The sequence below is a fragment of the Pelecanus crispus genome, chromosome 2 (genome assembly GCF_030463565.1).
Source record: "Pelecanus crispus isolate bPelCri1 chromosome 2, bPelCri1.pri, whole genome shotgun sequence".
NCBI classification, from domain to species: Eukaryota; Metazoa; Chordata; class Aves; order Pelecaniformes; family Pelecanidae; genus Pelecanus; species Pelecanus crispus.
The window spans coordinates 108,930,016-109,074,194 of NC_134644.1; the positions used below are offsets into that span (position 1 = coordinate 108,930,016).

The window sequence follows — 144,179 nt, forward strand, 5'->3', positions numbered from 1 at the left end:
TATGAGGTGAAAATTGGGTGGCAGTCTTCCTGGTACTGAAGGCTGCCTGTGTGTTGATGCTGTGGAAGTGCTTTCTGCTCTCCTCCGAACTCTTGTTGGTTTCTGTGCTGGGACTGGGATTGCCATCCAGTCCTGCCCCAGGCTTGCAGGAAAACAGCACTATCGGGCTCCGGTCTGCATTGCTCCGTGGGTGCCTAGAAACATGGTCAATGCCAGTGCACCTGGGTCATCACAGAAATTAACCTGCCAGCTACCTGGAAAAATAAGGATCGCTCATCTGTATATATATTAGCCCTCTTTCCATCTTTTACGGAGGGGTAGTAGTGAAAAGATAACAGTGAAAAGTCACAACAAGAGATGAGAGCAACTAAGGAGGAGAAAGTTTGGCATGCCATGTAGCATGGGTGTATTCATATGAGTACAGTGTTTGCCTGTGGGGTAAAGTATTGTTTATGCAATTTTCCTCCACTGCAAAGATATTCTGCTTTTGCAAACAGCAGTGGCAACTTTTTGGTTTTGGTAATTCAGCTTATTAGTAAGAGCTGTGTGGCATAGTAAATATGCACAGATACAAAGTTCACTTCTAATGTGTTTTCTGAGCAGTGCAGCTGGGAGTAAAGTGGTGCCGTATCACAGGGACAGGTAAATGGCTTTCTAATTTCTTCTAGACACTGGTCAGAAAATGATACAAATTCCATCGCTTTAGGACCTTGTATCAACTTGACCCCAGAGACTAAGCCTTGCTCAGTTACTCTGAATTTCATTGGTGTTTCTCCACTGACTTCAGTCATGTTAATTTAAACTTAAATCAGCATACGTGAGACCAGAGGTTAGCATTCAGTGTGCTAAATATGCACTGTGGCATGGAAAACGTAGCAAGATGGAAGGGGACTGAGCCAGCAGAAGGAGAGATGCTAATGGCATTATCTTGTGCCTCTGCGTACTTCACTTCAACCCTGTATTCACGGAGTCATGTTTAGTCCTGGTATAGGTAGGTACAGCCTACGCTGAGGTTATTCCTATGGCATAGGGTCATTTATCTCACTTTCTGACTGCTTTTCTCTGTAACCCACACTGCCTTGTAGGTTGGTGATGATTTCATGGCTTTTATGTAGTCATGTCTGCTCCTGTGCATGTGCACACACAGACACGCGCACGCACACTTCTACAAAATAAAACCTTCAAAGCCCTCGCTGAATAATCTGTACTGACATCAGTGAGTACTTCTTACTCATCTGAGGAGTCTCGCTGACTTCAGAGGCACTTTCTTGTGAGTAAGAGTTTGCCAGTGCTAGCAATGGTTACCCAGCCTGGCCCTTTAGGGTGGTGTTATGACTCAGTCATCCTAAGCTTGGCATTGCCTGGGCGCGCACGCGCGCGCACACACACACACACACAAAGTGTTGGTATTACCAGGCCAGGACTTGAAAAATGTGAAATTGTTGGTTTCACTTCTCTTATTGATGCTGGCCATATCTTTAAAACCGGGCAGACAGAATACTTACAACCTCATCGGTACAAGAGTCTCCTTGGCCGTGTGTGATGACGTAGAATGCTGTGTGTTTATGACAGTGTGCTGTGATGTGCTTCTGTCCCCTTGCCACCTCTTTGTCCTGGTGGACTGGATTCTCCTTGACTCTTTGCCATCACTGCTCACTGACTTGGAGAATTCAGGGGTGCACGTCTGGCCAAGTTGGTCCTCTGTATATACGGGACATATACCTGCACTCTCTGTGAATATATTTGTTTAAAGAACAGGTCAGTTGTTAAGAGAAAATGGTACATGACTTGTTCAGTAATGGGGAAACAAAGGCAATATTGTCATGGTGATGACTTTAGAAACAGAGATTATGTTCTGTCGTTCCTCAAATATTAGTGAAGATGCCGAGCTAAGTATTGTTAAAAAACATACTTGCTCACTAGAATAAGAGCAAGTGTATGATCAGTTAATGCCAAAGGTAAGAATACAATTTAATACAGGGACTTAAGAATCCTGTAGTTGTTCAGTATTTCTGCTTCTCTTATCTTGGCAAAGAGCAAAAGATTTCCTTCTTTTTCTTTTTTTTTTTTTTTTTCCCCTTCCCCTACTTCCAGTTTTGCTGAAGTAGGTTGTTTTTAGTCCTCTATAGTTTTGAGGTTATATGTTAGCAAGCATCATATTATTAACCCTTGCAAGTCAGTGTTCATTTTTTGTAATGTAGACATGGTATATGCCTATACATGTGGGGGGAAAAAAAAGTCACAGATTTATTTTAAAGCTGTAAAGGTGGATATGTGGTGCTGGCAAGAACCAGAGTGTACCCTAAGGCATCCTTACATTGCCAGTTGGGATTTGAGCTTTTATACAAGTAAATTTTATTGTCTAGGTTAAAAGCCAAATTCATTGAACCAAATTAATCTCTGGTTCATTTCCAGTGTTGGCAGAGTTTAACCAGGGACAAATGTAGCTGTTTGGTTAAACATTAAAGGATGTTATTGATTTAATATTTTTAAATTAATATTAGCATGAGCTCAAAATTAAATAGGTTTTGAAGTTTTTGCATGGGGTTGCCATGCTGCCAGTAATAAAATGGATCTAACTAACTAACTAAATAATGTATTTAATCAACATATTTGCCATGAGTACAAAGCTTGTAATTTAACACTCATCCTTGGTCTGGCAAGCTGATCCATGTAGGCAGATGCTGGTGGCCACTTGGAAACCTATTGAACTGACTGCAAAGATTTGCTCATGCGGGTCAGTCTGTACAACCAGGGGTTTAGTTTCAGAGGCAATTAGTGATTCACTGTTGTCTAATTTTAGAGCTCAAATAGTTGCTTTGCTTATTCAAGGGAAGAAACACTGCTTCTCTTTGAAACGTTCCTAACTAGGGTGTAAAACCAGGTAATTTACGTTAAATGGCAGGAGAAAGTTTGTCTACTTGCATGAAACTGCTATATTTGCGTAATCCATCTATTAGAGATTATGGCTTCAGAGTCCTCCTGGAAGTGTCACAAATCCGTAGTGCCCCCGAGTGCTAGATTTAGCACTTGATGCTCAGGTGTAGTTTTCGGATCTGTAAAGTGTCTGAATCCTTACAGCTCCCCACTGGACATGTTTTTCAAGGTGCTCAGGTGCTTGGTACCCTTCCCAAGTCAGCTGTAATTTATGCTCAGTCAGAGGGGTCTCAGGCAGCCCGGATGATAGGATTGTAATTATCCTAAGGGATGCTGTTGTCTTCAAGGTGACAGCTGCCCTGTCCAACTTAAAAGCCTAGGTGGGTGTGTAACGCAGTATCAGCGTGCAGGCTAGCCCTGCTGCTGCTGCAGGTCGGGGGCTCGGGTCCCAGGTCCCGGCCAACCCTTCCACCCAGATACCTGCAGGACAGCAGAGTGCGTCTGCTGCAGGTGCAGAGTCAGGAGCTGAAGTAGCAGGCGGCAGTGTTTGTTGCTGTGGATTTTTGTAAAAGCAATGGAGAGAGGTTGAAAGAAGGTTTAGGAAAGCTAAAATGTTGGCTTGGGTAAATGAAACAATTTAATAAATGCACTGCTGACATAGCATAGGTGAGATTTTCTTGCCCTGTTGCTCCATGTGCCTCGTTGTGACAGCAGGAGCGGTTGAGCAGGGAAGTGCGTTGTTGCTCCCCTCCCCGAGTTTTTGTGCCGCGACCCCTATACGGATGTCTTTTGGCCAAAAATTTCTCTCTGGCATATCTTTAGGAAGCACGTTTTGACACTGCTTGCATATGCGCTTAGAGGGGGTCACTGCAGGTGTCACTGCAAAGAAGACTCTTCTCTGGTGTGCGGTTGCAAGACTCCAAGACAAAGTAGTCAGTGAGAATTACTTATTCTTCTTAAAGAAAATGAACTAACTCTTCCTCCTGAAAACAGTATAAATGTTACAGAATTATGTATCGACATTGGGTTTATCTGGGGGGAGGCAGTTAGTTTTAATATGAAACGTTTGTTTTAGAAAGTTCCAGGTGAAGGAGATCATATTGCAAGTTTAAAAGGTTTAGGCTAATCCAAAATGGTATTTTAACATTTTCCAGGAAGTGCTCACATGGGTGACGGGTACACCCATTTTACCCCAAACTTGCTACTTTTCATAGACGAGCAGTTTTACTTAGTTGCATGGTCTCAGTAGCAATGTGCAGATATTAAGCTCATAAGCAAGACTGAGGTATTCACTAGATCCTGTTGGCAGTATCTGGAGACACGTATGGACATGGAATCTTCCCCATTGTGTGAAAGGAGAAAAACTTTCAGGCATTGAAAGCAAAGTTCAGTCTCCAAAGTCATCTTCAGAGAGCAAAAAATACACCTTCTTGCCCAGTCACAAGTAGAGGTGTGGGGGTTTTTTTTGTTTTTTTTTTTCAGCACAACGGTATATGCCCTTGGGCACAGAGGTGGCACTTCACCATGACTGTTGGTGGAGAGGTAACTTTAACAGAGGTCCTGAGCCAGGTCAGTTCCTCAGCCTGCTGTACCCCTTCTTTCAGGAAGGGGTTACTATGAAATGGCCGAGTTGATATTGAGAGGTGAGATTTTTGTTTTGTTGTTGGGTTTTTTTGGTTTTTTTAATCCATGTGCCTTGTTTCTTTTGTGGTTGTGACACTGATACCTCTGAAGACCAGGTCTGCTCAGAGACTTCATTAACATGCTAGATGTCCTATGCAACTCTGCAAGGGTGAGGAGGAAGGGATTTGGTTGGGATGTAGCAATTGGCAAGTATGGTAAAATGTGATAAGGCCAGGTTGGTGCAATTACCAGGGCACAGTCAGGTTCGTTTGTCCCGTGCGTAGTTACTCTTCCTGTGGTGACTGACAGGTGAGGCATCCTGTAGTGTAGCAGGCATCTGCATGTTTGAGCTGGGTCATACAGTACCTGATCTTACTGATTTAATAATCTGGAGAGGTTTTACAGCATAACAAAGAGTTTGCATGCTTCTTCAAATTAACAAGATCTGTCTCTTAAAGCAGGGCATTAAGATGTTATTATTCTGTATTTATATAACAATCACTTCTCGTGGTGTATGCTAGGTAGCTTATATAAACTTCTCTTTAGGATTTTTCTTATTACTTAATTTTTAAAAGCTATTGGGTGCCTGAGGAGTTGGTTTTATTTTTTTAACCTAAAATTTGAAGATAAGAGCAAGATATCTCTTTTTCCTCTGTGCATACGATGTGACCATTGCAGTGGTACAAACTGAAATGAAAGCATCGTTCGCTTTATGCTGACCCAACAACATGGAAGTTGTGCCTGTTGCTGGAGTGCCTTGTGCTTTGTGGGTCACTTATCGATCCTTTCAAGCCCAGCGGGCCAGGGTTCTTGAGCAACCTCATCCCATGAAAAAGAGCCCATGTCCCATGTGGCGTGGTGTCTTCGTTTGTCGCAGCGGTCATGCAGTGGAAGGCAGAGTCCTGGTGGAGGGGCAGAGGAAGGAGAGGTGAAGACCTAGGGGCCTTTATGCCGCAGCTGTGGGGAGGGCAGGGGTATGGTGTGGAGGTGGGGGCTCACCTCTGCTGGAAGAGTTGAGATGTTTTTGTTTGAGTTGGGGAGTGCTTTGAAGTCCTCTGGTGGAAAGACTACCTCCTCACCCACTGTCTTCGCTTTCAGGTGGGTAGGTTTTTCTACCTACACTTTACCAGAAGAGTAGGTTTAGCTGCCGTGCTTTACAAGAAGAAAATGTTTCCTGTGGCAAAACAGAAATTGCATACAGAAACCTGTGTTTGATTTCTTAATCCTGAGTGTTGCTGTTCTTTGAGAAGAAAAGGTTTGCTGCACTTCTTTTTTGTTTCACTTGTTAAGTTTTAAAGATTCAGATTGTACTATTCAAGACCATGTAAAATATCTAACTATTAATCAACGTGGCCAGCAGAGAAGACCTGAGGGAGTTGGGAGGTGGCAAAGGAGGAGGAGGTAAAGGTACCTGTCCACGTAAAAATAATAGTGCAGTGAAGTTAAGGACCCGTTAACATTTTTCTGCCAAAACTCAGACATGAATTTCATTTCAACTGTTGACTGACACAATCATTGCCCTTGTTGCAGCATCTGACTAACTGTGAGGAAATACCTGAGTATCTCCTGTTTGCTGACAGTGTCTTGGTGACCTCATGCAGTAATGTTCCTGTTTTCTCCCGTTGGGGCCTGAACGCACGCAGCTGCCTGTGCTTTCCTCCATCCACAGGTGGAGAGGCGTGAATGCCAGACTTCATGTCTGTCCTGCTGCCCCTCCTCAGTCACAATTGTTACTTCCTCCTCTTGGTAGATGGAAATACATCTTTGGACGTTGAACACTCGTGTCTTAGTCTTCATTTAGAAGCACAGGCAGCCCTACCGACCTTGGGCTTGTAAAAATTGCTACCCCAGTGGGTTTTGTTGGGTTTTCTTCTTCTGTTTCTGTTTGTACTTCAGCACTTGAAACTTGCTGCTGTTTGAATTTTGAGCATGAAATTTTAGTTGCTAAATAAAACTTCAGTTATTCCTATAAATGATGAGGGAAGCAGTAACAGCTTCATGTTTCTTACCGCCCTGGTTACGCCTGCTAGGAAACTTTAAGGAAATATATGGAGCTGTCAAGGATGTTAAAGCAAGAGAGTCTTGTTCTTGAAGAGAAGAGACTTGGACAGCTGATGAAATCGCAGCCCTTGGGTGCTGCAGAGAAGTAAATTGAAGTCATTATGACATTATGGCAGAGAGCGCCTGATCTGCCAAACTGTCAGCATTTGATGGACGCGGTATCTACCGACATGATGTTGCACAAGCGCCAGCCAGTTTCTCTTTCTGTCAGTGCAGTGTTGATACTGCCAAGTGGCTGTTATTCCCTCGAACTATTGCACGTGTAGAAAAAGCTGCCGATCAATACTATAAATGGGCAATTTATGTTTGGTGATTATCAAACATGTATTGATCTGTCTTTCGGTTATGGGTGTGTTATGGTAGGAAATCAGTGATTGAGAGGGTTGACGTATTGGTAACAGATAATTTTTCTAAATTAAAACATAAACATTCGCAACACTTAATAACTTGCAAGATATAAATAGTTTCCTGACAGCTTTCCAGCATCAGTTTCGTTTGGGAGCTGACTCACTAACACCCTAAAAATGAGGGGAAGAAAAATCAATAAAAAAATGAGGAAGTGGGTTGGGTTTTTGTTTTTTAAAATGTTTGGTGTGCTTTTTTTGTTTGTTTGTTTAACACGGCACAAAGTGAGCATTCCAGGGAAGTGATTTTACAACCCTGCTATAACTTAATGCCTCCAAAATGAATCTGGAAACAGGTTCTGAAAGTGGAGATGCAGCAGAAACAAAGGCAAAAGTTGAAAGAGCAAACACTGACATTATGCAAGATAGCGGATGAGGAATGATTCCATAATGGTTACAAGCATTCATACAAGGGGGAACCCCCCCCCCCCCCCATTCCCACTTAAGAGTATTGATTCTAGATTTGAAAAATGAACTGCAGCTTATTGCATCCAGGCTGTAGAGAATACCATCTGCAGATACAGGGAGAGGTACGATGGGGAGGATTTTGCTATGTGCTTAGACAACAAAGTAATACAGGAAGGATTAAAGGACTTCTCTGGTGAAGTCATCCTCTACTTAATGCTTGTTGAGAAAGCACTGGCATCTTGTAGTGTTGGCTGAATATATTTTGGAGGGTTAAGGATATTTCTGCCGCTGTATGAGTGACTGTTAAAAAGATCAAAGCTCCAGTCTTCTATTGGCATCCTCTCATACAGTTCTTTGAAAGGGAGTGTGCTTTCTATTTTACTGTGTCATAATTTCTAGGGTTTTGTGGGGTTTTTTTGGTGTGATAGTTTATCATCTCTGGAACAATGCACAAATTAGTAATTCAGACAAAAAGTGTAAAACATGGATGACCTAATTATAGATTTCTAAATTTGCACTCCTGTGTCCTGGTATTAAGTATTCCCTTAGTCAGAAGAGCTGAGTACTTAGAAATCCCATTGCAGTCAATGGGAATTGCAGTAATAAGCACTTTGAAAAGCAAGCTCTCCTTGTTAAGCACTTAAACATGACGGTTTATAGAGATACCTGAGACTTGAAAAGTGTCTGCCTAAGTTAGTAACCTAGTTAATATCTCCAGAGCCAATTAACTGTTTGAAAAATATTTGCACATAATTTGGGAAATTTCAGATTTAATTTTACATAATTTTAAATCTTGTGGGTTTTTTTGTTTAGAGCAGATGGGTAGAATTTGATCAAGTGTTTTAAGTACTGCCTTTTTTGAAGAAATTCTGAAGTTTCACACTGAAATCTCTGATTTCACTTTTTGTTAAATCTGCGGTGACGTGATTCTACTCACACTTAATAGGTACGAGTAGCTTTGAAAATATGAGTAGCCCCACTGGACTTAATCAGATTATTTATGTGTGTGAAGTTACTTGGTGGCGTAAGTGTTTGCAGAATTTGGGCTTGTGTAAAGTTTCAGTTAATGACTTAAGTTTCTTTTTGTTCCATTCTTAATAACTTTTTTTTTTTCTTTTTAAGATGTCTGAAAAGCCTGTGTTTACAGCACAGCCCACCCTCTCCATTTGGTTTCAGAAAGGAAAATCATTTTAGGTCAACTTTTGTTCCTGTAGAAGGGAAAAAAGTAATGTGGAAACAGAACAGATTTTGGCTTTATGCATGTTTTGTCAGTGATACAATGGATTCATTCATAAACCTTTAGTAAGATGTATTTTGATATTTTTCCTTTCATTGTAAAATGTAGGTGCAAGTTTTCCTGGAGAATAACAACACAAAAGCCTTAATTTACAGTTACAATTATGAAATGCTGACTTTACCATTTGGAGCAGTTTAATGGTTTTATGTGGAACGAGGAGACAGATGAGGCTTTCTCTAATGCAGGCTACTTTAGGACACTGTAATTTATGTACACCGGATATTTTTATTCAGGCAGTATACAGCAAAATGTGGAAATGCTAAGACTACATCTTTTAGGAAAGTGTATTTATAAAATAGCAGTTTTAAATACATCCTTTAATACTGGCATACAGTTTGGACGAGCTGTGAGGCTCAGAACATCATAGATTTCCTCAGACAATATAAAATACTTCTTGTTATTAAATTTTAAACAGGATTCACTATGTGTCCTTTTAAATAGCCGTTCTGGGTAATACCTGGAAGTTTAATGGTTTCAGACACTTCTTGGCTTGCTCTGCAGACGAAATAGGGCATCTTCCAAGTAGCAATTAAAGCATACTGAACCCCCATGCACTAAAGGGTAGACCAAAAAGTACTTCCTTAAAAAACCTCACTCTGTAACGTCTCTCCCACCCTCCCTCTCTCTCTCTGTTTTGTTTTGTTTGGTTTTTTTTGGTCTTTCCTCCTCCATGCAAGAGTGATTTTTTTTTTTTTTCCTTTCTGGGTATGCATTCTTGAGTACATATCACTGAATTATCTGATTAACCCTTATACAAAAAAGCAAATGAGGACACTTGCAGAAAACACAGATGAAGTTTTCAAAGGAACCTTCAAAATGAGATGCCTAGTCTCTTTGGCTACTTTGAAAATTTCAATTTATGTCTCTCCCTTTGTCTGTTTAACTGCTGCACGTCTGTTCACGTGCAAGTATATACAATTTACTGTATTGTAAAACTGGCTTAACATCTCTTTCAGGTTAAATGTCGGCATTGAGGAAAGGTTGCTTTAGGCTCAGGTTATTTTACCAATATTCTACACTGAACTTATATTAAAAAACAATACTGTCTGTAACAGTTTGTGGAGCTGGAGCTATGTTTGAGTGAAAAGAGATGTCTTCATGTGGCTGGGTGCAAGAATGAGCTGACCTCTCAAAGGCATTTCATCTGTGGAACTTGCTATACCAAGTTACTATCAGGGTAAAACATTACAGCTCAGGCTAACGGAGAGGTTATGACATATGGCTTGTGGCATAAGAGAGCTGCTCAAAGCCTGAAGTCAAGAAGACACCTTTTTGAACAAGGATGCTGTTGCCTACTTCAGAATTACTTTGCACATTTTAGAGCTGGGGGCATTGGTCTTGTCTCTTACGGCTGTTCTTATGATGAACTGATGGTGCTGGTTTTAGAAAAAGTTTTTTTTTTTTTCTTATGAATCACTGCTACAATGGCTCAAATTTAAGGAGATGTCCTCATGATTGTGCATGCTCTGTTATCTTGGTACCAAATATGAACAGTGTACATCATAAAATGACTTTTTACTCCAATAAAATTGATTTTTAAAACCCTAGTGCAGCAGTTAAGCTCTAGGTCAGCCAAAGTAAAGCCACAGAGTGCTTGCAATGTCACTGAAACTACACTAGCTTGTATGACAATGAGTGGTGACCTGGCAGCACTTGCACTTGATTATTTTCAGAAATTTTTTGTACAAGAGACTCCAGTTCATATTAGAAACAAACACTGTAGTATTAGGACAGCAACACACTACTTGCTCTGCAGTTTACGTCTCATGTGCTTTATTAAACCAGCTACTGCTTGCGGATCTTCTCCAGCAAGACCAAATTTGAGGCTTTTTTAAAATCCCCCCCCCCCCCCCCCCCCCCCCCATGATGAAACAAGCAGAAGCAGCATGCTGCATGTTGCTTCTCCATTCATGGAAGAGATGAATTCAGAGCTATCAAGCCAGTTTCCTGTTTAAATTGCTGGGGTTTTTGTTGCCCAGAACTGGAATTCAGATGAAGCAAGAACCAACTGTTTCTCTTTGACCTTGACACGTGTTTGCTTTTCTTGGCCAGCTGAAAAAATGTTAGAACAAACTTCATGGCAAGACACTAAGAGAATAATTAAAACCTTGCATGTAGATTTTCAGTGTTGGTTGCATTTCTTTAGATAAGCGATTAAAATAATTATAAATAAAAATAATAGTAACAGTCCCAGGAAATCTTCCTGTGGGTGCTAGAATTCATGGGTGAAGAACTGTTATTTTGTGCGCATTTGATGATTGATACTTCATCATTGTGGAGACTCTCCTTGGAAAGATTTTATTGTGCTGAATGAACGACACCAACTTTTGGCTTCGGCCTTTGTCTGTATGTGACCTGGTTCCAGGTGGGATAGAGTTAATTTTCTTCCTAGTAGCTGCTATAGTGCCGTGCTTTGGATTTAGGATGAGAATAATGTTGATAACACACTGATGTTTTAGTCTCTGCTGAGCAGTGCTTACACTGTCAGGGACTTTTCAGCTTCTCACACCACCCCACCAGCGAGGAGGCTTGAGGTGCACAAGAAGCTGGGAGGGGACACAGCCAGGACAGCTGACCCCAACTGACCAAAGGGATATTCCATACTATATGACGTCATGCTGAACAAAAAACTGTGGGGAGTTGGCCGGGGTGGGTGTGGCAGCTGCTTGGGAACTAGCTGGGCATCGGTCAGCGGGTGGTGAGCAATTGCATTATGCATCACTTGTTTTGTATATTCTTTTATCATTGTTATTATTTTCTCTTCCTTTTCTGTCCTATTAAATTGTCTTTATCTCAACCCATGAGTTTTACCTTTTTTTCCAGTTCTCTCCTCCATCCCACTGGGGGCCAGTGAGCAAGCAGCTGTGCGGTGTTTAGCTGCCTTCTAGGTTAAACCACAACAGTCCCTTTTGGTGCCCATCGTGGGGCTTGAAGGGCTGAGATAACGACAGATCTGACCAGAGCGTGTTAAAACAAATTTGTGATAAGCATTCATTATTAGGTTAATAGTCACTGTCTCAGTGTTGATTTATTTGCTCTCAGAGTTGTTGTGCTTGTTCTCAAGAGTTGTGCTATGTAACACCTTACTTGCTGTGTACGTTCCCTGTTGTGCTGTTTATCACCTCTGGGGGCTGGATTAGGGTTATCATTTTGCTGTACTGGGTAACACTAGGTTATGATAAAGTTACCAGTTGTGAGACTAATCTGGTATTTGTACTCAGCATTGTTGTCATCTTTGTACTTTGGGAACCATCTCTTGGAAACTATTAATAGTTACTCTTTACCTTTTCTCCTCAGAGTGCCAGTCTATGGGGGAGGCAAGGAGGGATACTTTCCCCCGCTCCTTCACCTTCCCTTTCTCCTCCAGGCTAGTTACAGTAGCTCTTGGGAATTTTGAATATCCTTGGGATGTTCCAAACAGCATGTTCCTATTGCTCTGTCTCCTGAATGTGTTTCAGGTGTTGTTTAAGGTTAAACAACTATTTAAGAATACCTCCCAGAGATCTACCCCAAGGCTGGATAGTTATGAGTGGCAGGGTGTTTGGGATAGTATGGACAAGTACCTAGGACAGTGGGCACCTCCAGTGTTTTGGAACTTCACCCCTGAACAAGTGCAGAATCCTGAAAAACTAGTAAAATATTTGGAAAAAGTATGCAGTCACTCTGGCAATTCCAGAGACAGACAAATCACTGCAACATGCTGGGGCTTGGCCCATGCCTACCAAGCCCTGTTCAACACTCTTCAGAACCCTCAAGGGGAAGAGAAGGCCTCTGGATCTGATGACAAATGACAGGCACTGTGGCTACTCCAACCCCTGCAACAGGCACTGCAGCTGAACTACAGAACCAACCCGTGCTGGTATCAGCCACCCCTGTGAACAAGAAGAAATACTGGATGCAAAAGTCAGCTCGTTTAGTAAGGGAAGAAACTCCTACTAAGAAGGGGAAGGGGGAAGAAGTGGACGAGGCAGCCTACTCCGAAGCAGGGCCGTCAGAAGAACAGGAGGAGGAAGAGGCAGAACTCATAAACGGGACAGTAACCACCTGATCCCTATCCCTGAGTGAGCCAGGAGATATGCAAAAAGACTTCAGCTGTCATCCAGACAAGCACGTTATCATCCAGCTGCTCCAATGCTGGGATAATGGGGCCAATAGCCTGGAATTAGGGGGTAGGGAAGCCAAGCAGCTGGGATCCCATGCCAAAGCAGCAGGCACTGACAAAGCAATTGGAAAAGGGGCACAGGCCCTCAGCGTCTGGAGGTGACTCCTGTCAGGTGTGAAGGAAAGGTATCCCTTCAAGGAAGATGTTATATATTGCCCAGGCAAATGGACCACCATGGAGAGAGGTATCCAGTACCTGAGGGAATTAGCCATGCTGGAGATGATTTATGATGACCTGGACAACAAGCAGTTACTTAAAGATCCAGATGAAGTCAGATGCACACGACCCATGTGGCGGAAGTTTGTATGGAGCACACTGTTGTTGTACGCTGACTCATTGGCAGTAATGACATGGAAAGATGGAGAGGGGCAAATGGTGGATGAAATGGCTGGCCTACTCCAGCAATACAAAGAAAGTCTCTCTTCCTCCCTATGGGCCTCTGTCTCAGCTGTGGAAAAACTGTCCCGAAGGTCCGGCAACTCAAAGAAGATAGGTCCTACTCCCCACCTGTATGGACCCGTATCTCAGCCATTAGGAATAAACATCCCTCTGCTCAAGAGAGAGGATATAGGGGGAACACACCACAGGGCACCCTGTGGTTTTACCTGCATGACCATGGAGAGGACATGAGGAAGTGGGATGGAAAATTGACCTCAACCCTAGAGGCACGGGTGCACGAGGTGCAAGGAAAAACAATCACAAAAGGGGGTTCTTCCAGGAAAACTGCTGCTCCAGTTTCCAGTGGGCAGTTCCCCAGACACTGGAAGAGCTGATTCTACTTCCAATCTTAATAAAGGGAGTTTTGATTCATATTTACAAGAAGTGAGTAATGAATACTATGACCAGGACTAGAGGGGCCCTGCCTCCGGCCAGGTGGAGGAAGGGGACAGCTGGGTTTACTGGACTGTGTGGATTCGATGGCCTGGCACATCAGACTCACAGGAGTATAAGGCTGTAGTGGACACTGGTGCACAGTGTACCCTAATGCCATCAAGCTATAAAGGGGCAGAACCCATCTGTATTTCTGGAGTGACAGGGGGATCCCAACAGCTAACTGGATTGGAGGCCGAAGTGAGCCAAACTGGGAAGGAGTGGCAAAAGCACCCCATTGTGACTGGCCCAGAGGCTCCATATATCCTTGGTGTAGACTCCCTCAGGAGAGGGTATTTCAAGGACCATAAAAGAGTACCGGTGGGCTTTTGGTATAGCTGCCTTGGAGACGGGGGAATGTAAACAGCTGTCTACTTTGCCCGGTCTCTCGGAGGAGCCTTCTGTTGTGGGGTTACTGAGGGTCAAAGAACAACGGGTGCCGATCGCTACCACAACAGTGCACCGGTGGCAATATCGCACCAACTGAGACTCCCTGATTCCCATCCATAAGCTGATTCATCGACCGGAGAGCCAAGGAGTGATCAGCAAGACTCGCTCATCCTTTAACAGTCCCATGTGGCCAGTGCGAAAGTCTAATGGGGAGTGGAGACTAACAGTAGACTATCACGGCCTGAATGAAGTTACGCCACCACTGAGTGCTTCCAAGCTGGGCACGCTAGAACTTCAGTATGAACTGGAGTCCAAGGCAGCCAAGTGGTATGCCACGATTTATATCGCTAACGCGTTTTTCTCCATCCCTTTGGCAGCGGAGTGCAGGCCACAGTTTGCTTTCACTTGGAGGGGTGTCCAGTACACCTGGAACTGACTGCCCTAGGGATGGAGGCACAGCCCCACCATTTCCATGGACTGATCCAGACTGCACTGGAACAGGGTGAAGCTCCAGAACATCTGCAGTACGTTGATGACATCATCGTATGGGGCAACACAGCAGAAGAAGTGTTTGCGAAAGGGAAGAAGATAGTCCAAATCCTTCTGGAAGCCAGTTTTGCCATAAAACAAAGTATGGGCAAGGGATCTGCACAGGAGATCCAGTTTTTAGGAATAAAATGGCAAGATGGATTGTCAGATCCCAATGGATGTGGTCAGTGAAATAACAGCTATGGCTCCACCAACTAGCAAAAAGGAAACACAAGCTTTCTTAGGTGTTACAGGTTTTTGGAGAACGTGTATTCCAAATCACAGTCTGATTGTAGGTCAGCCCTCTCTATCAAGTGACCAGGAGGAAGAATGATTTTAAATGGGGCTCTGAGCAACGATAAGCCTTTGAACAAATTAAACAGGAGATAGTTCATGCAGTAGCCCTTGTGCCAGTCTGGGCAGGACAAGATGGTTAAGCAATAATGTGGAGATAACTTAGTTATAAAATGCATAGATGTTGTTTTGCTTATTTGCTTAACAGGCTGGAGACATGGGAATATGAACCAGTGAAGCGTTAAGTGACCTTCTAATAAAGAAGCATTTACAAATAAAATAGCTTTTAAATTTGGTATTTCTGTACTGTGCTGAAAATATGTTGTGGTTTTATGCCTTGGAGTTTAGTATGTTTATGTCAAAGGGCTATCGGAGTAGTTTAAATGTTTTGGGGTTGCAAATGCCTTATAAGGAAATGTAAGGTGATACAAGCTGTTCATTCAGTTGTGCTTTCCAGTTATTTAGTGTATATGGAAACATAGTTCTGTATGCATTACTTTTTTGCCTACTCAACAACTTTTTTGCCTCAGTCTTCACCAGCAACCTCTCTCCTCACCCCTCCTGAGTTGATGGACTGCAAGATGGGGAGCAGGGGGGTAAAGCCCCTCCCACTATAAGGGAAGATCAGATTCGAGACCACCTGAGGAACCTGAATGTACACAGGTCTATGGGACCTGATGAGATGCATCCCAGAGTCCTGAGGGAATTGGCTGATGTAGTTGCCAAGCCACTCTCCATGATATTTGAAAAGTCATGGCAGTCAGGTGAAGTCCCTGCTGACTGGAAAAAGGGGAATGTTGTGCCCATTTTTAAAAAGGGAAGAAAGGAGGACCCTGGGAACTACTGACCTGTCAGCCTCACCTCTGTGCCTGGGAAGGTCATGGAACAGGGGTACTGGTGGATGAAAAGCTGGACATGAGCCGGCAATGTGCGCTTGCAGCCCAGAAAGCCAACTGTATCCTGGGCTGCATCAAAAGCAGTGTGGCCAGCAGGTCGAGGGAGGTGATTCTGCCCCTCTACTCCGCTCTGGTGAGACCTCACCTGGAGCACTGCGTCCAGCTCTGGGGCCCTCAGCACAAGAAGGACATGGACCTGCTGGAGAGGGTCCAGAGGAGGGCCACAAAAATGATCCGAGGGCTGGAGCACCTCTCCTACGAGGCCAGGCTGAGGTAGTTGGGGTTGTTCAGCATGGAGAAGAGAAGGCTGCGAGGAGACCTTATTGTGGCCTTCCAGTACTTAAAGGGGGCCTACAGGAAAGATGGGGAGAATCTTTTTAACAAGGCCTGTTGTGACAGGACAAGGAATAATGGATTTAAACTAAAGACGACTAGATTTAGACTGGATATAAGGAAGAAATTTTTTACAGTGAGGGTGGTGAAGCACTGGCACAGGTTGCCCAGAGAGGTGGTGGAGGCCCCATCCCTGGCAACATTCAAGGTCAGGTTGGACGGGGCTCTGAGCACCCTGATCTGGTTAAAGCTGTCCCTGCTCCCTGCAGGGGGGTTGGGCTGGATGACCTCTAAAGGTCCCTTCCAACCCAAAGCATTCTATGATTCCATGATAGTTCACTTCAGCTTTGTGAAAAATATCAATCTAATAATATCAGTATGAAATGTGAGTCTTTTCTCAAAGCCCATGTGGGGCTTTGTGCAGCTGAAACTAAGCTGGACTATAAATCAGTGTTTTTGCAATACCAGTAGTTCTAACGTAGTATCTCACAGCCTAGCAACAGCTCCGTATCAGCATAACTCACGCCTTAATTAGCTGCTGCCGCACAGGTGTGGCAGCAAAGGGTGCAAACTATTGCAAGCAAATCCCCGAATTTGCATGTGTTGTTTTCATATACAGTGTTAATGTAGATGACAAACATTATTAACGTAGGGTAATTAAAGTGTGCATCTATAACTTTCTGACATCTCTGCAGTTTGTTTTATTTTAGGTTGCAGGAAGCATTATGAACTCTGAAAAAGCTGTAAAGAGAGGTTAATAGAAGTTACTGAAAACAATTTGAGATTTAAATGGGAAAGCCTTTAAAGTTGTTGCTCTTTATTTTATTCAGATAGTGACATATACTTCATGGTTTCTAAACTACTTTTTGAAGGCCTTATATAGATTCTGGGTTAGGAGAAATACTTTAAAATGACTGTTGGGGTGAATGTTAATAATAGATGGGTCTGACTTTTTTTAATGATTTAAAGTTGTTATTCAATTAAATTAGACCTTGCTGCACTGATAACACATCTGGTCATTACTTTCTTTTGGCAGGATTTCCCTAACAGTTTGCCATCATTAACAGCTACCAAGTGATTCTTAGAAAATAATTCAAATTTCATTTGATGATATTTGTAATACGATGCCTGTATCGTTGCTGGAAAGTGAAATCAAATGCTTGTTAGCCACAAAATCTCTACAGATGAGTTTCACTGTTTCAAACAGAGAACTATTGGTCTTAGAGTGAAAGCTGTAAAGGCGGGTGTGTGTGTGTTTGTGTGTGCCCGCAAATACCCTGATCAGGTCCTCTCTTTCTGCATAGTAGCATGCCATTCACTCAAGAAATCTAATGGTGTTTGGGTACTGAAGCCTTCTAAAGCTTATGACTTCTTTTAAAATGTCATTGCTTAAGAAAACAAAATCCCTGCGATTAATTGCATATGTATTTTCCTTGATTTCTGTTCCTCCCCTTCGGGTGCGAGACACTTGAGTTGGTCACTCGAGTCCATTCAATGGAGGCACAATGAGGATGTCTCTGAAGCTCCCTGTAGGCAGCCATGGCGGTGTCTGGTTTACAGTAAGGAACCCATCTGTGTTCCTGACAGCCTGTGTGCTGCGAAGTTCTGAGTTGTGACACAGAAACAGAGCAGGTAGCAGAGTGGGAGGAGATGTGTGTGTTTAGAGCTTTTTTTTTTTTTTTTTTTTTTTTAATGTCCCTGGGAACCAGCCCTATTTGCCTTCCCAGCTTGAAAGTTGTGTTGTCAGCTTTTCTGGAGACTGTTGACCTCTCACATATGTTCATAAAAAGGCAGGGAAGAGAGTCAGCTTTACCTTGGTGAGGCGTGTTCCCACCCCTCTGCTGGAGATGCTGGCTGCGCACTGGGCGGCTGCAGTGCTGGCTGTTTTGCAACTTACCATGAAAGATAAGACTTGCCCTGAAATTCCGTGGTCACATAAAAGTGACTCCCCACCCTTCAGTTGGAGGTGGCTGGGCTGCAAGACCTGAGCATGGGGAGGCCTTCAGCTTTTTCTTGTACAGCAGCAGATGGCTTGAGATTTGTTATTAATAGCCATGGGAACATAAGAGGGTCTGAACTGGGTCAGGCTGAAGGTTCGTGTTCTCCAGTATCCTCCCTCTGACAGTGCTTGGTGGTGGCTGCTTGGGGAAGGAGTGTGAGAAGTGGGACAAGCCTTTGGTGGTAACTCCTCCTGGGGTACTTTCCCAGTTTGAGCAGTTTGCAGCTTAGTGACTTCCGAAGCTAGAGGTCATGTCTGTGTCTTTTTGGTTTCTTAGCCTGGATGGGCTTTTCTTTCATGAGTTTGTCCATTTGCAAATGTTGAGCCTCATTTGAATCAGGTAGTGGTGAGGTGCTATGCCAATTGGAAACTTTCTTATAATTTTGGGCGCCTTGGTATCCAGCTGATCTGCACCTCATAGGCTCAGGCAGGGTTTAAAAACAAGTCTGGCACAAAAGGAAATAGTTCCAAATGTGTAAGGAAGATAAATGGCAGCCTTGCACTTAAAAATGACGACTGAAGGGCTGGTGCGTCCCTTCTCGTGCAGGTGTAAGTGTGCAGCAACTCCGCTGAAGTCAGTGCGGGAAGTTGGGATGAACACCCATCTGACTCAGGTTAGAATTTGACTCACAGTTTGTAACCAAAAAAGCCTTGAGCACGCGTAAACCTCCTGTGATCTGGCAATGTCTCCGCTAGCCCTGAGATGAGAGACCCTCGTGGAATAAAAGAGCTGTTTAAAACTGCTGTAACGGGGTTCCCAGAGAGCAGTTGCCTCATACAAGAGGTACTGTGTTGCCCCATGGTGGCCAAACACTACTTCAGAGGATTGACCAGCCTTGGTTGGTCCAGTCATCTAGAAGGCAGCAGGAGGAAGCATCTAAGCAGCATGAGACCACCCTTTGTACCTTTGGTTTGTAGTCTGCAGCATATGGAGGAATGTTGTCCTCTCAAGCTTGAAGGTGTTAATATGCTAGAGAGTAAGATGGTGAAATAGATGCTAATCCAGACCTTTATTTTCCAGCGTTATTGGTGTATCTCAGAGGGTTGGCCTGTTGACTTCTCTTTTACAGGATGCCTAATAATTTGGGTTGGAACAACCCAATCCTTTCCTCTTACTGTTTTCAGCGTTAGCAGATGCTGCAGCTGCCTTTAGTTGTACCCAGGACAGACCCAGTTTTGCAAATGACAAACCCAGTGAGATACAGTGGGGTCTGTCTGCTCCCTCAGAGCTGTCTTGTCCTACAGTAGTATTATCACTATCTCTTCTACTTATATTCAGGGTTATGGTTTACTAGAAACGTTCTGGCAGAAGATCAAGGTATTTTTAGTAGCATTCAAGGTTTTGCAATGTTTGTGCCACATTTGCACCACAAGGCACCTGGCAGATATAACAGAGGACTTGTGTCCTGCAGAAGTAGCTGGGGCCAAGGAGTACGTGGCACTGGATGTCTATCAGCAGGTACCTTGATTTTTTTATAGTTATACAGGCTCATTAAATTAAGATGGTTTTTAACACTGTATTTTCTCTTTAGTGTTCCTAATTTTGTTAAGTCTAGTTGAAAGCATTAAGGAAAGTATTTATGAACCTAGATCTCAAACTTTATGTACCTAAATCAAGTATTTTTTTCCAAACCAAATAAAATAGTTTGTTTTCTTTTGCCTAATTTTTTTATTACACGTAAATCCCATGGAGTAAGTGAGGCTACACATGCTCTGTACATCTGACCATCCACCGAACGAATATGTGGAGGGGTTATTCTGTCCTCCTGCATTAGATGTTTGTAGGTAAGCTGCCGTAGCTTTCTGAGGAGTGTTTTATGGGTGAAGCAGAGGAGGAAAGGAATACCACATTTATTTGCTTCAGTTATGGTGTTCCCACTTCTTATGATTTTGTTAGTGGAGAAGATAGGGGTCATTTCCCGAAGCCCCCTTCTTCTGCTGTCCGGTGGTTGTAAAACAGAAGATGTAAGCCCTGAAAACAGAAAGTTCCTCGGCTTTGCAGTTGTTGGAAGAAGCTTGAGACATGTCTGAGTGTACTGTAAAAGCTCAAAAGGCAAACCAGAGAATCCACGGCTAAGTTATGTTCAAAAACCTCACCTAAGTCTTTGGATGTATCATGATATTTGAGTGCTTCACCCATGAGGTTTAGTGCTCTGAGTTGGCAGTACTATAATAATAATTTTTATTGTGCTTTCTGTGCAAGTTTTAACCATACCTGGTTTTGGATAGTGTTTTTAAGTAACACCTTGACTTTATATGTTAATTGAATTAATCACACGTGGGAAGTTCAGAAGGTACTTGAAAGCCTATCAGTAGGGAAGTGTGATAGAATGAGGAATGATACTTAGCATTTAGTAGTAAAGCAGTAAAGAGTTGTGATGTTGAGAGGAGTTGTCCTACTTGATTACAAGCCTGATACATAGGTTTTACGAAAAAAGTTCCCTTATGTTTAGAAAATATATGATTATAGATAAGGTGCTGTACTTGTGACCCCATACACAGTAGTGATAATGCTATGTGTGTTTTTCTTTCAGAAATGTGTTTTTTACTGTTAGTCAAGTTGTGAGGGTGGGATTTTTTTTTTTTTTTAATATGGCAAGTTTTTTCTTGTGAGGAAATCTTGTTTTCAGATTATAAACAGTGACTTTGATAAACATTCCCATTACCTAAGGAAGTAAATATGAGTGTGCTTATCTAAACCTGTTTTAAAAAAAAATAAAATCCAAAGTCCTCTAAAGTATTAACAAACATTGTAGCTGACTATTGTAAACCTGCCAAAATTAGATTACACTTGCCTAAAAATGTGCTTTTAGTCAGGCATTTTCACTTAGTTTTGCTTGATATTTCTACTGAAATAAAAACCTCCTCAGCATAGATTGCTTCTTTTTATTTGTACGTTCTGTGTTTAGCACTGCAAGTGGAGTAGCCATGGAGTACTAAAGATAACATATAGTTATAAATGGTTTGTTTTGACAGTAAGAAGTGTCAAGTAACTGTAGTGTGAGCAGTCGTTTATATACAGAGCAGGTATAATACTGAGCTGTTACATCATGATTATTTAGCACTCTCTATGGTGCAAAAGTGTAATAAATAGGGAGTAGGTAAGTAACAAATGGGTGAGATGCAGAGAAGTGAAAGTGATAAAAAAGATGCGTAATGAAAAATAGGAGAATGGTCTTTATGTACGTGGCTAAGACAAACGGCATTTGTGCGTTAGGAACAGCATCACAAAACATCCCATAATGAACCAGCCACACCATAATCCATGCTTATTTGTTGTATAACAGGTTTAAGGACTTAGCAGTGTGGCTCAAATTCTGCTCTCGGAGTTATAAGAGTCACAGTTACGTTGTGCTTCTCTGGTGGAAAATCTACTCGCTTCAGCATTGCCCTTTAAGAGTAAAGGAGTAGATTTGTATTTGCAGAATGGTAAAATGTGTGATATAAAGCAGCATGCACATGGTGGAGGAAAGTCACTGTGGAAAGCTTTTAAATCAGACTTGTAGTCCCAGGTGTAGGAAGAGACTAACCCCTGTAAGAAGAATACATCACTTAAGTGAGACTCACCACTAGGGATCTTACACTTTAATTTGATGTTCCACATAGCCCACTTTTTTCCAGTTGGTTGTGAATTGGAGAAATGGAGAGAGAAGTGTTTCTTTCAGTGGTATGTGGCACTTGGAACTACCTTGTTATGCTTCTTGCTTGTTGTTACTAATATCCTGTAAATGGATAAAATTGGCTGGAAACCTATGTTTCAGAAAGGCAAAGAGATGAGAGGTTAGTAACATGATTTATGCTTTGTTCGTTTCTTTACTATCTGATGGTCCTTTTGGTTCACTAAGAGGTAAACTCTGGGTAGGCAGAAGAGGGGATTAGTTTACTTTTGGGGCTCATGGGAAAGAATCTCTGTTTCTCAACTTCTGGCTGTGCCTCTGATGAAAAGAGGGACATTGACTCTTTGAAAAGGTGAAGCTTGCCTTTATAATGATAATTTGCTCTTAGAAATTATTTGAAGTCAGAACATTTGGCACTGTATAAAAGTATATGAAAGAGCACATATAAAAGATCTCAAGTCCCTGCCTTGAGGAATATACATACCAATTAGAACATAGCAATATGTACTACACATATTACGCATTAGCGGAAGAAAACCCATCAAAACGGAGTGATGGATTTCATTTTGGAAAACAATTTTGAGTCATTTGTGGAAAATACGCTTTTAAGAATGAATTAAAAAATAATGAAAAACCAGTTCTAAATGCAGTGTCAAAACACAAGGTCGTAAGTGGGAAACCGATACAAAAGATGCATTAGGGAGAGTGAATCACTGCCCACACAAAAGAGAGTAGGGTGGGACTGTGGAGGTCCTTGAAGGAGAAGAATGGCACTTGAATCTAACATGCAAGAGATTTGACCTGGGTGTTGGCATCCTTTGATTTTTGGAAGAGACCTATGCTGTTAGCAGCAGAGTTACTCTAATTGACCAGAGGGGAACAAGTTATGAGCTTGGTGGCCGGAGTTGACTCTGTAGTAACTGAAGATAGAAGAGTCTGAAGAATGGGCATCTTCTAGGGAAGAGGACAGAAGGGGCAAGGAGGGGGCACTTATGCTCATGCTGAAACATCCTGGCAAACAGGGAGCCAGTGAGCAGGGACCAAAGCCGTGCAAGTGAGTGGGAGCTCAAATGGAAGAATTAGTCATGAAGGGCCCAGAGGTAAAGGTGCTTCTGGAAGAAGCAGAAGCATTGAGGAGAACTGAGAAAGCAGAGGTCGAAGAGTGAGCAGACAGAAAGGGAGGAGCGCGGAAAATAAGTGGCCTTTAAACTGCGTCCGCAGGATGGCAATGGCCAGGGAAAGGGACCGAGGGCCTGGCAGCTCCCTGCAGGTGATCCAGAAGGGATCTGACAGGCAGGTGGTGTGTGTGGATAGCGGCAGGCGGTGTGTGTGGATAGCTGGGGCTGGGAGGCACGGTGGATGGCGGAGGCGGGGAGGAGGGCGGAAGTAAGGAGGTCAGTGCCGCAGCAGTGGTGTGACCGCAAGCAGGGTGGGCAGGGATGTGCACTGCGGCGGAAGATGAAGCGACGTGTATATAGTAACGATGGCGTGTTGAGTTCTCGGTTGTGAGGAGCATGTGAGAGGGGAAGGTGTTGGTGTGTATATAGTACATAGCCACATTTCTTTGAAAGGAGCAATAAAGTCTAACTACAGTATTTGGTAATGCAGACAGATTTATGTTCTTGGTGTGTGTAATTCATGTTTATCTTACCAGTTCATTGATCTGTCTTGCAAGTTGTAGTGTATGGAAAAATAAATGAGCAATAGCCTGTGCAGCAGAGTTTTCTTCCTTTCAGGCTTGTTTGCTTGCTATCCTGTGAGTGATAATGTCAGGTGGTTTGTTTTGTTTTTAAGTAGTTGCTCCGCATTTGTGCACTGAGGCTGTAGAAGAGTTTCTAAGTAGGGGGTGGGTTTTGTTCCTTTGCTTTTTTCTGGTCTTAGCTCTACCTTCCTGTTCCCAAGGCCAGCAGTGAGCTCAGAATGGCTTTGGGGGTGGATGTCTATTCAGGCCCTTCTCTTTCATGGAGGATGTAACACAGGATAATTTGCTGCACTTGGGTAAATTTCTGTCTGTCTTTGGATTTCTGGGGAAACAACTCGTACGCTGTAGGTGAGGGACTGGGCCAAAGATTCAAAGTCTTTGTTTAAATGGCAAGAGGAGGGGATGTACATGTACCTGCTTATGTAAGGAAAGTGGAGTAGTTCTGAACAGAGTTGTCAGTGTTGATCTTGTGATATCCACAATGTCCTGACCTGCCAAAATGTGAAGCATGCATTGTGCAGTAATGAGAACAAAGTCAACAGTGTTGGTAAAATGTGCCTTGAAATTGTACTTCTAAGCGATGGATGGAATCTCTTTGGATGATACATTACAGTGATGTTCCACAGAGATAGTTCAGCGCTTCATACCAAAAGAAGCTGGACCAACTGACAGCTGAAATATTTAATTTTGGGTTTAGTTTCTCTTCTGTTGGCTGGAAGCTTTGAAACCCAGAAAAAGTCATCTTGTGCTTTGTATTCATTCGATATACAGGACACTTTCTTTTCTTTGTGTTTAGAAAAGTAAATAAATAGAGGAGAAAAGTAGTTACCCTACTGTGTAAGTCAGCTCATGCTTTATGGTAACATCACTTCTGTTGTACTGGCTATACCTGTTTGCTTTTCTATGCTGACAGTGATGGGTCAGTGCAAGACTGAGTATATTTCACAGCTAGATTTATCACATACATAGTGGAAGTAGCTTTTAATGATGAGAACTACTGGAAACTCTAAAATGAGTTAATGGAGTAACGAAGCAACAGCAGACATCTCATCTTTAAAACTGCTGGTCAACTTAGAAACTTGTAAACCCCTCTTTTAAACTACTAGCAATCACCTGTCTTACTACCAAGTGTAAGATAAGCTCATCATCACAAATCACACTTGTGGATGAAGTGATCTTCAGGGGTACTGTGTACCTCAGTGAAAGAAGGTGAAATGAAGGTATTTCTGAGACACTGGCAATCCACAGATTGGCCTTCAGCATCTCCTTCACTGGTTTGGGGCTGGTGTCACTGAGCCAAAGCTGTGCGCAGTTCAAGCAGTGCAGCGAGTCCTGAGTCTGAGCTGGTGCAGGGTGAGCTTCAGCTCGGCTGGCTGGAGATCGCTGAAGTGCAGAGCGTCTGCGCTCGGGCCTGGGCATAGTCTGCGTGCTTGACATTCAGAAATGTTGCAGAGAATGGAAAAACTGTGATTGAAAGTATTAATTACCTGCTTAAGTTCTTAAATGTTTAAGAAAGCTTCCTAAAATAGAGCTCGTGCATGTTGTTTTGTGCTTTGCAAGAGCTTCCAGTGAAATAATTTTTATATATATATATATAAAAAAAGCATCCCAGCAACTGAAAATGAGGTTTTGGTGGTGTGTTTTTCGTGAGTTTTGTGTTGCTTCTCAGTGCTTAACAGTGCTACCTCAGAAGGTAATGTTTAACAGAATGCTTTTATGGCTTATTGCCTATGATTATCCCTCCTTGTATTTCAGGGCACAGTTCTCTCCCTTTCTCCTCTGCTCTTTCTCTCTTGCTCTGTTGTGTCTCTGTCCCATGTCACCCTCCCATCGCCCCCCCTTTTAAAATGGGATTTTGGAAAGAGATAAGTATAGCCCAAAAGGTTATTTCACTGCTTTACAATTCCTTTATAATACTGGTGTGTGTGTGTGTGTGTAAGCAATCCACTTACTGGTGTTACTTCAGAAATAATTTTTTATTACAGTAAGGCTTTAATAGTTAATCAAACAACAGTGCTGTAATTCTAAATCTGTTAACAGGTTAACACTTGGCAACACTTGTATTTATAAGGTAATGATTTTACTGTAACAATTTGAGCAGTAGGATATATTAGGTAGAAGAGAAACAAATTTATTACCTTGAATTTCTTAATTCTCCACACAGCTTATTTCATAGCAATGTACCGTAGAAAAAATCTTTACCTTCCATTGACCTGTGGAACACATAGCTGTAGCTAGTAAATTTGCTTGGTATTAAACATACAACTTTTTGCATTTGAGGTCTGCTATGGGCAAGTCATTACAGCGCGGTATGTATGTACTAAAGCACTGAAGTTTGTTCCTCACTGGTGTAATTGTTAGTTGTGACAGGGAGGAATTTGGGTGCTTAGGTCAATGTTGCTTCATGTAACTTTTGCTGGGGTAGGAAATCAACAATTCAAAATATTTACTTTAAATTATGCTCATGTTTTTCTTGCATTCATGTCTTTGATTTACACAGCACTAAGGCATTCTGGTTTTAGCTAGTGGTATAGCTTCTCATTTGATACAAATTGATCTCGTGGCACTGCGTGCACTTACAGCAGCTGAGGATGTGGTTTCTGTGTAGCTTGCATTGATGGGGCAGATGAAAGAGGCAGCAAGAAGGGCTGGGTGTATATGTGTGCGATGTACTGTGCTCCAGTGTTTTATACCAGCTGACTATCCAGTCCTTATTTTTCGGTAGAAAATGTAAAAATAATAAAACTAAGTGTTTAGTTGTCATGACACTGCAAATAAAAACATGTACATTTTTTTCCCCATTTTAAGATGCAAACTGAGCAGAACATAACAGAGCATATTAGCAGGAAAATACTCTGCCCATACAGTTTGAAATAACCCCCCCATGCTGCAGATTTAAAATGGCCACGTTACAACTCCGTGTAAATTGGTTTGCAGTGGAAACCCTAACAAGATCATTAAATATAAAAGCACTGCTGGATGCTGGGAAAATACTGTGCTGCCCATGTATATGTGCATCTCCATAGACATGCATGAATAGACAGCATCAATGCCATCGATTTGAATAAGGAGGTAATATACAGTATTGAGGTGACTTTGCTTGTAACTGACTCATTTTTGGTTTGATACTGTGAGAATTGTGGATGTTTCTTCAACTTTTCTTTTAATTTTTAGTACTTGAGAATACTAAGTCACTAAAGTAACTCACTTGGTGGGTGTGGCCAAATAGGAAAACACTATTCTTGAATTGAAGTAAAATGGAGGACTTTTTTGGGGTTTTATAAAGTTTTTTTTTTTTGAACCTGAGATGATGCTTATATTTAGAATTAACAATACTATTACACCATGTCAAAATAAGAGCTTTTGACTTGCCAGCGTATATCATTAATGACCCTAGGAAAAAAAAAATCACATCTGCACTAGTGCAGTTCTTGGCTTTCCTAGGGCTGATCAATAATCACATTGTGTATTCATTCTCCCAGCCCCCCACCCCACGAGGTCAACTTTAGCTACTAGTCTTTATATTTCAGAAAAAGGACATAGACCGCCTTATGCATTAATAATATTGGTCTCAGTGTTTCCTTTGGATCTAATTTACTATTACCCATCAAAAAAAAATTAGTAACTTTTTAATTTAAATACTTTATCTGTAATTTTTCAGGAGAGCTTTTCTCCTCTTCTGCCTTCCCGTGCTGTGTTGAGAGGTCTAGGTAGGAACTGGACTGAGGATGCTGCGGTTTGCTATGATTTTGCTATTTAAATGGATCCTCTCTTGATTGTATTGTAGCATGTGACAGTGACAATGGGAGAACAACAGTTTCAGGGCCTCGTGTCTGGATAGCAACACAGCTGCTGCAATAAAGTCTTGTTATGGTTGACCAGTCACATTTGGACGGTTGTTTCTAATTAGAAGTTCTTATTTACATTGCATTAGAAAATAGTTTGAAGCAAACTGGTAGATAGTTGGATGAAGTTAGTTCATTTTCTTCTCCTTGCCTTGAAAGATTAATGTTGCTTTTTTGTTTTGTCCTGCAGCCAGAACAAGTAGTCTTGAAAGAATCTTGCCTTTAAAATAAGCCTTTTTTTTTTTTTTTTTTTGTTTGTTTGACTATAATGTAGTGGTCTCCAGCAACTGCTGTGAAATAAAGGGGGTTTGTGGGTAGTTCTGTCAGCGTTAGATATCACCGCTAGTTCTAAGTCTTGTGATGGCATTTTGTGATTCCTGTATTGTTGTTGTTTTCCATGAAAGTACTAGTGATAGTGGTTCCCTTTTATTCATTTCTTCATATTAGAGGGGAAATGTAGTTTGTTCATAATGGATTATTGATTGGTCTGCGAACAGCAGAAGCCCCAAGGCCTTGTCATCAATGGTACTTACTCTCCCAATAGTGAATGCATCACTTCATGCAGCTATTCTCAACACCAGTCTGTAGAATATAAGCCCATAATTGTTACTCTTGTGCAGTGCAGTTTTTAGGGAGAGGAACTCTTCATTGTCATTATGGGATTTTCCCCCTCAATTTGTTCAAAGAATAGTCCCTTTGTTTTGGTAGCAAGATAAAGCTTGTCCTGGATGTTAATGATATATTTCAATTCATTGCTTAGAATACTACAGTGTAACTAATAAAGTACATTTCTTTGTCTCCCAGAAGACAAACACGCACAGTATACTAAAACACAAAAAATGTACTGAGTGGGTGACAGCTCTGTGTTTCTCAACATAGCCTGTAGCAGCGCAAAAGCAAACTCTCCCCCCCCCCCCCCCGAACTGCTTCTTGAGGAGCCACAAAAAAATCTGGGTTACAGAGGTTTTGCTGACTTTGTTTTGAGAGAGATCACCTCACTGCAAATGCCTACCTCCAGCTTTTTCAGCATTAGTGTTTTTATCTTTATTTCAGTGTATTCTTTCCCCTGCTAAGGGTGTGGCATCAATTGAGAAAGGCCTGACTGCTTTCACAGCCCTGGCTGCTGCTCTGAAGCCTGCTGCAAAATGTCAGTATAGCTCATGGAGGGAGAAAGACACAAAAACACGTGATGTATTTGGAGAAGCTCAAAATAATATTTCAGGGTTCAGACAGCAGACTTTTGAAATGGGAAGAGCTTCCCCAGCTGCAGGGGAAGGCTGGTTTAAAATAATTAAACAAAAAAGTATTGCAAAATGCTACTGAAGGATTTTATAAAGCTGAAGCGGAAATGGACTAATAGAAATGCCTTGTTTGTTTTTCCAGGAGCTTTTTATTTTTGCTTTCCAGTCCTGTGTCAGTTTTGGCAGGCTTGAACAAACTTCAGGAGGTCTGTTGTCAAGATTGCAGCTTTTAATAACTGAATACGTTTGAAAATTTGACAGTCTTCTACAACTGGCTCGGGATTTTTGGATAGCTTTTTACTAAGTTGGTTTGGATTACTCTCAGAAAATCAATTCAGAGCTATGCTGCCTTTACCTAATGGCAGGTTTAGTCTATAGGTTGCAGAATGCCACAATTTCCTGCAAATTCAAGTACGGGCTTACCATTTAAAGATACGCTCGCTGTTCTACCCTCTGGTGTAGTCTGAAGGATGCTATCAGCCCAAGGCAGTAAAGGGTCTGTAGGCTAGTGACATGGTCCATAAGAGACATTTTGGTAGGACCGATGCCTAAATGATGATGGCAGGATCGAGCCTTTAATCAGGGTGGTGGACTGATGGCCCCCGTGGGATCCAGGTGTTTAGAAGAAGCCGTGTCCCCTCACGAAGCGAGGAGGCAGGTGTGCAGGTAGGGCGAGGCTGGTGTGTGTGGAGGACGGTGTGTCTCTGCAGTCTGGGCAGAAGACACTCAGGGGGAGAAAGGTCTCTGTGGTTCAGTGAGCACGAAGGCTGCTGAGGCAGTTGTAAAACGTTCTCTGTCTTTCGTCCACTCTTTTCCTGCACTTGGCTCTCTTCTGGCCTCTTTAGTCTGAATAGCAAAGTCTGTTTCAGTTCTGGGGCAACCTGAGCCTTCCCAAATCAGAAGACATCGGCTCTCCAGGTTGCTGTTCTTTGAAAGTTGCAACTTCCTCAAATTCACCTAGATGTTTATGTGCTATGTCCTATCATTTCATCATCTAGAAGGAATTTCAGTAAGATATTATTTCCACAAGATCACGCCTCACATTGTTTTGGTTTATTTTTTTTTTAAAGTCGTTGCTGCTTTTGGCAGAGGAACGTGGTGGAGTGATTGCAGTGTATATTCAAAGCTCTTGGAGATTAGAAGAGCAATATTTCTCCAGTGCATTTATCTTTCAAATGGGACTTGAAATATTCACACCCAAACTGAAAGCAGTTTGTTTTAAAATACACACTGTGCTATTTGAATAGGTCCGTGTAGCTTCCCAGATTGTATGTTCTTGTTCATTACTTACTGAAGAGTTTTCCCTCCTTGCCACTACAGTCCATGCAATATGATTTTTAAAGTCAGGTTTAATTAAAGAGAAATGAAAAAAGAATATATAGTCTTCTGTATGTTGGAATAGGAATAATTTTCTTGCCTGTTCTCAGTCTGCACTGCACAGGATATTTGTATATAAGAAATAAATTTGCAATTACTTTTCCAGTGTGGTATCTCTTGCATTCTATTTTTCAATTTTCTTGTGCTGCTTATTTTCAATTTCTTTTTTTATTAATGGTTTTCCAAGAGGCACAAAAGGTCCTTAAGAGGGTTTGTCTCGCCCTGTGGGGAGTCCTTACAGCATACCTGGTCCTCTTCCAGAGCATGGAGGTGGCATGAAGAGAAGAGTAATAGGTATTTCAGAGTGCTCCTGTTTTATTTAAAGTGCTGTTCCCCTGTACTTGTACACACGCCTCACTTCAAGGCTACATGAGGGTCTTGCAGAAGTTGTGAGGATGATGTGGCCATGCACTGGCGTATCTGCCACGCCACCGGCAGGTATGGGCTACTGTGGCCTCTCTGGGGAAGCCGCGGCTGATCCTGGGAAAGGCACCGGGACTGCATGGTGAGAGCAGGTCACTTTGGCCAAATGTGTTTTCTCTCAAGCCAGGAACTCTGTCCGAGTTAGTTTTTAAAACCAGAGGAGTTTTGATGCCTAAATGTTTGAAATAGAGTTGGCTCTGAGAAATACTTGGTTTAAGCTTGTAGGAAAGCTTGTTTTCCCTTCAGGGGTGGGGTGTGTGTGTCAATAAAAAAGGCTTATTTGTATTTGTTCCCGTGTGGGTCAAGGCAAAGACTCCCTTTGAGGTCACGGGTGCAGGAATAAGCCTTACAACTAAAATACCTGGCTAAGCAAAGGCATTTCTCGGCACACCGCCCCTCCTGTTTTTGGGTCTGTCTCTCTTGCACCTTGCTTTATGTACGAAACCTGCATGTAAACAGTGATGATGTTAAGTGCCTCAGTGTATTTTGAAGGGGATGAAAATGCCTCCTGGACACTGGCCAAGGGCTTCTTAATGTGAACTGCTGATCTGTAGTTTAGCAAAGTGAAGTGCATCTAGTTCATACGCCCCTTACAACAGTATCAAACCCTCCTCAAGGAGTTGGATGGCATTTAGCATAGGCTGCAATGCCATTAAAACACACAAAATATTTTTAAAGACTACATGTTAATTTACAGTTTATATTCACTTGCATTTCCATACGGCGTGCCTCTGTGCTAGTGGGGATCTCTGAGCTGTGACAGTCTGGGAGAAATCTGCAGGCTGGATGTGACTCTGCTGTGGATTCTGTGTGACAAGCCAGTGCTAAGGAACTGCAGGGTGATCTTGGACCAAAGTGATGAAAGATTACTGGTTACTACCCGAAATTACTGAGAGTTGCAACATTTTTTAGTAGCCTTAGGGTAGCTGGAGGTGGCCATGTTCCATGTGTGCTGAAAGAGAATCATTTCAGAATACTTTCAAATTCGTAATTATTTCAAATACAAATATTTTTATTATCACAGTCAACCAGAAAGAAACAAAAATAGCTACGGCAAAATTTTACTCACAGTGGAACAGTAATCAGTGGTGTGATTTACCAGCTGACATCTTCCATCCCTTGTGCCATCTTTGATGTTGAAATAGTTGTTTTCTAATTAATACTGAGGTGGAAATAATTAAGCCAAAGCGTTATTTTCTATTGGCAGGATTCTTTACAAGTGTTATTTTCATCATTTTGTATGTTCGGTCTTCCAAGTTGAAGCTTTTTTTTAAAGTTGTCATTTTTATTTCATTTTTGATACTTCTTTCCAATGAATGCTGGCTTTGCTGTTCTGCCGAGAGCCCCTCTAGAAGAATTACTTTTAAGTGGCACTAAAATGATGTGAGGAGGGAGTTGTAAGTTGCTCGTGTATGTTTGTGTCAGTCGATTTGCCAAAGCCTAAGGGAGACCTCCACACACTGTGTAAAGCAAATTCAGATTTGGTGAACACCCTTCCTCCCCCTGGAATTTCTGTCTGTGAAAGATCAGACTTGAAATTTTGTGAGTCTTAAACGTGTATGGATTCAAATAATTCAAATCTAGGAATACTTTATTTCAACTCTTAAAGTTACAAATTGCAGTGCATTGGCCATGCTAAAGTAACAAAGATGAAACAATTTTCTCAGAATATTTTGGTGAAGAAGGTAACACTTTCATTAAGTATTTTAGACTAATAAAATGATTTCATAATTTTTAAACTCTTTTCTCCCTCTCTGGCCTAATTTAATATAGGGCTAGGGGGATCTCCTGTGAGTGGCTAATACCCCTCTTATAAGTAGTGCTTTCTTCATGTCGTCATTTTCATAACTAAGTTTCATTAATGAAAATGCTATAAATAATCGAAGTTAAATATGTCAAGACTAAGCACAGGGAAGCTGTGGCCAAGTAAACAAAGGGACTCTGAAGCTTTGGATTTATATGCGCCTGAACTGCTGCATACAGAATTCTTGTCTAAGTTTGGCTTTTAAAGCTCTTTTGAACTTTCAGACAGGAAACACTGTAGAAAGTTGAGTTAAAATGGGATCTACATTTAAAAAAAAAAAAAAAGTCTCTAGTCTAAAAGTCAGACTACCAATAAGCAGCATTCTCAGTGGTGTAAGCTGTAGAAAATGTAGAATGTAGAAAACATTGTATAAAACACCTGGAAAAATCTGTCCCCAAAGCTTGTGTGGTGGATTGACCCTGGCTGCATGCCAGGTGCCCACCAAAGCCGCTCTATCACTCCCCTTCTCAACTGGACATACGAAAATATAACAAAAAGCTTGTGGGTCGAGATAAGGGCAGGGAGATCACTCAGCAATTACCATCATGGGCAAAACAGACTCGACTTGGGGAAAATCCATTTAATTTATTACCAATCAAATCACAATAGGAAAATGAGAAATAAAAACTAAATCTTAAAACATCTTCCCCCCATTCTTCCCTTCTTCCTGGGCTCAGCTTCACTCCTCATTTTTTTACCTCCTTCCCTGAACAGCTCAGGGGCATGGGGAATGGGGGTTGTGGTCAGTTCATCACACGTTGTCTCTGCTGCTCCTTCCTCCTCACACTCTTCCCCTGCTCCAGCGTGGGGTCCCTCCCACGGCAGACAGTCCTCCACAAACTTCTCCAACATGGGCCTTTCCCATGAGCTGCAGTTCTGCACGAACTGCTCCAGCGTGGGTCCCTTCCACGGGGTGCAGTCCTTCAGGAGCAGACTGCTCCAGCGTGGGTCCCCCACGGGGTCACAAGTCCTGCCAGCAAACCTGCTCCAGCATGGGCTCCTCTCTCCATGGGTCCATGGGTCCTGCCAGGAGCCTGCTCCAGCGCAGGCTTCCCATGGGGTCACAGCCTCCTTCGGGCACATCCACCTACTCTGACATGGGGTCTCCTCCCCGGGCTGCAGGTGGATATCTGCTCCCCCGTGGGCCTCCATGGGCTGCAGGGGCACAGCTGCCTCACCATGGGCTGCACCAGGGGCTGCAGGGGAATCTCTGCTCCGGTGCCTGGAGCACCTCCTGCCCCTCCTTCTTCACTGATCCTGGTGTCTGCAGAGTCGTTCCTCTCACATATTCTCACTCACTCCAGCTGCATTTTTTTGTGTTCCTTTGGATTTTTTTTCCCTTCTTAAAAATGTTACCCCAGAGGTGCTACCACTGTCGCTGATGGGCTCGGCCTTGGCCAGCGGCGGGTCCATCTTGGAGCCATCTGGCATTGGCTCTGTTGGACATAGGGGAAGCTTCTGGCAGCTTCTCACAGAAGCCACCCCTGTAGACCCCAATGCTACCAAAACCTTGCCACGCAAACCCAAGTACAGCTTGCTATCTTTTTTTCTACAGTGGTGCAGAACATTTCAGAAGATGATGTTGCTTGTTCAAGTATACTGTCATGTTAAATGCAAGAAGTTACCCTGGTGTTTCTTTTTGATTTAATGAGTTTTAGGTTAAGTCTTTGATTATAAGACAATATGCGTTGTTACTTGGCAGATTTAGATTACGAGTCAAATAAATAAGACGTTACCCTGAATTGTCTCATTCATCAATATGCAGTGTAAACTGCATTTGTATTTTCTGTATTGGCATGTTCGTACCTTCTGGTACAGCCACAACTTCCAGTGGCTGCTGTCCTTTATATATGCAGGGAGTTTCTTCTGAGGGTGCCCCTCAATTTGGTTTTAAATGGCTAATTTCAGACATTAATTTAGATACTCTTGTTTGTAAACTTCCTGCTCATATGGACTTCTGAATTTGTGATCTGATGTGATTTTCTAAGTCATAATAAATTAGTCATAATATAAAAATGCTTAATTCAAGAAATGAAATTGCATTTGTAACACGTTCCTTAGATATTACTGTCAGCTCTCTGAGGAAAAGGTAGTTTGGGTAGATGCTGTTGATAACTCTTAACATGCTGAATGGATACTAGGTATGCAGAAAATCAAACCCGGAAATGAATGGTCTTGTAGCAAGTAAGAGGACTAGATTAACTTAAACATAATGAAGTTATTCTATAGTGTGTAACTGAGATGAGCATTGCATCAGTTTTACCTTGCTTTTTGTTAGGTTCATGCTGGTGATGTGGTTAGACTATTTATTTGTTTACATATTGAAGAGACTCAGAGGTGAATACAATGAGAAACCTTAAAATTTGCAGGTGTAGGTCTGTAGCTCTTTATTTATTGTCATAGATGTCTGGTGATGGATATGTGAATATATAGTCTCGTTCTGCATATTTTCAGCTGCGTTTTAAGAAGCTGATGTTTTCTTAATGTAGTAATAGATTGGTTTTCTTTATTAGAGAATACAGTATTCTTTGATCTTAGTCATGTGGTGTTTGTAGTACTTAATGAGGGTAGGAAGGGGGGAAGATTTTTGTTTTATAGTATGGTAATTGGAAAAGAAACAATCTATGAAGATCTTCAGCGCTGTTTTTTGCCATATACAAGGTGGAGAATTGCTGGTGTGTTGTGTCTTGCATTGCTGAGGCAGATATTGACACTTGGCATTTAATCATGACAAAATACAAAACCTTTTAAACTTTCATTAATGTGTTCTGTTAATCAAAGTTGTTTCTTGTTTTGTTTATTTGTTTATGGTTAAGATTCTGTTTCATTGAGGTGGGTGGTGCTGTGGTTTCCTGTATGTCTTGTTGACACAAATCACTTTTAAGATCGTTTGATACCTACGCACATTATGAGTTTACTTTGTTAGATTGGGACTATATAGTACCCTTTGAGAGTCTTTTTCCTTCATTGTCCATAAGGAAATAACTTTTTGTTTTCCTGAATGCTTTGTCAGGCTCTGGATTCTTGTTTTCTCTCTAATCAAAGTACTGAGCGTCCTCAGCCTCTGCGCCTGCTCTGTGCATGCCACATCAAGCACAGCAGAGCTGTCTGAGACGTGAAGCAACGCAGTTGCCAGCAGGAATATGATACTTGCTAAAGTCTCTAGGAAAGCCTTTTATCTTTGGCAAGTAAGTATTTTACATGAAATTACACATGATGGTAAAGCCACAGATTTAAAGTGTAATAACCCCCTCAAGAAATGTTTTCCTCATTTAAGGTGTATTTTTAGTCACTTCTGCCTGGTTTTAAAACAAAAAGTATTTTTAAAGTTTTCCCTTTTTTAAAGGCACTGTGATGTCAGTGTATGGAAACAAATGTTTGCTAGTTTTTGGATTTTACTTGTTCATTAATGATGCTTGCTATTGAAGTCTAGATTATCAGCAAAAGGAGAAGCTGCTGCTTTTTGGTGCAATAAATTGTAGTATAGTATGCTTCTGAATGTGGGGCGAGTGATGAAGCTGTTGAATTAAAAATATGAATAGGTTTAAATATATTTAAGAATCTACTTACACAATTTCTGTACATTTGTGTGATTTTTGTTCTTTTTTTCAGGTGATCTATGCCATCCCCTTACAGAGCACACGGAAATAAATTGGCACTTCAGACTCTCTCGAGCAGCTGAAAGGAGAAACGTTACCCCGAGAATGAAGCAATAAAACATCTCTGCAGAACCGTATGATTGAAAACGCGGTCCAGCCCTCCTCTGCTGCCGGACATGCTTTTGTCCTCCTGCCCCGCTCACCCGATGTTGCAGTAATACAGATGGATCGTAGTAGAGAGGCAGAAATGGAGTTAAGGAGATCCTCAAGCCCAGGCAAGCTAAGCAAGAATGACATGGATGCTGACAAGACCATGTGCCACAGCTGCTGCATCTGCGGTAAAAGTTTCCCTTTTCAGAGCTCCTTGTCGCAGCACATGAGGAAGCACACGGGCGAGAAGCCCTACAAATGCCCTTACTGTGATCACAGAGCTTCCCAAAAGGGCAACCTGAAGATCCACATCCGTAGTCACAGAACAGGCACTTTAAGTCAGGGGCACGAGGCGGAGATGGGAGAGGTGCAGCTGGGGGAGATGGGCGTTTCGGAGGGCCTCGGCGGGTGCACCAGCCCCACTAAAAGTACGTCCGCCTGCAACAAGATCTTGAACGGTACCGCTCAGGTAGATAGCAGCAAGATCTTGTTGAGAAGCAGCAAGAAGGAGGTCATGGAGGTAGCGCCAGCTGAGGAGGATGGCAAGCTGACCTCTTACCAGTGCACCTTCTGCAAAAACAAATTTGAAAGGAAGAAGGACCTGGAGCAGCACCTGCACCAGGTCCACAAACCGTTCAAGTGCAGGTTGTGTAGCTACATGACTCTGAGGGAGGAGACGCTGTTAAACCACATAGAGAAGGACCATATAACAGCTCAGGTCCCAAATGGGGAGGCCTATACCGAGAACTGCAAGAGCGAGCTGAGCACGGGCGAGTTTCCATGTGAAGTCTGCGGCCAGGCCTTTAGTCAAACCTGGTTCCTGAAAGCTCACATGAAAAAGCACAGGGGGTCATTTGATCACGGGTGCCACATTTGTGGCAGGAGATTCAAAGAGCCCTGGTTTCTCAAAAACCACATGAAGTCGCATGGCCCCAAGACCGGGAGCAAAAACAAACCAAAAAATGATTTGGAGCTCATAGCCACTATCAATGATGTGATACAGGAGGAGACGATTGTGACGGGCCTGTCTCTGTACGAAGTTTGCACCAAGTGTGGAAATCTGTTTACAAATATGGAAAGCCTGAAAGCGCATAATGCTGTTCACTACCGGGCGCAGCGGGGCAGCGCCGGGGATAAAGCTGAGGGCTTAATTGATGGAAGCCTAAGCTCCTCAGTAACGAAGCAGTTTTTCTTGCAGTGTCTCAATCTAAGGCCATCTGTAGGGCTGGATAGAGTTACAAGAGGACAGCCTGGGAAAAGAGTAGCCGAGCTGGATCCGGTCAGTAGCTACCAAGCTTGGCAGCTGGCCACCAAAGGAAAAGTAGTAGAGCCCTCAGAGTATGTGAAGTATGTGGGATGGGACGAGGCCCTAGCAGATGCGGACGTGACTTACGACAAGGATAAGAGAGAGTATATCCTCGTCAACCAGGAGAAGCGCAAGCGAGACCAGGACTCGCCCAGCTCTTCTAGCAACCCCAAGAAGAAGAGCTGCACCAGTGGGCGCCTGGAGAAAACCGGCGGTGCCCCACCAGGGGAGAGCTGCCCGATCGCCCAGGGGGACCTGGACTACCGCCCTGCCTCGCGGCAGGGCCGACGGGCTGCCCAGAACAAGTCCACCGAGTGCTTCGAGTGTGGGAAGATCTTCCGCACCTACCACCAAATGGTGCTGCACTCCCGGGTGCACCGCAAGGAGCGGAGGACCTGTGGTGAGGGCGGGACGGCCGCCCAGCCCGACCGCTACGGCTCCAGCAGCGAGGAAGGGGACTCGGGGTCTGTCAGCGGGCCCAGCACCCCTGGCTCTGCATCCGCCCCGGAGGACTCTGCCACCTCCGGCCTGGGGGAGGAGGGGGCCGAGGAGAGTTCGGAGGAGGGAGCAGCCGAGCCCTCGCTAGGTAAGATGGCTCCTAGCCTTGCCCTGCTCGCTGTTGCTGGTCCTTGCGTTTCCCGGTGCAGGACACGGTGATGAGCAGAGGGGGAGATGGCGTGAAAGCACGTGAGAGGTTTAAAGGCAGCAGGGATGGGGTCCCGTGCCCACTGAATGCTGCTGGTTGTCTCGGCATGGAGACTTGTTTCTGGCACAGGTAATAAAAGCGAGATCAGAGGATGCCTTCAATAAGGTGCAGGTGAACTTGTATTTTGGTGAAGAACACATGAGAAGTATCTTAGTTGCCTATAGCAATGCGTAGGGTAGGGTAGTGCCTTCCCTGGACATCTCGGGGGCTGTTTTTCCCTGATTTATAGGCATCCTGTGCACTGTTCTGCCTGTAGTGCGCAGGTGTAGCAAGGGCACAGCCTGTGTGGTGTAGCCCCGAAGCACGTAAACTTGTTAATCGCCAGCGTGAGAGGTGTTTCTCTCCTCTTCTCTGCTTTGCTTCCCAAATTGTGTTTATAACTCCAAAGGCTATAATTAATCTCTGTGGATTAAAGCGGTCCTTTGAGCCCAACACTACTAAATGGAACAAATTATTCTCCAAATAGCAGCAAAGTAAATATTTAAAAGAACACCATTAAGCACTTTTGTATCTTTTTTTTTTTTTATATTTTATTTTTGTTGTTCACCATTCTTTGTTTATAATACCCTTTTAGAAATGTGAGATTAACCATTCTTTCCTTACTTGCCTTGCACTGGTTTTTTGTTTGTTTTCTGCCTGGCGAACAATAACGTTTTCCTCTCATTTTCATTCCTTTTGTTGTGAAGAACATAGTTATCTGTAGAGTTAAACTCATTTTCAAGACCATCGTGGATGAAGTAATCTGCACCATTGTGGAACAGGGTGGGTTTATTCAATTAGCTGTGTTCTTTCAGGATTTTACATAATGTTGTGCTTTCTCCACTGGCTACAGACCCAGCAGCAGCAAAGCAGCATTTTCCAGAATTGTGTATTAGTAGTTACATGTTTTTCATAAAGTTTTAAAGCAGTGTTGGATTTTTTTTTTTTGTCATGAAGCTTCTTTCATGAGAGTTCTATGGTTTTAGTACAACTAAAGTTGGGGCTGACACTGCTTGGCAATATAACTTTCAAAATGCAAGGCATAGAGGGAAGAGAGCTCCAAAGGATTGAAATTGTAAAAAATTAAACCCATCTGTTTGTCCTTAAAACTTACAAGAACGGTCCTAGACTTGATTTTGCTACAATTTGGATCAAGTCCCCGACGGACAAATTGGGTGCACACTAGAACAGAAATGTAAATTAAACCAAGGACTCCACTTTTTTTATGCTTTCTTGCCCTTTCCATAAACTACAACTCCAAGAAGTCCTAGCGACAAGCTGACTTAAATATTTTCACTATGATTACTCACCCATTTAAAAGACTCAAAATTTAACTTTCCCATCTGCTGTTGGATTTTGGACACTTCAACGAAGTTCTTATGAAGCATACATGCTTAACTTTATGGGAAAATCTATCAGCTGCCACCTGAAACACCTCCATACAATTGACACAAGATGCATTGATAAAACTGCAGTTTTGTCTGGAGTTAAATGGGGCTGCCATGTTTTACTGGTGTAATGTACGGTGCCCATATGGAAACTGCTGTGATGGAAACCCATCTCTCTGGAGACAGGCTGAAAACACCGAAACCCTTTTTCATATGATGTTCAGATGGGAAAGCTGTTCTTAGGCACTCTCCGTATTAAGCACTTTATTTTTAACAAGAGGAGCTGTCTCATCTCTTTGCCTGTCCTGCTTCTTGCCTCAGCTCAAACTCTGAGCCCTTGTTGCAGGAGTGAAAGGTGAGAGTTAAAGTCACACAGCAGTTTCTCTCACAGGAATTAAGGTGACTGGCTTAACCAGTGTCACAAGCCAACACCTGGAAACTTGTTTCTTTGGGTGCCAAATTGGTCTTTATCTTCTTTTACTGTAAAGAAGCAGCAAACTGATGGGCTTAAATAAAGGTACACCTTGGGAAAGGGATGTGTTTGCATTGATGGGCTGGGAGGATGGCTGCTGCATTTTATATTCGCTAATGTCACAGCTGAAGAGCTAACCAATTAGTTAATTGGCTAATAATAAATGTTTTAGTCTTATGACCAAGAGAAATGTTACCCTTGCTTTTTAATAGAGTTTATTTAAATAAAATCACTGTGTCAATGAAGTGGATGTTTTTTTACAAGTGACCAAGATTTTTTGGATTCAAAAGAAAGTTGGTTTTGTGTGTGGTTTGTTTTTTTTTTTTTTTTTAAAGGAGTTTTGATAGATCAGTGTTCAAGACTTTTAAGTTTCTCGGTTTTCCCTCAATTTTCTCTTTTTGGTATGCGGATTTACTGACAATGCCCTTATATTGTTTTCTAAGGGACTGGGGTCCCGCTGTCCAGCAGGCTGTAGGATTAGTTTTATTTTTCTGCCGACTGCTGCTTTAACTCAAGAGGCTTTCTTTCCCTCCCCTACAAACAGAAACTTAAGGTGTACAGAATACAGGCCAAATTCCTCCCTCATGTATGCTCCTGCTAAAATCAGATGTTGTGGTATGGCCTTGAAGCACATTTTGTCCTAAAAGTGCTGTGGTTTCCTATCTTCTGCTGCGGCTTTTTGTAGTTCTTGCCGGTAAAGCTTTTCCATCAAGAGCCGCGCTCCAGCCCTGTGGACAGCATGCCTTGGTTCCTGTTCCTGACATGCCTTCTACGGTATTACTTTTACTCAGGCTGTGGTCAGGAAAATCTTGTGCTACTCATAAGGTTATATTAAACCTGGGTTTCTTTGGTTTGGTGTTTTTTTTTTTCTTTAACATTCATATCTTTACTTTCCTTACCCCTTTTGACACATTACTGTGTTATCCTGGGTCAGAAAAGGGTCTTGAGGCTGCCAAGTACTGAATGTTGTGGCCTTGACTTGGCTGAAAGTACTTCTTTGTGCGTTTCATTCTTAATAATCTGAGTAGTCTTGCTGACACACAGTGTCTTGCAGCAGGGAAGCTGGCAGTACAGCTCGGTGGTCACTTTGGGGCCAACAGATGTTGGGGCTGAGGGTGACTGGGGCTGGGAAGTACTGATAGGGCTTACTGGGAGAAGAGCAAGAATTGCACCTTGCATGTGAAATGGGGTTGAGAGCCTCCATGGTAGGCACTTCCTTGCTCTTAACACATCGGTAATTTGTCCCTGCTGTGTACATAGAGTAACATAATGGTTTCTCAGGCACAGAGGTAGTGTTTGCAAACCCAGTTTATCAGCTGCCACAGGGGGTAAGCTAGCTGGTTACAAAATGCTTTCCATCTTGTTGGAAGGAGAGTAAAAATTAGTTTTCTGCAGTCACATAGGCGATGTACTGCATGATACCTGTCATAAAAAGATAAATACATGTTGTATATACGCTTCATGTGACAGCCATGTGGGAAAAGGTGACTTAGAGCACATTTGCTCTGTTAAGAGCAGCCTTTAAATATTTTCAAAGGTCTTCCTCCTCCAGGTGAGTCTTTGTTTTTATTTGGCATTCAAGCCACTAGCAAACTGTACCTGAATTTCCACTGAGTTGCATCCAGAGCTGTTTGAATCACCTGTGAGTTGTTGCTCAGCTCTTCCCCAACTTGAGTTTTGGGGTTTTGGGTGGGTTTTTTTTGCTTATTTTTTGTAATTTTCATTTTCAACTAAGAAAAACCCCAGAGCTATGACTGAGAGAGTAGAGGGGGATTATGCATGTGTCAATAAAAGTGGAAGGGAAAATACTCTATTTTTTTAGATCTTTCAGCTTCTCAACTAAAACGTAGTTTTAGATATGCCAAAGAAATAATTCAGCCTGTGTGCATTTGGTGGTTAGTATTTTTAAGGCTCAATGTGGGCCCCTTCATTGTCATGGTATATTTAGCAGTGAGGATGTTACAGTTTGTTACATTAGGCACTGTGAACTATTTCAGTCCTGAAATGAAGGAGGAAGTATAATTTTTGAGTCTGTGACTGCTGCTGGCAGGTGAGAAGATAAAGAAAAGAAGTGAAAACAATTTAAATACCACTTGGTGCTCAGCAAACATGTAGTAAGAGCACAGGCCTGTGATACTCTGGTCAGTGAGGGAGTGCCATAAAGGTGTTTTGTTTTGCATGTAAGCCCCAGACCGGGCAGGAAGTAAATGTTGAAAGTAATCTAGGGAGGGTAAAAGAAAAGAAAAAGGAGTGTTATATAGGAATAAAGGAGAGGAATGCTGCTTCCAGCCTGACCTTGTCAGGGAAGGATGGCAGTGACGGGAGAGGGTGTTGCACCTCAGAGGGAATGCTGCTTCTGGTGAAAGCCATCTCCTCCATTTTGTTTCCTTTCTCTCCTGCCTCTTCTCTCCTTTTTCTTTTTTTCCTTCTGTCAGCCTCCTCTGGATTTTTGAAATGCTTTAAGGAGAGACTGATTCACTCTTACTCGATGCATGCTGTTTTTATTACGCTGGCTAGTGCAGGAAGGGGGCTGGTTGCAAGTGAGAACTGTTGCGCTAGGCCCTGTAGGAAGACAGCTTTAGGCCCAAGGAGCTCTTAGTCTGACTAGACGAGGTGGACACAAGTTGCTAGACTGCACAGAATATAAAAAAAAAACCCAAACAATGAATATAAAACAACGGTGGCGTGGCTGCATTTGATTTGTGTCGGGAATTACTGGTGGTATGGTGGAACTTGCTCAGGAGACGATGAGCTTGGTGGAGGGGTGAGACAAGAGATGGGAGTAGGGTGCGGGGAGGAGAGAAAGGGGCGTGGGGGAGGGCAGAGAGGCAGGACCTTGGTGAAGGGAGCTGTGCTGTGCGATGAGGTTTCGAAGAGGAGGGGAAGCTGAAAAGAGGTGTGGGATGGCATTGGGGTTCAAACCCTCCAAGGCAGTGCCAGGGTGCTTGGGTGTCTTGCACTGAAGCCGGCAGGGCTTGTGACGCCCTGCACTCAGAGGTGGGTGACTCCAAGGAGATTTCCGTGTGAAAACCAGGAGGTCTGGAGCAGTCACACAAATGGGAGACAGTGGCAGGAGCTTGCCTTGTCCACACCTGCCAGTGGAGCCAGCGGCGTGTTGTTACCGATCTGCTAAAAAGTCTGAACTCTCAGCTCCTTCCTTGGTTTTAGATTAATTATAACACCCCCCGCCTTTTTTTTTTTTCTCCTTAAGAGGAGCAGTGCCTGGTTTTGGAGCTTTTTGTTTGTGTTTGCTACATTTTAAAAACTGTTAGAAATCCATGGCCAGACACTGATTTAGTATCTTTATTAGCAAATTGAAGGAGAAGAGACAGCTGCCTGTGAATTGCTTGCAGGTTATACAAACTGGGGGATGTAACACATTCCATTTATCCCAGGCATGTTATAAGAAAATCCTATATGTAAATTGAAATGCTTGAATAGAAACATAATGACATTAGTAAGTTTTGTGAAAGAAGAGGAGTAAGAGAGATTTATGAAGCATAAATTTGGACTTTGTTTTGCTCAGATATAAATGATAACAAATCCAAGAGCTGGAACTTTAATGGAAAGTATCTAATGTCATCAGGCTTTTAATTTAAAATAAATCAAAAGTAAAAATTGTCCAGAGTTGCTTTAATTTTCCAGTAAAATGGCAAGGCTGTAATTTGGGGGAGGAGAGGAACAATAAGAATAAAACAGCTAAGCGAGTGAAAATAGAAAAATAAAAATGTATAGCAACTCCGGAGAAGAGAGAAAGATAATACTAGTAGATGTTTTCTGTTGCCAGAATGAGTGCATGAAACACAGCTGCCAGTATCCAGTACCAGGACTTTATTGTTCTGCTTATATGAAAAAATGTTCCTCTCTGTGCAAGGGAAGTCCTCTCCACTATTTAAAAATCAAACATTTTTACTATATATCTTAATCAAATAATTACACTTTAGATACTTCTCATGCCAGACTTTCACTTACTGTAAATCCCAAAGTATAATGCTACTGAAGGCAGTGCTGTTGGGACATTTTACACCAAATGAAGATCTTGTTCTGTATGTGCAATCTTAAGTATGTTGAAGTTATTTAGCGTATTTATTTTGCAGAATAAGCATACAACAAACTGGAGAATGTCACAGTGCTGGACACTTGGTAACTACTGCCCCAGGCTTCCAAGAAGTGAGGTAGTTTCAAGGAAGAACAGTGTCTCCATGGCTTCTATTAGATCCCTACTATGAAGATAAAAACATTACATTGTGACTACACACTTCACCAGTTAATTTTGGCAGTGCCCAGGAGTGGTTGTTGGAATATAAAACCCCTTCAACTTTTCAACCCCAGCTAATTGTTTTGGTTGTTAATGCCAGTGGGATTAATGCCAGGACTTTCAAAAACAGCAAGTTGATGATTCAAATCATAGGGGAAGCTGAGCATAGGCAAGGACCCTGTGCTTGCAGAAGTAAGATGCATTAGGCATTGTTTGGGACTTTGCAAAGTTCGAACTGTTCCTTCAAGCAAGTTCAGTGGATCAGGACTAGATCAGTTACCTAGTTTGAACGCACCTAATATACCAGTCAGAAATTTCTCTTTTATATCTACCTTGCTGTAATGCACATAGTCCAATCCTGATGTGCACAGCAAAGCCACATGCGGTGTGGTATTTTCTCATGATCTGAAGTTTCTCTGCAAAGCACTGCGGGTTGGAACACCATTTTTGACCAGTACAGGTCTGTGTGTATCGCCACAGCAGCACTTTGTTAGCTCTTCCCTCCCCTTTGGGCTCTTGAACGCTCCTCAGGACTGCAGAGGATATCTCCTGTGTGTGACTGTATTTCTGTGGTGCTGCCATCAGCAATAGCTTTTTGCTTTCCTTTATCTTTAACTCTGGGTTGATATGAATGGGAAGAAGAACTGAGGGGACGGAACAAAATAGAAGTTATGCTGATCATCCCAAGCAAATGGATAACAAGAACAATTCTGGCAGCCAGAACCACTGAAGTGTGTATCGAGGGGAGAGGAAGAGAGAAGAGCCATAGGACATCTAGAGGTGTGATTAAACTTGGCACGTGTATCTCATACATGTGAAGTTGCTTGGCCCTTCTGTATTTTAGGCTGATGGTGGGAGCTGTGCTTCAAGAAGCTCATGCAAAGAGTGGTTGACTGGAACAGGGCAGCAGTGCTTTGGGATAATGCAATCTGTACCCTTTAATGCTGTACATTACCCTGACATCATACCAACTAAGGAACGTTTAACAATTGCCCTGTAGGCATCTTGGGTAATTTCCACTGTGTTCGTGATTACCATGCTCTGCATTACTAGGTCCTGTTTTACTCAGTCTCATGTAATGTGGGTGGCCAGCAAGGGTGTTTAACAGTAATTCAAGTTCCTCTCACAACGGGGCAGGGTGATGAGGAAGAGATAACACACAGCTCAAGTCAGAACTGAGGCTTGCTGGCTGAGCTTGAGATACTTCAACAGATGAATGACTTCTCATGACAGAGATTGCCTTTGTTGTTGCTCAGAGAGAACTTCTTTTGCAGCATTTTGAAGTTGTTAATCCAACTGTTGCACTGCTTTTATTCCTTGCAAACATTTCACTGGGGGTCTTGTTTAAGTACTGAAGAATTTTGTGCAGGTATTTTGATACAGCATGTCAAAGATACTTATACTGTATTTAGCTTTAATTGTTAGTGTTCCTTTCTTGCAGGTTACCATATACAATAGCAAGAGACACAATTAGACGGAAGTATTGCTTCGGTAGTTTATTGTAGCTGTAGGTCTGTGATACGAGCGACCAAAGCATAGCTCAGCTTGGAAGAGTATTTGTACGAAGATGTTAAGGGAGAGATAGTTTACCCAGCCTTTATTTTAGATGTTAGAAAGCAAGGAAGTGAGTGTGGTTTCTTAAAGGTAGGTGATAGTAGGATAAACTTTGTCCTGAAGCTTGTGTAAGATGTCCAAAGCAAGATTAGTTCTTCATACTTCTTCTGCAGTTTTTGGAAATGTTGTCACAAGAGCAGCTTCTAAGGATTGTTTGTGTCTATGTTTAGTCCTCCCTGAACTGCCAGTCTCCATTCCATGCTTACCAAACACTGGTATTTAAAAAAAAAAAAAAAAATTCCAAGGGTGTGGAAAGCTATTAGCCATTTTGGTTTCAGTTCATGGATTCAAAAATACCCCTTTATGTTTAAGTCAGTTGCACAGGGGTTCCAGTTTTCATAGTAGGCTTTTAGCTCTTCTTCAGCAAGTATTATAAACATCTGCACAAAGGGATGTGCACTGGGGAATTCAGCTGCACAGTAACTCAGCTTTCTCAAAACCCTCGCTTCTTGGCACCTGCCCTGGCCTTGCTGCCTCGTAAAAGCCAGTTTAGCAATTCTCGTGTTTCTTAGTACTGGATGTTTCTATTACATCAAGCTATAGCATGTGAAATACTGCTTTGTGACATTTATAGTCAGAAGATCACATTGTGTAGTGCTTTTATTTTCTAGCAGTTTCTGATTAGTGAGCGAGGACTCCCTTCCCCCCAGCTAGTAAAACAAGATTCAGGCAATGAAAATTGCAATGGTAATGGTTTTAATCTGATTTCCAAATATTTCGGTAGCGCTGTGGCTGTGTTCAGTGGGATTCTACTGATCTGTAAATGACTGCTAACAAGGGACTTGTGTAGATGTCTTTGATGTTAAATCTTTTTGCTGCTCTTAACATTATGGTTCACAGTTTGCCCTTCATCCGTCTTAAACCGAGAGTCAGGTTTTCTTTGTTAATGCGTTAGGCTTGGCAGTAGATGCTTTCAGTGGATATGGTCGGCTAAATTCTGCAGGAGCTGAAACCTGGTGGAGTCCGAGGGCTGCACAGGGTATAAAAGTAATGCATGGTTTGGCCTAGTGTTGGTAGATAATTTGTTTTCTGCAGGTGCATTTTACAAATACAAGCTTTACTAGGTCACTTGACTTCACTTTATTACTTTCTAACCCAGTAGTCTCATTCAAGCACTGGATGCCTTAACTTGAATGGACCTGACTGGTACCAGTCATACCGGTAAAAGTCAAGAGCAACTTAGCTGCAGTCAAGGGAACACTTTACAGTGAGAGCATCAATAACTTTTTTTTATTCTCAGTTTTCTCTTGATTGCCTACAAGATTTAGCAGCAGCAAACCTGGATTTTTGGGGGAGATGAAAAGCATGTAATGAATTTTATGGAAACTGCAGAGGAGAACTTGGAGTTTTTCATTACAATTTTCAGTGCCCTAGTCCTTGAATGAGACTGTTGGATCCTTGTTGCACTTGGCATGTGACTGCTGCTGTGCCATACTATGTGACCGATATCTAGACATTATTTTCAGTGCCTGGAACGGATTCGTAAATGTGTAGGGAACTTATTTTCATGGTGAATTAGTTTTCTTTGTTTATAGACAGCATGGGTTTGAACTGGCAAATTGCTGAATGCTTTGGCCCTGATCCTGCAAAACTCATAACTGCTGGCTTGATTTTAGGCATATGAGCAGTCAGGTTGGAATCATTGTTAACTGGTTTGTTGAACCACTTGGCACCTAATGGCTTGAGGTTAGAGAAGAATAGAGAAATCTTTCTTTTCTGTAATCAATGCCAGTGTAAATTGCATATCCTGAAATGTACTGTAGCATACAAACTTTACACGGGATAAGGCATAGGGGAGGGGCAAGTCTCAGAATTGTCTTTTGTGGATGCTCTGTTAATGGATTTGGTTACGGTTTAGTGATGCTAAGGGCAAAAATCCAACACTTCATCCTTTTAAAGTGCAGAATCTCTATTGAGAAAGTGTCCATGTGAAAGACAAAAGTACTCTGTCAGCTGATGCTTATTGTAGCCTGGATATGGGTGCTTATTTAACATGCATTTAGAGCATGAGATACTCCTTGTACAGGACCCATGGGGGAAGATTTGCCCTCCTACTTTTTAGAACTTTGTTTTCCAGGTTGGTAATCTCAAACGTCAGATACTACTTCATTATCTCTGTTACTTCAATTTTTTTTTTTTTTTTTTTTTCCTGGAAAAGATACAAAATCACTGATTTATTTTTTTTTTTTAAGGCTAAATGTGGGTTTAGTTTGTAATATAAGACACTCCCAAACCTTGTGTTTCTTTGAGATAACAAATTCATCAGGCAGTTGAAGGCATCAGCTACACCTACCAGCACTTCAAAAGTGTGTGTTATCTCAGGATAGCATATGTCTTGTGATATCTTACTGCTTGTATAGTGTTTGAGGCAAGCTGCTCTCAGCAAAAACTAAGTATTTGGTGGGGAAAAAAGCACAACCACAAGGGACATATATGGGTTCTTTCGGAATTGTGAACCTCAGGTCTAAACGGCTTCCCTGCCACCACCCCGTGAAACGTTGTCAGTATGTTTTAACAATAGAGGTTGCACGCCAGTGTCACGATGGTGAAAGACTGAGTGCAATGAGTTGGGATGATAACAGCATGTAAAAGACTTCATGTCTTCCCATTCCCACTGTACCCCAAGGTAATGGAGCAGATGCTGCATTTGGTCTTTGACTTTTGCATGTTTTGCTAGGTGTGTAGCTCCATTGAACCAAAGGTGTGTTCAGTTTTCTGTGACTTAGCCTTTATTCAGTAGGTAGTAAAGACTTTTTTACTAGATAATGAAGCCAATAGATCCTTCTCTTCCCTTAAAAGAGAATTCAGGAAGTACAGCTTACACTGCACATGGAACACATTCATCCTAAACCCCTTTATAATACTTTGCAGAAGCTTCTTGTCCTTGCACGTCTGTATCCACACGCACAGCAATTTCCCGGAAACGTCTAAATCTTAAGTACTGTTGAAGCCTGGAGAAGCCTTAAAAAAATAGTAAAACACAGAGTGGCAAGTAAAGTTGTAACAGGAAAAAATTAATCTTTACTTGGATTGTTCTGGGACAACAAAATGGGTGCACATAAGTGAGGATCACTTACTTGCTACTGTAGTGCTACATATGTTTGACAAGGAAGCCTGAAAGCTGTTACTTGTGTGGAAATATGGAGTGTTGTTTTTTTCATTAGTTTATACACACAGACATGACATATTAGTTATAATTCAAACATAATCACTTTATTTTGCAAGTGAAGTTGTTAGGGTATTTTATTTCTGGTGTTATCAGCATGCAAGTGCCTAATACTAAGGCTTGTAATGAAAATGAGGTGTTATTAATGCATAATGAAATTTTTATGTGCTGGTAAAATTTTCTGCTAGACTGACCTTTCTTGGTCAGTTATATCAGAGCAAGAATTTTTTTTTTTTTTAAAATCTCTTAGTATATATTCAGTAAGTTGAAATACTAAGTTCACTCAACCAAGGCATCATGGAAAGTACTCTTCATACAGTATTTACTCAAATTCCAGTTTTGCAACTTTCTTTGAGGCCTTCAGAAGCCAAAAGGAAAGAAACATGATACCTAGGGAGGTGAAGGTTGGAATGGGCCAAAAACGTAATCTAATTAAAAACTCCGTCAAGCCGAAAAAGGTTTGAGAAAGGCAAGGCAAAAATTCAGAAAGTGTGTGACTGTATGTAACAAGTATAGATTAATATATATAAATGGGAAAGGGCTGATGTGTCGCTGTTAGAGATGTGTCCAAGTGATGTAAACGGCTTCTCCTGGATGCTCATTGATACTTCCAAGCAGGCCTCTGATGCTGACAGCCCTCCAGTGATCCCTGTCATTGAGGGAACGACAAGCACAAGCTGGAAATGCGGTCTTCTGCAATAACCGCCCTATCTGTGAATTTGTTTTCCAAGGTGAATAGGTTTGGTCAGATGCACAGTGTTGAAGGTATCATGCAGCATATACATTGTAAGATAACCGAGCTAAATTTCTTTTGAGGGTCTGAATTCAGAGTGAGACAAAGTGCGGTTTCCCGACGCGTCTCAGCGGTGCTGTGGGCGAGCCAGGCACTCAGGCTGGTGCTGCCAAGAGCTGGGTGCCGTGGGGCGGTGGATGGGACCTGGCTGGAGGCATTTCCCTTTCATCCAGCTCGTTGCGACGATCACGTGGTTGTGAACCGAAGGAAGTGGTAGAAGAGTTTGTATTGAAGGGGTTGGTCTGGATTCAGGCTCGTCAGCTGCAAACCATAGGTGCTTTGTGTAGGAATGGTGGCAAATGGGAGCCTTAGGAGCAGCCATGGAAAAAAGCTGAACCAGTGGCATAAGGAGGTAAGCCGGAGGTAGGCGTGTTACGTTTGCATCAGCGGTGTCACGGCGTTAGCTTACTAACAGGAGAAGGGCCACGAGGACGGCTGAGGCCTGGAGCAGCACATGCCAGCGAGGTTGGCACACTGCAGGGAATCAGCCTGTGGAGACGCTGTTGGCGCTTGAAAAACGAGTGTTGTTTTGAAGGAAGGAAATGAGTGACTGCGGAGTGCACGTGGAGAGAAACTGGAGCACCAAGGAAGGAGGTGCCGTAGCTGAGTGTCATCCTGTTCACGTTGGGCTGTGGGAGTGCATTGGGGCAGGAGGTTGCACGGTGCCCCTGCCGCAACCCTGCATGAGCAGTCCCAGCGCTCAAAGCCGTGCGCGGCGGCAGAGCAGGTGAAAGAAAAACAGGTAAGAGTTTCTTTCAGGTCCTGAGAACAGCGGAAACTGAAAAGGGAAGGAGAAGTGATAACAGTGAAGCATACAAACGAGGGATTCCGTTTTGATATGTTGTGTGTCTTAGTGTTTCACCTGGTAAATCACAAGAATGATTATATTTCTTTGTACCTTTTCATTTGAGTGCTTGAGTGTCGGGAGATAATTGTTACCTTTGGAGAAGTACTTTGAAAGAAGACATTTGCAGTTCTTAGACACCTGTTTCACTTTCCTGGTGTGTGGGGAAATGGAATAAATATATTTTTATCAAAAGTGTCATTGAATGGGAAGATTCAGAATGATAAACTGCTGGACTTTGAAAACATGACTGTTAAAACTGATGTGGCTGGACCTCTTGGCTTAAATGTAGCATGTCATTTCAAAGGCACTAAAGCCAGATACCTAACTTGCCCCAGATGTTTAGATTCAGTGGAGCGATCACACATGGTGTTTTGAACAAAGTTGCCTATACCCTAGTAATGGCTATTTTATGAATAATACTGTAACTCCAGACACCCTTCTTTACCTGTATTTTCACACAAATAAATTGGCACTGATAGCAAGCACTGTGTTTGTCAAACCAGCTTCAAAATCTTTGTGTCTTTTTCTTGTTACAGGTACTTGAAAGTATTTGCTAATTTTCTTTCTGTTAATGAAATTAACAGCTTGTTGAGAGCTAAGGTTGCATGTTGCATTCAGAAGCAGTTTTGCTTATACAGAGTATTTCATTTTCTGCCTTTCTTTCATTTCGGGGGCATTTATACAGTAACAGAACTTCCATTAACTCCTGCTGTTTATTCTTTACCCTTAAGCTATAGCCCTTTGTTGCGGCATCACAGTGTTGACCCTGGAACCAATTACTGTGCATGACAAACAGAGATGATGAGGCTTACTCTGTAGCTGTTGTTTTCCAGTAGTCTCGGGTGTACGTAAGTCTCTCGTAGTACATGGAGCAGTAGGCCAAATCTGCTTGCAAACTTTGTAACGCTCACTACCTGGCCAAAAACAACAGTAAAAGCAATACGGGAGAAAATAGGCTCCTTTGCCAATCTCTTGTTTTACAGTCCCAAGAACACAGCTGGGAAGGCTACAGCATTCTTCCTGCATTCAGAGAGTCGGGATGTTCTCCATTAGTTTTGATGTCTGTCTCTTCCCTGGAAGTGAGTGTATGTGCAAATGTCATACAGATGTTGTATGAAAGCTTAATTATGCCTCTCTTTACTTTAAGCTGTGGTGCTGTTCTGTTTTGACCCCCACCCCCCACCCCAAAAGGCTTTTCCTGAGAAGAGAAGGGAAACGCTTTTCCCATTCTTCCTTTACTCAGGGGTTAATTATATTCTGCACTGTGACTGTACCTCAGCAAAAGCTGAATGGAAAAACAAGACTCTTTTGACAAAAAGGCGGAAGTTTTTAGGCTAGCTTAGATTTTCTGTTCTTTTTTTAGGAATTAGAAGTCTTTACCAATTTCAGCCAAAAGAAGAAATCCCACCCTGAGGTTACGTTTCATCCATGCACTTTGCTTCTGAGAGAGCTTAAATCTCTCTGCTATTTCCTCACGTTTGGCTGCTGGTCGTTGACAGCCAGCCTGGTTAAATTGTCACAGGTACAACTGTAAGCAGCTAGCAGGAACTGAAGAAAACGGGTAATCCCACTTAGGAAATCCCCTAGTAGCTTGGTGCTCACTTGAAGCCTAAGACCAGAAATACAGTTAGTGGCAGTTAGAAAAAAGGAAGAAAAAAAATCTTAGCTCATGAATCAAAATTAACGGGATATTCTCGGCTCTAATTTCTGGGGTTAATGTGCTATCACAGCTCTTCTCATAGTCTTCTGTATCTGGACTCATGAAAACAATGAAGAAATCACTTGATTACGCTCTTAAAACTAATACTGTAATCTGGTTCTGGGATGCCAGATACGCAGTCAGCTTGGATAAAACAAGTTTTTTTTATTTTGCTGTATTTATTTCCATGTGTGCCTTCGTGCTTGTTGACTTTTCATGCTTTCATAATCACCAGTATAATCTTTTCCCCTTTTATTTTTAAACACCCCCTCCAATACAACAAAATGAAACAAGCCATTATTTCAAGATGTCTGAGACCTGACTTGTTGATATTTTCAGGTGAGAAACAACAAGAGTAGTCTCATAATTTTTATAAAGAAATATAACATGGAATTTTTTTTTTTGTCACCTGAATCATGAGGTAATGAGATTGTCAAAATCAGCTTCTAAGCTAACATGGCTTGTAACTTACATTTGTGGAAGATTAATTGAGCAGACCTCAATTTGGTTCCCCCCTCCCCACCCCCCGAAATGGAGCTTCCTGTCTCTTTCTGGAAAAATTGTCAGCTTGCGGGGGGGGGGGGGAAGGGAGAGGGAGGAGGGGGAATATGTGAAATGCATTATTTCACATGCTATTAAAAAAAAAAAAAATTACCAAACACTTCTTGTCCATCAGCTCTGGTTAAAAATACTATGTTTCTTCTTTTTCCCTGGTTCTTTCAAGGAAACAGCTTGCATTTCCACAGAATTATATATATGATTTTTTTGATTAGAAAGAAGCCGAGTGACAATGTCACACAATCATTTTCAAGTGGAATGCTTGGCAAAGTCCCCAAGGGAGAAGTAAGAGAAAACTTCAAACAGGCATCAAACCAGAGAGTTAAGGAGTAGATAATGGTATATCTGAGAACTATGAAAGTGTTTATGACCAAGATCTTCCAGCAGGATTTCCCGCTGCGTGTTACTATTTTCAAACATACAGCTGTGTCTAATTATCTAAAGCTGCTGTACAATGCAATTAATGTTATGCGCCTGAAGAGCCAGGTAACAGGGCAGCTGACCATGTATATGAACAAATAACCTAATGTGTGAATGCGATGTGTGCATACAAATGCATGAGGAGCAGATTCAGATGTTCACAAACCTTTGCAAGCCCAGCTTGTGGGCCAGTGTGGACACAGATACATGGAAGTTGAGTGAGAAAATAGCAGAGAGACGGCCAGTCAGTTGGGAGCATAGTGTTTAAAGTTCAGCGACAGCATTTCTGAATTCAGTTTCAAGCCATAAATAAAAACAATCTGGCAAATAGTTGCTGCAAAATTAGAGGCATTGTGACTTTTTAAAATTTCTGAACAGCTGGTATCATGACCCTGTATTCTTTGTTATTTATGGAAATGGGTTACTTGCCAGACTGTGAAAATGGCTGCCTGCTTGTATATATGTTATTTTTGAATTGCTTATAAGTCAGCAGCTGCATTTTCACTGAAAGCTTAATGAAAATATAACAGATGGAAAAGACAACATCTCTTTATTAATACCTAGATGTGAAATTCTTTAAATGCTTTAAACATTCAAATCATTTGTGTGAAACAAAAAGGCTGGAAAAGCTTTCCCAAATAAATTACTGTCATCAAAGCTTCTTTCCATATAAGGCTCATACTTCAGATCTAAGCCTAACTAAAAAGAACAGAAATACATGATCATCACATATTAATAAATGACTGCCTTCTGATTGTGCAGTAATTTTACTAGGCTTTCTTTAAAGTGCAATTAGTTTTTTCCTACATTACGAAGTTCATTTGAGCTTCAGATCTTGTGTGTTGCTCAGATGTTGTAACGCAAGGCTAATCTTCATAATTGATTTACTAAATGTTGTTGTTTGTATTTGCCTATCCATGTCAAATATTGTATGGGCCTTTTGACTTCATAACTAGCTGAGAAACTATGTGGAAGCAGCAGAGGTAAGTTAGTGATAAACTATTTGTGTGCAATCAGATCCGTTTCCCTCTCCGGTTTTCCCTTCTCTCCACTCTGCCACCATACCAAGGGCTCAGCCAACTCAGCTGGAAATTTCTTAGTGAAAACTGTTCAGTCTCTTCAACTGTCCTGTGGCCAAAACGGTGCTTCACACTGGATTCATCCACTTGCCTGGAAGCCTGTATCCGTAAGCCTCAGGAGTGGAATAGCTGAGAATCCACCCCATCCAAAGCAAGCACCGACTGTGTATGTGTAAGGTGTATACAGCCTGACCACTACACGCAAGCTGCTGTACAAGACCTTGGTGTAAGAAAGTGTTTTAACGTGAAGATGGGAGTGAGATTGGGCTTTGCTATTTACAAGAAGTGTAAAAGAAGGGGTGCTGTCTTTTTGTTCAGGCAGGATGTTAATTAGTTCTGGTCAAAAAGTGGCACCCTGGAGTTGATGGAAACGATGAGTGGGAGGTTGTGAAGTAAAGTACAAAACCAGTATTACTGATCTTGGAATCCACAAGACCAAAGTATGCAGGCTCCAAAACTCAGTCAAAATAAACAAAATTTATCTCCTAGTAGGAAAAAGTAGAGATTTGAACAAAGCCTTCTTCAGGCCGGTTTCCTAACAGGCTGAGTTGGAGAGAGGATGGCTTTTGGCAAGGAAAGTTTGAGTTTGTCAAAAAGACTGTAGCATTTTTTTGCTTCTGTCAGACGTAAGCCTAAGAACTGTGCTGTCTGCAGAATATATACTACTAATTTGCCAAAGCCCAAACAGGTTTTTTGACAATCGTTACGCTTCCAGTATACCCTGGCCTGCCTTATATGCAAAGAGAGTGCCTTAAGGCTGGTGTCTAGACAGGGCCTTGTGTTTTGGCAGAGGGAATTAAAAGCAGGCTCTGATGTCCCTAAATTTGCAGAGAAATCTTTCTTTTGACTACCTACCTCTCATATTTAATGGAAAAAAATGTTACATTTCTGTTGGGTCCTGGAATGTGTGAAGGTAAGGAAGGTGTTTCAGGTGTTGCTTGTCAAAGGATGTAACTGTCATGGCTTGTTCAAATGCTGCTGATGAGCTGCTGCTGTAAGGAGTAAACAGTGGGGCTGCTGTTCTTAGACAATCACATTCAATGTCTCAGGCTGTCATTGTAGTAAAGGATTATTCTGACATTATAAACCATACAAAGGCAGCTCAGTGAGCTTGACCTTCGTAATTCTAAGATGAAATTATGATCTGTTTTGCACCCTGCAGTATGGACTTAGAGAGTCCAAGATGGTGATTCTTCAGTTCAGTCATGGTGAACTGTAAATAAATTGCCCTATCTTACAAGGCAGTAGTTAGTGGGACTGTTAGTAGTTAATAGATTCTTATTTCGTACATTTACCTTGCTCCAAATCTCAAAGGTATGCTGCCATTTGCTACTGTTGGAATTAATGCCATTGTGGAGTAAGCTACTTGGGTAACAGCTGTGTCAGGATTAATACAGCGCAGGTCGTGTTGCAAGTCTTAGTTCCTCAGGCACCTAGTGTAGTTTGTAAATACAGCTATTCCTGGTTTATTACTTACTTCTTTTAAAAGTAACATCAAAACCTTGGTCCGTAGTGGCAAGGCTCTTTATTCTTTGATTGTAGGTCAATGTCACTTTATCAGGAAGACACATGCTAGATGTTCAATGCAAAATATGTGAGGGAATGTGGGGCAAATGCACTTCTCAGCCTTCAACTCAAACAGCCGAGCTTTTAAGAGATTTAAGACTGAAACCTCAAGTTCCTATTTAGCTGGTGTATTTTATTCTTGACAGTAAATTGTGCAAAACAGGTAGTCATGAAATGCTGTTTTCCTACTTCAGAAAGGGTAGTGCCTTGGGTCTCAGAAAAATTCAGCTTTTGTTTTCAGATAATCTGCATTCCCTCATCACTGCATGCATCATTGAAAATAGTTCCCTATAGTGCCCCTCCATCCTTCATCTGCAGTGCTCTGTGCCGTTGGTGAACGGCAGGTTTAGAGTTTTGAATAATAGGCTGGGACTCAAATGGATCACCTCTGTCAATTCATGATAGAACTCAGAGTAGCCAGTGTACAACACTGACGACATTCATACCTTTCTATTCTAATATGAAGTGTAAATGATACAGTGATTGATAGACTACAGATGACCTTCGGTCATTTTTATTAATTCCTGTGGCTGAGTTCTGTAGCCTGTTTTTCATTGCTTATGCCATGGAGCCACTGGGTTTTTAAAAACTCCAGCTGTCCAGAGCTAGGAGAGGCTCTGAATTTACTGCTTATTATCTATTTATAGTCTTTGGACCAGTTCTCCTTCCACTGAGGTTAATAGTTGTATGATCAGTGACTTCAGCAGGATCATAACAGGCTGCTTGTACATATTTAGAATAATATTAGGTAAATGAAATAAAATATAGTTGGGGGATTCTGTAGTGTGGCTGGTGGTGAGTAAACATGAGTAGAGCTGTGGGGAGTTCTCCTCAACAAAAGCACAGAAAAGAAGGGATGCTTGCCCTGTGCTTATGGCCTGTTTCTGTTTGCCTGGTAGATTAATAAAAAAAAAACAGATTGAAACAATACGAGGATTGAGGTGTTCTGCTTCCTAACTGTATGCATAAGGGAGTTTGATTGTATAATCATACATTACATATACTGTGCTGTGAAGAGCCTCAGATGCAAATTTAGCATTACAGAATAAACTGAAGTTTTAAGAGCATTTAAATCAGTTTACTTGATGTCCTACTGGAGAAGAGTTTTCTGAAGTCCAAAATGAGAAGAGGCTCTTTAATTTTGCATTTGTTTTGCTTATGGAGTACATTGCTTATAAGCACAGTAATTTGGGTTTTTGCTAATTTGTTTGAGAATGTGCTGCAGGTACCGATCTACAGAGTTCTGCATTTGAACATGCTGCTTACCTCACAGTTCATGTGAAGGGCATATTTAGAAGATAAGAATAAAATTCAGCCAGACTTGGTAGAAGTCAACACTGGCCCCTGTACTGGAAGACAGAAGGGGATGGGGGGAGTCCTAGTCCTAGTCTGTGACAATAGCCAAAAGTAACCTGCAACTGGAAGATGAGCAAGAAACATCTCTTTTGCGGGAGACCTAGGTGCACTCTTGTGTTGCAGGCTCTGCTAGCAGAATTGTCTGTGTTAGTCTTTATAGCAATGTCGCCCCCTGACCAGGTAGGTCTGGTGGAAGGGACCCCTAGTGCAGATGCAACAATGTCAGCCAAGTGGCACTTTTACTTGGGTTTTGTGTAGAGGAAGGGGATTTTGGCTGTTACAACACAAATAGCAGCCTTGCCGGGTTGTCTGCATCCATGCTGACAGTCCTGTGGGTCTGTGAGCCATGGGTTTGGCTCCTGACAAGGATTTAACCTTGGGACTCGTGGCTTGAGGATCCTTGCAGTGACACCACGGCTGCTCTCCCCATCAGAGCTGTGAGGCAGGGCTTCTTGGTGAGAGATGATGGGGATGGCAGTGGCTTGCGTTGCTGTAACAGCTACACCACTACTCTGTTGTGGGCGAGGGTGCTGTTGTACTTGGTGTTTGCGCAAGCAGGGAACAGAAAGCATTTGGAAACCCTGCCACCTGTGCTGACAAGGTCGCTTCAGTGACAGGCATTAAATGAGGAAATCTCTTCCCTTCAGCTTTGTTCCAGGGAAAGAGCTGTGGCAGGCTTTTGCCATACGTGCTGCAGGCATTCAACAGACCGAACGCGATGTGTTAAGTTGCCGCGCAGTCCTGCCCGCACACCTGAATCCTGATCTGACTGCCATACCTCCCCTGGCAGCCCTGGAGTGCCAGGTGCCTCTCCCTGGGGAATGCCAGTCCTCCTGCTCTGCTCCCTTGTATTTGCAGTGGGTCTTTAGCGTAGCTGAAAGTAGGGCTGTTCTCCACTCACCAGTCCACCTTAACGGAGCGTTAGTGGCCAACATATTTTGTTGATCAGTGTGATTCCAATTCTGCAATAATATGCAGACTAACCAGATGGAGGCTTGTACCTCTTGTGATTGTAAAATTAACCAGAATCATTGATAGTTACGAGAGTGATGACGGAGACCCAGGCGCTGTCAGAACAATGTGCTTTGAGGCATGCTTAAATCTGTTAGCACAATATTTCGTGTTGGTGCATGCTCAGTACACAATTCAGCAACACGGCAAAGCGTGTCTGTCTCACTCTCAGCTGTGATGGTGGATAAGGGATGAAGGCTAATCGCTACTGAATTTGACTCAGCAAAGAAGGGGAGGTCCCACTCCATTCAGAGGCACATCCAAGAAATTTTAGTCACAGGTCCGAGTGTCTGTATTTTTAGGTTTTGTTTGTTTTGTTTTTTTAATAGATCAAAATAGGACTTTCTAACTTTCTGAATAAAAGAAAGTTTTTAAAATGGAACCTAGTGTGAGAACTTCTAGGGAATCAATGAGGAATTTGTAAGAAACAGCTGGAAATAACAGCGGAGAAGGCAGTGCCATCTCTATTCTCTTTCTGCCACACAGCCCACAGATGTACTGTAGATCCCTGTTCATTTACATCAGTGACTAAAGGACCTATTTAAATGAATGAACTTAATGAATTAGTAAGTGCAGGGGGGGAAGAAACCTGCATTACAAAAGGTACTTTGTTCTTAGATGTTGAGAGTAAGAGTTCGGTTTGATATTTCATAACATAGTGCTGACTGCTGTTTGCTGTATTTCATAATACACCCTTAGTAACATGAGATCGCACCACAGATTCCTGCTATTAAATGGTTATTCAGACGCATTGTGCTACCAGCATCTTTTTGCTTGCATGTGAATTATTAGGTGTTTGAATTAGCAAAATGTGGATTAGCAAAGTTTTTGCTTCACTAGTGGTACAGCAGGCACTTTAGCCATTTGGTGGTCAGCTACAGTCGTTCTGTGTTTGACCTTCTCAAAATAATGCCTGCTAGTGCCTCTGTAATTAAACATCTGTCAGGGTTTTCAAAATGCCCTATCAGTTTTCTTTTGGGGGGGGGAGCAAGCCCCTGGTTTCAGGAGTTAAAATGGGAGTGTGTAACAGCAAAATGTATTTCGGCCATTTTTGCAGGAGGGCAAACTTAGGAGATCAGCAGCTTTCCTCTCCATTTTGGCTGATGTAAATAAGCAGTAAATTTATTGAGACATCCGGCACAAAACTGGTGTGAGAACAGAACTTTGGGACTTGTGTGGCAGCTTGAGCAGATGGGTGCTTCTTACTATTTCTTAAAAACTGAAATGACAGGGAGATTAGGGTTTAAAAATCACAGCTTCTGTCGCATGCATTAATTAAAGGGTTTTAGTGCAATAATTTTATCTCATTGTTCTAAAGCATTCGGTCAGCTACTTTCAATTTTTAAAAGTACTCGGTCCTTCTCTGGGAGCCACGGCTGTTTGTTCAGTTAAATTCCTTCTGATTAAAGCTCCCTGAATAGTCATTGCCTTCCTGTACCGAGACCAGCTCTGTTTTCTCCATGCTACGCTGATAATGGGGTCACTGGGAGATTTCTGAATTACAAGTTCTAACTGAAGTTACAGTGCTTCAGGGATGCTTCGCTGCTCAGCACAGTCTGATGCGCCTCAAAGTACCATTGGAGCACTTGGGGCAGTGGCTCATCCATTTCTATTCCTGACTTGGTTTTGCTCACAGGGGAAGCACTGTAGCAATTTTGGTTATTTCCTATCAGGTCCAAACTATCATATTTTTAATAGGGAAAGAAGTTGGAACCCAACCTCTGCAGTGACCTGGCAGTACTAGCATTTTTCTTTTCAGTTTTTTTTTTTTTTTTTTAAAGATATGCCTACAATAGCCTGTCCTTTATCACCTTTTCCCTGCAAAATAGAAACCTGCAGATTTTTCAAATCTGCAAATGACGTGCATCAAGAGTTCCCATTTAGCAGCCTCGGATAGGAGAGGTGGGCCTCCTCTGGGGTCTTAAGCTGATGGGCTGTGACAAGGTCACTTAAAGAAAAACGCCCTTATTGTAACTGTCATGCGAGTTTTATTTGAAAATGTCAGTCCTATGGGTACTGTAGTTTTGTTACTGTTTTTGCTTCTTCCAACAAAACTTGACATTCCCTGGAAGAGCAGATGTCGTGGAATGAACTCCTTCTGGGGAATTAACTAATTAAGAAGGTCGAGCTTCTGCGTTCTTGCAAACTGTGTATCTTGAGGCTGCAGTGTGGTGTCAGGGTTCTTCCTTGGCAGTGCTTGATAGACACGTCGGTTAAGGCTGGCTGAAGACCTGTAACCGTCTGCCAAGCTGGTGATCTGGTGCTGGAGTTCAGCAGGGGAAGGGGGAAGAGCTGCCAGTCCAACAGCTTTCCTATTTTCCCTTTAAACTGATGATCAGGAGATGTGGTGGAGATGGCATCCATTTCCAGCAATTTGCCTGGTACCAGTTCAGGGAGTGAGTAGGCAGAGGTGATTTATCCTTTCTATCTCTGGCCAGCATCACCTGGTAGACATGGGCTTTGCATCTAGGATATGCAGACACTGTCATCAGCTCTGAGATTGACTTAGTGATGAGTAGTAAAATGATGAATACAAGTTGTGTGTGTGTATCTCTTTTTTTTTTTTTTTTTTTTTAAAGGTTGTTTTTTTTTTTTTTTTTTTTGGCCAAGCTGGGAAATGCCACTCCCAGCAGTTGGGAGCAGCACCTCGCAGTAGCCAAGTTGTTCTTTGCCTTATTAAGCGCTACAGCTCCCTGTAACAAGCTATTAAGCTGGTAGGGCAGGCTGGCTGATCTATCTTTAGACTGTATTAACCCATTATCACCCCAAGTCTTTGTGTCTTAGAGAACAGGCCACACCAAATAAGGGATTTCTTAGATCCTCTTAGATGCAGGAAGGAGCTTGGTAGAAAAGGTAGGTTGGTACCCACCCTCGACAAGACAGTCACAGTAAAAGGGGCTGTTGATAGTGCGTTTCTGTTTTTGGGGGAATGGAAAACCTCCTCAGAGGGTGTTTCAAAGAGAGGTGAGACTTGTTCAGTGGTGGATTTCCATTTTGAGTGTGTAGCTATCTCTTGCAGAGAGAGTCTGCAGGATGGAGAAAACTAAATCGGCAAGGATTTGGGGTTGAGAAGACTGGTAGAGGGATAGAGACACTCTTCACAACCCCTCCTGGTGCCTTTCCACTTGGATTATAAAACCTGTCAGCCTAGAATTTGGAAGCAACTTTAACTGAGCTTATGCTGATACATTAAATTTCTCATACTTAATTTTAAAATGAATGCTAGAAAAATTTCATGAAAGCTACTTAAAATGAGTCTAAGATCCAAATATGCTTATTTTGAAAATACTGTTTGTAGCAGGGTGATATTATAATGTTTAAATCGCTGCTTTCCACAGGAAATAAATTATTTCTTGTGATTCAGTAATGTTGTTAGACAAAGTATTGCTTTGTTTTTTGTATTTCTTTTCAGCCTAGTAACAAGATGACTCAGATGGTAACCTGGATAATTAGGTTACATAGAAACAATTTCTATTAAAAATTTAGTTCTATGTTCTTAACATTACAGCTTAAGTTTGCTAGCAGCAGTAGTGGATCAATTTTGAACCAAAATAGGGTATGCATAAAAAATTCAGCTCCATTTTAAAGGCACTTCTCACTGTAAATACAGGAGTACAACGCTGCACTGACAATGCATTTTTTAGGTAAACAGAATGAAGAGTTTTTTTAGAAGAGCTGCTGTGGTACTTGCACTTCTGATCCGTTTGAGAACAAGGATTGTATTTTACCACAATATTGAAAGTACTCCGTAGTCTTAAATGTTTTAAGTTGTTTCTGTTGAGAAGATTTCCAGGGTGAAACTTGACTTCAGTTTGAAGTCCGACACTAAGCAGCAAGAAAACATCTAGCACAATGCAAGTTTCAGTGATATTCAGCCATATGAAATTCTTGGTAGTTTAACTGAAGTATGAATTTTATGTTTCGGTTGAGGGAGCAGGAATTCCTTGGGCAAGAGTTACTGCCTAAAGGAAGTTTTTTGACTTTCCGTAAACACAAATACAATGCACTGAAAATGTAAAAGTTGAGCAGAGCTGAAGAGTGGTGTTCAGAGATGTTGGGGGAAGGAGAAAGGCAAAGAGAATGTAAAGTGCTGTTGTTCATTTTAAGTTTAAACTTTTTTTCATAATGGCTGTGACTTTTTCTGCCCTACATAATTACTTAGAGTTTCACTGCAGCCAGTTAACTTGAGTGGAAAGAAGGAATAACCAGGCTACAAACTCTGATCTAAATAACACAGTTGTAGTAAATGACGAAGACGGGATATGGCGAGGAGTTACGATTAGTATGACTGTTCTCACTGTGTTACATCTTCAAAAACTGGTGGTGCACCAGCTCATTAAGTTCCCTGTACTGGCTAGGGCAGGTGGTCAAGAAACCACAACTGAACTTAAGCCAGAGATACTGACGTGGAGAGTTGAGTCGGGTAGAGGACAAATCTCAGTTAGTTGGAGCTAAGAGATGCTCTCACTTCTGACTAACAGTGCTCCTCTTCCAGAGGATAGACAACTTTAATCTCAGAGGGATTGAACAACTTTCTCATGGTTGTTTATGGGACTAAAGTATGCGGTAAAACCAAAAACTGTAACTTGGAATGTCTTTGGATGCCTTTAACTACAAAACCATCCACCCTCTGAGATACATTTTTTCCTTGTGAAGCAGAGAATGAAGCAAGACAAAAGGACAGAGAAAGATTACTGGTGAGTAGCAAGAAGGATGTGTTCTCGAGATACTGGAAGGGTGTGGGGGAAAGAGCTCCAGGAGGCATCTTTATGGTTTTGACTAAGGCAAAAATGGGTGTAATGAGCTTTTCCATGGGCTGGATAATACAGAAAGATAGATGGGAAGATTCAAACAGGAAGGGCGAAGGAGAAAAGCGTTAGGGTAAAGTCCTGTTGTGGGAACTCGGCTGAGATTGAAAGGTTGACTCAGCTTCATAGTTGGTGGAAGGCGCTTGCTGCTGAATTCTGTGTGCTGCCGTAGAGGGTGGCTTTCACACCTGTGACCTGAAACACAGACCGCTGAAATCTAGAAACAATGCTAAGGATTCCCTTCTCATGGGGAGCCTGCTTGCAAATCACAAACGAGATGAAAAGAGGTACCTCATAGTATAGACTTTCTTAATTACAGACAAAACTTTAAAGGCTCTTTGTAAAATAAAGAAGGGGGGAGGGGAGGGAAACTGTCGACGGTGAGCTTGGGAAAGCCGGTATTCCATCAACAAATACGCAAAATTAAGACAGCCTTGGAAAGTCCCTGGTAAGCTCAGTGCTCATTTATGCTCTGATTTTGTGGAGGAACTTTCATTCTGTAATAATGGAAGAATTATTATGTGAATTAAACTTAAATCTTTAAACCAGGCAATTTTTTGAGAATTTAACTTGAAGGTGACGCTTTTCATAAAACATCCTTAAGCTGCATGTTCTGACTTTGCCACTGTTGCTCTCAGTTCCCAAAGAATCGAATGGAAGAATGTAGCGTCAGTGAAGAGCTGGTGGTTTGCTCTCATTCCTCGATAGGCTGAAATGGAAAATAGATGCCAAAGTACCAAGTGCACTTGCGTGCCTAGTGACAGGTAGCATTTCCACGTTTTTCAGAACATGATGAAATACACTTGTCTTCTGAAAGCTATGCCCTATGAATGAAAGCATATGAAGTAGTTTTAATGCTAAAACATAGGAGTACCTGAAATCTTTTATTGATTTAACATAACGTAGGCCTTTGTATCAGAGACTCCTCCCCCTAAATCCTTGATTTTTTTTTTTTTCTGAGAATAAAAGAGTTGTCTCCATTTATCCTACTCCAGGTCTGTGTCTTAGGCTTCAAGTTGAATTCAGAACATAAGAAAGTACTTTTTTGCTTTTCCTTGCTACGTCTGGCAAAATCTGAAGTTTTTTATTCACATGCCTTCTCCAAATATTTCAAATTTAATAATGTGTTGCTGCAGCATCTTAGCTTGTCTTCCTCTGACCATAAACTAGCAGTCCGGAGTAGTTTAAAACTGACTTGGTTGCAAATGTTGGATACCATCTGCATAGATACCTACTTTCTTGTGCATGTTATTGCTCATTGGTTCACTTTCCTGTTAGTTGTACATAAGTGAAGTTTCTCCCACTCCTACAGCACTTTTTTAATCTGCAAGAATGTTCTCTCAATTAGCACTCGGCAGGCAAAGGTTTTTTGCATTTGTGAGGTCTTTGTATTTTCTTCTCCCACGTTTCTGTATTTTCCCCAGTGGCTGCACTAGGAAAGTTCAAGCCATACTTTCCTGCAGAGAGGCGCATGTGGGCTGATTACCATGCATCAAGAATGACTCTCTGAAAAGAAAGATAGAGATTGGCATTACCTCATCCTGCTGCTGACTGCCCAAACTCTGGCCTGTTTTAATAGAGATCTTTCTACATAGCAGGAACAGTGAACAAAAGTCAAAAACTCTGTGTTGGAGGTTTTGTTTCCCCTAAAATGGATGCTTTTCTACCATCTGCAAACATGGGGCTTCCTGTAAAGTAACCTCTATTAGCCTGTTGGGGTCTGTTTATTTCAAGGGAGTTTTGGTTTTAAAAAAAGAAAAAAGGTATAATATAGCACATGATGTAGAAAAGCCCATCAAAATACTGTACTGCCTGTCTCTGTTCCTGGCGTTTCTCTAATTACACCCCAAATCACTGGACCAGACACAGCTTCACCTGCGAGAAGGTCTTTATTTTCTTGGTGGTTGCAAACACTTCAACCTAGTGTGAGTTGCTTGTCGTCATTAAACATGTCGGCACACCTCAGTCCTGCGGGAAGCGTTTGCTGTTGGAGAGGCTGGAGCCCCGCAGCGCCCCGCGCGTCGTCACTGATTGACTTGCGTCCCCATCACGCAGGGGCATAACGGCGTGGGTGGGTTTGGTTATGGATGGCAGGGGAGCTCAGCTCAGAGATCTCCGTGGAGCTGGGACCAGGTTTCCCAAATTCACAGCTGGTGAAAGGTGTAATGAGAAGATCTGTGGGATGCTGGCTGCCCCTTCCCGGTCCCGTGGCTAGTTCTCCTCTTTCGGCGCTGTGAGGTGCTTCTGTCTCAGTCCTTCAGAAGCGTCGTGGTAGGCGCTCACACGTACACCGGGACTCGACCAGCATGGCCCGTGTCATCAGCTCAAGTTCAGTGCGGGAATGGGGCTGTCCCGAGCGGGTGGGAAGCAGGGAGGAATCCCACGGAGGACTGCCTCTCCCGGGAGCCGAGTCCTGCCTGGCACTGCTGTCGCCTGCGGACGCTTCTGTGGGGTAAGCCCATTTTTTTGGTGGTGGTGGTGGTGGTTTGTTGGGTTTTTTTATATATATATCTATGTACACATACACACCTTTTTCCAGCTTGGAGGTGTTCCTGGTGCAGAGGACCCAACTGAGGCTGTGGGTGGTTTTGGCGACTCGAGGGGTGCGTGCACATGGGGGGCAGGTTTCCCCCTGCGCTGGGTTAGCCGTGCTTAGGGCTGGTGGTCCTGAGCAGCAGCTGAGGGAGCGCTGTCACCTGTGGGGTCTTTTTCGGTAGTGTGTTTTTTCTGTTGTTGTTCTTTTTTTGTTTGGTTGCTTTGTTTTTTCGTCTGTTTGGGGGTGTGTGTGCGCTGCGGGTAGGGTTTTGGAAGCAGGAGGCCCAGGCAGCGCAGTGACTGGCGCAACAACCCAAAGACAACAAGGCGCTTTTGCGAGGGGTGGCGGTGGGGGGGGGGGGTTTGGAAACCGGCTCCCGGCCGCGGCGCCCCTGCCCCTGCCCCTGCCCCTGCCCCTGCCCCTGCCCCTGCCCCTGCCCCTGCCCCTGCGGCTCCGGGGGCGGCGGCGGCGGCGGCGCGGGGGGCGCTCATCCGCGGGGCGGCGGCGCCACCTGGCGGCGGCGGGCGGAGCGGCCGGCGCAGAGTCCCTCCCCTCCCGCACCCCCCCCGTTCCTCCTCCTCCTCCTCCTCCTCCTCCTCCTCCTCCTCCTCCTCCTCCTGCCGGCCTGCTCGCCAGCTCCTGCAATCCGCAGCTGCCCGGTGCCGGGTTGCTGCTGAGCCAGGGACTGACATCGGCATGCAGGGAAAATAACAGCCCCTTTAATAACAGTGAGAATACCGGAGTTTTCTTGTAGGCAGTGTACTGTAAAAATCTGATTTAACTGTGCTCTTTGGGATGCAGGAGCTGCGATGGTGTGTTCGTGGCAGGGAAAGGACAAACGTGCTGCACGTGATGATAAATTCATAGGGTGGGATTTTAACTGAGAGCATTACCTGTACGCAGATGAAGTACACCTTAGTAGTGCTGAGAGCGTATTACTTAATTCATGGGGGTGGGTAACTCCATTAGCTACGTAACCTCTCTTGTAATTGCCTTGAGTAGTCACTTTGGAAGCTGTGTGTTTCTTTTGATTAAAGAACTAAAATCGGCTTGATGCCGTGTCTGTGCCATAAAGACTAGTTATCACCTGGACTTTGTGTGTAGTCAGGTGTGCGGGTGGATTAAGTCACGGATTAAATGTGTCTTAGTGAATAGATTTAAAATGACTCTGACTTTGAGAAGGATTTTCAAAATGCTTTATTTTTCTGACGTTGGCCTAATCTGTATCTTTACCAGAGTAGTTGTGGTACTAAGTACTTCTTTGTGTGACGCTACTGGACACACACACATACACACATGCTGTGCAATTGTTTACCTCTTTTTTGAAATATCTGGGCAAACATCTGTTCTTCTGTATGATTTTCTGCTGCTTAAGCATCTGAATTAACCTGATTAATTTCTTAAGCCTATTCTTTAGGCAAGTTTTATTTCTGTCTGGAAGCAGTCTTAAGGAGTCCACTGTGGTTGGGATGTGGGGTGTCCTGCCTTGTGTAACAGGAGTATGTGGATAAATGGCAAGTAAGTGATGTAGGCGATCTGAGGAGCTCTGTCTTTATTGGTAACTTAATCCTTCATATTTTTCTTTTTTTCTGTGGAGTTTTGTGTGCATAACAGACCCTGCAACTGATGCATGGCTTGGGCGGTGGGGTGGTGAGGTGATTTGGTTACCTCAGTTCCCCTCGTCCCTCCCCTGTGCATTATTTAACCCTGCTGGAGTTGCTCTGACCAGACCTGTTGTGTACTGCTGGGAAAGCAGATGGCTTTCCTGAGTTTCCAAAAAATCAAGTCCCTGTAAGACCTGAACGTTGGGGAATAATTAACACTTAAGCTCCTCAGGAGGAGAGGTGTCAGTACTGCTTTTTGCAAAAATACACCAGGCCACAGCCCTTGCGCAAGAACCGATGCAGCTTGTTCCTTGCTCCCAGCAGGGTGCTCCTCCATCCCACCAGGTCTGCACATCTGAGAAGAGCTTTGCACTGACATGGCAGGCATCTTTCTGTTTAAGGACGCCTCATGTAGACAGCCGATCATCGCCGTTTTAAAATCTTCCTTTGTTAATCCTGTGGCAGGTACAGGGATTTTTCATGCTGCTTTCTATGGGCTTGCCCTCCAATATGGAGGCAAAAGATGGCAATGAGGTTTACTGAGTCTCTCACCTAAAATGGTGTTTGCAGGCTGCTTCAGGTACATGTGTAAAAGCTCTTTTCTGTCAAACCAAGTTTGTAAGTTGCCCTTAAACATACTTTCCTACTGTCTTGTAAGGGATGCAAGAGAACAAGGGCTGGGGAAAGGAAAAAAATCTGAAGTACTTTCTACCCTTTCTGGATGTGTGTGGTTTTTTTCCTTTTTTTTTTCTTTTTTTTTAATCCTTTTGAAAAGGAGAAATTCCAAATTAAACCAGCCTGTGGCAGTGTGTTTCAGCATTTCTTTTGCTTCTGCTGCGTTTAAAGCCTAAGCTTTGGTGCTAATTGGAGAAGTTGGGAAGCTTCCTATGTGCTATATGCAATAGCTAGTTTCAGTATTTAATAAGGTTTTAGCATTTTAATGCAACTCTGTACTTATTAAAATTAGTGTGATATAAATAATCATGACTCACAGGTGCAGAATTACTATTTTGTTGTCAATGAAGCTTATTTTAAAAGTGATGTGTTGCTATTGCTGTTTTTCAAATGGATTTGATTTCTCCCCCCCATCCTCCTTTAGCATAACAATTTTTCTATTATTTGAAAGATTATTAAAACACATCTACACCTGGTTCTTCTTTTTTCAATACATTTTTGAGACATCGCCTTGTCTTCTGACCTTTCTGAGCTACATCATGCACTGTGGGATGATTCTCATCTGACTTCCTTCCCAAACAGAAGGTTTCCTCTTTTTTTAAATGGGAAGCCTACACACCAGAGATGAATAGGTGCTGGAATTTCTTACATCTTCCAAATTACATCTGAAAAACTAATTTTTTTCCTTACTCATTTTCCAGATTAGTAAGACTTTAAAAAGTAAGAATCTAAGCGAGCCCAGCGAGCTTTGGTGCTCTCATGAGCTCTCAAATTTACCTCTCGGTATAAAAGGAAAGGTGTCAGGAAAAATGTTAAGACTCAGAATCCCTTTTAGAGCGCAGTTTGCCTGCAGGCAGCTGCCCTTTCTGCTGCTGTGCTGATGGCGGTAGGTTCCAGCCTGCTTTGTCTATTAGCTCTTCAAGAGGATTATGGAAGTTGCCAGTAAATGGCTGATGTCTTTAGTGATCTGCGCAAGGCTGTCACAGAGTTGTTTCAAGCCAGGTCTGAAAGGCCATTTACTTTGCTGGAAGTGCCTCCCATAGCTATTGTTACCGTTTCCTCTGTTCCTACACAAAGGAGCAAGAGAGGACACTGGAAAGAAAGGGAAGGGGGAAGGAAAGGCTACTTACCTAGCAATTAGCCAACCTGCGAATGCCACTGCTCTGCTGCCCATGGTGAGTGGGAGGCTGGGTGGAGGGGAGCTGGGCCTGGCAGGCAGGACCTCGAGCCTCTTCTCTTGAGGCTTTTGGCTCAGGGCTGCAGGTTGTGTGGCACGTGTACAGCGCGTTGGTGCAGTTCAGCTGCCGTTGGTACCGAGACCGTGGCTTTGGCCGAGCGGCCAGAGGCTGCCCTCATGGCTGTGGCCACATGCTCCCCGGTAGCTTTGGTTCCCTTCGGTCCATCCGTAGCAGAGCTGTTCCAGTCGGCTTTTGATCTGTCAGTAGCTTAGAGCCTTCTTGTACCTTGAGGAAACTCTGCACATCCCACACCCTGATGGGCTTAGCCCCTCATCGGTGCTGCTGCATCCCTGCGGCACCGCCGAACGGTGGTAATTACGATCCAGCAATCGCACCCTCATCGAGAGCGTCCTGTTTCCAGTGGTGATAGTTCAGTCTGTCCAGCCTATGTCTTGGATTTGATCTGACTTGCTTCTTTTCCTGTTCCAGCCCTACTTTTCTTCCATTCTTTTTCCAAACTACTCTTTCCTCTGCAAGTCTGAAAAAAAAAGAATTAACACAAGGAAACAGGTTTTTTTTTTTACCCAAGTACTGTATAACTAGAGAATCTTTAAATACTTGTAATAATTTTACAATTATAACCTACGTTCAGTTTTCTGTGATGTGCCACTGACTGATACGACTGACATGCAGACTAGAGATCCTTGACTGCCTTAGGTCTGTCAACAGAGCCACCATGGCCTTCGGCAGGAGGAACAAGGTAAATTAGGTCATGCAGAGCTCCTTACTTCCGTAGCTGTGCTACCTGTGTTACCACACTGGGCTTGCTGGCTGAGGCTTAGGTATTTCTGCAGAACCCTAGCCTATAGCACAGCTGTACCCTCTGTTTTTAGACTGAGCAGCTCTAGTAAAGGGCTTTATGATGTATGGCAATACGCTACCCACACTTAACAAACGATAGGAGAAATGAGATATTGGATGAGGAATGTTAAGCTGTATAGGGTGGCTGCCAGGCCACAGTCCTGGCCTGGAAAGCCTTTTTCTTTAATGTACTTGAAGGAAGAGGAGCAGGTGGTGGTCAAGACGACGCTCTGGAGCAGACATTGTAGCAAGTCTGACTGTTGGAACGAAAAGGAAAATCTCCAGGAAGATTTACAGCTGCTTGGGTCTATGTTTGGAGTGGCTGTACAGGCAGGCTGCCACTTGCTTAAAGAAAAAAAAAAAAATCTGAGTCATAATTTTCCGTCTCCTCTGCAAGTAGTTTTGATGCATCAAAACCAATTGCACTTCTCTTTCTGTGCCTAAAATTTAAAAAAAAAAAAAACAAAAAACAAACAAAAACCAAACAAAACTCCAAACCAAAAAACACAACATCCCCTACTCAAATCCAACCCTCTCAAATTTAATTATGTATCCTGCTGTGTTAATAGTTGTATGCCCTTTCTTTTTCTTCTGCCTGTACCAAACTTAACAGGCAGGGCCACACATGCAGAAATGCCTAGCAGCTACAGAGTGCACTGGAAGTACTCTGCTTAAGTTTTGGACCAGTTCATACAGTATTGCTATTAACTCTGGAATTACGACAAAGCTGTGTTAGAGTTAAATTGGTATCATCTGGCCTAATCACATCCTAATTTTGCAGAGCATTCCAGGGGTTTTATATCCCATAATTTTCTTTAAGTGTATTATGAGCAGCAACATTTAAGGCAATGCCAAATCACACGGTTTTCGTTTTGGCAAGCAGTCACTGCAAGTGTTTTTGTATACGTATTCATCTCTCCCTCTATTTTACCTGTAATTTATAGATAAGTACTTACCATTCTCTTACCACCTTCCAGGATCCAGATGGTGATGTGGGACTGTGAAGGTGCCTGTACTTTTTAAGCCAGTGTAGCACCTTTGCTCCGGTTTGGTCTGTGAGTGGGAGCGATGGACCCTTTCCTCTGCATCCACCTGTGCGCTTTGGCGTACATTTCCTATAGGAAGAAAAGCAGGTTTGAAGTTCTGTGAGGTGGGGACAGAGTCGCAAAAGCCATGCATAATGTGGACAACTCGTTTTGGTTTCTTGGCACCGTGCTTTGCCCGGCTATAGCTGGAGCAGCGCTGCGTGAGGTGGGAAGACACTGGGATGCTCTTGAAGCTTACAGGGCAAACAGGGGCTGTGGGGTATGACTGGGAAGTCCGGTCCCCAGTCCCAGAAGGGGGATGCGGCAGGATCCCAGCAGGATGCGGCAACAGCATGGGGATTGGATGTTTTAGTTGCAGCCTTGCTGTGTGAGGCTGGACAGACTGGTGTCACCTCCCCTCAGCTCTTTGTTTACAGGACAAGCTTTCTTCTCAGCCAGCAAAAGCCCCACTGAAGTCTTAACTACCCTTGGGTCAAGCTAGTGTGGGTGAAGGGTGAAAAAGGCACTTGGATATACTCTGATAACAGGAGCTACAGCTTTGCCTGCAGCTAAGTATGTGTTATTTTGTGGGGCTTTTCCCATGCTGCTGGGGAGAGATTACCCTCATGGACCTCTGTGTGAAATATGGAGGTGAAAGGATTGGTAAGTCATTGTTAGCTCTGCTGCTGCCCGGAATTCCTATGCACCATGTCTATAATGACTTACAAAAAAATCCCACTGAGGAGGTACAGAGAGATGTGATGAACACTGGAAATGTCGTGCCTGTGGCATGCTGCCAGCAGCAGCCATTTTACCCACATGTGTACTTTCACTTCATTACGTGCTCTGCTGTGGATGCTTTCCTTCCCTCACCTTCAAATAAAGTCTCTGTTGACTCTGGAAGGGCTGATACCTGGGAGACAGATCCCAAAGCACCTGGTGCTAGAAGAGAGTTTGCATTTGGGCTTCAGCACAAAGCTTTCTGCACTTGATGTGCACCTGTGCAAAGCTGAGGGTGATGAAAAGATGCTACGTGAGGGGAGAGTGGAGTAATTTGCACATTGCACATTGCTCTTGCAGCCAGTTGGCCTTTGGGAGGCTTGTAGCATCGGTACCCTAGATAACAACAAAGCCAAATACTCTTTAATGAAAAGTTACATACAAGTATGGAAAATAGTAGTTTATTGTGAACTTTTAGGCTTGTTTTTCATCATGCCTCCGGTACCTAACAATGTGCAGTTCAGCCTGACAGATTTTGGACCTGATACCCTTTCCCACCTAGTTCCTCAGTTACTTTGTTGGTGCCTATTCGCTGATTGTGCTTGAAATTCCAATAACCCTGCTGGCATTTGCATCTGTGGCTGTGTGGATGGCGGATGGTTTCAGGCCTTCCTTTTTTTTTTTTTTTTTTTAAAAAAAAAAAAGGTGATCCTTGAAGTGTGACATAACTCTAAAGCATTTCTGCTGTGCAACGGAATTTGTAATTTTACTGAGCTAGGGAATACCTTGTAGAAAAGGGTCTTTTGTGTGCTATACCATAACTGTTCTCAGACTCAGATTTCACTCATCTGAAAAGGTTAAGTTTCAAATGTAATCAACTAAAATTTTTGTGGTTTTTTTGTGATCACTTTGGTGACCTTTCAGATTCTTTCCAAAATGCAAAGCTAATGCAATCAGTATCTCTGATGATAATAACAATAATAACCTAAAATAATTTAAAAACCTCAACATGTGCAGTCCAGAACTGAACAAACTTTATTGAATTAGTTTGGTGGTTCCCTATTCATGTTTTTTGCTGCCTGGATTGTAAGAGCTCAGTGGGTTTTGTTTTCATGAGCAGCAGGTGTCCTCCCAGACAATGCCAGAGAGATTAGTCAAAAGGAGACCGGGGAGTGTTAGGAGCGGTGTGCTCGCTGGCCTGTCCTGCTTTCATCCCCTACAGCGTCCCCCCAGTTCTGCAGAGGGAAGGAGGCGAACAAAGTAACGGGTGCCTTCAGCTCTGCACACTTGGGGCATAGCGATACGATGTTTTAAGTGTTCAACAGCGAGGGTAAAAAGTAACTTGTGGGTAAAGTTAGAAATTGCGGACGGTGAAGGGAGTGAAATGAAGCAAATGGGACTTTGGAATAAATCTGTACGCTGTTGTTGAGGAATAGAGGGAAGCCTGAAAACAAACGTGCAAGAAAAACAGCCGAAAAACAGCATGGTCGTAAAAAAAATTGAACTTAGGGCTCCAAGCATTAGTCATGTAATCATCATGGCAACAGCAGTAGGACCGTTTGGGAAGAAAAGAGTGGAAGGGGAAAAAAGCTAAATTTCAATACTCTTAAGGTGCCTAAAAGCACTAAAATTGCGTTGATTAGATAATAATTTCCCCTTCCTGAGCTCACTCCCAAAAATCTGGGATACAAAACTGCAGTTCTTCTCTCTCTACTTGTGAGATAATGCTTTTTCATAGTTGGCGTCCTTTCCCAAGAAATAACTTGATTGAAAGCTGACAGTTGCCATGATGCATCCTTGTCCTGAAATTGTTGGCCATGAGATTAAAAAGTCAATGAGAAGTCATTTTAGGAACTCTAAGGTTTAGATGTAGAAACGGAGAATGGAGACCATGAATGCAAACTGTACCAAAGGGCTGCTAGTTCTGATTGGTAAACCCATGATCTGGGTTTATTTGCTAAGGACGGAAGTATGGTGGTGTTAGAAATGTATACCTGATCACGTGGAAGGTAACTCCCCAACATCCACAACAAAAATAGGAAAAAAAAATGCTGAAAACTAATAAGGAAAAGCAGTGCAGTATAAACCAGAAACACCTTGCTCATGGCCAGACAGAGGCAGGACTTCTTGGGGCGCCTGGGACTTGTTCTCTGTGCGCTCCCAGGCTGTGGCACAGGACAGCGTCGCTCCCCTTTCCCCCTTGCATAGCCGAAGTGAAACCTCTGCAGGGCAGGGTGATCTGGCTGACTGATAAACCACCTATATCAGCCAGCACCTCGATCTCAAGAGCTGTGTTGGGTTTCTGCCCTGCTAAAAACCTCAAACCTCAGCCAAAAACACTCACTGTCGATTCTAAAATTAGTCCGAGAGGAAGCAGGGATATTAGTTGATCATGTGCTTTCTGCCCTGCAGTCCCACGCTCTTACCTGCTAGCCTGCCCCATCCTGCAGTACTGAGTACTCCAGTCTAATCCTTGGTCATCTCTTCTTCTGAGTTATTGGGGAACTGGTGTAGCTGCGTCTGAAAACATCTAACAACATGTAAAGCGAGATGCGCCTTGCAGATGAGAAGCTGGATCTCATATCAAAGCAACGTAACTTTTTCTTCCCAGTATCTCATTGCGGCACGTGGTCTTGTGCTGTAAGAAAACGTAATCGCGTTTGTAGGAGTTGTCTCTCACCTTGCGCCCACTGTCGTGGTTTAGCCCCAGCCAGCACTAAGCACCACGCAGCCGCTCGCTCACTCCCCCTACCCCAATGGGATGGGGAAGAGAATCGGAGGAGTAAGAGTGAGAAACACTCCTGGGTTCAGATAAGAACAGTTTAATAATTCAAATAAAGTAAAATAGTAATGATAATAGTAACAATAAAATAATAATAATAATAATATACAAAGCAAGTGATGCACAATGCAATTGCTCACCACCCGCCGACCGATACCCAGACAGTTCCCGAGGAGCGATCGCTGCTCCGCGGCCAACCCCCCCAGTTTCTATGCTGAGCATGACGTCATATGGTATGGAATAGCCCTTTGGCCAGTTTGGGTCAGCTGTCCTGGCTCTGCCCCCTCCCAGCTTCTTGCTCCTGGCAGAGCATGGGAAGCTGCAAAGTCCTTGACTAGCATAAGCACTACTCAGCAACAACTAAACCATCAGTGTGTTATCAACATTCTTCTCCTACTAAATCCAAAACACAGCACTGTGCCTGCTACTAGGAAGAAAATTAACTCTATCCCAGCTGAAACCAGGACAGCCACCACACTGGGGATCTGCCGAGTGACGCAGCCGGAGCGGAAAGCAGGGGAGGTGGTGGGTAGCCCGAGGAGTATAAAAACTAGACACAGAAGCAGCTAGAACAGGGGGCATGACTGGTGTAAGACAAATCATCCTCTGCAAAACAGATACCGGGTCTCTTTGAACAGCCCAACAGCCCAACCTGCACTCAGACGATAAACCTGCTGCTAAGCAGAGTCACGGGCTCACCGTTGGATGCTCCAGGAGTCCTTTCCCTAGCTAACCACATAGGGGATTAGTATGAAAGGAAGGCTGATTTTGGCAAATGTCTACAATGCAGTTGTAGTGTGCAGATATTAGCTTATGACGGGTTTTTGATGGCTGTGCTGGTAGAGTGAAGGGAAGGAGTAAGTCATGCTTTCTGCTTCCCTGTGAAAAGGATGGATTTTTATCATGCATTGATAATCCATGTTTTGCCCATAAAGGTTTTACAGTCCAGGCGGTGTTCCACCTCTTCCCTTGACATTTATTCTGCAACCTGAAAATACATATAATTGGGTTTTTTTTTCTGTTCATTGAGAGTTTTCCTGTGTGCAATTATATCTGACTGTTGTGATAGACCCCAGTGCTCAGGATGACATAATTCTCTCTTCTGGAGCTTGGCGCTCCTGGGGAGGCTGTAGGCGTTGGCCTGTCACCCTCCCATCTTCCCTCAGCCATGTGAGGGACACTTAACTCTTCATCTTTATTTTCTGGTTGGTTACTTTTCTGTTGCGGTTCTCTGAACTCCTTCTGACTTGTCCGTATTTGCAGATCTGCACAGATATTCTGGGAGCATGGAGTATTTTTGTTGGACCTTCCTTTCACAGGATAAAAGACCTCAATTTTCTGCTGCAAACCTCCTTTTTGCCTTTTTTCCCCTGCCATGTCCCACTGTATTGTGCTTACTGTGGGCTTTTACATAGTGGCCATTACTATGGCATATATATGTGTGTATATATTTTTATATTTATATTTAATATAATTAAATATTACATAAATACTTACTAATATATAACATTGATTTTTTTATATATATATATAAAAAAATAATGCGACCAGCATGGCCATCATGTAAGTGTCGTCTTCAGAGGGGTAGTTTTATTTTTATGTTTATAACGCGTACTTTTATTCATGAAAGCTAAGCTGAAGAACCTCACCTAGTACACTCATATTTAACTTGCCGTCTATTGTAACATCTGTTATTTTCAACATTGCTGCTTCCCAGATTTCGCCCTCCCACTGCATGGGTTTTTTTGGATCGTTTCCCTTCACTTGTCTTAGCCTGCTTTTTTTCCAGAATGAATCTCATTTGATTATTTTCAGACTGCATTTCTATTGTCTCTAGGTCCCTGTGCATTATTTCCTTGTCCCCATTATTTTTGCAGCTCCTCCAAATGTGATGTTTCCTGGAGATTTAAGTTAGCATGCTGTCTAGAGTCTCTTCTGGATCATTAAAGAAAATAGCAAGTGAAATAGGGCCTAATACAGGTCTTTGCAGTATTGCACCTTCTTCCAATGTTGTCCTTTGTTTTTATCATGATTTATTTTCACCCAGTTTCCAAATTGAGCCACAGTATTCATCTCAAAGTGCAAATCACTATCAAATGTTTACTAAAAATCAAACACATCACATCTGCTCCTTTCCCTTTGACTCCTAGTGCTGTAATGCTAGCCAGAAAAGGGGCCAGTTTCTAGCCAGTTCTGTTCTTCTGAATAGAAATCACAGTTTCATTGTCCTCGGGCTTCTAGCCTGGTTTACTTTATAGGAAGCCTCATGAATTAAAACAGCTGTGCGGCCCGTTGTGAAATTTAGTTTTGTGGAGGAACAGAGCTGGGGAGGAAACAAGTGGAGTTTATGCATGTGAGGGGGAGAAAGAGAGAGGAGAGATATGTGTATGGGGGGAGAAGGGGAGTCACTTTCGTCTGCCTGTGTAGGATATGTGACTAAGTGACAGCGATTAGATATATTTCTAAAGAACTGGTCAATTCCCCGAATGTTCCTGTGTTTCTAGACCAGGGCTTCCTATATAGTTAAGTGTTTTGCACTGTCTGGCTTTGCTCTCCCATGGCCTGCGATCCCATCGATATGTGCAGCTATGGCCAAACTGAAGGCACGAGATAGCATCAGCAGCCACCTCCTAGCTGGGCACCTTGTAAAATTCTTCCCCTTCGGCTGTCAGCCGGGTATCTATGAGACAGAAAAACTGCAACATTTCAGGGGTGTGGTAAAAGGACCTTTCTCACTCTTAAAGTACAACAGGTAAATGGCTGTTTTGGGTAAGAAACAAAGGAATTGAGACAAATGTGAAGAGATGACGGTAACTGTAGGATAAAAAGTGAGAGCATGCTTAGCCAAGAACTCTTTCAGTGGGGAATGTGAGTTATAGTCCCTGGAGATCATGCAAAAGGCATCCCATTCATGGCTTTTTGCTTTGACCTGGCCATAATAAAATCTCGAAAGTTTCTTGTGACAGTAATGCCTGCACTGCTCTGGTTAGAGCAATATTTTATACCAGTGATTTAAAGGGATTGTTAGTACCCCTTTTCAGCTGGGGCAAACGGCTGGGAGCAAGCAGAAATAAATTTAATCCATTTTTTCTAAAAAGGCTCTGCCTCTATTGTTGGGTTGCATACCATCTCCTCTTGCTCTTGCCCACATCCCCTCTTCCCCCATGGCTTTTGCTACCTGTTCGCAGCCCAGCCTGGACCACCACTGGTGACAGGGAGGATGGCACGTTGCAGCATTTCAGCCCGGGTGTTACCATCTGGAGTGTCGGGTCCCTGCTGGGGAGCAGAATGGGGCTAGGGAAAAGCTTAGGCTGTGTTTTGTGCTGGTGAAGAAGTATGAGTTGGCCTGCAGGTAAAAACCGTGTTAGTCCAAATTTTGGGGAAGCAGGGCAGGGGTGTGATTTTGGTTTATCTGTTGTTTTGGTTTTGTTTTGGCTTGTCTTTTTTTGCTAGAAGTGCAGCTTGAGCAATTAACACAGATATTGCTATTGAGGCTCCTGATCCAAGCTTTTAAAATTATTCCTAGTATGTTCAGTACTGTTCATGTGAGACATCAGAGGAATCGAAGATGCTAGGAAGAGATGTTAGAAGCTTTGTTTTGTAATAACCTTACCAATTTTCATATATTGTACTGACAATGTATGCCTTCAGCACTGTGGCAACTGCAGGCCTAGATACACCTCAGAAATGCCTTCATCGTTTTCCTACTCCGTGCTACATTTTCCACCTGGAAAATCCCTTTTTCTTTGATGGCTGCACTAAAGCAACAGGGCTAAAGGGACTGTAGCCACGTCTAGGTTTGCAGTCCCAGGCTTTATACTCGTGGTTCTTGGGGCACATGGGACTGTGGTCTGTCTCTCTGCTGCCCACTCCTCCTTTTCCTCCTCCTCTCCCCAGGCACAGACCTAAACTGAACAGTCCACACCTAAAGGCCAAGCCCAGGCCTAGCCCGTGCCATCTCATGGTTCATTCAACTCGGTCCTCTTTGCTGAAATGGTGCAGTACATAGGTTTTGCCCAAAGCAGAAAGCATCAAGGAGTATCTGAGGTAGGCAGAGCAACCTGGGAGTTCTGGGTGTGTGCCCATCATCACGGCGGCGTGGGCAGACCAGGGAGCGGCCGGAGCCTCCTGGCTCTGCAGACCCGGAGCGCGGGGCTGGTGGTGGTTCCCCACCTCCCTCCTCTGCCCGCTCTGCTCAGCATAGCCAGTAGGTCAATTCAAGTCTCTGCCGAGTACTGCTGGGACCAAATGATTTGTTTTTGCTTTGCTTTATTATTTACTACGATGATCAAAGGAGCCACTCCTTGTGATCGTAAGGAGAAGCCTTAAAATCTTATTTAAGAGCACAAATATTTGGGGCTTTGACAGATGTGCTTTGAAAATTACACAGATGTGCAGTGTCAGATTTCACCGCTGCATGCAGTGTCTTTGTTTCAAACTGTAAATTTGGCTAGTAGTGCTAGGCATGTACTTCCCCAAAGCCTTGCCCCCTGCAACACACAAAAACCAAGTTTCTGGGTTGTGGGGGTTTTTTTCCCCCTGAATTTACCCTCTTAGAGAGTTTGAAAGGAGATGATCTGAGCAGAGTGAGCGCTCAGCCCTGCAATGCTGCAAATCTATGGGTTATTTTTAACCTAATTACCTCAAATTAAACAAAAGCTTGAGAATTTTTTGCTTGAATTGAAGGCGAGGCTAAGTAGACTTTATTTGCAATGAAACTCCAGCCGAAGACATGCTACTTCTATTACGCCGTGCAGATTAATGCCCGTGGCACTGCGCTGCGCTAATGAACAGCGCTTGATTTTCTGAAGTGCTGGCTTTTATGAGTTGATGTGAGAGGATATGCAGCTCTAGAGCAGTTCTCTCCTTTCCCATTCCTACCCCTCCTACGGATGCGGTGATCACTTTGGACTGGTGACATTTTAGATGGAGCATGGTCTCCTTACACTTGCCTGGCAGTGGCTCATTAACTGCATGTTAATTGAAACTGAAAGTTTGTCAGATGGTTCAATTCAGTTACATGTTAAATGGATTCAGTGCAGTAAGCATTACTGCTGTGATGAAAATCTCTGTGGAAGTGATTTGTGAACTGATTTGGAGGGATTCAATGGCTTCATCAGCGGCTCTGAGAGATCGGCATTGCAGAGGTAGCCATGCTCCCAGCAAAACAAATCCTACTCTTCTCTTTCCCTCTAAACAGCTTTAATAACTGCCCAGTATGTTCCCTTTCCAGGACATGTGTTGGGTAGATAAATTTACTCTGGAGAGCTGAGAAGTGAAGAAGAAAATGGGAAGAATCGAAAGTCTGGTTTGAATTCTGTAATCTAAATGGCTGAAAATGTTGAATTCCTTATCTCTCAGTGGATTGAGCAGTCATAAAATTTCCCTGAAGTTTGACTCAAACATGAAAGTATGTTTAAAAAAAAAAAAGTATCTGCTTTAAACTAACGGATGGAAAATTCAAAATTTACATCCTCCATAACTCATCTTTTATATTTGGCCACTGCAAAAGTCCCTCTTAAGTGAGCGGTTTATTCTGTATGCTGTACCTGCTTATATGCTCGGTCTCTGTGTGGAGCCAATTTTTATTGCTGAGTTATAAACCCTCTGAAAATAGGGGCTTGTAATGGAAGCGCTGACAGACCTCTAACTAGGTCAGTCTTATCTGGCTCCATTATCTTTGCTTTTGTTAAAGCATTAAATGGTTGCATATTTGTTTATTTTTCTCGTAGTCCCAGAATTTTAACATGGGTATATTATTGAATTGTTCTTTCTTCCAAATGTCATGAACATGCAGCATTAGAGAGTTTATCCAGACTTCACAGTCATCTTTAAAATTAAATTGAACTGTTGTGTCTTATTTCAAGGTTTTCTTGCTTATACAGTACGTTTTAGACTGTAGCATGTCATTATGATACTAATACCAAAGCTTGCTTTTTCTCCCGGTATCTTAATCTAATGTTGAATTTTGCTCTGACTTTTGGGCTTCTTTCTGCATAAAATGACAATGATTTTTTTTGTTTGTCCCATTCAGATGAAAAGCCATACCACTGCAACTTTTCTGAAGAGGAAACCCCAATGGTAACATCTCAGTTGGATGAAGTCCCAAAGCTGGGAAGCCGCAATGCCAGAGAAAATGAGGCCAGGGAATCTAAACCAGAGATTCCTGTCCTGGTGTCAGCACTGGAGAGTGTCATCAAGGAGCCCTTTTCAAAATACCAAGATCTAAAAGGTTCTGCAGACATAAAGATGCCAGCATTTCACCACAGCCAAGGGCTTCCTTGCTCCAGTCACATTGCTAGCTTTGCTTCAGGTGTGGGCCAGACATCTTCAAGCATGGTCATGGACTTGAAAACGTCACTTGAAGTGCAGGCTAGTCGCTCTAGAGAAAATTTGCTAGACCTAAACAGGGAGCATCCTCTGATAGAAAAAGGTGCTGAAGCTCAAGAGGTAGCTCCACTCGATTTGAGTGAAAGATCAACAAGGGATAATTCATGCAATAAAAATTTGAATACATCCTTGCAGGCTGCTTTAATTGTCTACCCATGTCCTTTCTGCAGTCACAAGACCTACTACCCTGAAGTCCTGTGGATGCACAAAAGAATTTTGCACAAAATCAGCTGTAACTCGATGGTCCCCCCTTGGGTTCAACAGAATGGATTCAAGAGTATTAAAAACAACCTGGTCTTTCTGGCGAGGAGTGGGCGTACTGGCCCCCCTCCTGTTCTTGGCGGTAAGGAATGCCAGCCTTTGCCTGTTGCCAGATTTACTCGCACTCAAGTGCCAAGTGCATTTCCAGGGTCCAAAAGCAGCTCTCTTTCTGTCGGGATGACTGCAAAGTCCGGGAGTGTGCATCAGTCAAAGGATGGTCAGGCCTTTGGCCACTGTGGTCCACGCTTATCCAGTCTGGATGGGTACAGACAGCCCAAGTTAAACCATTCCCAGGAGCAATACAGCATAGCAGCACAACAAAAAAGTAAATATGAAGCAAATTCCAAACTTACCCAAATGGGAGCCTATAGCAGAAGTGTAACACCTACTCAGACGGTCATATCCAGGCCTAGCACACAGCCCACCAACAGTAAGCAAGTGGAAAAGTATGTGGTTCCCCAAGGAAGTACTAGTTTTGCCCCTCCAGGTAAGCACTGTACGTCCGATTCCATGAAGGCCAAATTCAACCCACCACCACAGTATCATCCTCTGTGCAAAAGCGAGCAGTACACTAAACATGAAGAGCTACTGGTGCCTCAGAGGGAGTCTCACGTGAAGGCTGGGAATGAGATGAGGACATTGGCAAACTGCACAGCGGTAGCACGAGTGAGTCCACTGCTGCAGCCCCAGCCTAGCACTGCAGGAGTTTCTCCAGCTTTACACTCCAGCAAACAGGATCCAGGATCAGACGGGCATGAGAAACGTTTGGACATTTTAAATATCTTTAAAACATACATTCCAAAGGACCTTGCTTCGTTGTACCAAACATGCGGTGCCAACAGCCCTGTCCTGGATCATGCAGGTAAGATTTTCACAAGCCCTTCCATAGCTGAGGACACGGCTTGCTTATTCCTGCTTTGCTTGGAGCCACGACACGTTGTTTTACAGTGTCTTCCTTCTCTGCCTTTAATGGTTGGGATTACAAGTTTATTGTTTTTATCATTTCTGGATAGGCTTGAACAGGTTTGTTTACCGATCTCTAACATTGCAGCATCCTCTCTCGTGCACTGTGTGACATTTCTCTTGCAGGTTAAATGTATCTCGTTCCACCTGGAGTATTTCTGTTCCTTTGTCCCCTCGCTTCCAGCAGGCTAAAGTTACACAGATGTGCTGTCACACAAAGATCCCCCTGATATGCTGGTGCTGGCACACATCATAATCTTTTTGCTTCGAGCAAAATAAACATCCTCTGGGGCTTATCTGTGATGTTATTTTGGAGGTTTTCTTCAATTTTGTCTGCAATCAAGTCTTCCAACAACAGAGAGAGATAATTACTTGTCAGTGTCCTTTGTCTTTCTTGACAAAAGTCTTTAAGATCTTCCTTGTCCATATCAAAGACTGCTATCATATTTTTCAAATTACTATTTTGATCTGTTTGTATGTTTATAATTAAAAAGAGGTAGGGCCAAATGTGTGCTTGCTAATTTACGTAAGCAGGAAAAGCAGTTGTGCAAATAGCTAGTTTGAAAGTTCAGGGGCTAAAAAAGTGCCACAGTTCTCCTTCTGTCTCTTGCCAGTCAACTGCCATGTAAAAAGAAAAAAAAAAACAAAAAAACCCAAATGTTTGTATTTGCATTTGAAACCATACTCTTCTGACTGTCTGCCAGAATTAGTTTGTCTCAGTGGGAACTGAAAATCACACTGATTTATTACTCTTGAGATGGGTGGGGGTGTGTGTGTGTAGGGGGGGAGAATGGGAGCCATAGTCCCAGGTCTCACCATTTGTAAACCATCCCATTTTTTAATACACCTCTTCTCTTAGTAGAATTTGTACAAGAACTGAACTCCACATGGAAAGAGTGTGCGTTCCAGACCGGTGTTCTAGTGTCCTCACCTGACATAATGCTGTTTTGTCAAAAGCATGTGTGAAATGGAGCTTGTGACCCCATTTTGCAAGTGGGACAAAACCCAGGACATTTGGAAGCTGGTAGTCTAAGGACAGCTATGATCTAGTGCCCAGGTGTGTGCAAGTTGACGGCTCTGTCAGCTGTGAGGCAAGGAGGGAGCCATAGTATTTGGTCAGGTCTCGGTGGAGGGGCCTTTTGGAGAAGACAAAGGCAAAATCTATCTGAAATATGGTCCATGAGGTGCACCTTTCAGCCACTCCATTGTCAGTTTTGCTCAATTGTTTGAAAAGTAATGCTGTGTAGGAGCCGACTGTATTTATTACTGTTGAGTAGATTGTTTCGCAGGTGGTTAGAGGCTGCATGATGATTGCAACTAACATCAGGCTCCTGATTTTTGTTAAGGAAGCGGAGGGCAACGTGCTTGGTTTCTAAAACTGCAGGGTCAGTGTTCCTGTTTTTGTCCAGCCAACTGTGCTTTTGCCTTCCCAGTGCCTAGGAATATTGTCTAAAGTTTCTCCCTGACCACTTCCTGCTCAAAATACCAGTTAATTGTTCCACCATCAGCTAGGGGTACCTTCACATGGGTGCCCCCCTTGATGTTATTTAATACTACATTGTGTCGGCCTGCTCAGAGAAATCTTACTGATCCAGTGAGCTCCCAGAGCCATGTTAAGAGGGATGGAGAGAAACAGTGCAAGCCAGGAACTAGAAGCTGACTTAGTGAATGCTGGCACCTGAAAAACCATGAGGACTGTTGGGGCAAAGTAAAGTAGGGGCAGGGTTTCCAAGGAGGTCTCTATTTACCTGCTTTTTAAAAGAGGGATTTTACTGCCAAAATGTTTTTGCTGGGCCGTGATTTCCAGAGACACTTTAACTGGGAGTTATTTAGTGCCCATCTCTGCTTTGAAATCTCTTCTTTCATTCCAAGTGTTTTACAGCAATCAGGTTTTCAGAATTTGAAACTTTGTTTTTTATGTAGCTTGTCTTTATTTTATATACAACTTCCAGGTTGTTGATGGTTCCCCAAACCAATTGGCATGATGGCTGTTTTTCATAGCACTAAAATAAAAAGCTGCTTCAGGCAAAAGGAACAAGATCCTACCAACTGCAAATAGAGGAGAGTAAATGAACCTTGTCTGAAATAACACACGGCCCTAGACTGAGCCCTCTGAGTCAGTATGCATCTTACAATTAAGTCTTAATATGGCAATGTGAATATGGCAATCGTGACATAAACAACAACCAAAAAACCCACTGAGGTATACTATTTGTCTCATGGTTTTTTTCCCAATTGAATGTTCCTAATAGGCTTTACTGGGGTGTTTGGTATGCTACCTCATCTTGGATCGTAGTAGAATATTTTAGTGTGTGTTATGGCAGTGTTCAACCTCCCTTAGAGTGACTGGATTTATTTCTGGGATCCTTTCTTTTACATTTGTGTCTATTCCAGTGTATCCTTGGAAAAATGAGTCGTTCTACATACTGTTGTGATACAGCTGCAAACACAAAGCTTTCTGTGCTTAGGCTAGGTTTGTGCCCAATCTTCCCGAATGCTTGTAGAGAGTATCTTATTGTTATAGTTAATAGTGGTTATTTGTGGTTATTCATGATATTTGCATGATTCACCATTTTAGGAAAGGGTGGGTTATGGCAGCAGATGCACTCTTTCCCTGGGGCTCCTCTGAGACCAGCTTCGAGCATCAGTTTCACAGGAGCTCCCATTCAGATAGTCACATTCACTTACCTTAATTTGGTAACACCTGCAGTCACCTACCCTCTTTTGTTCACATATAGGATAACCTGAGTGAATGACTCAGGGGTATTGCCTCGTGGCAGTGGTGCCCATCACTCAAAGCTCCGAACTATCAAAAGCCTTGTGGTGTTCCTTAGGAAATGCAGCAGTGGCAAATATACCTGGAAGCAATCCATTTTTTCCACCTGTTTTTTTTAAATAACTATGATAAAGTGAGCGCCAGGGAGGGGTTAGATGAAAGTCCTAACCCGCTCACCTTCGGTGTTTGTACAGGGTACGTGGGCTTACAACAGCATCCTCAGCCTGCCTCATGCACGACTCGAGTGGGAGCCGCGTTTCCATGAAGGCTGTCGGATCGAGTCCATAATGGCAGCTGAGACAAGCATATTCATTCGCCTTTCACAGAGGGAGACCTGGGGTACCGAGAGATTAAATGTCTTTCCAGAGGTGGCAGAAAACCACCTGAGGAACCCAGGTCTCCCAGGCTTCGCGGGAGCCGCTCTGCCAGTAGCAGAGCCCTGCCCTGCCTGTGCCTGCCTGTCTGGCAGCCAGCACAGTGGTCTGGCAAAGGCCACGCCTGGTCCCTCAACACACTTCGCTCAGCTTTGCTTTCAAGCTTGCAGCTGTAGTTCTGGCTAGTGAGGGGAGAATGCTAGTAACAGACAAGAAAATCTGCTTTAATTTTGACTGCCTTACAAGGCAAATCCATCTCATTATAGTACAGTGAAGCTCTCATTGAAATTTATGTGATTTTGGGGGGATGAGGGTTGTGTGTGTGGGTGTGTATGTGATCTGGATTTGCCCCTAAATCAAGATCTTGTATTTGACTGCCAGGAACTTAATTGTTGGGAGTGAGTGTGTCAGCTACATTATACAGACTGTGCTGCCATCTGCAGGAGGTGCTGTTATAAAAAGAGAAAACAATTTGTGAGTGGGTTGTTTTTTGGGTTGGTTTTTTTTTTTTTTCAGCCAGACATTTCTTTTCAATATGTGCTGTGGTAAAAACCATCACAGGACACTTGGTGCCATACCAGCAGAGTAAATGGCAGCCTTTCTTTTTTTCCATTCATTTTCAGGTATAGCATCCGTATTTCAGATGAGCCCTCTGGCATCCTGCAGTTGATTTTTCAATTGTGGGGGGAGGGTTTGTTGCCACTTTTTTGTTGCCAATTTTATTCTTTTTAAATGCTGTAACGGGGGAAAAATGAAAGAAAAGCTGAAACTTCAGTTCCGCTGACAACCCCTGAGAATTTCTTTAAAAGCCAAAGTATTCCAGTGGCAAATGGAAACATCAACTCTTTCCTTCCGAGGAGGGCGTTTTACCAAAATAGCAAAGATGATGTTCAAACATATTTTTTTAAATAATAAAAAAGCCCAATAAAAGTCAAATGTGTCTTTTTTGATCAGCAGCAAAAAGACAAAGACCAGCCCTTTAAGTCAGATGCTGTAAACTGACCTTTGGAGAAAAAGGAGAGGTTTGAGCGGTTTTCCACAAATGCTAATGGCCTAGAAGATATGTTTATCCAGGGCTGGGGGAAGGCTGCTGCGCTGCTACCAGCTCAAAATGTCCGGAATGACACTTTCATTCACAGATGTCTTTCGTCTGTGCCTCAGAGGTCCGGGGTCAAAGCAGCACCGGCAGGCAGGTAGGCAGGGGCGAAAGGTTTGATCAGTCTGTGATGGCTCCACTCGCTCTGCATTTGTCTCTGAGGTATTGCTGCCCGGGGGGGACAGTCGGGCTCTGGTCCTACTCACTTCCTATTATCCATGTGACTTGTCTCCTCCACGCTGGAGTCACTTTGATTTGCCTGATGTACTGCTTGACAAAGCTGGGTGATGGCTGAGAAGTGGATCCAGCTGCTCTGAAAAGCGCACACCTGACATGCCAGTCCTGGTGCGGGCACATCATGGGGAGCATTTTTTAATTCAATGTAATTTATGCATTCTTGCAGTCCTGTGTGTGCCTGGCCTGTCAGCCAGTGCCTAGATGAAGGCTGACAGTTGTCATCCAGGGCCTGAAGGTAGCCTCACATAATGACACATTAGACATACTAATGATGTTTTCTTCTGGCATAATGTTTTCTTCTCAACTTTCCTCTCTCCTCTCCCCCCCCACCCCCTCCTCTCTCCCTTCCTCCCTCCCTCCCGACTACAGGGATGCTCAGGACACAAACGCGCCAAGGAGACTGCGTCTGCAGAGAATGTGGAAAATGCTTTACCCAACCCAGTCACCTCAGGACTCATCAGAGGTCCCACACAGGTACCTTTTCACACTTGCTCTTGCTTTCCCCTTTCCTGCTCGCCTGCTTTCGGATCCAGCTAGCAAAATGCCAAGAATTAATGTTTCACATACCATGTTAACCTAAGTAATTCCAGTACCTAAATCTAATGGACAGGTTTTTTATTTTTACGACTGTTGCTCTTGTTCTCCGGATATTGCTTACCTGATCCCTGCCCGAACTCCATGAAATTGCAATGCATTTAAGATAAGTCTGTTTGCGAGTCTTTTATTTTAATTAGAGAGTAGGGTACTCAGAAATGAATATGCTAATGAATTCTGTTGCCACCAGCACAAATTGAAATCAAAGTACCCCTTTCAGCACAACATAAGGCTTTGTTTTGCCTCATCGTTGCTGTTGACAGGAACATTTTTGTGGGAAACGAGATTTTTCTGCAGACCGGTCAGCCCTAAAATGGGAAATCCCTACCAGCCATTTTTAACCTGGCACGGTCTGTGGTTGAGGCCATAGGAGACTAAAGCCACCGGTGCCTAGAGACCTCCTGAGCATTGCACGAGACAGTGAGACTAGCGGGTTCCTTCTGAAAAGTGTGAATGATGTGTGCATAAGCCAGTCTGATGCAAAACGACAGAGGCCAAATGGTAAGTAATGCAAGAAGAGGGTCCCTTTACACATACACTGATAATTAATGTTGTCAGTGATTGCTTTCTTCAGCGCCGAAGTCTGAATTAAAAAGGGCAGTGGCCCTAGGCTGCCATTAGCACACTCTCTTACAGTAAGTGTTACGGTAAATTGGTATTTTCCGGCCACAGGCTAGTAGCTGGTGTCTTTTTTTGAACGTGGTTAATCTGTAATGGTCTCAAATAATGTACACACACTAACGAAGCTTGAATGTTCATCTGTTAACAAGCCCCCTTGTTCCCACAGTGGTATTTGAGTCTAATGGACTCCGAGGTACTGAAGTTCACACCACCTCCGCAGATGCCCCAAAACAAGTATGTTTTACAATTAATTGGATGTTTGGTTTTTAATGCGGTAGCTGGAAAAAAGTTGCACAGTGATGCTCATCACTAAAGCGCTGACTGTTTTATAACATATATAAATAATAATGGTGTTGCTTGACTTTTAGCTCGTAAATTTTTTAAGCGTTTTATCGAAGTTTGTTATGTAGAGAGTCAGTTAATTGTAGAGAAGGTAGTTAGTGTTTAAATAAACATGTTACCGGCTTACTGGGGAGTAGGTGGGATAGGTAACTCTGTAATGCGCAGTGATATGTAACAGTGAGATAGTATATAAAGAATTCCTAGAAATAATTTGCTTTTACAATAACACATCGCAACAATACAATTAACACTTAGTCTGCATTTTCCTGAAGAGTATTTGTACCCTGATATCCAGTATCTGGCCTTTGAAAGGCTCTCATCCTCCACTTTCTGTGGACTCTCTGTGGCGGTGTGCTTTCCTGTGTCTAGTATACAGAGTTTCCTGTCTTAACAAACACTTCTCAGCACTTTGAATTATACATGACAAAACTGTTCCATTAAACTGAATTTGTTACATGTATCTTATGTCTTTGGAGACTAGTGTCATAACCTGGACCTTCCCACTCCATCTTCCAGCTTGGCAGGTGGGTTTCAGGGCACACCTTCTCATGGGCAGTTTTCTTGCATTGTGAAACTGCTTCCAGCATCACTCACACTTTTTCATCCACATTTTTAGTTTAATTTTGGCTACAGTGCTTTTTCTGTCATCCTGTCTCTTACTAAATGATTGCAGATGGTTTCGGACATGCTTAGAGAATGCATCTCCATGCTAGTCCCGCCTTTGTCAAGTTTAGGAGTTGATTTCTGCTTGCTCAGTAAACATCCTCACTGGGTACCACCACATCACATAGTTCATATGCTGCACCCTTCATGGAGACTCTTAGCACCTTCTCTGTTGCACTTGATCTTTCTGGCCCAAAGGCTATGTGGGGAACCCAGCCACTGCCACAGGAGTATCTGAGTTGCCGTCAGGCCGTAGGAGTGGCCAACAACTCTCCTCATAAAGTTTTCAAGATGGTGTAGCACTCCGTAGTTGTCGTGGGCAGTGTTTGCTTTGCATTTGTGGGACAGTAGGAGCAAAGTTATGCCATAGTTGGAGAACTAGATGAAAGTGCTCTCCTTATGATGCTTATCTAATAAAATTGTGCAAGGACATACCTCTCAATAGAAGCATGTGCCAGAGTGAAACACTGCGGCTCTGCATACTAGCTCAACTAGTCTTTGGTTCTCACTGGTTTAGTAAGGTAGATTTAGTAAACCTAAGCATCTTTAAAATGCTCTTTAATCTTTTCATGCTCATGGTTTTCTCTCATGAGTAGTTGAAATTGGATTCTGAAGGCATCTGGGCTTTTTTAGTCTAAAAGCCAATGTAAGGTCAAAGTTGGAAATACATTTCCAAAAAATTCTGAAATGGCCATATCTATCCAAAAAGAGATGTCGCAGCTCAGTCCACATATGGACTCTTTTTGTAATTCGGGTTATATTACTGCATAATAAATTTACTCATAATCTTGTCTTTGTAAACTACTGCCATGCCAGAATTTATTGACTAACTTCTTCCACGGCAAATGTAGTTTGCTCTCGCAGTCTCAGTCCGTGTCAATCTGTCTTCAAAGTATTTGATTAAATTACAGCATCTCTCAATACAGCAGAATACTGAGTAGGGGTTAGCTTCATGAATCACTTCGTCTCTTGCCAGTCAGTATTTCTTCCGCAGAAGCTGTGGTATGATCGCTTCTCCGGGAGATAGTTCCCTTTCTTTTGTCTTGTTTGCTCCTCGGTATCAGCCTTTGTCTCAGTTTGTCAGCGTCTTTGTCGGTTAGGATTATTCAGGTGTCTGCCGTTTTGCTTGTTCTCGTCGTGAGCAGGCTTTGCGCTCCCCCAGAAGACTCCACCTGCACAGTCCCTGGGCGTTAGGGAGGGAATACACTCGTTTCTACCTGCAGCTGTAGGGGCCTTTAGAAGCACAGAAACGAGCTTGCACTGAGAACGATGCCTGCAGCATTCTGGTAACATTATGATTTCCCACTTTAAACATTGTCACTCCGTGTCTTCATTTCATTTCTTAATTGGGGACAGATCTATTCATGAGAGTTTATGGTGTAAAGTCAGTTCAAGTTACAGAAGTGCCGTGCACATGCTCCAAGCAAGAAACAATAGTTACCACGTACGGTAGCTTGAGAATGAAAGGTTTTTGGTTTTTTTTTAATGTTAAATGGAAATGATTCACTTTACATAATGTTTTCCTCCTTACAGGTAAAATATCTTCCCCTGAGTAGTCTGCTAAAGAGTAAAAATATTAACATTAGTATTTCACAGTTCCCCCATTCCCTTCAGTAGTCAACCAGAAGATCATCTCTAAAGGTTTCCTTTATGAATGTTAGGTAGGGCTTTTAAAGTCCCCCAGCATAGTAGCTTACAACAGTGCTACATTATATAGCAGTTTTCTCACAGAATAATTTTAATTCTGCATGTTAAAAACAGGGTCTACAGCCAGCCTTTTTAAAAAATGAGCCAGCTAAATCTATGTTTAGGTGTCTAAATAAGAAACCTACTTTAGGGTAATGAACGACCAACCAGAGATGCAGGTGTTCAGCATCACTGAAAAGTAGGCCACCTATAGGGATATGTAAAGAAGACTGTACACACCCAGTTTTGATAATATTAGCACTGGGCTGTGTTTCATGCTTTCTTATCAGCACCAGTGAAATAGAGACAAAATGTAGGAAAGATGTTCATCTCCTTCATAGCATTATTTATTGTGGTTTCTTACTTATACCTGAATGCTTTAAAAAAAAAAAAAAAAAGGACATTTTTACATCAAATAAATTTCCTATGAACTCTGGAATATTTCCTACTCTTCTTTGTCTAAAGGACAAAAAATGCTCATTACATACCCCAAGTCAATACAATCTGTGCAAAGTCATGTAGATTCTCTTGAAATGCTGCCATATTAAACATACTGAATATTCTGAATATTTTTATAAATGCTAAATATCCCAATATATCCATAATTAAGCTTGCTTATCCACAATGAATATGTATCTTAATTTGGAATACACGAAGCAGCATCCGAAGACCTGATTTAGTAGGCATGAATTCAGGGAGTGCACTCCAATTGCTTATACTCAGCAAGACAAAAGCTGGCTCCCCTTCGGAAGGGGCCCTGCAACCACGTGTATCTCGAAGCTGCTGAAATTCTTGAAGCAAAGCTCTCCTAAAGCATGGGGTCATTTCAGAGAAACTGCCTGATGCTGCAACATTGCAACCAGAAGCCCAATTCCCAAGTGGATTCAGTGGCACAGGAGTGAGTCTGGCCTGCTTTTGCAAAATGGTGACAGCAGTGGTAGCAATTTCTAATACATACGCCTTGCGTTTAACTTCCTCTGTTGCATTTTTAAGAACATATAAAAACTTGGCCTGCTTTAGGAATATACTTTATCCTCTATCAGTGCTGTGTCAAACAATATGCTCTAAAAATTTTCAGGGACAAGTAATTGGGTGCTCAAAAGGCATGATTTGTTGGTTAGCAATGAGGAAGAGTTCTGTCTAATTGAGAGTATATATCCGCGCGCGCGCACGTGTGTGTGTGTGTATACACACACATATATTTGCAGTGCTGGAGCCAGAGACACCAAATTCTCTGCCTTTTGTGTGAGTGACACGAGCAAAACCCCCAGAACACCAACCTTTGACCTCTCTGGAAAAATGGCCTTTTACTCATGGAAAATCAATTAAAAGCTAAAGCCCAGAAAAAAAAAAAAAAAAAAGAACTTTTGGTGTCATCGATACCTCTGGCTGAAGCTTTCTGCATGCCAAAAGGCAGTGAGGGTCCCTTTGTGTGAAAGAGCCGTGGACACCACAGTTCTTGGGCCTTGTTCACTGAAGAGAGAGGTGCTCAGCAGGTCCTTTGTGACGGGGTAAACCACCTTCATTAAGGAGCCCATAAGCCTGAATTTTCTCCACTATAACTGTTTTAAAATATTTCTTGTAGTGTTCAATACTTGAGATAGAATAAATGTGTATAGTCAGAATTTGGGGGATAGACAGACTGGAAGGAACCATCAAGAAAACTATATATATATATTGCAAAGGAGCTTGGGGGAAAGGCTGGTGGCATCTGTTACCTCTAATATCTTTTCATGGACCAGCTCCAGTACAGCCCTGCTTGTCCTAAAGCAACTTTGGAGAGAAGGGGAAGAGGAAAAAAAAAAAAACCAGAATAAAAAGTTATTTAAACCATTGGTTTCTGGGTTTGGTTGGGGTTTCTTTTTTGCATTTGAAATTTCAGCACTGTCTGTTAGAAGTCCTATTTATGACATTTGTTCATATGAAATGTCTTGCCCCAGTTCCTTGCAGAGTTTCTTCTAAAGATCATGATTAATAGTTCAGTCCTCATTATTGCAAATGTTATTTTTAAATAGTTATTCTGAGAACAAGAATTCCATTAATCAAAATAATAGATAATGAACAAATAAATGGCAACCTAATTTGTCTCGTTCATACATATGGAGATTATAATGCAAACAATCAAGGAATCATGGAGGCTGCTCTACTGGCATCTGAGTAATATGCACATACTGTATGTCCGTTAGTTTATGAGCATTATAGACAGGATTAGCAGCTGTAGTTCTTGTCCCAACACTTTCCCCTTGCCAGCAAACTGGAGCAGTATCTGTGCTCCGAACTGATCATTGCACTTTATTTCAATGTCATGCGATAATCCGTCTCCAACATATTAACATGCACACAAACTGCTTTTTTCCTGTTAACTGGTGAAAAGTCCTAGAAGTTGGTATGAAAGCAGCTTTTGGTGTGGAAGCTATAGGTTTCACTTAAAAAAAGATCTGCTGTTTTTCCCCTTTAAAATGCTGCAAGTGAAGAAAGCCTACTTTTTAAAATGGTAAATGTTTCACTTCAGGAAGAATTCAATCCAGCTATGTATCAGCTGGTTCAAAATCTGGCTGCCCCCTCGGGCCAGTGTCAGCACAAGGGGGTGAGCCACTGGGTGGGTTTTGGCACGCAGGAAGCTCAGGTGCTGTTTCCCGGCGAAACTGGGAGCACAGCCGTGCATCCGAGGGGTCCAGCCACCCACCCACCACCCTGCCAGCTGGGAGGAGGATGGATTACCGCTTTCACAGCCCGTGGGTGGGTGATGCCCAGACCTGCAGGGCACGCCTCTGTTGCCCAGCACCCTGCAGGCTATCCATCCCCAAAAAGCACACCTAATTACACCCCTTTTTTCAGTTCTTACCCAAGGAAACTGGGGCGAGGCGCCTGCCGTCCCCTCCCTTCCCTCCTTCCCTCCTCCCCCGGCTCGGTGAAACCCTGCCGCGCTCCCCCGTGTACGTAGAGCTGGTTCGATACGAGACGTTTTAATGATGAATGCCTCCTCCTGGAATTGTGGCTCTGTCTCTCAGGCATGATGCAGCCGCGCAAAAATGTAAAGCATCTTTCTTGGTTTACTGCAGGAAATTCAGCATCCAACTAAGGAAGTTTTATCACATCTCTCATTCAGTTACTGTTTCCTACATTTCAAATATACTGCCGTCTGTACAGCAGCTTTTTTTTTCTTTAATTTTGTTGCAAATCTTTCCGACTTAAACCAAACTTTGACTGGTAAATGTCATGAATCTTGGGCCAGGTTTAATTAGGAATTTTCTAAATCTATTAACAAAAGAGATGCACTTAATACATTATGTCAACCAGAGCTGGGCTTTCTTTAGCTATTTCGAGGGCTGCCATAGGCACAGCTTGAAACTTGCTGGGATTTTACATGGGTGCCGTATTTTATGTTGCATTAATTTAAAATGGTCTGTTTCACTTCATCAAGACTTTAGCTTAAGGATAATGCATTTATGTAAGATTAATCTTGCCATGTTGTTTTAGGATCAGGATTGTAAACTGCATTGTTCCGACAGTGATGTTCTAAATGTCATTTTAAAGCTTTTCTTGGGAGCTGCAGGCTCCTGCTTATTCATGATGTTATCTTTAATTTCACTTGATTTTAGAATATCCCTGCTATTTTTTTCAACATGGTAATTATTCATGAAAATTGGCTAAAAAAATAAAAGATGACAAGGGGGGGGGCAGGGAGGGAAGGGAAGCTGCCTTAGCATTTGACAGACCTGCACAAGAATTCAGTTTTTCTTCTTTTAGCTGCCTCTGTGACCTCAAACTTCAGCCTTTTTAAAACGCTGATCTACTTATGAATCCCTTTTGGCTAGCTCAAAATTCTGCTTTTTGGAGGCCTCTTCTTCCCCTCCTTGTTCTCAGCCTTCTCTGAACTGCTCCATCAGACGCTATTACTTGCTCTTCTAGTCCATCAGGGACTTTATCTGGGCCTGACACACTTTGTCTTGCTGGAGGTGATTAAAAAACCCCCAAAACTTCTGACGCTGTGGGCCAAAATGAATGTACGTGGTGCTAATAAAGGGTAACGAACACGGGCAGGGCTTGCTGGAGGGTTGCATGTGGGAGCAGAGGCGCGAATGAGCTTTTCCCTGTGTCGCCCTTCTTGCAGGGGAGAGACCACGGCGGTGCGGAGGTCACCCACACGCTGCCTCTCCGGAAGGGAACCTAGAGCCCCGGCGGAGGAGCCCCCGCGCCAGCGGCCCCCACCCCGGCGGGCAGCACCGGCAGCCCCCCGCGCAGCCACCCGGCGCCCCGGCGGCTGCAGAGCAGCCTCCCTGCCAGCCATCACCTCGCCCGGAGCTGCTGCGTGAGGCTGAAACCAGCGCTCGGCGAGGAGGGGGGTGCCTCTGCGCTGTTAATCATTTTAAAATAAATGAAGATGCTACACAAGATATATATAAATTGACGTACTAATCAGTCCCATGGTTCCTTATTTCCTTTATAATAAACAGTGGAGTTGGCAAGCACTGTGGCAGCACAAGGCATCTATATTAATCAAGAGAAGTTTGAGACACTGGAAAAATTAAACTTTATGTGATTTGGACAGCATGAAGAAGTTAAGCACTGTAACAAAAACCTCCCTGATGCTCACAATGACTATTTGATACATTTGAAAAACAGCAGTGGATTCGAGGGCTGAAGAAGTATTAATTAATGAAACTGCCACTGCCTGTCATGCTGAAAAGCAAATTAAAAAAAAAAAAAACAAACAGGGAGAGAGAGGAAGAAGGGGGGGTGCAGGGAAAAGGTGGCATTTGGTGCTGAGAAAGCAATGCTTGATGAAGGATTAAAGGGACTAAAGAGAAAGACCGTCATTCTGCAATGGTTTGTTTCATTACAGTTTGGGGACCACTTGCATTTCTAGTGCTCTTGCTCTTGACTGCGCACCATTAATAGTATGTGAATATGGAAATTGAAACACTTCCAGAGAAAAGCTTCTATTCGCCTTTGGAAAAGAAAAGCTAGTCGAACACTAAGAAAAAAAACCAGGCTTCTGTGTTTCACTCTCAGGACCTTTTTTTGTAACAGGGCTACTTTCTTCGACCTGATCACAAAGGAAGTCTTCACATTTTTAAAAAAAAAAAAATTAAACGCTCAGCTGTCTAATGCCGCTGATCTGTATGTTTAGAAGAGAAAAGGTGTCACTGAACAAGTTCAGGCAGCCCTGGGCCCGTAAAGTACTCTCTGCTCCTGCATTTGGTTCAGCAGGTTCACCACTCCTCCCTGGGCCTGGTGATGTTTTGGAAAGACGAGGAACTTCTTTTGTGGTGGCAGGTTAATGTTCATATAAATGTGTCATGTCTTGTACTTGGTGATCACTGGTGGTGTTAGGAAAAAAAAGAAAAAAGAAAAAGGCTTTATATACCTCTTCTACAGTAACTCTTTAACTGCAAGTTTTCAAGGTGGGGTTGTGGCACATAACAGGTTGTTAAACCATGCAGTGTAAGCAATTAAAATGTATTCCACAGATATAAATATTTTCTTTTCTTATTGCTGTGACACTATGTGTGATGGTAATATTCCTGAGAGTTTCAGATTTTGCACATATAATTTTATGCATTATCAAAAGTTACTGCTGCCTTGAAAGAAAATGTTCTGTGAAAATTTTTGCAAAAGCTTTACTAGGTTTTTTTAAATTGTAACATTTTGTAAAGGCAGGAAATGGATTAAAAAAAAAAACCCTAGCATGCTAAATATATTTTTCAAAAAAGCAATAATTTTACATGTACAGAAATGATGCTAACCTTTAATACAGGTGAGAGCAACAGTTTACTTAATACAATAATGGAATAGCGATGTTTTTGTAGGAATGGGCTTCTCACACAAAGATTTGTTTAAAAAAACAAAAACCAGAAAAAACCTTAAAGTGTGATCTTTCTGTTCTAACAGTTTTGGCGGGCGGGGGGTTGCTTTTTTTATAAAATCTAGTCGGTAATTGGTTCTGGATACTACTTGTTACTTGTTTTAAATTACTTGACAGTTTTTGTTACTTTGCAACACTTGCAACAATGCAAATTAACTTTCTTATGTATTTTTTTTTAAACTAGTTTTTCCTTATGCTATTACACCAGATGTATACCAGAATTCTCTGTAAGTCTCGGTGTAGTTAGGAACGTCTGTGCAAATACTTGTAAGTGACTGTAATTAACTGTTCTGTGAAGTTATTTTGAGGGAGGTCGCATAGACACATTCCATTGTACACCAAAAAAAGGAGAAAAAAAGAATGAAATATTTTGCTGTGTTGCTTAATGATTATCATTTTGGGTTTGCACTAGCTTTCTCGATTTGTTTTGGGGTTTTTTTTGTTGTTGTTTTGCTTTTGTTTTGTTGCTTTTTTGAGTCATATTTTCCATGAGTGAAAGTAATGCAGTTCAGGAATGCACAAAAGCTAGTTGCTTAGCCTATTTGTTTGTGTTTTAGTTATTAAAACTCTTCTGTACCCAAAATGGCACAAAAGCGTAGTGTACATTTGTAATTTCTCTTTTTTTAATTTTTTTTTTTTTTTTGCAAGCTGATCTAGAAAATCCAAGTTAATATTTAGAGCCAAAAGCTTTTTTCTGGAGCTTTTCTTCCAGAATCTCTGACAGAGAAGCTAGTGCTGTCACTGCCATTACCAGGGTACTAATCAGCAAAGTTTACAATCATAATTTAGCTCCATGAAGAACAACAGTAGGGGAAATCAGTTTAAATAATTATATGCTGTGTATAGCACAGAAATGAGATTTTCACTTAATTAAACAAGAAATAAGAGTGGGTGGGGGAAAGCCAACCTTAAAGACCATCTATTTTCAGAAGCAAATCCCACAATTTCTTTTTTCTTCTTTATCATTGTATTGTATTGATTTGTTACTTTACTTAGGCCATAGTATTTAAAATGAGTTGTGTTCCTTATTTATTTAGTCAATGGGCTTTGATCAGCTCTTTTAAGCAACGTGATAACTTTTTTTGGCATGACACGCTCCTGTAAAGCCCTTTTATGACTGTTACAGGGACTTTCTACTACCTCTACCAATCTACTGTTTCTTCTTCTTAACAGGTTTTTATGGTGTTGCAAGTCTAATGTAACTTAGACAATAAAGGGTTTGATTATCTACGCTGCAGATTCTCAGTGTATCTGCCATCTCTCTCTTTCTTTCTCTCTCCCTTTCTCTGTTTTTTGTGCGGTTTATTATAGCTAAAGTGCAGAAGACCTTTTTTATTCTAGCTAAAGCGAAAGAAGACCTTCCTTGCCAGAGTATTTTTGTATCCTGAATGTTGTGCGCTGACTGAAAGTCAAACTTGGAGAAACTTTTTTCCACGGAGCTAATCAGCTACTACATTGCCATCATGCTGTTTGCATTCTTGAAATTCCTTCTGTCAGAAATGCTATGAATAAGTCGGTACATACTGCAAAATGGAAAGCAAATTAGAAAGCCAAAACAGTTTTTAGTTTTGTATTTCAAAACCACTTAAAGTCCTTAGTGAAAAGCCTTAGCGTAAATTGCCATCCCCATCCTATGGAAGACTCTGGCTTATATCAAAAAAACTAGTTAAGAAAATTATCCTTTGGAAAATAGCATCATCTTGTTGGTGCAAAAAAGTGTTCTGCTATTAACTGACTGTCAGATAAAAATCTGTCACTGGAAGGTTTTCCAGGCGTTGACATCATGCACATTTCATGGTAGTCCCTGTAAACATGTTGCTGCCTTCTAGTACTTTGGGGTGCTGTGTGTCGTGGAGCGCATGCGTTCGTTTGTCGTGCTTGACGCATCGGAGCATGCGCGACGTTTTGAGCTGTTTTACAAAACTGTGTCATTCTAGTGGATGTGCATCCCCGTTTGCTTGTTTTCATGCTCAAAGGGTTCGTGACCAGGCCTGTGTTTGGTTTTGTTCTCCTTCCTTGCTGTATTCCTATGCTGGGCTACTTAAGGCATACCTCAGCAGCTCCAACAGGAGTGCTGGAATTCATTGACACATTTGGGGATTTCTCCTTGAAAAACCAATCTGTCATGAGAAGACCTGGAACAAAGCAAGAGGTAACTTCTTTATTAGGCTCTTGCTACATAAAATGTGTTGGGTTAAAAGTAGGAGAGGTTGCATTTTATGTCAAGTCGAATTTCCCGCTTCCCCTGCAAACCAGTATTTTTAAGCCAGCAGTTCTGTGCAAAGCTCTGCATTGCAGAGTCCTCTTCCCTTGTGCTCTCCGCTTTCTCTTTTGCTGTGTTTGACAGCCCCATGCTTCAGGCCAATCCAATGTTTGGAGGCAAAGCTCATGTGGATTTACTGGGAGCTTGTAGGTAAGGTGTGCTTGCTTGATCCTAATATTTAGAGAATAACTCAAATGAAATGGAGTATGTTAATATATATAAAAATTTCTTCCACTTCAGTTTTTTGTTATAAATTATGAAATTACTGTTTCTGGCGCAGCTAGGGGTGTAAAATAGTTCAAGATCAGTGAAAGATCAGTGAAAGCATAGACGTACTCCCCTATTAACTCCTTTCTGTGGGGCTGCATGTATGCTGGCATTCTTGAGAGGGATTATAACCATGCGTTGACATCCTTAGCTGTCTCAAGGTAGACAACAGCTGTTACAAATTTATGCTTATATTTTTTTCTTCAGATTCATTAGTGCTGGTTTTGGGAGAAGGAAGGGAAAAAAACCCCAACAAACCAACCCTGAATGCCAGAAAAAATTGCCTTTCGTTTGAGGCTGGTGGGCAAAGGGCAAACCGTAGATGGGAAAAAAACCGCCATAGGTGTTGGGTATAGGCAAGTATTTCCAAACTGATCACCTGTTACTAGTCAAAATGAGGGACGCTTTTGCTATTGAGAGAGAAAAGGATGATGTGTTGGGAGTGGGAAGCAGGCACAGAACAGAGGATCATTTTGTTGTGGCTTGAATAAAGGGATCAAGAGCATTAACGTGACCCAGCTCTATGGGTTTCAGTACTGAGGTGGATGTTGCCCATAGGGCCATAAGAAAAAGAAATGGAGAAAGCATGTGAAAGATCAGTAAGGGGCTAAGTTTTGACCCTCTGAAATTCAAATAAGTAGATGGAAGGCAGTGTTTGAGAAAGGCCAAAGCTGAGGACAGGACCAAGGAGAAGCCAGGAGTGGAGCAAGAGGTTTAGAGGTGAATCACGAAAGTGGAAAAGTTGCCAAAAATGGCAAAGTCAACAGTGTGAGAGATCAAAAGGATGTGGAGATGGAGCAGAAATTCTGAAACCTAACCAGAAGAGGTCTGTGCCCGTTGCAAAAGGGCTTCCATTCAGATGAAAGGGAGGAGGGATATGCAGGCAGCTTCTGGGGAGATGGATTGGAAACAACAGAAAATAAGCACATAATACAAACGCGGTGAATCATCTTATTCTGCAAAAATGTTGTTCTGTGGCAATGAGCCTGAGTAATATTCTGACAGAAAATAAGGGAATGCCTTTTTGGATTTTTACTCTCTTGACTGATGGGTGAACCAGAGTTAGGACTGTAATCATGAGTAGTTGAGGCTGGACTGAAGGGTCTCTCTAATACCCAAGGGGTTTTGAAAAGCATATTGCTCTTTTCAAGAAGCAAGCAGACCCTGATTAGCCCCAAGCAGGAGAGGAAAAAAACACCAAGGCAGGCAAGAAGGCATAGTGTTTTAAGCAGATGCTGAAGTGGAGCAATCCTTTGAGGATGCTGGGGGGTACATTCAGATAGCATTCTCTAATACAGAATATTTTAAGATGCCTCGTAGTATGTTGGATAAAAGAGCTGGGGCTGCTCAAAGTTCTTAAGATGTCTGATATTAAGATGGCTTCAGACTCTTGGCTCTCTCCTTTGTGAAATCTTTTTGTATCTCAAATTTAAGTTGTGGTTGGCATAAGATTGGTAAAGATGGCTTGATTTGTTTGTTCCTGTGTCGTCAGTGTTATCTACAAAGGTGAGTTACTTGTCGAGAGTTTAGAAAATGTGAGGTACCCATGTTCCCTTTCTGTAAGTGAAAATCTCTGCATGTCATATTTCATCATCATCAACCCAAGTACCACAGGAATCTTAGAAAATTTTTCTAAGCAGAGAAAAATGATTTATTTATCTTCTAAATATTCGTTGTTCTGGTATGACACAAAATAAAAGGGACACCTGCCCTCCAGTTCATCTTACTCCCAGAATTCACCTTACTTTTCTGGGACAGAGCAGTGTTGTGCCTTGCCTGGGACAATTAACGAGCCACTAGTGGTTTCTGAGACCTCTGCCACAGAGCGCTGGAGCGGTGCTCCAATAAACACGCCTCTGCTAGGGATCTCCCTTGGCCAAGCTAGGTCGCGAATGGTATTTTGGAGTTTTTTGCTTTGCACCAACCATGCAATGGGAGCAGCCCAGGAGCCAGCAGCCCCAAGCTTCTTTCGTGGGGGAGATGTTCCAGGCCTTCCTGGAGGACCCTGCGCCTGATCAGCAACTGAGGCTCTGGGCAGTGATTTCTGGAAAGGCTTATTGCAACTCTGTGTTCACCCTTTGCAATTAAGGGCTCCCTAGCATTTGGCCAGGGGTCATTTATGGGCAGCAGGGACCTGCAACAAGCCTGCAGGAACTTCCTGAGCTAGGCTGACCACAGCACTAGGGTTAAATCCAAGCAGACTCAAGGGAACTTCCAGTGAATTCACCATTCGTTATTGCTGAGGATAATCTGATGGGTGATTTTATAGATCTGGTTCTTTGTTCAGTGTTGTACATGACGTTTGACAAAGCAATTTGCCAGTTACAGTGTTGAGGGCAGGGGGAAGGACAGGTAGCGAGCAAGTGTCAAAAATGACATAGCCTTTTCACTTGCTGCTGGAGAGGCTGATGATTTACTTCACAGCACACTGTTTATGGGCTACTCCATTTCCTACACTGCCCCTGGAAGTTTTAGTGCTTTCAGGGTTAGAAACATCTAAGGAATTCCCTGCAAAGTTACTTAAGTTATTTTTATTTTGTCTCCTCCGACAGCACACGATGTGAGAAATTACATGGCTTTTAAGGTGAGGCAGGGGTATAGTTCAAGCGGCAGCAGTGTTGCTGTCCTAAACTGCTACTTTTTCAGAGCATGACATTAAATTATTTGGTAACTGAGTTCATTCTCCTTTGCATTGGTTCTGTTAAATAAACAGTGACTTTAAAATGAGGCACAGCTGGAGGCACCATTAAACCCACCTGAATTTTGCTTCTCAAGTTGTATTTGCTGAGTATTTTGCAGAAAATGAGTCTTCATGAAGACTTTGAGAGTTTTTAGAAAAAGAAAAACAAGCTCCTGAGTTTAGAGAAATTATTTTGGTTGTAGCCAGAATTACAGTGCTTCAGGAATTTGAACTTGGAAGAAACAGGTGAGCGCTGAGGTGGCATGGGAAGAAGCACCGAGGCTGTAAACCTAGCTAGATGTTGACTTGGCCATGTTATTACTGAGGCTGGTTTGGTAAATATAACTCCAGGGAGTACAGGTGCCTTGTAGGGCCTCCTCTGATCATTTGTCATACTACTTTTCGCAGAATAACTTTCGTCGTAAGATCAGAGTTTCCTTTATTATATAAAGGGCCTCTTAGGTAGGTGTCTGTCTGTGTTGGGCACAGTATGGTGAGAGACATTTCCTGATGCAAAAGCTGCCTGTGGGTTGCCATGCAGAAGTGACTCTGAGCTGGGCTTGCGGGCAAATTCACCCTCTGCCCACCTCACTTACCTGCTTGAATGCCTTTAAGTTGCCTGTGAGGCAAACTAGTTGCTGCTTTGAGAAGCAACGTGCAATGCCCAGGGGACATACGCAGTGCTCTAAAGGCATTACCTGCCATGGGGCTGGGCCCTGGCACTCTTGTTTTCAGTCAATCTGCCCTGAACTTCTGCTCTTACTGCAACCAAGAAATGAAATGCATGATGCTGGCTGGGGGGTGGACATTGCTTGCCACAAGGGCCGGTCGGATGTGTAGGCAGTCTGGCTTCAGACTGCGCCCAGGCTGCCTACCAGGGCAAATAGATGTGAGAGAGCAGGATTTCACAGCTCAGGTGAATGCACAGGTGTGTGGGAAGGCTATGGAGGAGCCTCACCCTGCACAGCTCCTTGCATAGTATGGTATGCTGAGCTACAGGCAGCAGGGAGTGAGTGCATACAGCATGTGGTGACAATCTCTCCACCGGGCCGGTACAAAGGAAGAGTAGCTGCTCACTGCCCTGCAGCCATCTGTAAAGAAAGATGTTGTGTCCTTTTTATGCTTCCAAAAGATGCTCTGACGGGAGGACGTTCAGCTGAGGGTCTGTGGAGGCACAAGAACTTGACAGTCTTAACCTGCTTAGGTAATGATGTGGAAAGTTTGATACTTTGCTGTTTCTATAGAGCCTCTTAATTGTTGTTTTTAATCATTCTGTCTATCTGTGAGTCCATGTCACTTTTGTACCGTTGGAAGGATGCAAGCTGTTTCTGAGAAGAGACTGAAAGCCTTTGGAGTTCTCTCCATCCTTTGCCAGCATGGAAAAAGGGCAAACTATCTTCTCCTCCCCACCTGTGTGTATTTGAAGCAACTGCATTAACATCAGTAGGATTTTTGCATAGTTGCATGGCTGACTGTGAGGACAAATTTGACCTCCAGTCAATGATGCCTGGAAACTTGATATTTGCCTATTTGCACAGTTATTTTATGAAGGGAAGGGGTTAGACCAGGGATTGCAGGATGATTGCAAAATGGTCCTGCTCCCTAAACACATCTGGGGAAACTGTGATACCAGTCCTAAAGCCAAGCTCTAGTTAAATCAAGAGATTAGTGTGAAGCTGACGTCATACATTAGCTCATAATGTTTTAACTGAAGTTTCTTCTTTCGGCAAGAAACCTATCTTTCAAAAAAAAAAAACCCACCAACAAAAAACTTGCAATAAAGTAGTCTTAGAAGATGGAGGTAAACAGGTGTAGTTGTCCCAGTGAATCAATTGTGAAGAAGCAATGAAAATGATACTTAATATACTTTAAAAGATTTGGCTTTAGTATGGAAATGATACCAGTTGAAGTGAAAGCAATACTATCTACGTGGGAAAATGGCATTGAAATATTCTTTCTTTCTGCTGCCTTTTGTCAATAAGAGAGGCTTGAATTATGCATTAGCAAGCTGTAGAGTTATGGAAGATAATACAGCAAGGTTATGAACCCAGAACAAAAGAAGGGGAAACTAGGTTCAACTCGGTAATATATCACTTGGAACGTATATAAATGGTTATAATGCTTTGCACATTATAAAGACAGTAGTCACATATTTAAATGAGAAGAGAGCCATTGCTTTGAGATTTTCTTCGAGTATTAACTCGGGCATTGTAATTAGTTCTTCTTGGGAAGCCTTGCAATGTTCAGCATGTTTAGAGTTTTGTGGAATATTCTAGAAAATAACTTAATTAGATGTACTTGATATGTAGGATTTTACATAGATATCAATTTGTATTCACATAAATGAAATTTTAAATCGCTGGCTGTGAATAGTCATCTCTTGAAATGGGAGCAATCTTTGGACAGAGACGGCCCAAGCAATACTAATTCTAAGTACCAAATATCTGGAGGAGAAACCATAAGCGAAGAATCATTCACAGCATTTTTTTTGTTTACATCATTAATATTTTTATAATGTGCTTTGCTCCCTAAACTGACAAAGAGAAAGGGAAGCCAAACCCGTTGGCTAATCGATTGGCTATCTGCTGGTCGTTACGAAATGGCGCATTTCTGCAAAGCCTTTCCCCTGAGTGATGTCCAGCCGCTGTTACCCGCTGGGTGCTGGTGCTTCTCCAGACCTTGGCGTCCACCCCAACCCACGAGGCCTCGTCCACCCCTGCCTGTGCAGGGTACTCGTCTGCAGCAGCGGGGGAAACAGAGAAGCCTGCATTTAAGCCTGACCTCAGCAGCCCCAGGTTTATTCATTATGTTGCTTTGTGTATATATAGGAGGCACACTGTTCCCAGGTCAGTTCTGTTTGGGGCTAGAGCGCTTGCTTTCCAGTTCTCAAAGGCGGAGTGGCACAGGGTGGGGGGACGTATGGGGGACAGAGCTGCCATTGGAACATCATGTTTCCCAGTGATCAATGGGGTGATCAGCTGGTGCTTCTCTGGGCCCCGGGGCACAGGATGACCCTGAGAGTTTCTGCGACGTCAGCTTTGAGGCCCTCGGCTGCCCCACCACGAGTGGTGTTTGGGCTTGGGCCACTCAAGTTGGAGCTGGGGCCACTCAAGTCCTTCTTACCCATGTGGAGCAGATTCGCTTCACAGTCAGCATGGAGCAGAGAGGCTGCCGTAAGCCTGTTGAGCTACAGCCTTTCCCTTTCTTGCTCAGCTTTGGAGGCCGGTAGGAGCCTGGCTCCCTCCCTGCCCGTGCTGGGCTGTGGCCGCTGCCAGTCCTCACTGCGCTGCTACCCGCAGGTGCGTGTACGGCCACCTCCTGCTCCCAGAAGTGCTCTGCTGCTGAGGTTGTCTGCCCTCCTCCTGCAGCGTAGGGGAAAATGATTGCATGTTTCTGTTGCTCTCGCTAATAATGTAGCTAAAATTTTAATTTTTTTATTTTAATAGGATTTTGGGCAGAGATCAAGTAGAGAAAAGTTGATTACAACAGTTTTGTTTTCTTTTTAAAGAGAATTATGGACTTTGAAAACAAGGTCTTCCGATGGCTGAAGCTGTTTACTAAATCAATGAGAGGCATCTGATGTGCACTCGCAGTTCCCTGAGCTGTATCATTAAACAAGTATAAGTTAACCAACCTTCAGCCAATGTTATTTGCTTTTAATCACAGCTGAGGAGCTGCTTAAGAAAACTCTTGGGAAAAGCAAACCCTGTCTTGAGGGGAGGAATGGGGAGTCCAAGGTAAGCATTTACCAGTTGCCAAGAATCTTTAGATCCATTTAGTGTCTCATTATTTGGTGAATAAACCACCTGGCATTGCTTAGAAAAACATCAGTATAATTCCTTTCCAAGACAGACCTAATTGTATAGCAGTGTGTGGCCATTATTTTCTTCCACACCCAATCTGAGACTGGGAACACATGCCATATAGTTTCATTCTCTTTTCGTTTCAAAAACAATGTCCTCAAAAAATGAATAATTGTGCGGAAATGGTACTATGTTTGGCTACTCACGCTAAGTGCCTGCTTAAGAAAGGTGCCAGCTGAACCCTTACAAAAGAAGTAAAAATACACACACTTGCCCCAGCATTACTGTGCTCTGCAACGAATGGTTATGATGAGGAAAACAGGGGAGACTTCGGTTTTGTCCTTTGTGTGGTTACAATTTGGGCTCATAGATGAGGGCTCCATTACCTTGAATTAGTCATCAAGAAGCCTCTCATTTTCTTCCTCCTCGTTACACAGTTATAGCCTCCCATGCACATAATAATGAAGATTGTGGCTCTTGGTTATGAGAGGAGAGGTAATTCCTGATGTTTGGTCATTCTCACTACCTTCAGATTTTGGAAACTGATTCTGAAGAGCGTTCGGTGGGAGCTGGTTGGGATGTTGCAGGGATGTACGTACAGTTCTTTAATTTTATTTAGTCGAGGGACTGCTGCACGTTGCACTAGGCATGGAGGCTTTTAAAATTTGGGTTTCACTCCTGAGCGTATGGTGCACTGCCAGTAATTAAGCCTGACAGTCACGGATGCACAGATCACTTTGAGTAAGTGATTTGCACTTGGAAGAAACAATGTCTCGGGGCCACCTAGGGAAGGAGGTAAATGCATCCTTACCCTTATTGCATAGCCAATACCAGTAAAGAGCGTAGCAGGGCTGAGTTCTCAGGTACTGATGTCCTGCAGGTGTGAAGGTCACAACTTCATCCAGCTGTTTGCTTCTGGTTGTGCCTATCTCCTCGTTGCTGAGGCGTAGCTCCCACCAGTTGCTTTTTTGGTAAGTTTTTGGTTTCAGGCAGGCTCTGGGAGAACTGGGAAATTGTGACCTGTGGAGGGTTGATGGCTTTTTCCTGACTATTGCTAGCTGCTGTGGTACGCAATGTCCTTTGGAGCTCGGAATGGATGCGGAATGGAAAGCATGAGAACGTACAGCCTGTGCAACCCCAGCGTGCACTGTCTTTGGTGCCAGTGTCCATCCATGAGAGGCTGGTGCCAATTTGATTGTTACACAGCCTGGATCGTGTTACAGTTTTCATAAGATTTTTATATTTTTCACTCTTGGAAAATTTGATTGTCAATTTAACAGCAGTAATGTTTGGTCCATAAAACATAACGCAGCTTAAAAAAAAATAAAAAAGGGCAGTGAGGGTACAGACTGTTTCTGGGTAGAAAGTAATTCATAACTTGGGTGGTTTGAGACCAGTTTGGGGTCTCCTGTAGGCTAAGGAAAAAAGCTACTGCTGCTTTCCATAAAAGTAGGAGCCTGTCCTTGCTCTTCATTTCCAGTACTTATTATTTTTACCACATTCATATTTTTATATTTTGCTTTTGGAAGACATAGGGACAGAATGATACTCCTTTTCCCCTGACCTCGCTGTGATTATCTAGCATAAATCTCCCTTTATAATCTTATCACTGGGCAATTTGGTTGTTTTAAATGTGAGCCTTCTTGCCCACTAATCAGTTCATCTTCAGGTTTTTAAAAGTGCTATTTCATAATTCTGCACATTCCAATTGCTTCTGAGTGTCCAGCCCAGCTCTGCCTTCACTTATCCGCTTCTCCTTCCTTTCTGACAAGGCAGGCTCTTTCTCTCGCTCACAGTCTTCGCATTCCTTCCAAGCTGATGCACATAGTCATTTGTAATCAAGGCTGTAAATTGTATTTAAAGCTGTACTCCGCTACCCATGGATATTTGGATCATAAATGAGAGTATTGTCCTGCCTGTACTCTCACTTATTCTTTCAGCCGTAATAGATCCTTTCATTTGTGCTCAATTAGCTTTTCCACTCCTGCATTCAGACCCTGAAAGTTTCCACTCTTTTCTTCAGGTCTTGAATGCTGATGGTGTGGCCACGTTTGCCTCTACCCCATAATTTGCTCAGCTCTTTTGTGCCACAGATTTCACTGAATATGGTTTGTTTGTTTTGACAAGTCCAAACACCATGACTATGTTGTGCCATAATATCAAAATGTTCCCTTTAATTATTGCTGGGGTGCTACGGCTCTGGGATGGACCTCTTAGGCATTGGGGCTTTTATGTTTCCAGGTTGAACGCAACCAGAATTTTTCTAGAAGACTGCTTTTGGCTCGTCGGGTTTTTTTCATTCTGATAGAGCAGCCAGCCAAGTCACAGCAATCCTGTGTCAGGAAGAGTCATTTTTAGAACAGCACCCCACAGCGTGCAAGTACACAGAGTCCTCTTCCTCTTGCTGCAACGCCCTTACGCTGAGACGCGCAATCCAGCCCCGTGCCGTCCCCGGCCCCTTGCAGTGCCCGCGCTGCCCTCCCGGGCCGGGGCAGTAAAACCTCCGCGGTGCCGCCGGCTGCTCCTCCTTAGGTGTTACGGCTCCCCTGGGACTTCAGCCCGATGCAAAATAGGTGCCTCCTAATATTTGTAACAATTTGTCCGGCTGCCGGCGCAGCTTTTTATGTTTGCTGACACCTCCAAAGGTGGAATTGGAGTCTTCTTGCGAGCAAGTGTTTCCTTTTCCCTTCACATTTCCACCCCTGGTTTCTGTTTCTTTTTTTTGTCTTTGTTTTCTGAGAAGGAAAAAGGCAAAACTCGGAGAAAGTTAGCCAGCTTCACTTCCTTGCTTTGTAATACAAAATGTGCGCATACTTTTTCAGTGTGATCAGACAGGTTTTATTTCTCTTCTCATTCCATAAATATGGGCTGATTTTTTTTTTTTTAAAAGGATGTTCATTTCTGTTTTCAAAGGATTTTTAGGGGAATTCTCTTTCACTTTGAACAAAGCTGGCATGTTTGAATAAATGTTTCTCTTCTGTACTGAGCCCTGGGATAATGTTGCAGGCAGGGTAGCTGATGCTTATTTGAAACTAACATCTCAGGAATTATTTTCTGATCGTCTTCCCCTTGGAAGACGATCGTGACCTTTCTTTCCAGGACTGTCCATGGATGGAGGGAGAATCTATTTGGATTCTGTTTTGGATGAAGTTTGTCCTTAATATTTGTGAAGGTTTCTAGTAGGTTTAAACTGAATATGACAGAGGAACTAATCTCTAGTTTATTTCCCTTGCTATAGATAGGGACCCTTGAGTTTCCCTAAATTCTACTCTAAAGTTTTCCTATCCTGGGAGACTCTAGAATTGAAAAATACAATTTAAAAAAATCCATATCTCTGACAGACTAAAATGAAGGGTGTTTCACTTTGTGTGTAAGTGCACAAAAAACAGGGAGGGAGCAGGACAAAGGCAGTGGAGGTGTTAGGATATTCATCTGGGATGTGAATCTGAAAGCAAGCCAGGAAAATACACCAGCTAGTAAGACCTTTGTTGACCTGCATTTGGTGGGGAGGATTTAGGGAAAGAACTCTGTCCCTAAATCTCACCAGTAAGAGATGACAAATTTAAGCAATAAAGTATCATGCTTGGGGCTCTACATCAGGGGCACCAGAGCTTGTTGGACAGAACTTTCTAGAGCACTCAACTCTAACATTAACCCCTTGGTGAACATCAAATGTAGCTAGATTGTCTTTTTGTATTTAGGGATATCCAAAGTGTAACCCGTTTTTTTTTCTTCTTTCTTCTTTCTTTTCCCCCCAGTTAGAATGGATTTGAAAACTCCCCCAGACCTCATTTATTTGACATTTTTCATTTGACAGCTCTGAAATGTTTCATTTTTGTGAATCCACAATCTTTATAGATCCCCAAAGAGACCTATATAACTAACAAAAACATGGCATAGCTATTCAAAGGCTTTATATATATACATATAAAAATCTCAGTTGCCATTCTTTTCTGTAGACACCTTTCTCATTGTGGGACCTTACTCATCTATATAGAAAACCCAGTCTGGAATCCTATCATTTCCTTCTGAAAGGAAGGTCAACATCTGCCTCTGCTGATACAGATTTTTCCACATAACCTGGCCTTGTGCAGCGTTTCTACTTAGTGAATTAAAATCAGTGGAGAGAGCCAGCCATGTACAAGTCTCAGTGGCCTCATTTTATTATATGCACTTTAAGGATAGACTGTTAAGGAGGAACGTTGCTTGGATGATGGTGAATAGTGATTCAGGCAGACAAAGCACAATGGAATTGCTCAGTTCGTATCCCAATCTGCAGATTTCCATGGCTGCAAGCCCTGTGCTAGCCTCCCTCTTTGTACACCTGTACCCTGCACATACGATTGTATCTCATGTCCAGAGTTGTACAAAGAGGAAGGCTAGCACAGGGCTTGCAGCCATTTGTATATCACACACTGCAGCCATAATGTCTGATATTGCTACCAATATATTATTTTTCTTTGATTTTATTTTGGGTTTGGACATTGTCCGAGTTTCAGACTCCTGACAGCAAGGCATGATTCCGTCTTCTCGGTCCAGAAGCTCACCAGCCTTTATCACAACAGATGTGTACCAATGTCGTAATCGTTGGTGATGTCCTACCAGACTCCAGCGAGGTAGCTCACTCTGAACACGGATCTGGATTTCTATGTGATTTTATTCCTTTGCATCCCAAGTTCTCCACAGTTTAAGCATGGGCTGAGAGGGAAGTAGATGGAGATCAGGGAAAGAGAACACTGGAGGGAAAATGTGATGCAAATCAACAAGCATCGTTATCAGCAGCGTGCCAGAAGCGCGTTAGAAGGACTTGGATGTAAGGAAGTTTGAGCCTGGCTGGTGATATGGAAGAGAGGATCTTTTTTTGGGGAAATGGTCAAACATGGGAGGAAAAACAACGTGATCTATTCCTAGCGGCTCCTGTGCTGTTTGAAAGCACTCTTGTGCCTGTTCCCTTTGGTATACATCCTTTGGACATCTACTGAACTGGAATTGCCTGGAAGCAAAGCAGAAGCTGTCAGGATATAAAAATGCCCCTATTTCACATTTTCAAATTAAAACTGCCAGTACGCTGTAAATGCTAGCTGTCCATTACTCCCACGCACAGAGGTGCAGTGGCACATGCTGCATGCTGCGCTTCTCGCTGACCAGAGACCTCCAGGAGGTCTTGATCCAGAGATGAGGCGTTAAGGATGGATTTTCTTCACTGAGGAGAAGTAAGACTCTTACTATTATTTTATCATAGTGTTTTGGTATTTAATATACAAGAATTTGACAAAGTACTACTGTATAATCTTCTAACAATACCCATTTTGTCCCATAAAATTATTATATCCAGTCTTAAAATGTTAAATATGTCACTATTAGGGTAGAGTATCATAAAATTCAGTTTATAATACTAAAACTAAAAAATGACACAATGTTATCAATCACATTCCTTGGTAATATTCAACTTTCTTCATTTTTCTTTAATTTTACATTTTAGTATAACTAATTGAGATTACAGCCACAGCCTCCAGTTCAAGGTCTCTTGGCGGTGAATGGCAGTAAAGTTACAAGTAAAGTGATAAGAAAACAAATCACACTGAAATCTAATATTTAATAACATTTCAGACAGATTACAGAGATTTAAGACCCTGTGCTGTAATCAGCATTGGATTGGGGTAGACATGCTAGTAATTGCAAAAGGAAATGCTCTCATCTCCTTGAAATAAATGCAGATCATCAGTAGAAGACTGGAAATATACTGAACAGCTAGCATAAAACTGAGATTTCTTTCTGGTAGGATTTTTAAAAATTTCTACTGTGCTCCCAGAACACAGAAATCTGTGTTACATTGTTTGCTTCTAACTGAGGAAACTGTATATTCCCCATTCCCTTCCATGCCCCATCCCCTCTCCAGTTGGTGCTGGTATTGCACATCTTGCATCTGAACTTTTACATTTCTTGAAGAAATGCAGGGAAAACTTCCCTAAAAATGAAAAAAGACCCCAAAAAGGGCTTTAAATGCTCTGATGCATTTCTACTTATTTTCTACTTTTTTTTATATCTTTATCATGTATTTTATTTTTAGAATATCAAAATGTAACAGAATTGTATTTTTATTCAGTTCATAAAGGCCTAAATCTCCTTTCGCAAATTTGTTCAACTGACAATGAGCTGATGGCCAAGTTGCACAATAATGCAAAAAAAAAAAAAAGTTACACTTGAGTTAGCGGGGCTTTCTTTGCACATAATGTACATATCAATTACTTAGTGATGCATTATACGGTATAATCTAATTCAGCATGTCAAACTTTTCAACCCAATTTATAAATTCAGCTGCATCAGCCTCTGCATCATTTACACCAAGTAATTTTTAGCTTCTCTAGAAATCAGCTCCTATGGAAAAAAAAGGGCTAGATTTATTGTATGTGTTATACTCTGGGACCTAGTTTGCTCAGTGAGCAGAATGAATGCAGTGAGTTTCACACAGCAGAACTAGATACTGTGTATTGTATTTTGTATGTGGAGCCTTTTTCTTTCTTTTCTCTTTCTCTTTCTTTCTTTCTTTTTTTTTTTTTTCTCCCTCCAATAGAGCTATCCAGTCTTGAATATGTCAGTGTGCCTTGAATGTGCAGTCACATTCTGAGGTATGTCTTTGAACTCTTCAATGGTGCTTTGCATTTCTTTGAGACCTTTTATGGGAAGGAAATAGAGAAATGTGGACTAAAATGCTGTGCGGTTGTCTCATTATTTCTCTTCCATTAAAAAAAAAAAAGGAGTTAGTTTTTGTTAGACAGGGACACCTCCGTTATATAGTATATTCAGCATCTACTGTGCATGGCTCCATACTGATACTTGCAGACAGCATGGGGTACGGCGTACCAATTTAGAAGGCCAAGACAATAGTTCTGTATCTGCTCCGAACAAAGAAATTATCATCCCCAGCTAGCAATTACTTTGACAAAAGGATAAATTGATTTTCAACATATATCTCATTCCTGGCCATTTTTTAAATTTTATTTTTTTAAAATAGGGGAAAAAAAAAAAAACCAAACCCTAGAGAAAGATGAAGACTAATGGCTAGTAATCAGAGGATAATAAAGTGTGACCAGAAAAATTAGAAGCTCCCCTGCAGCTCTAATTAAGCCAGTAGGAAACGTATCTGCAGAAGGATGGCAGAATGGGACCTGTAAATACATGCTCCTCTTTAGGGCAGGATTCTGCCACCCTTCCTCAGGCAAAGTACCGTTTTGGTACTTAAGTGGTCACGAGCAGCAGGCAGTATGGGGTCACAGCATGGCATTTGGCGAGTTTCAGCTGGAAAAGCTTGGAAAAGCCACAACCCTTGATACACAACACTTAGGCTACAGTCAACTGCCTCCGTACTGCAGGGATGTTAAGTGTGAGTGTCACCAGCCAGAGAGAGATAAATTGAAGATTTTTAAGGAGAAATTTCACAAAGGATTATTCTGGCACATAAAAAGGGGAGCCAATAAAAGTTTGGTACAGAGGACTACTCATAGAGATTGTACTAATATATTTTATGAGGTTTCTTTTAATTAAATTTACAGTTTAACAGATTTTATTTCTACATGTGTTAGTGAAGAGGAAAGAGGACCATCTGAGATGGTGTTTCTAGAACTGAGGCAAATTTTTTCCTCATAGTTGTGAATATATCCTCTGCTCAGTGACTGTGTTTATCTTTTAAGAGTTGGGGAGTATGGGTTTACTATCTCAGTTAATTCTCCACTCTAACACCCATAAAGTCTAATGCATTAAACAAGTTTAATTTTTAAAATCTATTTTGCACATGCTCTTTTGACAGAGACATTCCACAGGCAGCTATCTTTTTATACTGTACTTGGGGCACGGTGTCTGACAGCGATTACTGTATAACCTGAAGTAAAAGTATTGGTGTAAAATACAAGACTGTATACATGGGATTTCATCCAGAGCACTCAGCCAAAAGAAATACTGAACCACCACTAAATCATCCTAATGAGTTAAGTATTGTGTGTGGTTTTGTTATTTTAAGCAAATATACTCGTATTTGTTTCTGGAACTATAAGGAATCAGTCAAGCAAATGTTTCCGTGAAAGGAAAAAAATATATGTTCATAAAACTTACACCGCCTTACTTTCTTGGTGGCAAACTATTTAAAATAATTGTTCAATGAAAGACTAAACATTTTCTTGGAAAACTCATTTAACTCAAGAATTAGCCATATAGGGTGTCCACTTCACTGTGTAAAATAATAAACTTCTTTCTTTCTTTTTCTGCTTTACCTTTAATACATAGCCACCTTTATAAAATCCATATGTTACACATAACTAGGCATTTTCAGTCGAAAAAACCACTGACCCAAAGCTACAAAGAATTAGACTCGCAGGCCTAAGAAAAACATTCGACTGGTTTCCAGTTTAAATTGGGGGTGAGGGAGCATAAAGAGGAGCAAGGTAAGAAAGAAACAGTACATCTCAGCCTAGGCTCCGCGCTGGGTTGCCAAAACAGGGGCTTTCAAGAGGGACAGTCAGAACTGCCTCAGCCTTTATGCTCTTCTCCAATTTTCTGTGGGTACAGGGATCAAGTAACTACTGCAGTTCATACATGAATGGTTTCCCTCCCAGATGTGAAACATCTTCCAGGCAGCTTGGCCGTGAGGTTTGGAAACATCTGCTGCTCTCTCTTCTCCCATCCCCACCTCCCGGTCATCCAGATTGTGATGGGTATAATAATGGGAAAACAAAGGGGGTAATTCCTGGGTGTTAGCATTGTTTACTTTTGAATAGGAGTTGGAAGTTTTTCTTTCTATTCTTTGCTTTGGTGAGTAGTGAAACAAGGAGGCATGAACATAGCACTGTGTTTATAGTGGGTAACTCTGGTGGGTAACACACCTTTGAAATTATTCTGGTTGGTAGGGGGCTTCCAGCCAAGGACCAGTTGACATGCAGCCTGGGGCAGTGGGGGGCACAGCAAAAACAACTTCATTGTATCTGTTGAGGTCTTCCAAATCTTGGCTCACTGAGAGACAGTTCATCACTGGACTGATTTAGGGCAGTCACACGTGCGGCCCAGTAACCCAGGGGGTTCTCCCATCACCCACATGTTGCTGGAGTCCATCGAGCTGGGTCCATGCCGTCACCCAGTTTTGAATGCCACCTACTATCTCAGCTGTCTCTTAACTGAGGATTGTCCTTCTGGAGGAGCCTTCAGATGGCCATTTATGGCAATGTGTGAGACTTGCAGGAACAAAGAGACGGGCTTTCTGTGCTGGAGCCTTTTCCTTAGTCTTCACCAGGCAGTCTCAGTTCCAGCAGCACTGGTTTGCTCATATACAGTATGTAAATACATTGTTCTGACTGTTTTTTCTGGGTTCACCACACCCAGCCCCCCCCAAAAAAACCTCCCAAACCCACCACTTTTCAAGATATTTCACTGAGAAGCACCTACAGCTAAAACAGATTTAAGGAATTTTCACTCTGTGATACAGAAAGACCAAACACAGTATAGAATTGTTTTTTTTTTCTTTTCTTTATAAATTAAATGCTTCTTTAGTATTTAAAATAAAAAGACACCATTCTGTTTAGGGTTTTGTTTTTTAATAATCCTTCTCACCTCTCTGAGGTAAAATTCATTTCAGCTAAGTGTCTTATTGGTGTATTTTTTCCAGCTGTAGCCAAAAAGACCTACTTTGGCATAGATGTCACCACTTGGAAAGAGCAGAGACCTATAAACACGGAGAGCGTGGTTTCAGTTTTATCATTACAGGCACAGTGTGTCCATTACCAACAGCTGGAAAATGAGACAATGACTGAAAGTGGTATTATTCTGTTTCTCATGGATGCTTTACTGGGAAAGTTCAGGGAGGTGGAGACACTTGTCACAGAGACAGCTCAACAGGGATTTTTCACTTCGTGTCGCATGATAGTTTTTAAAAATTTCTACTAAGATATGTCAGAGGTGAGCTAAACAGCTTGAATCAAGTGCAAAAATCAATGCACACAAATTGTTTAGGTCCCAGTTCTGCACTACAATAGATGTGTATACCTACAAATTATAAATACATCTGTCTGCGAAATCATGCCTTTGGTGTTTGCCGCCTACAGGTTTCTGTCTTGTAGTGAGGTCAGTAGATATTTGCATAGCTACTGCAACCTCCTCTTTGCAGGAGGGGACAGCAGAGTTCTATCTGGATGCAGTACTGCTGGTGGTTTAGGAGATTGTGATTTCCTCTCCCCGTCTCTGCTTGTTCACCTATGCTAGGGCCTGTTCCGTTGAGCGGCTTCATTCTCAGCCATCTGCTGAGTAAGGGTATTTCCAATGGTCAAGCATTGGAACAGGCTGCCCAGAGAGGTGGTGGAGTCACCATCCCTGGAAGTGTTCAAAAAACGGGTAGACGTGGCACTTCGGGACATGGTTTAGTCTAGTCTACCCTTGATTGGTTTAGTGTGGACTTGGTAGTGTAGGTTAATGGTTGGACTGGATGATCTTAAAGGTCTTTTCCAACCTAAACGATTCTATGATTCTATGATTCTACACAACACCTTTTTCTGGTAGAAGCACCCATGCTGCCCACACGCTGGGCTGACCAAATTTCCTGTGGCTACCGTGAGCCTGAGCTCATCTTCCCAGCAGGCAGGTTAGCTGCTGCTTCGTGCGGCACTGATAAACCCATGCTGGTCTGTTGGGCGGGCAAGCAAGTCAAGCCACCGCAACTCAGATGGAAGGCAGAAAATGCTTGTGTAAGCCAAGAAAATATCACAGAGGCTGTATCTCAAGTCTGCTCCAGTTTCCACACTTAAATGCCTTCTTTAGCGTTATTGTTTTAAGTGAAATCTAACCTTGATTATGTGGCAGGGACCTATTACGTTATTTGACTGTCGGGCGCTAAATACATTTGCAGTACAGTATTTGATTATAAAATGTTAACAACATTTGCGGTATTGCCATAATAGCTACAGATCTCAGCTACTAACAAGGCCTTACTGTGCCACTCATTTTACGAATCTGGAGTAAAAGACAGTCCTTGTCTCTGAGACTGTGAAGTTTAAAGAGAGACGTGTCTGAGCGCTGAACATAAGCACAGAGAAACTCAGTAACTTGCCTGAAGTCTTAATAGCCAGTCAGTGGGAGAGTCAGGGATAAAAAACGTGTTCCTTGAGCCCTGGTTGTGCTGTGCTCACTTGATCACTTCATTTTTAAATAAATCTGGTGTTTAAAGTGCTGTTTATAATTATCGTTCCAAGGGAAGTTGATAAGGTCAATGCACAAGCACCTAAGACAGAAGAGAGTTATATTTGAAGGCACCGTAGTGCACAGGCACTGCAAACATGGACAGGGGTGGTGAGTTTTGCAGAATGGTGGTGCAATAAACTGAGTTAACCTGTGAAGTGGGAAAAATATCAGACCTTCTTGTCTGAGCAAGTGTCAGGATGTGGGGGAGTACTGAAGCAGAGGAGGGAAAAGCACAGGGGAGAACATATGGATGTGTCTTCTGCTCTTGCAGTCACAGTTTCCTATACAGGGGAAGGTTGCAGCATTCTTAAACACAGTGAATGTGCTGCAGCTGGAAGGCAGACAATGAGAATAATCCACTAAAAACTATATACATCTATAGAGATATATGTGTCTGTATATACAAACACAAAACTTTCACTTATGGTAGAAAGTTGACCAAAATTTTATTTCCGTATTTAGTTGAGAATATGTGATTCCCTTTCAAGTTCAAACAGAAGCTAAAAACATCTCATCTAACTAAATCACAGCAGGTGTCTGGTATATCAAAACTGCGTGAGTTGGGACATGGTAGGGTTCTGGTGGGAACCCTTCTCAGTTCTGCCCTCAACAGGAGGTTCAGTAGCAGTGACTGAACAGTGCTTGAATTTATTTATCATCTTCAGTCTAAACATGAACAATATATCAACTATTCTCTTGAATATTGTAGTTCTATATAACTAGGTTTTGAGGAAAATAGTTAAAGAGTAGAGGATTTACTTGAGAAAGATATTAGAAATATGGTATTTATCTTAATAGAATGATTTCTAAATTAAATTCATTTTTTTAATACAGTTTGTAACAATGCAATGTGGGATTCAGTCTTCTCTTGCTGAAGCTGGTGACAAAGTATTCCCTGACTTCTATGTAAACAGATGGTTTCCTTGGGTCTCATTTTAGTAAAACATTTTTGTTCCAGCTTAACTAAAGGTGGGCTAGAGACCTGTTGGTGTCCAAAGGTCTACAGTTGGTGTAAAAGCTTTATTGAATGAAGATTAACTGCTGAACTAGTAGAAGGAAGCCAACTCCCTTACAAATGTTTGGAGCTAGTCATCTTTTCCCTCACTGGCCTATGTGGAACAAACTTGGTAGTGTCAGTCCAGTTCTCTTTCTTCATATTACCAAAAAAAAAAAAAAATCTGTGTTTTGGAGCGCGTCTCCCTTTGTCCATTTTAACGTCGAATAAATGTGCATGCCACAGGCAGCCAGAAGTCATCAGGCTCAGAGGTATCTGTAGGCTAGCCTTCTTACTTGTGCTGACTAACAGCTATATAAGTTAAGGGGTGTCCACATGCCATCTGTTCTTTTCAACCAACCATGTGAGAAAGTTTGCTTTCAGAGTGGTTTTACTGCTTTGATCCCATTCCTCCATGTCTTTTACTGCTTCTTACTTTCTATTCTCTATTACTTTTCATTGTTTCCCATTATTAATCCTTCCTTACCCTTGATATGTCTCCCAGGGCTCTTATTCTGCAGGTGGTGAGCACTGTCCCATGCATGAAGCTTCTTTTGTCATCAGGGGATGACTGATGAGTTTTTTCTGAAATCCCATGACAGGCCAGAAAACCAGCTCTCATCTCTGTCCCCGCAGAGCAACCTTAATGCCTACTGATGCACTTTTTATGTATTGTTTACTCTATGTATTGACGTGTGCTGGAGCAGTGCCACATCTGGATCAGAGTGGCAGAGATCCTTCCTTATGCATTTGAGGCTCTCTCTGTGTGGGTCAGGTGTACCAGATATCATGTTCACCTGGCAGTGTTCTGCCTCCTACAACTTCTGAGTACAATGTTAGAGAATCGGTAGCATTTCAGGCTTTCAAAACATGAATGGGAGACATGGCTAGACCCTTGATGCTATTTTCAGTCTCGATACATCCTGTGGTTGATCATTCTCCACCTCAGATTCCCATAGGAAATGCCTCAGCTTTGCTCCTGAGGTCATGTGATTGTTGGCTCTGTGTCACACCCTTTTCTGATCCTGCAGAATGGAAAATTGCGCTCTCTCTGCCTTTCCTCTGGTTCTGTTGTGCACTTGGATATGTGAAAGGTAAAATAAGATGGAGCACGTGCAATTCCACCCAGCTGAGGTTGGTAACCCTGGGGGCTTATGATCAACGAAGGTACCCATGCCAGACCTGATGTTGCAGGAAAATGACATTTCCTAAGTTGGTATTTCAGCCTTCTGCCTGCCACAGATAGGCTTTTTGATGGCTCTTATGATTGAAAAAGTATTGCTCTTCTGTGGTAAGAAAGATAGAGCCAAAGGGTCAGGTTTTCTTCTTGGGGTATGACTAGATCTGTGCTCTCAATTTCAGCCCTTAATGCCTTGAAATACTTTCTTGAATTGAAAAAGTCAAGCTTACTATCACCTGAGATACAGTTCATGTGTTGGCAGCCTTTCCCCATCGCTGCCAATTTAAAGGTGAGATTGTGTCCTTCTGCTCCCCTGGGTTGGTTCCAAGCCATTGCAGCAAATCACCCAGATGTGGAGTCTCTCTGCCCTTTATGACTGAATTTAACTTAAACCAGGAGATATATTTAAATGCTTGACCTCTTTCCTCCAGCATTGCAGCCTCCAGATGAAACAATGCACAGCAGTGATGTCAAAAGTCAAGTTTTATACTCAAAAGGCCGGGACAGTCAGACATATTCAACTTGTTCCAGGCAGGTCAAAGAGAATTGGACAATTGTTTGGATGCTAAGACATGTCATAGACCTGCAGAGGTGAAGTCCTCTCTGTTGACCACAGATCAGTCTGCCAAAGCTCTGTCCATGCAGGGAGCATCCCTCCAGACTGTGTCTCTCATTGGTACTTGCAGGACATCAAGGAGTTCCTCTCACATCTGAGCTTATGAAACACTGAGAGATCCAGAAATAATGCTGGATTTGGCAGGGAGGTGAAGCTAGTGAAGGGTCTGGAGCACAGGCCTTATGAGGAGCGGCTGAGGGAACTGGGGTTGCTTGGCCTGGAGAAGAGGAGGCTGAGGGGAGACCTTATCGCTCTCTACAACTACCTGAAAGGAGGTTGTAGTGAGGTGGGTGTTGGTCTCTTCTCCCACATAGTTAGCGACAGGACGAGAGGAAATGGGCTTAAGCTGCACCAGGGGAGGTTTAGGTTGGATATTAGGAAAAATTTCTTCACGGAAAGGATAGTCAAGCATTGGAACAGGCTGCCCAGAGAGGTGGTGGAGTCACCATCCCTGGAAGTGTTCAAAAAACGGGTAGACGTGGCACTTCGGGACATGGTTTAGTCTAGTCTACCCTTAATTGGTTTAGTGTGGACTTGGTAGTGTAGGTTAATGGTTGGACTGGATGATCTTAAAGGTCTTTTCCAACCTAAACGATTCTATGATTCTATGAGGTGGCTGAGATTGCTCTTTGAACAAAGGATTTTGAGACTGTATTCTAAGTGCAAAAAATACTTAGAACCGTTAACCACCAGTTTGCTATGTGTCTGGCTTGTCTGTCTCTTGGCTTCTTATCTTTCACCATTTTTAATTAGCTCAGCATGTCACCTCTCAGTTGGATTGTAAATTGGAAGGAACTGGGGGCCAAAGATGTCCACCAGCTTATATTCATGCCCATGTATTCATTTAGTGTCAGGAGGTAGACCTAAACATATATTTTGGAAAATTTAGGGTGAAAATGTCTCAAGCTTTAGCTAGAGGGGACATATAACCACCCAAAGTCAAAATGTGTGTGTGGACAATACCTCTGTCAAGTATTCTGGTTGCTGCGTACTCACTGGCACTCACTGGCATCTGAATTAACTACCTCAGCAGGAAGACCACAGGCTAAATGATCTTCTGGCTGGAATTTCATTTGACTGAAAAGTCAGGACAAGCTGGTGAAACTCTGTGATGGTATAGAAGAGCCTGCACTGCACCAGGCTACCACTTTTGTTATCGCTATTAGAAGTCCTGTCCGGGTAAGAGAGTCACAACCAACCTGAATAAAACATAGATGGTCTCTCACTGTGTATGACTTAGAGAACTTCATGCACACATGACTGATTCTAGTCATGCGTGGTGAATGTTATACCCTTTAAAATGTTTTCCTTGAAATACATGAGAACGTAGAAGAGCACCCCAAGTACTCGAATATCTGGGAAACCAGCTTAGTATTGTTTGACAAATCCTCCCTGCTGAGCTAAATCAACCAATTAGTCATGCTAATGCTTGTTAATGACATTTCTGTTAGAAGTACAGTGCAATTTGGCTTTCTTTCCAAATTCCAGCAACAAAAAAATAACGTGTATTGATCCTGTATTGCAAATGAATGATGTTTCTGCGCTACTGAAACTCAAAAAGTGCATGATTGGTTACACCTTGCTACCATCTGCTGAGGCAACGACTCAGTAGTAGCCTCGCACCTTCCAGTAAAATTTCATGATACGGATCCCAGCAGAGACCATTAAATCAAACTTGGTACAGGCATGGCTACTTCTCTGAGAAAAATATAAGAGGCCTAAAGAAGCTCTAGCAGTTGCTCATGTAATCTGAACCTATTAATTGCACCAGCGTCCACCTCCTCTTTGTGCTCAATTACGAGTCTGTTTTGAAAGGGCAGTTTGTCTTTAATGGGTTAACTGATGCCACGTTAACAGAGGAGCTATAACATGCCAAACAAATATAGTTTAATGCACCCTACTTTGAATGCAGAGTTCATATGTATTCCAGACAAAAGGCCAAACACATTTACAACATTTCATGCATTTCTATAGCCGAGCATTTTTTACTGAAGGATATGTAAATCCTGCACTAATCAGAGGTTCTGGGATTCCAAATGCCACTAAAGGTTATGACCTGAAGCCCTGCTAATAGATGACTGAGGGCGTAGACTAAGTAGTTCTGAATGACAGCAACCACAGGGTGTTTTGCATGAAAAGTAACCTCTAATAAATGACCTCTGCTTTTTCCTTTCAAAGCTATGACAGTAATGAATATGAAAGGGGAGCTTTGTACACACCGGGTGTTATTTACACCTAAACACTGCAAGCGTGTGGATGGTATGTGAGGGTTTCAGTTCGTCTGAAAAAGGAGGAAAGGGTGTTTTTGCTGCCTTAACAAACACTGCTGCACTTCTGCTGACTTCATTAATAACCCCTTTCTTAAACAGTGCTACCACACAACAAGGTGATGTTGTTAAAGGAAACATTTCCTCCTTCATTATATGTATGTGTGCGTATATAAATATCTGTATATATGTATGTATGTGTGTACATATGTGTACTGGATGGGTTACAGGCTTTATGTGAAATCTCTTGGATTGCTGATAGAAGCATTCAAATTTCTGCTGTTTTCTGACCTTTAGTTAGGCAGAACACTCTGTCTTTGGTGGTATGAACAAAACAAGGATGTTTTTAATGGCAGAGAGTTTCTCCTAGTGGATGATATTTACACTTCGACTTTTTGCAGGAAAACAGCTCTGAGATATTTTTCTTAAATGCAACCAGAACCAGAGCTCTGGGAAAAAAAAAAAAAAAATGGATTTCCTTTGAATAATGGTGATCAATCAGTGAAACTTTTCACATCTTGCTGGAGATCCTGGAGGCAGAATTGAGCAATTACGAGCAGACCTTCCCGTCTGTGCTTCTACCAGCTCAGGATTGTTCCCAGTCACATACATTGCTTTGCCTTACCCACCCTTCATGTAAATCACTTGCAATGCATCTTTTATTGCTTTGGGGGCTTCCTTCCCTCCCCAGTTTCAGTGTGTAAGGGCAGACCAGGATGCGGGGAGACAGGCAGGCTGGCTCCTCTGCGTAGTTGGGAGCTGAGCTGTGCAGGTCCCCTTACCACAACGCCAGCAGAGGTGTTGTGTGGGGACACTGTCATGGCAGAGGAAACCAGTTGTGCGGGGTATACTTAACCACAAAAACTAGGGTCACGTCAGAGATCCATGAGGCAGCGCACCAAGGGGCAAGCTGTTTGTTTGAGACATGGGGTGCGGATGTGTCCGCCTGGGACCCGGCACCGTACGGCCAGCTCAGGCAGTGCCGTGACGGGGGATTAGCCCTCCACCTCCTTCTGCCAGCGGGGCACTGCAGCTTCCAGTTCAGGAGCTTGTGTGCTTAAACCTCATCTCAGGCTTTCTTGACAGTCCTGCCCAGTAGGCATGTCGAGGGCCCGGCATCTTCAGGATGCTTAGGTGCCATTCTTGCTGCTGAAAAGCTCAGCCCTGTATGGTGCTGCCACTACACGCCGCTGTGCAGACTGCCTTGAGACACGTCACGCATGGCAGTAGGGCAGCTCTGACGCTCCGCTTGCCCCCAAACACTGTTAGCTTCCCCATGCAAAGCTTGTTTATTTGGGATTCGAGCATGTGAGCATGCAGCATGTGACCTATGAAGAGAATCTTCCATAGCCTAATGTGCTTCAAACCCCGGGACTCTTTTGCCCGATGTTCAGCACAAGTTTTTTTCCTTCTCTTAGTATTATCCAAATATTTTTTCATGAGTTAATTTTTGATACAGATGTTTTATTTGCAGATCATAGTTATGTTTGTTCAGGTATGACTGCCATTTTGTTAGGTGGCAATTTTGCCTGAGTAAGGAGGCCAAAGCAGGGCTTTAAAATGCACTCCTCATAAAAAATTAAAGAGCTATTCTTTATTTACATATTTACACAACACTCAATCCATCGTGTAAAGCTTTCTCTGCCTTAAACCCAAATCTCCAGGGTGTACTCCGTGCCTGGGGAAATTGGATGGCTCGGAGAAATGATAAAGAGATATCTGTCCATCCACAGATCTATCATTTTTTATACCATACTCATTACCATGGTCTCTGAGCTCCTATTACATGTGTGGAGCCTTTCCCATTTCGGTACAGAGCTGGTCAGCAGAGACAGCAAAGCCATCATTATTTTCTGAAGAGCACAAGCCTGCGGAAGGACCGGTTGCTCAGTCCGCAGTGGCCGTTTGGCAGCAGCCAGTTTGTACAGAAGACAAATCCCTTTTATTAGCTGCCTGGGAAGTCTGGTTTGGCTTCTGGAAGATGCAGTTCACATGGACTATGTGCGGAGAGTTAGCCTTAGGTATCAACATTGCTGCTCCCACATTCACTTCACGTCACCTCGAGAGAGAGGCTACCTCTTCCCTGCCTCCCTGACAGCTGCTTACCAGGAGGGGGACTTCAACTCTGAAAAAGCATCAGAAGACCTGGCAACTTTAACTTGGATAGACTGTCCAAGGGACTCTTCAAATTAACAGAAATAGCTGCATTTCTCATCCTTTTGCATGTAACTGTTTGGCCACTTTCAGGCCATGTCATCACACATTTGTCTCATTCCTACCCTGGGGTCCACCTGTTTCTTTGCAGAATTCACTTATTGTCTTTTGACTTGTGCTTCAATTTCAAGCTCTGGAGGACGGCAGCTTTTTATTAGGTTGGATTCAGGGCCAGCCTTAGTGGGGGCCTGATCCTTGACAAGGACCTGTAGGCATTCAGCAGACAAATATTAGTTAACACTGATCATTACTAAGAATAAAGTAACATCACCGCTCCACAGCTCGCTCCAAGGCTGACTCTATTACAGCTGCTATTGCCAGTGATTGTACCAACGCTATTAGCCACCCTGTTGCCCATTTGTTTTAATCTTTTTTCCTCCCGTGTTAGGAGGAGAAGTTTCAAATCCATCTTAGTTTGCCTACCGGCTCTGTCAGACGTACAGCAGCAGCCTGGAGCCCACTGTGCTCCCAGGAGGGCTGCTACTGGGACATAGCAGCATGGCCCGAGCATAATGCTGGGCTGTGGGCTCCACGATCTATAGGGTGAATGGATGCTCCAAACACCTTCCTCTCCTTCCCCGTTCCTGTGTCATGGAGGAGTGGAGCAGCAGGGAGTGGGGTAATTTTGTTCCTCTTTTATAGGTAAAGGGCAGAGTGGTCTGTCCCAAATCATCAGCCCGAGACCAAGCACAGAGCCTAAATCTCTGACTTGTCCCTTCTCTACCGCAACCATCCCACTCATTCAAGCATCCCTCTCATCCCAGCCTGGCTCAGACATGCTGTAGTCTACTTTCAGCTTTAATTTAGAAATAGATGCAGGCTTCACCAGTCAGTCAGCAGGAATGGCAGCCAGCATTCAGTTCATGAAATGTATCCAAGACTAAAAGAGGAGGAAGATTGTGTTTTTGAAATAAATGTAGGGGAAAAAATTATAAATGGCAAATGAAGAGCTGGAACCCCCCTCAGGCCAGGCTCTGACAGGGCTTTGCGGATCATCTGTATCTAAAATTGGAAGGTTTTGATTCAGGCTTTCCTGTTCTTCACTTACAGAAATCTTCTGGCATGACTACAGGCCAGCTGAATAGAGCCAGGACAAAACTCAAAAAGAGACGATTAGTTTAACTTGAAATGCTTCATGGAAATGTTTCAAGTTTGACAGGTTTGTGGTGGAAGTCTGCCCTTTTTTCCTGGTCAGCTGTTAGGACCCTGGGCTTCTGGCCACAGTTCTGGAATTCCTTTAAGACTGGAGCCCTTTGCAGCCTTGGAGGACCTCATTTTAGGACTGAGGACTGACTGGTGCTCCAAAAAGAGACCATGGGACCTAGTACAGTACTTTGAACTTTTTATTTTATCTTTCTTTCCTGTGGTTGTCTTATGGAGGCAACAACAATTAATTTTCTAGTAATGTACAATAGAAATGCATTTTCTTTTAAAGATTACAGACCAGATTTTCAGCTCTTTCCAACCAGCCTAACTCAATTGATACTTTTGATTTATGCCAGCCTAAGGAAGAAATTGGGCAATTTAAATTTAACTTCCTCTCCTAGGAACAATCCTTTCATTCCTGAAATCTGCAGATGAAGAATGAAACTCTAAAAATCCTGCTCAGCCTGGCCACGGCTTGACTGCAGGACCCTGACAGCAGCAGTCTTGCAGTGCGGTAAAGAGGTGATTAAAAGTTTTACTATCCGTTTTATCATCTCGGTTTTTACAATAAAGAGAGCTGTCATTGTTTTAGGATTATTTTACCTATGTCTATTCATTTTGTTTCATTGTCTTTACAAGTCACTCCCATTTCGTGCTGCTTGGGTTCTGCCCTTTTCAACTCCTCACGGATGAGTGGGAAAGGAAGAGCAGACTAGCCAACAAATTGGGCAGGGAGAGAGTGTGAAAACTGAGCTTCCATGCCAATCTCTTCCTTCATCTAGGAGGAATGAAAACACCACTTTTTTTTTTTTTTTTTTTTTGGTCTATTTTTATGGTGCCTTTGCATTTACAGGTACACTAGACCATTGTTGTTTATGTGATCAAGCTGTACAACAATATCCCTCCCTGACTATTTGCATGTATTTTAATGGTCTTGGAAATCCAGGCAAAGGTACAGTCAACGTGCTGAGATATAGGTGGGGAAAGCAGAAGCGAACTGGTTTTTAGTCTGGCATTTGGAGGAAAGTAAAGGAGGAAAGGCTGGCAATGGAGACAATGGGACAAGAGAAGACAGGAGATGGGAAGGCAGAAAGTAGAGATGCAAGTAGATAATAACATTTTAAAAGGCACCTTTGGGGTCTTTTAAGCTGCTTTGGTAGTTTTCAAAATCTCAGTAAACAAATATTTGTACCAGTAGATGCTTAAATTATTTCAAAGTTCTGTGTATTGTAGCTTTAAACTTTATGCTTAAAAATAGGGATAATCATGCTTGAACTTAGAGGCTTTTCTTTTGTACGGACAAGAAAATTTCTTGAAATACTCAGTCTGGGGAGAGAGTGAGGATGGTATGTTTTCCAGGTGTCATGCAAGTTCAGAAGTCTTGCAATTTAAAAAACCACAGCTAAATACTGAAAATCTGTTCTGGGAATATTCATTCCGATTTATTAAAGAATTAGGGTCCAGCTGTGCTTACTTTCCACAATGGTTTGCTTTTGGGACATTTTTCATTTGCTTTTCCAGCAGTTTCTGTATCAGAAACATTGTTTTAAATGTCACAGTTGTCAAATCAATGAACTAAAACAGTATCACATGGCTTAATTTGAACAAGTAATGCACTTGGAATTTCAGATTTGGAATAACAGGCTTCCTGATCTGTTCACTGTCCCTCAGCAGTTGAAAACAGAGGAATTGGAGTAAGGTTAGACTATGCCCTATCCCACAGGGCTGCACAGAAGAAGGAGGAGGGGAGGACATTTGCTTATGTGTTTAACCTAAACGTACCTATCTGTAATGAAAGTTCAAATCCCAGACAAAAACTTGCTGTTTTGTCTATACCTGTTTAGCTATCTTTATCTATTTAATTTTGCCTCTAAAGGGTTTACACAAAGTCCATCTAAGTTTCAATGGACTTTGATTAGAGTTCAGTGAGGTCTCTATTACTGCCTACTGAAAAAAACCAGGAAAAACTCTCACTGATGTCAAGAGGAGTAAGGTCATAGAATCATAGAATCATAGAGCCATAGAATCATTTAGGTTGGAAAAGACCTTTTAGCCAGCCGCGTTAGCTCAGTTGGTTAGAGCATGGTGCTAATAACGCCAGGTTCACAGGTTCAATCCCTGCTTACCGCAGGGGGGTTGGGCTCGATGATCTCTCAAGGTCCCTTCCAACCCAAAGCATTCTATGATTCTATGATCATCAAGTCCAACCGTTAACCTAGCACTACCAAGTCCACCACTAAACCATGTCCCCAAGCGCCACATCTACACATCTTTTAAATACCCCCAGGGATGGTGACTCAACCACTTCCCTGGGCAGCCTGTTCCAGTGCTTGACATCCCTTTCGGTGAAGAAATTTTTCCTAATATCCAATCTAAACCTCACCCGGTACAACCTGAGGCCATTTCCTCTTGTCCTATCTCTTGTTACTTGGGAGAAGACACCAACACCCACCTCACTACAACCTCCTTTCAGGTAGTTGTAGAGAGTGATAAGGTCTCCCCTCAGCCTCCTCTTCTCCAGGCTAAACAACCCCAGTTCCCTCAGCCACCCCTCATCAGACCTGTGCTCTAGAGCCTTCGTCATCTTCCTTATCCTTCTTTGGACGCACTCCAGCACCTTAATGTCCTTCTTGTATTGAGGGGCCCAAAACTGGACACAGTATTCCAGGTGCGGCCTCACCAGCACCGAGTACAGGTGGACAATCACCTCCCTGCTCCTGCTGGCCACACTATTCCTGATACAAGCCAGGATGCTGTTGGCCTTCTTGGCCACCTGGGCACACTGCTGGCTCATATTCAGCTGGCTGTCAACCAGCACCCCCAGGTCCTTTTCAGCCAGGCACCTTTCCAGCCACTCTTCCCCAAGCCTGTAGCGTTGCATGTGGCTGTTGTGACCCAAGTGCAGGACCCGGCACTTGGCCTTGTTAAACCTCATACAGTTGGCCTCAGCCCATCGATCCAACCTGTCCAGATCCCTCTGTAGAGCCTTCCTTCCCTCAAGCAGATGAACACTCCCGCCCAACTTGGTGTTGTCTGCAAACTTACTGAGGGTGCACTCGATCCCCTCACCCAGATCACTGATAAAGACATTAAACAGAACTAGTCCCAATGCTGAGCCCTGGGGAACACCACTTGTGACCAGCTGCCAACTGGATTTAACTCCATTCACTACAACTCTTTGGGCCTGGCCATCCAGCCAGTTTTTTACCCAGTGAAGAGTATGCCCGTCCAAGCCATGAGCAGCCATTTTCTCCAGGACAATGCTGTGGGAAATGGTATCAAAGGCTTTACTAAAGTCTAGGTAGACAACATCCACTGAGCGGATCACCTTGTCGTAGAAGGAGATCAGGTTAGTCAAGCAGGACCTGCCTTTCATAAACCCATGGTGGCCAGGCCTGATCACCTGCTTGTACGTGCTGCGTGATGGCACTCAAGATGATCTGCTCCATAACCTTCCCCGGCACCGAGGTCAGACTGACAGGTCTGTAGGTCCTCTTTCTGGCCCTTCTTGTAGATGGGTGTCACATATGCTAACCTCCAGTCAACTAGGACCTCTCCATTTAGACAGGACTGCTGATAAATGATGGAAAGTGGCTTGGTGAGCACTTCCACCAGCTCCCTCAGTACCCTTGGGTGGATCCCATCTGGCCCCATAGACTTGTGTGTGTCTAAGTGGTGTAGCAGGTCACTTCCCCTTGGATTATGGGGGCTTCATTCTGCTCCCCGTCCCTGTCTTCCAGCTCAGAGAGCTGGGTGCTCCAAGAACAACTGGTCTTACTATTAAAGACTGAGGCAAAGAAGGCAATTAAGTACCTCAGCCTTTTCCTCATCCTTTGTCACTATGTTTCTCCCCACATCCAATAAAGGATGGAGAGTCTCCTTAGCCCTCCTTTTGTTGCTAATGTATTTACAGAAACATTTTTTTATTGTCTTTTATGGCAGTAGCCAGATTAAGTTCTAGTTGGGCTTTGGCCCTTCTAGTTTTCTCCCTGCATAACCTCACAACATCCTTGTAGTCCTCCTGAGTTGCCTGCCCCTTCTCCAAAGGCCACAAGCTCTCCTTTTTTTCCTGAGCTCCAGCCAAAGCTCTCTGTTCAGCCAGGCCGGTCTTCTTCCCTGACACTTCGTCTTCCGGCACACTGGGACAGCCTGCTCCTGCGCATTTAAGATTTCCTTCTTGAGGAATGCCCAGTCTTCCTGGACTCCTTTGCCCTTCAGAACTGCCTCCCAAGGGACTCTGTCAACCAGGCTCCTAAACAGGCCAAAGTCTGCCCTCCAGAAGTCCAAGGTAGCCTTTCTTCTGACCCCCTCCTTACTTCTCTGAGAATCAAAAACTATCATTTCATGATCACTGTGCCCAAGACAGCCTTCAACCACCACATCATCCACAAGTCCTTCCCTGTTCACAAACAGCAGGTCCAGTGGGGTACCCTCCCTAGCTGGCTCACTCACCAGCTGTGTGAGGAAGTTGTCTTCCACACACTCCAGATACCTCCTGGACTGTTTCCTCTCTGCTGTGTTGTATTTCTGGCACACATCTGGTAAGTTGAAGTTCCCCACAAGAACAAGAGCTAGCAATTGTGAGACTTCTCCCAGCTGCTTATAGAATATTTCAGCTGCCTCTTCATCCTGGTTGGGTGGTCTGTAACAGACCTTCCCTCTGATTTTTACCCATAAACACTCAACCCTTTCATCACTATCATTAAGCTCTAGACAATCAAAACACTCCCTAACATAGAGGGCTACCCCACTGCCTCTTCTTCCTTGCCTGTCCCTTCTGAAGAGTTTATAGCCATCCATTGAAACACTCCAGTTGTGCAAGTCTTCCCACCATGTTTCCATGATGGCAGCTATGTCATAGTTTTCCAGCTGCACAGCGGCTTCCAGCTCCTCCTGTTTGTTGCCCATGCTGCGTGTATTGGTGTAGATGCACTTCAGCTGGGCTATTGATCCTGCCGCCTTTTTTGGGGGATAAGCCCTAATTCCTACATGACTATTCTCAGGCACTTCTGTGGTTTCTAACACTTCTATAACCCTCGCATCTTTGCTGCTGCATGGATCTCTGTCCTCTACCTCCACTGAGATGGCAGACTGAAGGACTTTGCTAGCACACTGTCCCTCAAACATTGGCATGCTGTGCCCAGGCTTATCTCTAGCGAGCCCGGTTTTATCCCTTTGCTTTAGGCTGACAATCTGATACCGCTATAGAAAGATCCTTTACCTGACACATGGTTCATTTATTTAGGATACTAGGAAATACCTCAAGATGGACATCCACAAGCTGAGGCACCCATAACCATGCCTACATCTGAAATCCAGGTAACAAGAGTGGAACCATCGGCGAGGGTCATGGAGCAGTCCTTCTTTCTCCAAATTTTTCCCCCTACTCCAGTAGCTTGCTGTCCTCTGCCTTTTCTTCTTTCCCTGTTTTCTTCATAGCCCTCCTACCCCGCAACACTTAGGTGTTAGTATAGCCCCAAAGAGTACCATAGAATTCTGCATAGCACCAAAACCTATCAAGTCCCTCTCTAAGCTGCTTTCTTCTTGTTGAGCATGGCATGTCAGGGATGAACCAACCAGGGGCACCTCAGTGCATAAGGAAGTATGGGGTGGTGAGACTGGTGGGATGCTTTCAAAAAGGGATTTTGCTTCAGGTTTTTCTTCTATGCTATGAAGTATGGATTAAATAGGCAAAATACATAAATGTCTGGAAAATCAAACAACTGGATAGGATGTTTTCCAGTTAATTTTAAAGAATCACCTTTACCCACCCCTGTGGTTTAACCTTCACTACATAAGGGAAATATCAGCAAAGAACTTGGCTGGTTTAATCAGAAATGCCTACTTTCTAGCCTGCTTTTTTTTTTTTTTTTTTTTTCTGGTGAGTATCAAACTCTTGTCCTTCTAAAGAAGAATAAAAAATCATGTGCTGTGTAGGTGTGTGTTTAGAGAAGAATCATTTTAAAAGAATGATTTGCATTAAAGTGATAAGGAGGAAGACATGCAAAAGATTACAGAAATGGTTTACAAATTGCAAAGATTTGGGTTTATTTTACTTATCTACTGGCATCTTAATCTTCAGTGTTCACATTCTCAAGCTTTAGCTTACAGTCATTACAATTAGAAAAATAACATGATTGCTAGACATCCTAGCAGATCTTTTCAAGTAGAGGTTTAAGAAAAGGTAGTGACATAGTATGAGTATTGTTTAATTACGAGATGTTGGTGGAAGAGAGTTCTTCCACTAGGGTACGTTGGGAGAAAATGTTTTGTTACTTTTTTTTTTTTTTTTTGGTAAGCAGTAATCAGCATTCTCGCTGCAGTCACAAAGTTTCTCTGACTCACTCTAGTCACAGCTCACGTTCACCCACTGAAGTATGAAGTCTGTATCCCATGACAAAAAAGAAGTGAATATAGCTATTCATCACATCAAACTGCCATATTATCACTTTACCAAATTTTCCAACTCTTGTCACCTACTTGCCCTACCGCAGTTACTTATTTATCACCATTAATATCTTATCAGGAACAGTGTACATTCAGGCTGGTATAGCACTACTATAGAATGTCTCTTCTGAGCAGAAATGGTGTGGTGTATTGACTAGTGCCATGATTTTGTAACGCTAATGTATGCTGAACAGGGATGAGAGCTGCTTGAGAGTTCACCCAGCTCACAGGAAAACTGATCAAACTACCGAAAAGTGGTTTTGATACATGACACGGTGGTAAGGCAGTCTTCTGATTTTGAGGTAACAAACTCATGAAGTTTGGCCGTCAACGGGGAGAAAATACCCTTTAAGTTGCATTTAGATTCTGACTTAAATCGATAAACTCAAATTCCTGCCTAAGTGACAATCCAAGCAAACCTGACTTTTCCTGTTTCTCTCTGTCTCTGCAGTTTGAACGTGCCTTTGATTTACAAAAACATTTCTGCAAACTCTTCTTTTTTAAGTAAGCAGTGCAATTAAGGTTTGAAAGGTGGCTAATGTTCAATTACCTTTATTATATATATCTGATGACTTTGGACAATGGATCACCTTACCAAAATGTGAACTGTTACAAATGTGTGTTTATGCATAGTGCATTCGTAGCCTGTCTCAAGGTAAAAGTCTCGAAACGATTTGGGATTTCCTAAATACGTGCCTACTGATTAGATCACAACAAGTCTGAAAGGATCATAATATGCCTATTATAAATTATTTTGTTTCAAAGGAGTTATTATAGTTAGTGGGTAAATATGCACCAGTGCCTTAGGGAATAACAGAAATTAAACCATGAAATGTATATAACCTTGAAGGTCTGAGTAAAATTCAAAACACCAAGAAAAGAAGGCTGAAAATTTGGTCTGACACCATCTTTATGTTGCCCCATGCTTCCTTTACATGCCAAAGTTTACAAAGTGTGTGTGATTTAGTTTGGTGCAATATAAGTGCTGCCTTTAATTTGGGGTTACGATGGCATGTGTTAAAGATGAAATGTCAGATTGGATTTTCAGCTTTGAACGCACTTGAGGTTATGGTTTTAAGTAAGAGCTTAGCTGTCAATCTGACAAAGGACTGTTGTGGTTTTTTTTTTCTGTTGGCATGTTTAATTACATGAAACCAAATGCTCAGAAGAGTGAGAGTACGTGGGAAAACTTTTCTCAGCCATAGAACTAGAACTATCCTGCTAAATTCTGGGCTGCACCTACTCACAAGGTAATGGCTGTGGTCAAGAAAACTGGTTTCATTTGTACCTGGCAAGACACAGTGTATAAGTTTTCCTTCCTGAGACGGCACAATTGCTCATGTTTTTGCCACTTTTGGAATACGTGGTATTTGAATTTGCAAAGGAAGCTCAAGTCAGTGTAGAGTACAAGGGGTGTTAGGCTGCATGTTGGTAGTCCTGTGGTCTGAACTGGCATCCAGTAAGTCTTCAGTTAGAGTCAGTGTGCTGGCTTTTGCTGATGCAGTTCTCAGTACTTGAGGGACTTCTTTAGCTGAGGGTCCATGGTGTACATTCAGGGTTGGCAGTGCAGGTGCCACAGCTGAGGTTCCTTCTGTAGGAATGGGAGACAACTCCAGACTTGCCAGGCTTCTGGAAGGCTCCTTGCCCTGTAACATTTTCTCCACTTTGGTTTACTAACTCTGACTTTACTAGCCTCCTAAAACTCTCTTCCCACACTTAGATAGGCAGCCCTCGCCTTTGATGAGTATCTAGAAAAGTTTCTTAGCAATGGGACCGAAAGACCAGTGCAAACCATTTAGTGTTGTAGCTGCATTGTGATAACTTTGGACACTATCAACTGTCTGCTTTGAGATGCAGATAAAGAGCAACTATCCCATCAAGGGGTTAATTCACCACAAATCTATCAATAGAGAGCTGATTTCATCATTCAGACCGCCTGAAAACTCCTGTGCACAATGAGATTGTCTCAAGCCCAGAACAGAAATTCAGGCAGACTCTGAATAAAGAGAAGAACAGTTACGGAAATGAAAGGGTTGCTCCAGCCCTCTGAAGGCACTGACCTCCAGGCCCTCAACCAATTCCTCTGAGACCTTGGAGGTGAGGTGAAAAAAACCCCCCACTTTTGCAAGCCCTGTATACAGGGGAGCATTCAGTGGCCCTTCTTCCCTCATTGACCACTGAAATGGAGAATAACATGAGGGAGGTGAGGTAATGATATCTCAGTAACATTGTGATTCTGTCTGCAATATCAAAGCTATCGGGTCCTGACACTACAGTGGTATTTGTAGCACTAGTCTTTTTCCCTGGCCTTCACCAACTTCATGCCAAAGAATGGAGGCAGTCCTATCTCTATGACCTTTCTGCTTTGGCAGGGAGGTGAAAAAGGAGTGGACAATGTTCTTGTCTTCTCCCAGATGGCAATGCTCCTCTCTCTACCCAAGAGCGCATCAAAGTAGACCAGCCTAGCAGTGGGCTCAAGAAAGGGAGGAAAGGCATAACCACCACTTCCCCAGGCCACCAGCACCACCTCCAGGTGCTTGTTCCAGCAGAAGTGAAGTCCTCCTGCAAGAATCCCAACACCTGACTTACCAGAGCGCTGGAAAACACCACACAGAACAGACTACAGTGCTCCTGATGGATCCACGCACCCTGATCCAAAATCAACGGCTCTGCGGTATCTTTAGGTGCTGATGCTTGCTTCTCCTTTCATATCATGGCATAAACTAGGGCAATTTGCTGTCATGTCAGTCAATAGAGTGGTCACCAGTCAGGGAAGGCAGTTCAACTATAATAATGTAAGTTGTTATATTAATAATTGCTATTTTAGTGTTGTATTATATTGCATTACATTATATTAAGTCCAAGGGACACAATGCAAGGCAAGAAGTGCCAGTCTATACATAGCCTTAGACAAAACATATCCTACATCTCCAGTGGCTACTTCCAGAGTGCAGAGCTAGAGCTGTAGCACAGGACAGTGGGCACCAGCTTTCAGAGATTAAGGATAAATGTGCATGTAATGGGCATTCAGAATATTTTTCTGTCCTGCTTGCCTTCTTTGTTATGCTGGAGGCAACCTGCTAACTACAATGTTATCATTTTATGTTAAATTATATCTGTGTAGGTTTGATATAATAATTAATTTTTAAGAGACAATTATGAAGTATTGCAACTAGCAGAAAAAGTGTTACCGAAATCAAATCTGTGAGGGAGGTTTGAGAATCTTCTGCCTCCGTTTATGTTGCAGGAGGAGTGAACCAGATTTCAGGTGAAGCTGAGCTACCACAGTAGGAAAGAAGCCTCTTTCCTCCGGGTGACAGAAATAAAGCTGCAGTTGCATTATTCCTGGCACCAGACATTTCTCGCTTTAAGCAGAACCACAGGGAGGAGAAGAAAGGTGCAATGGCTCCTAGTAGGCTTAAGAATGGTGTCTTTTCTGTGTATCTGTTGATTTAAGTCCTCATTGAAGGTATTTCCTTAGATTGAGGGATAAGCCAGGAAGAAAGCCATGTTTCTTGAGACAGTACCTGAATAGTTTCTCTACACCGATCCGAAGAAGAGATGGCTTTCCCATTATACACCTAGACATTGTATCTTAAGAGGAGCTCTGTTCTGAAAGGCCATACCTATAAATACTCTTCATTATTTTTCTATTTTGTGACCTTGTTTCCAATTTTGTGATCAGTCATCTCAACATACATTTTGCTGGAGTGAAAGCGACTTTCTTTCTGTCCTTAAAACTTGTCTAATAATAGAGAGGCAATAAGAGGGTTTGGATGGACACTGGGTGATCTTTTTGACCTGGTTACAGCAGGAGGCAGACAACCTTCTGCTGTCCACTGCCTGAGATGAGGTTTGGATGCCCAGGAACTGGGTATGCTCCTTCCACCAAACTAATAAGGTCAGGTCAGAGTTAATGGCAACAGGTTATAAACCTGGGATGAAGACTTCCCCATTGGAGGCAAAAACCTGTGCTAAAGTCTTTGAGTGTGAACACAGAGGTGCAGCAACCACCACTGCAACTCCACTGACTTCCCAGCCCGCACTTGTCCTAATTCAAATACCTGATTCTTAGTGATCTTCCACCTCTATTCTTTTCAGCTGCGTACGGAGGATGTTTAAAAGGCCCCAGACTTCCTGAGTGTCTGCACCTAACAGAGGTACGAGGCAAAAAGTTGCATATGTGGGTGGGCTAAAGTTGCCTGAACATCCATTTCTAGTGCCTTTTTAGATGTTCTTGACTATCCTATGTGGCGATTGGCCACTTCTCTGGAAAGATATGGGTCTTCTGCAGCTCATATGTCGTCTCTTTCAAGTCATGCAGATATTTTGGGAATCCCACAGCATCTAAACCAGTGCTAGAAATCTTTGTTCAAGAACCTGAAATGTTCCTATGGTGCTTAGCAGGGGGAAAGACAAATGGGAGACTCACCATTATGCACGAAATGTTTATATACTTCAAATTTAACATATCCTGAAGAGCCTGAAGCATCTATAGCCTCCGCTTCTACCTGTGAGAGCAGCTACGTTACAAAGCTGCTTAATATTTTGGTTTTGTTTATTTAATGTCTCTGGGGAGGGCAGGTGGCGGTACTGAACAGCTTCAAAAGCAGGAGGTCCATTAGCGGAGGTCGTGGCCCCGCCGCGTGCCCTTTCCACCGCTGGCCCTTCTCTGTCGGGAGATCAAAGTTTAGGGGCATTTTGGGGGGCAAGGAAAGGAAGGATTGTTTTTTTCTTCGCTGCCTCTGCTCGCAGGGGCCTGTTGAAAGCTCAGTTCTGACAGCAATTACAACCGCTTCGGCCTTTTTGGCACACAGATGCGCTGTCAGACGAGGCCTGGATTTTGGATTCTCGTGCCTGTTCCTGAAAGAAGAAAAACATGAGTGAAGACACTTTATCTGAAAGGGACTTGGGGAAGCACCAAAATAAACAAAAATAATTGAGGACAGACTTGTAGAGGCCCAAACCACAGGCACTGTAATTCTGTTGGCCCAACAAACGATATCTCATCATCACCTACTCTGTCTAAATAAAGCCATCTCCCCACGAGGACATCTGACCCAGAAGCCGCACAGGCACGGACCGGAGCGTGCTGCCGCCTTCTCCTCCCGCCTTCTTACGCAGTTTGGTTCAAAACCAGGCTTCTAGGGGGAACTCAGGGGTGAGCGAGGTGAGCTGCTGCCCCTCGCCCAGACTCGCCCGCCGTGCCGGCCTGCTGACCGAGGCAAGAGCCGCCTTCCCGCAGGTCGCCCTCCCGGCTCCCCTGCCCGCAGCTGCCTAAAATGGCGCGCTAAAGGCAAACGCCTCCCTCGGCTGCACCCGAACTTATTTTTAAGGCTCGTTCTTTCTCCAGCGCTCATTCAGCCGGTACCTGCGGCTTTCAAAGGCGAGGCGCGGCCTCCTGCCCCCGGAGAGGCCGCGCCAAGAGGGGGCGGCCGAGAGCGGGCGGGAGGCGCCCGGGCCGCCGCCACCCCCGCCGGCGGGGTCCCCGCGGCCGCCCCGGGGTACGGGCGGAGCGGGGCGGAGGCGGCGGGGCGGAGGCGGCGGGGCGGAGGCGGCGGGGCGGAGGGAGCGGGGCGGAGGGAGCGGGGCGCTCCCGCCTGCGGCCACACGGTGTCGCCCGCGCCGCTCGGCTGCGGCCGCTCCCGCGCCTGCCGGCCCGACCCCGCCAGTGGCACCGCGCCGGGCCCCCGCGCCCCGGCCCCGCACCCCGGCCCCGCACCCTCCCTCGGGGCTCTGAGGGAGTGCGGGGGAAGGCGGCACGCCGCAAAAATCCCTGCATTTGCTTTGCTTTATTGCATTTTATTTTGTTTTGTCTTGTTTTATTATTTTCCTTTATTTATTGGTTTTTGTTTTGTTTTGTTTTATTGTATTTTATTTTATTTTATTTTGTGTTTTATTTTATTTTATTTTGTGTTTTGTTTTGGTCTGGTTTGTTTTGGTTTGTTCTGTTTTGTTTTATTTTGTTTTCATTTTCTTTTACTTTTATTTTATTTTTTTTTGTTTTATCCCATTTTATTTTATTTTGGTTTGTTTTATTTATTTTATTTTATTTTTTATTTTGTTTTGCTCTGTTTTTGGTTTATTTTGTTTTCGTTTTCTTTTACTTTTCAATTTTTGTTTTATTCCATTTTATTTTATTTTGCTTTGGTTTTCTTTTACTTTTCTTCTAATTTTTGTTTTATTCCATTTTATTTTATTTTGCTTTGGTTTATTATTTTTTTCATTTTATTTTATTATTTTATTTTATTACATTTTATTTTATTTTATTTTTTGTTTTTTCTTATTTTTTTGGCTCAGCCCCAATATATCTCAGTCACTGCCAGAGCTTTCGGGGCTGGCTGCGTGCCCCTGGGAAGGTAAACCAAGGGATAAACGTAAGGCTTTGGGTGCTTGTGGGACAGTCACAAGTGGGAGAAGACACCTGGCCCCTGCTGGTTAATAAAGTTTACTGGTAACCTTAATTCCGGTTTATTAACTTTAGGTGAAACAAGTTGTGCGGTAGTTGTGGTTGTTAAGGGAGCACGGGGCAGTTTTTTCCCAGAGGGTATCAAATTCTGTGTTATTATTATCCATGCACTAAATCTCCATTAAAAGGCTTTCTGTACGTGTTTCAAGGCTATGCCAGATAGAAGGGTACTTCATCTTGGTTTCCAAACGGGGTGTTATCTATTTCGAACGCCCTGCCACAACAGTTGCCCTATTTGTCTCCCACCAAAAAAATACGGTGGCTTACGAACGCCTTGGTTTTTTGGAAGAAGAAAGACATAAATTGAACTTCCGTGACTGCTGTATCAGTCATTAGTAAATCTGGGTTCAAATGTGCACTCTCTATAGAGCCTGGCCGCGGTCTTTCACAGTCTAGCAAAATAAGGAAACTACAGGATGGAAACTCAATGAGCCTAACTATTCTGCTTCCTTTCATTTTTTTCTCCCTTTCGTATAAATCACACTCTTTTGAAGCCGCTGCTTTTCTTTCGCGGGCACAAACCCCTCATCTTTTAAAGTCTGCCTTTCAAGCTAATTGTTTCAACAGGCCAAGCAACTTGCAAAAAGACAGCTCCAGCCTATCTCTATATTGTGTCCCCAGGAATGTTTATAAGAGAAATATACGTTTATACAACAGCCGCGACTGTTCAAAGGCCGGCTGGTGAAGGAAGATTTTTAACGAGCTTGGTTAATGGGGTCGTTCAGCGCCTGGAAGGAAGCGTTCAGGGCTTGCAGGGCAGCATCGCTGCGGCGGGGCCCGAAGCCGGCGGCAGGTATTGGATGGGCTCCCAAGGATTTCCATGGCCTTTGAGCGAAGGGCTCGGCGACAGATAGAAGAAGTTGAAAAGTGCAAGCGGCAGTACGGAGAAATAAAATGGAGAGCAGCAGGACAGATGCGAGCGAAGAGCAGTGATGTGTGAGCCTCCGGAGGTGCTGTTTATGTTTGTGATGAAGGTCTGTGCTATTAAGTTTCAATTTGACAGTGCGTTTTCACAAGCATTTTAGAGAAATATGTTTGCAGGAAGGATCCGAGATACCCGAATCTTTGACTGCAGTGAGGCATCAAGTGAGACTCAGCGTCTTAGGGAGATCTGGCAAACTTGAAATTAGAAAGAAAAAAAGGGTCAGGCAAGATTTTGCACTGTTTTTGCAAAGGCAGTGGAGTAAATGATGTTGTTCTTTTGGAATTTCTGACCTATCTGAAACCGAATCTACCTGAGTCTTACGGTGTTTTTCAGCCCACTTTCTGGATCCCAGAAATTCACGATCCTTTTCAAAAAAAGCATTCGTATTTTTACTTTTAATGATAACTCATCACTAGATGTTTTAGGGTCTCATCCTATCACTCTCCTGGCAGTGGTTTTTACTCCTGTTGATGAGGCCAATGTTCTGCTCGTGCTCTCCAAGCCAGTACGGTTACTCACTCAAGTAGGACCTAGATACGTGAATCAGTGTTGTAAAATGCGGCCCGGAGTCTGTAAATGGAAAACGTTAGCTCCAATAGGCAGGCTATGTGTCTGGTTTAGCTCTCAGCTCCATTAATATGTCCATTACTTAAATGAGTGAGATAGCAGGCCTGCCTTAGAGTAACAACTTCCCCACTCTCCCATTACAGGAGGCCTCAACGTCTTGTTATTCCCCCCCCCCCATTCAGCAGCCTGCGCGATGTGGGATACGGCTGCCGGTGACACAGCCACGACTTATTTCCGAGGAGCAGGATTTTCTAAATGTGTCCACTAGATAGCACAATAAACTTCCTTCTTTTCCTGTTGAAAAACTTTCTCTCCCACCCAAAGAGCCATTAGCCCTTCGGTCTCAGAGTAATGGTGCTTCAGAAGGAGATCAAAGTTTCTCAGATAAGTGTTCCTCTACACAATGTTACCGACACTCCGCTTTGTAAACAGGCTTCTTTTTTATGGTTAAGAAGGACATATAAACATGCCAAGTGAGATGGATAGACTGTCACTTTTTCTTTTTCTCTTTGAATGTGCGTGTGTTAACTGCTCAATGAGTATCATGGTTGGGTTGCGCTGATACCATTGAACGTGGTCTGTCTTTTGTGTAAACAGAGGAAGAAAAGAGAACGGCAAAAAGTAATCCCAAGTGCAGATTTCTTACCAGAGTCACCGCAGCTCCAGTCCCACTTTCTGCTGCCTTTGATGAGAAAACGATGACGTGTCCTTCTGAAAGAAGATGGAGACGTAGGCACTCAGATCGGTGTGCTTGGATACCTGCTTGTATGGACATGTTAGACCCAGGTTCTGTTCTAGGACCTACCTGAGTATTGCAAAACCTAAAAATGAGGCTGCTGCCCCACTTAAGGTTTCCAGACTGCCTCAGTCCCCTTTAGTTTGAAACAAAGAAGAGCGAGAGGCCTCTCCGAGGGCCTCAGGGAAAAGCTTAAGTCCCCCATTAGGGACCATATAGAGAGACTGCTCCCTGCTGTAGGAGAAGTCAGCACGTCTCCGTACTGAAGGGAAGGCCAGCTAAAAACAGCTGATAGGAAACCCAGGAGGTGGAGGGGAACGTTCCAGCTGAAGCAGTGCGAATACCTCCTGTAAAAGGTACTGTGCAAGAGGTATTTTATTCAGCTGGAAAACCCGAACGCAAATTTGCATTTTGAGTCTATTTAAAATTAAGTGAAATAGGCAACTGAGATGCTCTCCTTCTTGCTCCTTAGGGAGGTAGGGGCTTGCAAATGTAGATTCGACTCTTCCAGCTGGAGAAAAACATGTGCTGTGGCCTCTGCTTGTGTCTTGTCATCTAGGGAACTAGTCAGTACCCTCTCTTGTCGTTTGGTTAGTTGTTATGTTTTGAATAACTGTGTGTTCTCCGTCATGCATTATCAAATGCTATATATAAGGTAAGAAGAGAGCAAAATAAGAAAAAAAAACCCTCCTCCTTTCAAGCCTCCCAGAGAGTTTGTTGCCTCTCTACCCAAACTGTAAGCTCCTCAGGGCAAGGACCAGGACTGTGTGGCAGCCATAAGCAATGCCCTTGCAGCGTGATGCCCCAGCGCGTGTAAGGAAGATACAAAGTGGCTGCTTGCGTCTCCCCTTTCAAACGGGGGACCTGGGGTTTCTGGATCCCTGGCTTAAGAAGGTGATGACAAGGCCCATCTTGTCTTTCACGTTTCAGAGCTAACTATAGGAGTGTAACACACATCCTTAAAAACAGGTGACACAAGGGATTTTCAATGACAACCTTTCAAACTAAAGCAGAAAACCTCTGTTCGCAGGTTGAAAACACTCTTAATCATGATGCACGGGCTCCCTCTGACATGAACGTGCTGCAGCTCTACTAATTAGATATCCCTGAGGGTTATTGCTACTGTAGCGGCACCTAGAAACCGCAGCCATGGATTTGGACCTCAACCTTCTCTCCACTTCAGAAATGCAAGCAAAACCAGAATGAACCGAAAGATGAGAGAGATACGGTGAATACAGACAGACCTTTTACCTTGCCTTACTTTGGGGAGCCCAAGGTAAAAGTGAGACAGCAATGGGTAGTGGGCTTGGCTCCGCGGTGGCTTAGTCACTGCTCTGGTCTTGTCACCATCCCGGCAAAGAGAGCCTTGCAGAGAGACGTGGAGGAGAGCGCCAGAGCAATCTACAGGCAGCTGTGGGGAAACCCACCCTGAAGGGCCATGCAGGTGTTAATTAAGATGCCTGTTTATAATACAGCTTTGCTTACTTTTCTGTGGTCTTCAAGGAAAAGATTTGACTCTTTCCTTTACACGGGAGGAACAGTGGTATAGCCAGTCTAGCCAAAAGCCTCCTACAAACCTGTTTTCTCCTTTTCTTTTTCCTGCCCTTTTGCATCCACAGGCAAGACTATCTCAGATCTCATCTTTTAAGTGCTACAACCGATCCATTAAATAGCTTCTCATGGACATTTTTTTCAACTCCAAGGAGTAGAGTTGCTGAGTGAGAAAGGCATGAGCTGGGCTCTCGCTGCTGGGACTTCCTCCAGACCAGCTTGCAGTCCTAAGAAAAATGAGTTGGATGGTCTCAGCTCTGTCCCCAATGAGCAGCAGCAGTAGATCACTTTGCAAAAATGAGCCACGCGTAATTTGGCACCATTGACAGAAGACTCACTCGCAGCAGCTCGGGGCCTTGCAGGCTTGAGATAATGTGCTGCTAAAATCACCTCTTGACCCTAACCCAGGAGGTTCCTCCAGGTCGCAAGGGAAGAGGGGGGTAGCAGGCCACTGTGAGATACCTTGATAAATGTACAAGCCCCTACAAGTCAGCCTGGCATGCCTGCACCAGTGTGAGCCGCTCTGTTTATCGCAGTAAGAAGAATATGTTTCCTGAGTTGTGTTAGAGGACTCCAGACTTCTCATTTAAGCAGCCTCCTTCTTTTCCCCTCCGGTGCAGTGAGCCCACCATAGTGAACCAGTGGCCCTGACGGAACGCAGAAGCAGGCTGCATGCATCTCCTTGTGATGGAGCTGGCAGAGAAAATCGGACACTGGGACAAACAACCATAAATCAGGACTGTCCTGATTAAATCAGGCATGGCTGGCAAGTAAGTTATTAGCCGCCTGTGAAACTAATTGTGATACTGATACACTCAATTTTGCTGTGTCTTTCAAACACCGGTTGTGATGGGAAACAGCTGTTAGAACCCGAAAAAAAAAAAGGGAGAGAGAGAAAGGGAAAAAAAAAAAAAGAGAGCGCGCTTACGATTCAGAATCATAATAAAGTCTGTCTTCTCTATTCCCTTGCACAAAAGCTCTTAGATTCTTCTATTCTCCTCTAGACAATTACTCCCAGCAGGCAGGGTCACTCAGGATGAGCACACTATTGCATTTAAAGTTCATCTACTGAAGGGGGGGAAAAAGGCAGAGAAAGGAGGTAAAAAAAAAAAAATCTTCCCATTAACGTGTGAAAAAATGGCAGGTTTAAAATGGGTTAGAAATTCAGGTTAAAGCAAAAAAAAAAAAAATTTGTCACACGACATCAGTAGGAGAAAAGATTTTGTTCAGTGGTATTGTTTGACTGAACACTTCCTTCACAATAACACTAGTGCTGGGATATAAAAGCCAGTGTTTATTTGATGCCTGGACCAGGCAACTGTTATGAGCAGTTAGCATAGAAAAAAGGGGATGTTTTGAAATGTGTCAAGAAGAGAAAGGGCCTGATCCTGCTCTGGTGGAAGCTGGTGGTGAGCCCTCCTCCGACTCCTGTGTTGGCTGGCAGCCCACGCTTCGCTGGACCCGGGGGGCTGCGCTGGAGTCGGCGGAGTCACCCCCTGCGCGGGCTGCGATGGGAAAAGAGCGCGATTTGGCCAGTTCAAACCTATTGCTCTCAGGAGTTTGCTTCACTCAAGCCAAGGGCAGGTAGGTAGTAGTAGCGCTGTAGTAGTGGTAATGGCTTAAGGGTAGGAGCCGAGCAGAGTTCGTAGAGAGATAGTTACTGGACTGAGAAACACAACTCAAAAACCAGACAGGATTTTGAGTATGCAGGCACTTCTTCAGGTCAGAAAAAGAAGCAACAAAGCCTAGATTGAAGTTTGTTGCTTGTCGCAGTCCTGAAAAAGAATTTTGAGCCCCAAACCCTGTTTTTTTCCAGAAATACTTAGGCTAAAATAAACTATTACCTCTCTTTGTACACATCTGATTGCCAGGATAACCACACGTATCTGAAAAACCTGCCCCTGCATGGCACAGAACATAACTGCACATGCAATATGTGGAATTTGAAGATGCTTCCCCATGGGAATATTTATTCTTGGTGATTTTGTGCCTTCTGCTGAAGTCTCTGCGGTGGGCCACTGTTGGAAATTAGACTTCTCCGGCTCTTGGTTTGAATCCTTGTAGCCCCAAATACCTCCTATTTTATCCTTTTTTCCACTTTTCCTTCTCATCTTGTATCTATCTAGTCTGTCTTTCTATCACTGTTCTTTTTTTTTAAGTTATATTTTAGCTATAAGGGTGGAGAGAAAATGACATGCATTAGCTAATAACAATATGACTGCACCACGAGTTTGGGAGAGATGGAAGGAAGAAACAAATCACTCGTTTCAAGAATCTAACCCCATCCTCTCAGCTTCCACAGTAATATTTCTGGCTTCCTGTTTGCAAACCAGAAATGTTTATTTACAATGTCTTTCAAGACAGCTTTTCAATGTATAATGTTCATGTCATTACATAATGGGTCATAAATGATGTTGGTTGTCATAGAAAAACACAAAGTCATCAAATATTTTTCTTGTTTTTTGTTTGCCTTTTGTGGCAGGATTCAGAGTCGGCTGCAGTTGGGAAGGCTGATGGTAAATCATCATCTTTCCAGTAATACCAGCGCCGGTGTGTTTGGTCTGTCAGGAGTTTATGAGTGAGGTGGTCCTCATGCTGAAAATTTTGGTTGTATTTTTTCTCAGTGGCCCTGCTGTTCCAGGCAGCCCATCAGCTGTG

The 144,179-nt window shown here is 43.0% G+C and overlaps 1 protein-coding gene across 1 annotated transcript; it reads left to right on the forward strand.

Moving 5' to 3' along the window:
- Positions 1-35,973: 35,973 nt before the first annotated feature.
- ZNF516 (zinc finger protein 516) lies at positions 35,974-94,484 on the forward strand. The gene is made up of 6 exons (XM_075706146.1): positions 35,974-37,792; positions 67,299-67,306; positions 80,350-81,820; positions 86,774-86,878; positions 87,786-87,853; positions 94,425-94,484. Exons 1-6 carry the CDS (start codon positions 35,974-35,976, stop codon positions 94,482-94,484), a joined length of 3,531 nt encoding a protein of 1,176 aa, XP_075562261.1.
- The last annotated feature ends 49,695 nt before the right edge of the window (positions 94,485-144,179 follow it).

Bases quoted from the DNA above. Each gene is read 5' to 3' on its own strand.
- ZNF516 (XM_075706146.1), top strand. From the start codon at position 35,974: ATGGATCGTAGTAGAGAGGCAGAAATGGAGTTAAGGAGATCCTCAAGC. The intron at 86,879-87,785 runs GTACCTTTTCAC...TTGTTCCCACAG, and splicing joins TCATCAGAGGTCCCACACAG to TGGTATTTGAGTCTAATGGA. The intron at 87,854-94,424 runs GTATGTTTTACA...CCCTTCTTGCAG, and splicing joins CCGCAGATGCCCCAAAACAA to GGGAGAGACCACGGCGGTGC.